The sequence below is a fragment of the Lissotriton helveticus genome, chromosome 5_1 (genome assembly GCF_964261635.1).
Source record: "Lissotriton helveticus chromosome 5_1, aLisHel1.1, whole genome shotgun sequence".
Taxonomy (NCBI): Eukaryota; Metazoa; Chordata; class Amphibia; order Caudata; family Salamandridae; genus Lissotriton; species Lissotriton helveticus.
In genome coordinates, this window is record NC_136065.1 from 1523225607 (window position 1) to 1523369785 (window position 144179).

Genomic DNA, 144179 nt, shown 5'->3' on the forward strand with positions numbered 1-144179 from the left:
CAGTGTAGTCAGCTCATTATCTCAGGATGTCAGACTGTGGATGATTATATGTGACCTCAGAATGGATGTGGGCCTTGAGGAGGCTACTGCGGTGCATATAACTGACAACTGTCAAGCACGTGGATATTTCCTTTTAGTGGTGCTTCACCTGCACTGCATTTCATCTGCAAAGAGCAGGCCAGGGCTGGTATTGTATTCAGGTCAGCATTTGTGCCTGTCTTTTTTCCTTCTTTTAACTGCTAAAAATATCATATTGAGATGAGCAACCATATTTTATGAGAAAAATGTACTTTCAGCACAGAGCCCTATGTTGCAGCGCTGCTTTTAAATGTAAAATGTGCTCAAACACATATTTGGTGGTAGGCTGAACTTACAAAGTTCATATTAGGTATTAGGCACCCCCAGGGTTCCCTCGTGGTGTCCCAGGTGTGGGGGGTCATGTAATTGTAAAGAGGGCCCTTATAAAATAGATTTTATATGGCCTGGGGATAGAGAAATTGTACATTTCACTTCCCCCCTTGTAGTAAAGTGCTTCCCAAAAATTGACTTTGGTGCTAGGAGCAATGTGGAATGAGGATCTACAATATTTGCATATATTTCGGAGGACCCCTAAAGTCTCCCCTAGGTGTCCCAGTGTTGAGAAGTCTTTTACATATAACCAGGTCCTTTATTAGAGATGTTTTATATTTCCTGGTGTTGGAGAAATTGCACATTTCATTTTACCCATTGTAGATCCCCAGCCACACAGTATTACATAGCTATCGTTTATTAATGAATAACTATTGCTAATGATTAACTAAAATATCATTCAAACACTTATGAGAATGGTATTGATAAATCCAACAATATGTTATTGCTGAATATATCCTAAAGTATATTTAAAACATTTCATAAGACTTTCTTGTCCGTAAGCCACAATTCAGCCTTCCTGTGGTCTCCCCTCATTGGTCAGAGTTAAGAGGATTAGCCAGGCTGCTTTGCTGAAGTGATACGTGGTCCATCCTGGGAGAGGCTATCTCTTGGAGAGAACTCTGCTACACAGGAATGCCAAAACAGGGGGGTGGAGCCTTAAACCATAGTGCTTCAAATGGGGACAGAATAGGCCGGGGATGGCAGGTCCATTTACCCACCAGCTCCCCTGACACAGCAGGCTTAAGGCAGGAATTTGCGGATAGTAGGACGAGTAGAGCTATGGAAATGAGCCATACTAGAGGTTTGGTTAACTAGTTCCTGCTCCTCTGCTGCAAGTTTAGCCAAACTGAATTTTGACAGTATCGTGCATTATGAGAGATTAATATGCAACACTTTGGAGGAAGTGGCCATACTCTGGAGTGTTGCCCTGCACCTCATTGGACAGGAGTGTTCTCCTACTTGACCCCAGACAATACTGAATAAATATGTGAAAATTGCAGAGTCTCTCAGATGTGCTGCTTGAAACTAAGAGAAGAAGGATTGCCAAGCTGGTAATATGTTTTGCTCCATCAGGCCCTGCATTCTATCTGACTGCGCCTGCTGCATTATCTGGAACTATAGATGTTTAGATATACCTTGCTTTAATAGGATTAAAGAGTAGACTCCCTGTAAGCTACAGGTCAATAAGCTCAACTGGATCATCACCACAAAGAATCTCCTGCCTGGAATGTGACCAGTGGATTTGCAAGGGTTTTGTTCAGGTGCATTGTGGGAATTGTGGTCCCAACCTTTCAAAGACCCTATTTGAGATTCCAGACCCCTGGATCGCGTTTTAGACACTTTGAACGCTCAAGAGGAAATTCAGGAAGAAGTTCCAAAAGTTTGGAGTAACTTTTAAAAAAGCTATATAAGGGGACTGACTCTACCGTGGAAGCCGAGCCAGAGATCTTCACCCGCGAGCTGGCCTGCCCTGCTCGTTCCTCCCGCTGAAAAGCTCCAGAGGTTTGACTTCCAGAGTTTGACTGAGAAGTCCCTGAAAAGCACGCTGGTGAACCCTCATCGAACCTGATTGGTGAAGAGCATTGAGGCATCACGACAGATGAAGCTCCAGAAAAGTTTCTAAGTCAGAAGGTAAAATCTCGATTGAGGCAGGGTCCATCGTGGTCAGCCTGAAACTTTGACTTGTCCCGGTCGAGCACAACCAGATGTCCCGATGAGGTGCTAAAGGATTCTAAGTGATATACAGTGCAAAATCTGTCAAAATTAGAATCTCCCGTTACGTACATAAGATTTTGTTTCATTTTGTTGTCATTTCAAAGATAAGAATATTTGCTATTTTTGTTAAATTTGTTGGATTTTAATTGTGTGTTGTGTCTTAATTATTCACTGAATTGGTGTTTCTGAATGATTTTCATACGTCTTTTAAGTTAAGCCTGAATGTTCGCAGCCAAGCTACCAAGTGTTGAGCCTTGTAATAATTTATTGAGACCAGTACTGAGCCCGAGACTATGTTAGTGGCCTTATTGCCAGTGGTAGACACACATGTAACACTATTAATAACTCTCTTTCCAACAGTGTTCTACTAAGCGCAACTTTACATATGCTTTAAATGCAAGGGGGTGGAGCTAGGAGCCGTTCCTTCTCACCTGCCCCCGGCTGTTACCACTAAATTGTTTTTTACGAGCTTGAAGTAGGCTGAAGGATGAGAAGACTCTAACAGCCTCACCTGACATGAGTTGCTGAGGCGCCTTTTAAGGACCTGTTTATGAGTGGTCTGTTATTTCTGATGGGCCCAGCAACAAGAGTAGGCAAGTCCATCAGAATTTTACGTTTTCTTGCAACGCCACAATTAAAGTGGTATTCCACCTGCTACAAGGAGACAAAGGGGCTTATTTACAAGCCCCAACCAGCACTGGCCTGTCTCTTTTTCTGGCGCTCCTTGGTTTTGCGTCATCTTCCATATTTACAATGTGATATTAAGCCACCTTGTAAATATGCCCATTTCCGTCGCACTCTGCTGCGGCAAAGGGAAGGGCAATTGGTGTTGCTGTGCGTGTTCTACCGCAACACCCAAGGCTTTTTGACTTTGCCCCAGATTTAAAAGGGTGGCCCAAAACACTTAGAAAAAGCATATTGTCATGAATTATTGTTTATGTGCAGGAGGGTGTAATTTCCTGCACATAAACATTTACCCCCACAGCACAGGCACCCTGCATTTTTAAACTGTCGGAGCGTGGTGATGCCAATTTTGCCATAACAGCATGATCCGGCATTTTCTTATAAATATCATCCACAGTCTGATTCAGGAAAAATTATCCCCTGATTACTCTCATTTAAAAATTTCCTGGGTTTTATGTTGGGGAGAGGGGTTTCGGGAACTTTAAGGTGCCGCTCTTAACCCCTTCGCTGCGGCGGCGCTAAGGGGGTGGGGGGGCCGCACGGCGCTCGCGTACTCGTGACGGAACCGCTCCGTCACGAGACGCGGTTGCGCTGTGCTTATGACGGAGCGGTTCCGTCACGGCCCCGCCCGCTCTTAAGAACGCTCAGCGCAGGCGCGGAACCGCTGCCGCGCAGGCGCTCCGAGTGGGCTGTGGCGGAACCGCTCCGTCATCAGCACAGCGCGGCCGTGTCTGATGACGGAGCGGTTCCCTCACCAGCAGGGGAGGGGTTAAAGAGGGCCTTAATATTGTAAACAGGAGGTCGAGATCTATGACGAACGCGAGGCTAGAGTGTATTCCTTTCTATATAAAATGTGATTATCAAGAGCGCAAAATAAAGTTCTCAGCTAAGCATGAGTTTGTTCGTTTGCAGCAGCCGGTGAAAATACCGGTATTCCCACAACTTCACCTGTCACATTTATACGTCTTTGTGATTTATTTATTGGTGTGAGCGTCTAGATGATCTAATTTTACAGAATAGAGTTTACCTTTACCTGCATGTCCCAGTTGTTTCTAATCTCTGCAATTTTAAGTTCATGTGGAGCTGATGACTGTCCATTTCCCAGTACGGAAGTAAAGATGGAGTCTGGATATTATCCAGCAACAATGAGAAAGCGCCATGAAGAGGCAGCCCAAATTTGCAGAAAGATTTACCACAAACGCATGGAAAGAAAGCAGCAATCGGCAGGGAAAAATATGCAGTCAGCTATAAAAAATTCACATTTAAGTTTTATCAAGCCCACATGAAAATAATAAACATTAAACTACGTTCACTATATATCATTCGATAAATCTTGTTTTCTGTTTTTCAGCTTACAATTTAAAAGCAGAAATATGCATATCAAATAAATGCATGAACAAAATATACTTTGATTTGTCTGAGATAACTCCATTGAACAAACGGCACGTAAATCAGACCTTGAAAACAGTTAATAACTGCGAGTTAATCATACTCATATTTTCCTGCATTTAAACTCAGATTATTTTTAAATGAACCTTCGCTGAGCTTTGTAAATGAAATTCCCTAGTTCACTTTAACTTTTTTTGGTGTGATTTCTAAGCGCTTATTACTAACATTTAAACACGGATTTGAGATAAATTAAGCCTGAATCTATACGTTCCATAGGTTCACTTCTAAATTGAGTTTCCATGACTTCGTATAACTTTAAAAGAGCTATTGCTTTGATTAAACACGCCTTTTGTATTTTAAATCTGAGTTTTAATACAGTTAAGGAAGAACAGAAATAGATTTGGATGACTTACCCATTTAGAATTTTTTTTATGGCAGAAGCATCATGTAGGGAACATGCTTTTCAGTTTTCGACTATTGTACTAATTTGTGCCATAATGACTTCTGTTGTTGCTGCTAGAATATTAATTAATGACGAGACAGGACATCCACATGTACAGTGAAAATATATACATTCTGCAGGGAAAACCGTGACGAGGTGTGATCCCTGCTGGAGAGCAGAAGGGAAGCTGACAATCTAGGCTTGGGCATGACATGGGAAGGTAGCTGGTCTTCAATGGCTCTTTTTCAAAGCTTAAATATGTCATTATTTTGTTGGCATAGTGCATCTTTTCACGTCGCATAGGGAGGTTCTATTATTAAAGACACACATTTAAACAACTGTTATTAAAACGAGATTGTACTAGTTAGAAGTTCAAGACAAAATATGACCATAATATGTACTGTTTGATTGAAAATTCAGCGCATCATTTTTTTTTTAGGGATAAAATGTGGCCATTGGAACCCTGTTTTTAGCTCTAGGCACAGCTTCGCGTGATTCGTTACAAATGTTTTAATCTCTCTGTGGTTAAACGTGACCTGTGCGAAAAATTGTATTTGTGTAATATACACTTAATGTGCACTATTGTCTCCTTGACACTCGTGTAATGTCCAGCACTCTGTTGCTTCACAGCTAGATTTGCGCTATATATATACCAATGTATACATGCACCTCAAGTTAAAAATGTATTCAGTGCCTTTGTTTTTACAGTTTATCTATAGTGAGGAGCCCCAATACATTTTCCTCCCAATTCCCAGGTTGCACCCTCGAAAAAGCTCCATTGGATGTTATGCTCTTGTAATAAGGTGGAGGGGAAATCCGTCATGTTTGTGGCTGATTAGCATGTCTGCCAATTACTAAATTAAACCCATACTCTTGAGTTTCACAGTATCAAGTTTGATGTGATTTTATTATAGAATACGTTTTACAAAAGGTAGGAAAAGTATATAAACTTACACATTTGTAGATGGTGGCCTAATGCTTCGTGTTGAATCACCCCCTTATGCATCAGGTAAGAAACACCTTAATCTTCCCCTTTCCCTAATCTTGAAAATGGTTATAATGCATAATTCTACTAGATAATCCTTTGTTAGGTATGCTTTATGAATGTGAACTGCACCAAATCTCATTCTGTGAATCAGGATGGGAATTTAAATTTAAAAAGTGCCTTTTTGCTTACCTAAACTAGACTCTGGTGGGCAAAAATCTTTAAAAATCAGGGCCTATTTGCCACTGTTTGCATGAATGCGTTCTACTGCACATAATTCCACTGTTATTGAACAATTTTGTGTTTTTTGCAGAACTCTGGAAGTTTTTTGCCTTTCTTCCATCAATGTAAACGAGCAAACCATAACGAATTGATGAACCAGTAGCAACATTTTATTTTATGTGCCAGGAACGAATTTTGATAGAAGCGAAATAAAACGGAAAAGCGTTTTGTCACATTATTTGGCCTCATTTTGCAAGATAAAAAAATGCCTAGTCTAGAGCTGAAGGTCTGCAAAATTCCCTAATCTGGCCGTGCACTTACCATAGAAATATTAGACCGCTGTATTATTGTAATCAGATTAAATATGTCACTCTTGGTCAATGTGCAATCATTCTTTACTTACCTGCTCTATCTGTGTGTGCATTCCTTCCAATTAAGCTTTAAAGTTCCCTAGAACTCTGCTTATATACAGATGTTTCATCAGTTTTATCATCCCCCCAGCTGCCCCCGGCCTCCCCAGGCACTATGTGACACTACAAACCCACTGGGAGGATTCACCTTCAGTCGGGACCTAGTTAGAGCTAATGCACCGGTTTCTAAAGCCATTACCTCTACGTCCCTCGTCCTCGACCCAGTCATCACTCATGAGGTATTCCACACGACAGGAAACAAAACAGGAAACGCTTTTAGACTCCACCCACCCTCCTGTCAGGTGCTATAACACACCCCACCACCAGAAGCAAATCCTGTTTTGTTTCCTGTCGGTTGGAATTCTGATGGGAGACGCTTGGGTGAGTGCTGGGCTCTTACCTGCTACGCCTGTCCTGTGGTTTCCTCCTTTGCTGGGCATTGGGGGTGCTCGTGGACCTCCGTGGGATGTGGAAACCGGGCTGCTGGGCTTCCTGTGCTTTCCTGGATTGCTGGGGACCTGGGTTGCGCGGCCTCTCGGGTCCTCGGGGATTTCTTCCTTTCGCTGATGCTGGCTGGTCGCTGGGTGCGTGGCTATGGCTTCTCGCATGCGGCGGTGGTCTTTTTCCCTGAGTCCGGTGTTCGGACCTTTCACCGGTTCGGATTTCCCTGTTTCAAGTGGGACTCCGGTTGTTTCTTCGGATCCTGGATGGGTGTGCCTGTGTGGCGCGCCGCGGCTCCTCGCGCTCCGGCCATTTCTTTGCCGGTGTTGTTTTTGCTGGGTGCGTTCACCCCCTGGGACGGGGGCCGTTTCTGCCTAGGAGCTCTTTCTGGACGGAGCTTGTTTTTGGATGTCCGTTCCTCGGCTGCGGGGGGGCTGGAGGCTCCGAGATGTGCGGAAGTCGGCTGGGAGGCCGGTTCTGGATTCTGTCCCTCATTGGCCTGTGCAAGCACCCGGGTAGGCTCCGGGATGCTTGTCTTCCGTCCTGATTGGTGGATGGTGGTGATGTCATCCAATCCTCTGATGTTTCATTCGTCGGCCGCTGCTCGGCCCCTCCTTCCTCCTCCTTCTTCCTCGTCTGTTCCTCTCTGTGGCTCAGCTGATGGGTGTGTGTTTGTTCGTATTTATTTGGCGGGCTTCTGCTGTTCTTCAATTCCTTCAGCTGCTTGTGACTCCGCTGGGTGTCTCACGTCTGCTCTGTCTGCTGGGTTGCTGTGGCCCGTGGATTACTGCTTTGCTATGGGGAAGCATCACGGGAAGAGAAAGCATGTCTCTCCTGTTCGATCTTCTTCCTCCTCTGATGATGATGGTGATTCTGCCCCTGCTGCTCGGAGTGGCAGTTTGGGTGACTCTAAGCATCTGAAGCGCCTTATTTTGGAGACGCTGTCTGACCTCAAGGCTTCCAGTAAGGGTTCTGGGGGTCGCTCTGAGGCTGCTGCTCCCCTGTATTCAGATATTTCGTCCTCTGCATCCTCAGATGAGTCCTCTTTCGGCGCAGCGGAGCTGCAGGGCAAGTACATTTCCAAGGACCTGTTGCCTGATCTCCTGTGTCATGTTAGGGAGAATATGGGTTTTCCAGAGGTCTCTGTGCCCAGCACCTCCCAAGACTCTGTTCTGCCGCAGTTTCGGAAGCCTGTGTCTTCTTCAATGCCCGTCCACCCCTTTGTCATGGATGTTCTCCTTAAGGAGTGGAAGGACCCAGACCATATTTCTCTGCCCAGGTTCATGTCGAAGCTTTATCCGTTGCAGGATTCGGAGGTTGCCCTGCCTGATTCGGTGCAGGCGGATTCTATTGTTGCTTCTCTGGTGGGTCGCCCTTCCATGGCTGATGATAATATCCTGAAAGATGGAGTGGATAAGAAGATTGACTCTGCTCTGAAGAAGTCCTATGCTGGCTCTCACCTGGCTCTTCGGTCGGGTGTGTATGGTGCATATGTTGCGCAGTCTTTGTTGGCTGACTTCAAGACTTTGTTTTCTACTATGCAGGAGGGGGGCACTTGTCCGGAGTTGCTGGAGTCTATGGAACGCCAGTCGGAGTTCCTTTCGGACATTGCCTTTGACTCGGTCAGGGCTTCTGCTCTGTCTTGTGGTTCCTCTGTGGCTGCCCGTCGGAACTTGCTGCTGCATGGTTGGAAGACGGATGCTGCGCAGCGTTCTATGGCTTTGAGGTTGCCGTTTTCTGGTACTCTTCTTTTTGGGGACGCCCTGGAGGACAAGCTCCATAAAGTCTTCAAGGAGAGGAAGCATTCGTTGTCCTTCCGTCCTGCCCCTTCTCATAAGGGGTCCTCCTTCTCGAATGCCCGGTCCTTTCGCCAGCCTTCCAGGTTTCAACAGTCTTCGTTTCAGGGCCAGCGTGGTGCTCGTAGGACCTTTCCTCGGCGATTCCAGAAGAAGCCCCAGCCGGGTGGTGGGTCTGGCGCTCCTCGTTCCTGACTACGCCGTTCCGGTGCCCGTTCTCGCTGCTGGTCAGCCCGCGGTTGGTGGGAGACTGCGGCTGTTCCTCCATGCTTGGCTGCTGACGACCTCCGACCAGTGGGTGCTGGATGTTCTTTCACGGGGTTACCGGATGGAGTTCCTGTCTCCTCCTCCTCCCTCGGGTGTGGTGGTGACTCCTTTGCCTTCAGACCCGTCTCGCCGTCTGGCGTTGCTGGAGGGTGTTCAGTTGCTGTTCGTCAAACGGGCGATTGTCCCGGTCCCCCCCCTGGAACGTGGGTTGGGGACTAAGCATGAGCGCTAAATCCGCTCCGATCGCGGATTTTGCGAATTTTCGGTAAATTCGCGATCCGCGAACTCTCGCGAATTTGCCAAAAATTCGCAATCCGCGAGCGGCGGATTCCGGGGGCAAAAGTTCAACCATTCCTGGTCTGTTGTAACTAATTTACGATGGCGCCGGCAAGCTGCCAGCGCCATCCTAAGATAGTTACTAAATTAGCTTCAACAGGAAGCTCTAATAGATAAGATAAAGCAGGTCATCGAGCGCCTGCTTTATTTAATCTATTAGAGCTTCCTGTTGAAGCTAATTTTGTAACTATTTTAGGATGGCGCTGGCAGCTTGCCGGCGCCAACGTAAATTAGTTACAACAGACCAGGAATGGAATAATACCGTTGTGGAGGCTGGGCAGGTGTGCCTTCTTCCCAAATATACCGTCGAAAATCAGCTGTGACGCTGGACAAAGGCCTTTGCATCTTTGACCTTCACGAGCGCAATCCCCGTGCTGTTATGTGACCAGGAGCTTCTGTCTCTACATCTGCTGCTCTGATCAGTCTCTGACCTTTTATACACACAAGAGCCATGTGCACTCGCTTGGAAGCGCCGTCCGTTTGGCCCCGCCCACACACTCGCGGTGTGCACCGTCTTCCCGCCATTTACCCACTATGATGGGCAGATCACTCAAGGGACCCCTGCGCCCTTCGGCGCGATTGCATAGTAACACACACCTGGTCGCTGTAGACAACTCTCTGGCACTTTAAGCAGCTGTAGTGTAGTAAAAGCACTATACATTTACCCAACGAGGTAGCACTTACTGATTATCCAGTAGAAAGTACTCCAGTTGAGTAGAGGTATGGCACAAAACGGTGGCTTCTTCTTGAATAAATATGAAGGGCAGGGTTCATTCTGGCACGATGGTCCTGGCACAAAAATTAAACCTCAACAGGAAGCACTTACAGATATCAATACAGCACGTGCCCTAGTTGAAGCTTACATTCAGTGACTCATTCATCAGCCCAAAAACAATCGTGAGCGTTGTAGAGGCTGGGCAGGTGTGCCTTCTTCCCAAATATACCGTCGAAAATCAGCTGTGACGCTGGACAAAGGCCTTTGCATCTTTGACCTTCACAAGCGCAATCCCCGTGCTGTTATGTGACCAGGAGCTTCTGTCTCTACATCTACTGCTCTGATCAGTCTCTGACCTTTTATACACACAAGAGGCATGTGCACTCGCATGGAAGCCCCGTCCGTTTGGCCCCGCCCACACACTCGAGGTGTGCACCGTCTTCCCGCCATTTACCCACTATGACAGGTCACTCAAGGGACCCCTGCGCCCTTCGGCGCGATTGCATAGTAACACACACCTGGTCGCTGTTGACAACTCTCTGGCACTTTAGGTAGCTGTAGTGTAGTAAAAGCACTATACATTTACCCAACGAGGTAGCACTTACTGATTATCCAGTAGAAAGTACTCCAGTTGAGTAGAGGTATGGCACAAAACGGTGGCGTCTTCTTGAATAAATACGAAGGGCAGGGTTCAATCTGGCACGATGGTCCTGGCATGGAAGCCCCGCCCCCAAATCCGCCGATCCGCTAAATCCGCGGATTTTGCGGATCCACGATCCGTGAATACGCAAATTCGTGAATCGTGGATCCGCAAAATCCGCCCATGCTTATTGGGGACTTATTCCATCGTGTTTGTGGTTCCGAAGATCACGGGGGGCTTCCGTGTTGTCATCAATCTTCGGGCCCTGAACTTTTTGTACGGAAGATCCCATTCAAGATGGAAACTTTGCAGAAGGTGATTCCCCTGATCCAGGAGGGGTGGGTGTTCACCTCGCTGGATCTCCAGGATGCCTACCTACATGTTCCGATGGCGTTGGTGGATCAGCAGTTCCTGCGCTTCTGCCTGCAGGGTCAACACTGGCAGTTCTGCGTCCTTCCCTTCGGTCTCCGGTCCGCCCCCAGGGTGTTCACCAAGGTGGCTGCTCCCTTGGTGGCTCATCTACATCTCCTGGGGGTGTCCGTGTTTCCGTACCTGGACGATTGGCTGCTGCAGGCTCCGTCTCCGGAGGTCATGTCTCGCCACCTTTCCTTGACCATGCGTACGCTCGGGGATCATAGCTTCCTGGTCAATCTGCCGAAAAGTCACCTGGACCCTGCTACTCGGAGGACCTTCATTGGGGCGGTGTTCGACTCTGTGTGGGGCAAGGTCTTTCTCCCGGAGTCCAGGATTCTGCGTCTTCAGTTGTTGCTGAGGAGGTTGCTTTCCCGGGATTCGGCTCCTCTCCTGCAGTGGCTGGTGGTTCAGGGCCACATGTCTGCCACTGTGTTCACGGTTCCCTGGGCCCGGGTTCATCTTCGGCCTCTGTTGCGGCATATTCAGAGGTGGGTGCCCTTTCCTGTCCAGGACTTCTCAATTCCTGTGCCTGTGTCTCCGGAGTTGGTGTCTGCTCTCCAGTGGTGGCTGGATTCTTCGAATCTGTCGAAGGGCATGTGGTTCCACCCTCCATCCCCCTTGGTGTTGACGACGGATGCCAGCGCTTCAGGTTGGGGTGCGACTCTGGGCCCTTGGGCGGTGCAGGCCCGTTGGCTTCCTTCGGAGTCCCGACGTTCTTCGAATTGGAGGGAGCTGTCTGCAGTGGAGAGGGCTCTCCGCCTTTTCAAGGATCGTCTTCTGGGGTGCAACGTGTTGGTGAGGTCGGACAACACTGTGACCGTGGCCTACATCAACCACCAGGGCAGTACCCGCTGCCTTTCCCTAAACTTGGTGGCATGTGCGATTGCGAGTTGGGCCGAGTGTCATCTGGTGGGCCTCTCTGCTCTGCACATTCGGGTGTGGACAACGTGGTTGCGGATTCCTTGAGTCGGAGGTTCCCGTCCTCCCTCTCCCTGTGCCTGGCCCCTCGGATTTTCCGCTTGCTCTGCCGGAGGTTCGGGACTCCGGTGCTGGACCTGTTTGCCTCCCGGACCGATGCCCTGCTTCCCCTGTTCTGCTCCAGGACTCCGGAGTCGGGGGCTTGGGGTGTGGATGCCTTGTCTGTCCTTTGGCCTCCTTGGTTCCTCTATGCCTTCCCCCCCTTTCCTCTGATCCCTGTTTTTTTGCTGAAGGTTCAGCGGGTGGGGGCTCAGGTGGTAGCTGTTCTCCCTTATTGGCCTCGCCGCTCCTGGTTTCCTCTGCTGCTGAGTCTGGCGGTGGCCCCTCCGTGGATCCTGCCGCGCTACCCGTCTCCTCTGAGTTCCCCGTCTTCCTCCCTGTTGGTTCCTCTCACCTTGGCGGTCTGGAGGTTGAACGGCTGTCTCTTGGAGTCCGGGGTTTGCCCGAACACCTCATCACTGTGATGCAGGCTTCTCGTAGGAAGTCCACTCTTTCCTCCTATTCCAAGCACTGGGTTTCCTTTTCTTCTTGGTGTGCTGCCCTGGGCCTGTCCCCTGCCTCCTGTGCTGTTTCTTCTATTCATTCTGCAGTTTTTTTTGGATGGCTTTCAGAAACACTATGCTTTGTCCACTTTGAAGGGTCAGTGGGCTGCTATTCGGGCCTTTCGTGATCCGACTTCTCTTCTTCCTTCGGACGGGTTGTTGGTTTCTCGTCTGTTTCGGAGTTTCTCTCTTTCTGCTCCTTCTGTCCGCTCTCCGGTTCCTCCTTGGGATCTCTCTTTGGTTCTGGGTGCCTTGCAGTCCCATCCTTTTGAGCCTTTGGATTCCGTGGAGTTGAAGTTCCTGTCTTTCAAAGTTGCCTTCTTGGTGGCTGTTACATCTGCTCGGAGGTTGGGTGAGCTTACAGCTTTGCGTTGTTCTCCCCCCTTTTTGAGGTTTCTGGACGACGCTGTGGTCCTCTCCTTGGACCCAGGTTTTATGCCTAAGATTCGTTCACGTTTCCATTCCTCCCAGGAGTTGGTTCTCCCTTCTCTCTGTCCTTCTCCTTCCTCTCCTTCTGATGTCTTACTCCATTCTTTGGATTTGAGGAGGGCGTTGTCTGTTTATGTTGATCGTTCTGCTGGGTTTCGGTCTTCTGACTCCCTCTTCGTGACCTTTGGTTTGGCTGGTAGGGGTAAGGCTGCCTCTCGTCTTACTTTGGGTCGCTGGATCAAGGCTGTGATCTTGTTGGCATACCAGGGCTCTGGTTTGCCTTGCCCGTCAGGGGTTCAGGCGAGATCTACCAGGGGTGTGTCTGCTTCCTGGGCTGCTTTCCATGGGGTTCCCCTTGAGGAGATCTGTAGGGCGGGTACCTGGGCGTCCGAGTCCACTTTTGTACGTCATTATCGCTTGAATTGTGCTCTGTCTGGCCGCCCTAATTTTGGTTCTGGTGTGTTGCAAGCTGTGGGGATCCCCCCGTCTGTTTGATTCTGTTTATTTCTGTTTGTTAATAAACTGTGTCTTGCTGCACTCCTTGGTGTCTGTTCTGTTTCTGTTGGTGGTGTGCCAAAGGCCTTTGTGGGGTTGCTTTGGTATGCCTCATGAGTGATGACTGGGTCGAGGACGAGGGACGTAGAGGTAATGCTATGATTACATAAGGTAATCCCCATTACTCTTAGTCCTACTCGTCCTCGACCCAGTCATACGCCCGCCCCGCCCTCCCTTTCCAGGCCTTTGGTGCTTGGTACATCAGGATTTGCTTCTGGTGGTGGGGTGTGTTATAGCACCTGACAGGAGGTTGGGTGGAGTCTAAAAGCGTTTCCTGTTTTGTTTCCTGTCGTGTGGAATACCTCATGAGTGATGACTGGGTCGAGGACGAGTAGGACTAAGAGTAATGGGGATTACCTTATGTAATCATAGCATTACACGGACTCCATTAGTTTTCCCTGGTCTACGTTTGCAAGGAAAAGGGATGCTATCATTAATAAAAAACAAGCATTTGCAATGCAATAGTTCTCGCTTTTAGGGCATTGTAAGTATTAAGCAATGCAACATGGCGATCACCCGCCTTTCTTTTATATTTATTTAATTTTGTAGCATTTATGGCACGCCGCGCTTTAACTTGACAATGACATGTTTAAAACTAACGTGTGGCGTGCTGCTAATTCGAAATAAGTACAGAAATAGAACAGAATGGTAGGCGGCCGTCATATTTAAAGCTATGCTCGACCTAAAAAGATTACCCTACTAGTGCTGCAAAAAAGATGCACTGTGCACAAGCAAAAAGCTACTGAAACTAAAATGAAATGTGCGATTTGGTAATAAAATAAATCCTATGCTAGATACAGGTTGGAGTGGATACATGCAGGGTATTGAGTCTGGGGTACACGCTGGTGGAAGGCGTCTATCCACTATTTTTACAGGGTGAACGCTGTCCACCCTGCCAAGAAGTTGGACCCACTAAATAATGTGCTGAACTTGTCCCGTTGTCCCGTTGTAATTTCCACACACCGGGACACTTTCAGGAGCGCTTGCACGTTGTCTGCTTGCCTTCTGCAACAAGCAACAACATACAGGCAGTGACGGGACCTTTCTTATTTTAGAATCCTGCTGGGTCCAAAGGCCACATTTGAGGGGTCATCAGGCCTCCTTTTTTTTCGAGTCTCCTGGCTAAGAACAGTCACAGGTGAGGGACCGTCATGCATTGTACCGCCAGCCTGACGAGGAGCAAAACCCAAATGATGAAGCTTGACACCTAGCTTGCTGGGTGTGTGAGGGTTTTAGTTCAGAAAGGGAGGATTCCCCTCCCTTTCTTCCATAGTTGGGGCCTTCACCCATTACTTGGTTCACCCCCCACTGTTCATTCACTCCTTGGGGAACAGCATATTCTTCGTTGTTTACACAGGACGCAAAGGTGCTCATCAGGCTGGACTACAGCCTTTTAACCTGTCCTGCTGCTCCTGCAAGCTGCCGGGTAGCCCCGTTGCCCCCCAGGCAATAAATCAGGGTGACCGGCGGGAAGCCTGCCCGCGAAAATTCAAGCTTGCGACCACCTATGGGCCGCTGCCCTAAACTGGTCCATACCGTCCCTCACCTGTCTCCGGGGCCCTGCGAGGGGGTGTGCAGCCCCCCTCGCAGGTCCAGGAGCCTCACACCTAGAAGCAAATGCAGCAGAGGGGAAACAAAGGTTAGCACTTCACACATACTTAAGAGAGGCAACTTTTCACTTTCTTCAGGCTCTGTGCTGGACATGCATGCACTGTAGGAATGTCAGATGTGTTGGTCTCTCCCAGTATTTACACTAAATGTAATTTATATAGTGCTTACTATCCCTGAGGAGGCGTTGAAATAATTTAAGTACACTATTTTTCTTGTATAGCACTACTCATCTTAAAGCAGAGTGTCAGAGCGCTTTACATCACGCCTACATATTAAAGTCGTGACTTGTGATGCCACTTCCTATGATGGCAATTCCTGTGAGGCCACATGTAATGTCATGCGCCATGATGTCATGTGCCGCGATGTCACTCGTTGTGATGCTGCACATCGTGATATCACTTGCATACTGCCTGACTCGGTTAGTCCCCCCACTTCTTTTTTAGGATTTGTGCACTGGATACATGCATGAATAGTACAGCGGTAGGGCATACAGAGTGTGAGGTAGAGAGGAGTTGGGGTGTTGTGCCTTTAGCTGATTGGCCGTCTTGCAGGAAATACATTTCCAGATAGAGAAAAGGAAGGTATGTGGCAGAAATACAGAGTAGAGGTCACCTGTTTTGGCTGGGAATGCTTTTAGTTTGTGCCAATAAGCTTGAGTTACATGTTTAATGTGACAGTCATGAATGTTAGCAAGGGGAGAGTGTTGATGCTCGTGCATGAGGCTATTAGGGCTTAATTGCTAGCTACCCTGAACTCCAGGATGCGTCTAGGCAATCATACTCACAACATGACTCGGGATCCATGGATGTCCACGGGCACGACCCCACCTTAAAAGCAGTAGTAATGAAGCAGCTGAACATGAGGACGGCCATGACGCTCGGGGAGAAAGCGAAGAGAGAGTTGGCTCAGGACAGAGCAATATTATTATTATTATTATTAAGGGAAATTTATAAAGCGCCTGGTTACGGATGGCGTGTCCCCGCGCTGTGGCGAGTGGGGTCAGCAGAGTCGTGCCGCAAGGTCAGCTCGGCTTACTGTGTGTAAAGGTGGGTTTTTAATTTCTTCCTGAAGCCGAGTTCAGATGGCTCCAGGCGAAGGTCCAGTGGCAAGGCATTCCAGCTTTTCGCGGCCAGGTATCTAAAAGACCTACCTCCCATGCGTGCCTTTTTTATCCTGGGGACCTTTAGTAGCCCTACACAGGAGGATCGCAGAGCACGGGCTGTCGCGTACCGGGTAAACAAACCCTGAAGGGGAGCTGGTGCCTTACCACCCAAGATGCGGTGGCATGTGCAAAGGGCCTTAAATTCGACCCTGCTCCTTACTGGGAGCCAGTGAAGGGCCTGAAGGGCTGCCTTGGATGCTGATCTCTTGGGGAATTTCAGAATCAGGCGAGCCGCTGCATTCTGCAGCACCTGGAGGCGGTTAATCACCTTACTGGTGGTTCCCAGATACAGCAGATTGCCATAATCCAGGCGCGATGTGACGAGGGCATGCACCAGCGTCCTGCGGGCTGACGTTGGGAGAAGATCTAATACCTTCCGCAGGCTTTTTAGGACGCTGAAGCAGACCCCCACCACACGGCATATCTGAGGTCCAAAGAACAGGTCAGCGTCAAGCCACACTCCCAGGTTCCTGGCTTCTTGACAAGGTATAGGGACCTCCCCTAGACATGATGGCCACCATGCCGATGACCAGACAGATGGGCTCCCCCCACCACGAGCACCTCAGTCTTGCTGCCATTTAGCTTAAGACAGTTGGTGGACATCCAGGTGGCCAGTTCCTGCATGCAGGCCCTGAATCTGTCCACCGCAAGACCGGGCGCGCGCGACAGGGAGATGACCAACTGCGTGTCATCGGCATAGGACACTATGTGCCGACCATGGCTTTCAGCGATGGGCGCCACCGGGGAGACATAGAGATTAAATAGGGTTGGGCTCAGGGACGAGCCCTGAGGCACGCCCTGGCCCAGGCCAATCTCCCTAGAATAACAGTCTCCCTGGCGAACCTGAAAGCCTCTCCCTGTCAGGAAGGACTGGATCCATTCAAGTGCAGCTCCTGATATCCCACCACCATTCAGACACTGTAGCAAGGTGTGTGAGCTACCGTGTCGAATGCTGCACTTAGGTCCAGTAGGATGAGAGCCATAGTCTGGCCCTCATCCACCCCCTGACATAAGGTCTACACTTTTGGATTATAGTGCACGCTAAAAAGCGGCATAAAGCTGTGCATTTGGTTTTTAGGGGCTATGTAGTCCCTCCTCACTTAAAGTTTTGTAACTAGTGGCAGTAGGGCATGCCTAATAGCCAATCTGCACGCAATCGCTCTAAAGGAATGACGAAAATGAAGGATCAAAAAAAGATGGTTTAAAAAGGTGTGCATTCCCTCATCTAATGAAATGTTTGTAACTACAGCCCTATCTAGGGTTTGCACCCACATGAAGATTCGATAAAAATAAAAAAGAGAATGAAGAACGCTTTGGGATCCATACAGTCGGAGACAAAATCGAAGTGCATCACAAGGGGGTTTAAATATTTTAAAATATATTATATGCACAGACGAGACTGCACGCATGGATAAACAACGAGCATGCAAGAGAAAGTGACATTTTTGACGGATTCACTCCATAAATTGTGTCACGCACTGAAGACATGCCTTCTGGGCAATATAGTTTTCTCGAGATTAAGATAGGAAGGAACAGGAAGTACTGGGTTCCGGGCCAATGGGGAGGAACAGTGTTGGGTTGTAGTGATTTAAAAGCACGGGTGGGAAGGGATTGTTTCTAACTGTTTGGAGCAATCATGACGAGGGAAGGAGACGGTTGTTAATGAGTAAAGCAGGTATGTGGAATGAAGGGAGGTCACGGTTTTCATTTAGAATGTTGGGTTCGTGGAAGGGGAATAGCATTTTGTGTGCTACACGTAACAATGGTAAAATGCGATTAACATAGTTTTGTACATGTTTAGAAACTTACGGATCCATTTAAATAGTGAACTTTTCGTGTGAAATAAAGGTTACGCTATGTGCATAGAAGGTTAAAGTAAGATTACTACCGAGGGGAGTGGGGAACATCGGTAGCACCTGAATCATTACTAGCAGGATTGGGAAGTCTTGCTAATACTCTGAGCATGGAGGAATGGCACGTGATGACTTAATCAACAGAGTGGGAGATTAAATGAGACCATGCACCTTGGGGCAATGTTTTGAATGCTTTGGAAATGACGAAGTGAATTAATTTTTGAAATGATGTTGCAGCATTGTGTATTTGGGATTAGAAGGGCTAATAATAATTTATTCATGTTGTGATTTATTTGTAGTGACCCCCGAAGAAGGGCACGAAGAGGCCCTGAAATGCATTGGGTTTTTTACATGAAAAATAAAACACTGCTTGTGATGGACTTTCTGCATTATGCGTATTCTTTCTAAGAGGCCTGGATGGGCACAGTTTGAATGCAAGAAATTTGAAAATTGGCACCACATCCCGATTGTTGATCTTTTGGATAAAATGGAGTGGAATAACATTTGAAAAACAAGAATCGAAAATATGGTGATAAGTTGGAAAATTATAAACTAAGGACAAAGACTTTTGGATTATAGTGCATGCTAAAAAGCGGCATTTGGTTTTTAGGGGCTATGTAGTCCCTCCTCACTTAAAATAAGGTCTCCACTGCCATCAGAAGCACTGATTCAGTCGAGTGGCGGGGACGGAAACCAAACTGGGTCTTGTGCAGGAGGGTAGCCCCTTCCATGAAATCCATCAGTTGTGTGTTTACCATTTTCTTCGTCACTTTAGCCAGGTAGGGTAAGAGGGAGATTGGCCAGAGGTTCTCCAATTTTTCAAAGCTGATGTTAGGCTTCTTTTGAAGAGGTAGCACCACCGCCTGTTTCCAATCTCTGGGCACAGTCTTGGTCCTGAAGGAAACGTCCAAAAGATGTCTGATGTACGGTTCCAGCACTGGCAAGCTGTCGGCTAGCCGTTTAGGCGTGGTGGGGTCCCGCGGGGAGCCTGACATAACAGACCTACAGATCTTCAAGAGAGTCTCCAGGGATGGGGTGACAAAGTTGGTCAAGATGTGTCTATCCCCCCACTCCCTCGGGGTTTCCACAAACTCCGACCCTGCGGTAGGATGGCTAGGGAAGGGCAAGTAAATTTTCGCTACTTTTTCGGCAAAGAAGTCCGCAATCCTGTTACAGGATTCCACTGAACAATCATCTGGGGCAGTGGAGGCCATCCCGCCCGAAAGAGTTTTATATAGCAAAAACAGTTCCTTCGTGGAATTCCCAGCTTCCATAATCCTAGTGGCATAGTGTGCTGCCATGGACTTCCTAATTAGCCCGTGATAGGTGCGCCTCTCAATTATATAAATCACCTTGGCATCCATGGCGAAAGCCCCTCGCCACTGCCTTTCAGCCCGCTTCAGTGTTGCTTTAGCGACTCGAAGCTCATCACTATACCATGGGGCTGTTTTTTGAGAGCGGCCACCCAATCCAACAAGGGAGAGTGGAGCCGTGCAGTCAAGTGCCTCGGTGATGCGTTTACAGAGGCTGGTATTAGCTGTATCTGCATCATCCCCCCCAGGGCTTCCCCCTCAAGTAAATGCTGCACTGAACTTAGACTGGGAGAAGGTGGCCCATCTCCGCCTAGGGTGGTGCAGTGGTGCTGGCTCCGGTAATCTAACCCCCGGGATGCGTATGGAAAAAGGTACCAGGTGGTGATCCGACATGGGAATGGGAATGGGAGTCAGGGCGTCTACTTCCCCCCAGGTGACGAATATGGGGTCTAGCAAGTGGCCCAGCTGGTGAGTGGGGCCACTTACTATCTGATTCAACTGAAATGCCCCCAACGCCTGGCGGAAGTCCATGGCTGCTTTGTCCGTGGGGTCATCCAGGTGCATGTTGAGGTCCCCCAGTACCAAGAACTTGTCCCTGCGCAGCGCAGCCTCAATAATGCCTTCTACCAGGCTCTCCCCAAACCTGGCCATGGGGCCCGGGGGTCTTTAGATCAAAACACCCTTTATCATGTAGCCGTCATTTACCTTAATGGTAAAGCTACCCGCCTCGCTGTCCAGGATGGGGGAGTAGTCTAAGTGGCACCGTAGGCGTTGCTTGGCTACAATAGCAATGCCCCCTCGTCTAACCAGGTCTCTGTGAGAAACACAAGATCCCACTGCTTCTCAGTGAGTAGATCGTAAAGATCCAGCTTGTGTTTCCGCAGGGAGCGTACATTTAGCCAGGTTGTGGTGCTTACAGCCCACATCCCTGTCCAAGTTGTAGGAAAAGTGGCAATACTCACAGCCCGTATTCTCCTCCACTCGCATACTGTGTAAACATGGGCTGGAGGTGGTACTGCGGAGAGCCATCAGCTCCCTTCTGCTCCACTGTAAGTGCCCCTCCCGTAGGGCATAAGGTCCGGCCCTGGCCCGTGTGCGATCGCGGACGGGCGCAGACAGGCTTGACTTAAGCGCGACTTCGGCACGCCTTCGTCGCGCCCGCTGCGCTCGTCTGCTGCGCTGACAGAAAGGCATCCGCTTTTTATGCCCCACAGCGTGAGTGCCTCAGGAGCACTAGACTGCTTACCGGCCCCCCCGCACACCGGAAGTGGCAGTCTCGACCTTCCTCGCCCTCCGCGCAACGGTGCTAGTCACCGCGTCGGACCGGGGTGGGAAGGAGGGAATAGAGATCAGCCCCCGGCGTCGGGTTCAGTCAGGTAAGCCAGCAAGTCTTAGCACAGTAAGGTAAAAGGGAAGCCTCAGTCGCTATCCCGTTGTAGCCCCTGTGCAGATAAGCAGTTACAGCAGCAGAGATTTAAGCAGCATAATAGATTTAAAAGGGAAGCCTCAGTCGCTATCCCGTAAAAGCCCCTGTGCAAATATGCAATTTCAGCAGCAAAATTAAAACACGTTTAAAAATGCACCAGCGCCGAGCACAGTGGCTGTAGACACTGCCACTGCCTACTCACCACAATATTCATGGTGGCAGTAGGAAGAGAGGCTCAATGTACGATCCACAAGCTTAAAAGATGTCCCAACTTGTCAGCGCCCCAATCAATGGTATGAATGCGCACCAGAAAAAGCAACTTGTCACTCTAAACTTAGAAGCACAATACCATGCAAGTCATGTGAATAACACATCTGGTCAGTGATCATCTTAGGTGGCAGGCCAGGGGGGCTTGGGGGAGTGGCCAATTGGAGCCCAACCGTAAAAGGGTTGGGCTCCTGCTCCCAGCCACCATTTGGGTTTGGTGACCTGGTGGCTGGGAGATTAGGTGTGTTTTTTCTTTTAGGGATTTAGGGTGATTCAGGGAGTGAATTCGTGCTTGTGGCGGTTGTGTTAGTGATGATGGCGCACAAGGATAACTGCTTTCTGGAAGCCCTCCGGCTGCTCTCGGAGGCAGGCCGGATGGACCTTGTGGTGGGGGAAGTGGGGGGCCCGTCGCGGCCTGCACGACAGGCCTCTGCAGGCGTGGCAGTGGCTGCTTGCCAGTCACCTAAGAAGCTCCGGACTTCTCCGGTGAGTGAGTGGGCCGCCAGAGAGGCAGGAAGGTGGCCCCTGTTGTGGTAGTGCGTGCGGGGCTTGAGGCAGCGTCTGGGGAGGCGGGTGGGTCCGGGCGCAGGGGCAGGAAGGCCGTGACTGTATCGGGCGGCATTGATGGGCACTTTGTAGAGCCTCCCCTGCCTTTGGCATGCAGGGGAGGCCTGCTTCAACACCCGCAGCGCAAGGTGTCGGAGGGAGCGCGAGCTAACAAGAGGCTCTTCCCCTCATTGTCATTTGCAGGCGGGGACGCTGACGGGGATAGGGGGGGCGGGGAAGCAGAGCAATGGGCCCGGGGGGCAGGCGCACTTCAGGAGTTTGCGAAGTGGCGGCAGGGGATGCCCCCCCCTTGCAGGCAGGCACACGCGTTAGTCTCGAGCCAGGCAGAGGGGGAGAAGGTTTAGGGGGCATGGTGAGGGCCTTTATACAGGAAGGCACGGGGGAAGTGGCTGGTATCACCCCCCCAGACGTGCAGGATTGCAGAAGCTTTATGGGGAGGACATTGGTAACTCCAAAGAGGGGGGGATATAGCCCCCTCCTTTTCTCCCCACAGGGTAACAGTAGAGGGGAGAGGATGTCGGTGGGGGGAGTTCTCTGGGGGAGGGGGAATGGGCACAGGTGGGAGGGTGGGAAGGTGCTTGGGCCGGTCTTGGGGCCCAGCATCGGGGATGGTGCAGGCCATGTTGGATTGGAGCGAGGATGAGGAGGTTGGGGACTCGTCGCAGGGGGGACGCGTGGGTGGTTCTGGGTTAGTGGGGAGGAGGCCATGGGGTGAGGGACCTGGGGTGCTACAGAAGAGTGGTGTCAGGGGCCCAGCACATCATTCCAAACTTTTTCTTTGCAGTTTGGAGGGCGTCACAGCGTGGCAGACTTGGTAGGGCGGGTGCGGCCCTTGTACGCCGAGGAGAAGGGAGCCCAGCATGGCGTAGCCTGTACCAGCAAGGGACCCCGTCGCCGCCGGCACATGAAGGTTCAGTGGCCCCAACATCTAGGGGAACATGATGGTCAACTTTAACGGTGGATGGAGAGTCATATGGAGGTCAACGCAGGGGAGAGCACCGGTGGGTACAGTTGGCTCCCCCGCCCACAGGTTACGCAGGGGCCATTAAGGCTGATTTGGGACAGTTGGGGCCCGGTTGTGGATGTAGCAGCAGGGGCACGTTATGAAGAAGAGTCTGTGGTGCTGGATTATGATGATGATACCCCGGAGGAGGGGGGGCTGAGGGAGGTGGGTGAGGGGGGCCCTCTCATGTTTCTCATAGTGTGTTGCAGGCCCTGGCAATAAGGAGGGCAGGGGCGGCTAGGTCTACGAGGGAACACGGCCCTGTGGTGCGGGCTCCTCGGCCAGCGGTGACTAAACAACGGGCCAAACCAAAAATGGTGTCTGTGGGGACGGGGTGTGAAGGGGATGGGGAGGTGTCTGAGGGGAGGCTACACAAGGGTACGTTTGTTAAAGACACAGGAGTGGGACCGGAGGATGGGGCAGCAGGTCAAGGCGCCAAGGTGGAGAGAGGCACAAACACAGAGGTAGCTGGGGGGGGGGCAAGGACCCATTACACAGCAAGGAGTTGAAGATAAAGAAGCTCCCATACATGGGGGTCACTAAACCATTGGGGGCACACTTAATGTTGGCCACCAAAGAACGTATATGGAAGGGGGAATATGTAGAGCTCTTGAAGCTCTTGCACAGGGAGGTAAGGACTAAGTAGGGTTCAAAGGAGGAGGAGTATGAGCTGGCAAAAAGGCTTAAGGTGCCGGTGACGATTGAGAACTGGACGTCGGCGTTTTTTAATATATGCCAGTGTGTACTGTGAGAAGTTTCCAGAGCGCTGCATAGAATTATTTAAATACATAGATGTCATAAGGAAGGTGCAGATCACAGGGGGCGGATACGCGTGGGTGCAGTATGATGGGAAATTCAGAGCGCAGATGGCGTGGGACGCGGAGGCTAAATGGGGAGAATTGGACATGGACTTGTGACAACATACTATGGGGTCAGCCATAGGCGGTAAGACTGTGTTCACGGTGAGCAGACTGCCGTTAGTGTATCGGCCCTTTCAGGGGAAGCCCACCCAGGGAGGGGTAGGAGGCACAGGGACATCACAAACAGGGACAGGAGCGTGCTGGGACTTTAACAAAGGCCTATGCACGAGTGAATACTGCAAGTGTCGACACGAGTGTTCGGAGTGTGGGAAGCGCCACCCCCTTGTTAAGTGTTGCAGAGTCAAGCCACAGGGGAATCAGCAGTGGCAGCCGGTGGGAGGCAGCACCCCTGGCTCGCTCAGCAGTTCCAGAGCAATAGGGGGGGCAAAGGGCCGCAAGGCGCTGGGCCCAAGTGCACCTATTCCAGTTAGGTTGGAGAAGCTGGTTGATGGGGTACAGGGACCAAGGGGGAGGGAAGGTTCTGATTGATGGGTTTCAGTGGGGATTCCATTTGGGGTATCGTGGTCCACGGCAGAGAAGGTGAGCTGAAAATTTGAAATCAGCGGCGGAATACAGGGTAGTGGTGCAGGAAAATGTGGACAAGGAAGTGAGAGAGGGGAGGTTGGCAGGCCCTTTTGAGGATTGGCCGATAGAAAACCTGATTATATCACCAATTGAGGTGGTACCCAAAAAGGAGGTGGGTCAATACCGGCTGATTCAGCATCTTTTATGGCTGGAGGGGTCATCGGTGAGTGACTTTATTGATGAGGAGGTGGCCTCAGTTTCTTATTCCTCAGTCGACGTGGCAATGTCACTAGTGGTGACCGTGGGCGAGACTGCAGAGATGGCAAAGTGTGATGTAAAGTCATCTTTCCGGCTGTTACCAGTGCACCTGGATGACTGGGATCTTCTAGGGATCCGGTTTGAGGGGATATGGTATGTGGACAAAGCACTGCCGATGGGTTGTTCCATGTCATGTGCTTTATTCGAATGCTTCAGCACCTTTCTGCGTGGTACTTCACACAATGCACGGGGCATACATTGGTGACGCATTACCTTGACGACTTCTTCTTTGTCGGTGCACTGGGCTCCATGGAGTGCCAGGCAGCCCTGGACACTTTTCACAAGCTCATGGGTGACATGGTAGTGCCGTTACCACCTGAGACGACAATGGGTCCGTGCATGGCCATATCTTTCTTGAGAATAGAGATTGACTCTGTGGCAATGCTGGCTCGCTTGCCGGACAAGAAAGTTAAGATGTTACAATTGCTGGAAGGGATGCTGTCAAAGCGGAAGGTGACTGTGAAGGACATAGAGGTGCTCCTGGGGCATCTCAACTTTGCATGCAGGGTGGTCAGAGCAGGGAGAACATTCTGCAGGCGGTTGGGGAGGGCGTTGGCAGGACAGCACTTACCGCACCATCATATTTGCCTGTCAGTGGGGGTCACGGAGGACTTGTGGATGTGGTCAGTTTTCCTGGAGTCTTTTAATGATGTGCCGTTGGCCAGGGAGGAGGACGTCCAGTGGGATGTGCAAATCTTTTCAGATGCGGCTGGCTGTGAAGGTTTTGGTATTTACTGGCAGGGCAGTTGGTGCGCTGAGCAGTGGCCACGAGTGTGGAAGGATGGTGGGAGGAGTATTGCTTTCCTGGAGCTTTTCCCGTTACTGGTGGCATTGTCCCTGTGGGGTGAGGAATTGGCACATAGGAAGGTCTTGTTTCGGGTGGACAACATGGCAGTGGTGGAGGCCATTAACAGACAGTCTGCAAGAGATGAACAAGTTCTAAAGTTGCTGCAGGATTTTGTGCTTGGCTGCTTGCGTCATGACATTGCTTTTAGGTTGTTGCATATACCAGGTGTGGACAATGACATAGCGGATACTTTGTCTCATTCACAGTGGGTGAGATTCCGTGGGCTGGCCAAGGAGGCGGACAGGCCACCGACCCCAATGCCAGCACATCTGTGGTATGTAGGCAACGTAGGGTGCTACAACTGGTGGTAGGCTCCCTCTCGGCATCAACATGGGTGGCGTACAAGCTGGCATGGAGGGATTTCCTGGCATCTGTGACACGTAAGCGAGCTGAGGTTTGGTGACGGTCAGAGGATGTAGTTCAGTTCATTTTAGTACTCATTGATAGGGGCTTGACAAAGGTTACCATTGTGGGAAAGTTGGCGGGTATCGCTTTCATGGGTTAGCTCCTATGGGGATACGCTCCATTGGCGGGCGAAGTGGGAAGGAGGATGTTGGAAGGGTGGGCTAGGGAGAGGGGGGAGAGAGTGCAGCGCGTACCCCCCTCATATGGCAGAAACTATCGCGGATCGTGGCGGGATTGCCGGAGGTATGCAGGGATGAATTTGAGTCCTGTTTATTTTACACACTCATGGTGTGGATGTTCTTGAGGGCATTTCGGGTGTCTGAGCTCTTGGGTACTAAGCAAAAGCGGGGGGTCAGCTGGGCAGATGTGGCCATAGGTGAGGAGGGGATACATATTTGGTTGGCTAGTTCGAAAACAGCCCAGAGAAGTTTAGGCAAAGGATTGCATTTGGAAGCGGAGGTGCCAGCCGCCACGTGTCCCTTGAGATGGGCTCTCCAGAGGTTGTCTATGCCATGGAGGCGCATAGCAGGGGTTGGTCACGGGGAGAGATCATGAAGTTGGGGCGCAGGGCGTCTGATTGCTAGCAATGCTCTATAAGCATGTTTCCAGAGTGCCGGAACCGTTGACTCGAGTAGCGAAGAATTTAGGGCATTTAGAATCACCTGCAGATGGGGAGTGTTTAGTTGTTTTATTATAGAGATTCTGAGAAGTCTTTGGGTGAACCAGATTTGATTTTTATCAAGGATGGTTTTCAGAGAGTCAAAGTTTAGTAGTGGCCAGGAGTCTAAGGGGTCTATTATTATGACGGGCGGACTTTGCCCGTCCGTCATCCCATCGTGAATCGGGACCGCCCGCCATAAGGGCGGGGGTCCCGGGGGTGCCATTAGGATGTGCCCGCCACAGTGGCGGGCACATCCTGTATTTTCAGCATTGTGGCGGGTGGTGCTCTCTGCACCGCCCGCCACAATGCTGAAAATGCACTTTCACATTGACATTTGCAAAGCGGCAGGCACCGCGCGGTGCCTGCCATTTTGCAAATGACAATGAAGGGGGGAACCACAGGTACCACCCATGTGCACCCCCCATCTGTACTTCACTCTGGGGGCCCGCACGGGGCCCCCAGAGTGAAGACCGCATACCGCAAGGCGACGGGGCGGAAAAGTGGCGGGTGGTGTTTCGCTCCACTGCGGTCCCCCCTGCCATCGTAATATGGCGGGGGGGAATTCAGGGAAGGCTGTCAGGCGGATTGGCCCCGCCAGGCTGGCGGTGGCTACCGCCAGCCTGGCGGGGGCAATCCGCCCGACATCCTAATGGACCCCAAAGTGTGGTGCAGGGGTGAAGGATTCCAGAAGTGGCTTGCACTGCTAATCCATCGTGTGGCCAGGCATTTTGGGGCAGAGTTGTGGACTGGAGCCGAGTAGGTCAGCAAGAGTCAGAATTTGTGATCTCCAAATTAATTTTTTCAATCTTTGATGTGAGGAATTGGGCGAGATCTTCACATTGACGTTCTTTTAGTGGCAGAGGATTGGCAGTTGTTTTGGAGCCGGACAGTTTTTTCACCAGACCAAAGAGTGTTTTTGAGCAGTTGGCTGCTTTGGAAATGGTGAAAACTGGCCTTCGTAGAGGTGCACAATTTATGGTAAATATTTCTAGCATTGGTGTAAATGGTTGTACATTCAGGCGCATAGTCTTTCCTCCATTTACGTTCTAACGCTTTGCATTTAGATTTTTCCTTTTTTAGGGAGTCGTTAAACCAGGGTGCAGGAGGTTGATGGTTATTTAGTTTTTTGTACGAGAGAGGAAGACAGGATTCTATTGCCTTTGAAAGCCAACGGTGAATGTTAGTGGCGGATGCATCAACTTGATGGTCAGTGGAGGGTGCATTTGATCATGGGATCATATTTAGAGCAGCTAGGTCGAGTTTTTTCCAATTTCTTTTCGGTGTCATCAAGGAAGGGAAGATGGGAGCCGAGGAAGAAGGAGGGGCAAAACTAAATTTGGAAAGAAAATGGTCGGACCAGCACAAAGGTACTGCAGGAGTGCATTTAATGTGGGAAAGACTCGAAAAAATCGGGTCCAACTTGTGTCCAGCTATAAGTGTTGGGCCGGAATTAAGTAAGTTGATGTTCAGTGAAGCTAAGTCGGCAATGAAGTTGCTACACTCCATTCAGGGAATGGGTAGGCAAGTGGTATTATATTAAAGTTGGGCAGGGTTGGGGGGTTGGACAGTGATAAATAGGCAGGGGAAGTTGTTTAACGGAAGGTTGGGATTTGTGAGATGATATCATTTTGCATTGATGTGTAATGTTGTACGGTTGTAATGTTGGAATTTATTGGGTGGGGATGGGCTCAAGAAGAAATTTAGGGGCGGGGTCGGGCCAGGGTATCAGGTATTTGGTTGTTTAGTGAGGCTTAGTTCTGTAAGGTGTTGTCAAGGCTGTTTTATGTGATGTGCACCTCTTTCAATAAAGCAGCCTTTTTCACACATCACTGGGTTTGTGGTCTACTTCCTCCCCCAACCCTCCCTCCCAAGGAGGGCTTGGGGGGAGTGGCCAACCGTTGGGAGGTCCCCCACTGGCAGTTTAGGAGGGGAGGGGGGGTTGCGGGGCACGGGTCGGACATTTTGCTGTTGGGCTTCGAAAAGGATAGCCCAAAAGTAGCCCAATTGGAGCCCAACTGTAAAAGGGTTGGACTCCTGCTCCCAGCCACCATTTTGGGTTTGGTGACCTGGTGGCTGGGAGCTTAGGTGTAGTGTGTTTTTCTTTTCCCGCTCTCCCTCCCTATAGATTTTATGTTATATTATTCAAATTTTTGTAGGTTTCATTCAGCTAGTTAGGAGATGATTCTGTGGATTTTATTAGGACAGGTGTGCAAGGTAATGGCTTTGTTATTGTCACTTGGAACAGATGCAGTGTGGGGATGTTTGAAATTTGACAGTTTTAATGAAGTTTGGTTTATTGTTGAAGTTGGATTATTGTCAGGGAATGGGTAGGCAAGTGGTGTTATATTAAAGATGGGCAGGTTTGGGTGGTTGGACAGTGATAAACAGGCAGGGTGAAGGTGTTTAACGGAAGGTTGGGGATTTGTGGGATGATATAATTTTGCATTGATGTGTAATGTTCTAAAGTTGTAATGTTGGAATGTATTGGGTGAGGGTGGGCTCAAGAAGGATTTTAGGGGCAGGGCGGGGCCAGGGTGTCAGGTATTTCAGTTGTTTAGTGAGGCTTAGTTTTGTAAGGCATTGCCAAGGTTGCATTATGTGATGTACACCTGTTTCAATAAAGCGGCCTTTTTCACACATCACTTAGGTTGTGGTTTGCTTCCTCTCCCACCCCTCCCTCCCAATCTATCTACTTCTGAGGCTAGGGGTTACATGCTACCTCTCAAACGCCTATTGTCCGACTTGTGTTTCAGAGTATGACTTGATCTAAGCATGCGCTATGCCACTGTGACGGTTGTTGTGTATTCCGGTTCCGTCGTCTTGAAAGTATTGTCACTGAAGGAAGTGATGCAACAAAGGAAAGAACAAACCTTCAGCGCACAGAAGACGCACGGCTGCCATTGTGTAATATTATTTGTGGCATGCCACGCTGAAGAAAAAGAAATAGAATGTTGCCTTGCATGGACAATGTATTTTGCAAGCTACGCACAACAAAATAAAAGACGCTTGGCCTCCATTGTTAAAGTTCAAGCGCGTATGCCGCTTGGTTAAAAAAAAAATAATGTTGCCTTTCATGTTGTAGAAAGAGAGTTATGCGAGCCATGCACACAACCCATGGCCACCACTGTTAATGATTATTCGCTCCTGCTGTGCTGCCAAAAAAAATAGACTTTTGCCTTGCACCGACTTTTATGGAGCAGGCACGGTAATGCAACAGAAACAAGACTGCTACTGCCATTGCTAACATTAAAGCGTGGTGTAAGGGAAGTGCAGTTGGAGAAGTGTGTAGCTGTTGTGGCTGTAACAACAGCACACCAAAAGTCAATAACAAAATAGTGCTAGCAAACTGTAAATAAAGCATACAGAGTAAGATTACATGTAATAGAGACAGCCCTTATGGAAGGGTACACCAGTAGAAAGGGAGGGACTAAGTAGGGACTATTGAACAAATTAATCAATGAAAGAAAATAATTTAATAAAGATAGTCAAAGGAGCCACTTAAAATATGGATGGAATATGGGCAGGTCTTAAAGCCAATATTCAGAATGCAACATATCACGAAGAGACAGTGCAATTGCTGCCTAGGGGAGACCTAAAAACAAAGCACAGCGCTAAAAAAAAGTGACAAACGTATCAGAAGACAAGTGCACAAAAGGTTAAAAAGAGTGAAAAATAGAAACAAAAGCACGGGCACACATGCTGAAAACTAGGGCAAAACGTGGTGTAAAACAAAGGCACAGATGATTAAAAAGAGTGACACATAGAGGTGAAACAAATGGCACACTCAAGGAAAGCAGAGCATAGAGTACAGAAAATAAGTAAAGAGACAAGAACAAAGTTCATGCAAGAGAGATATAGTGACAAGATAGCAAGTGGTAAAGCAAGAGATGAGAGAGTGAGAGAGTAGCAACACGGAAGCCTCGAAATAGTGGAGCCAGGAGGGAAAGGGCCTGGAGCAGTCAGAGGGCTGGTCAGAGGTAAGTCATTTTGGGATTGGGCTTACCACCTGCGTAAATAGCACATATTACAAGATTATGGGCAATAACATGCAGGTTTTGGTATTAATGCACCACAATCAGCATAGTAAGGTAAATACTGTACACTGATCCACTGTTCAATTTCAACAGGCTTGAGCAGTCAAAATTCAACAAAGGGTGAATGAGCTATTAAATACACTCAGTGATTACTGGCCATGTTAAATAACACCCAACTTGGAAATCTGACCAGCAAGATTTTGCACAAGGGTCAGAAAACACCAAAACACTATTAATCAGGGCCAGAGTGTAGCTAGACTAAGAGATTTTCGTGGTGGGGTAGTATAGACATTGCTGTGCATGAAGATGGTATTAGGGAAAACATGTCTGATGCATATTACTCCTACCAGCACCACAGCACTTCTCTACTACAGAATATTTGTACCTCAGTGCTATGTAGCCTGAATGCAGTTGTGGAGTTTACATCTCCAAGTTGTAGCTGAATGTGTAAAATGTCTGTGGGAGGAGGCAGAGATGCTTATTTTACATAATGAGGGTATTTCGGAGAATTTCTCTGACTCAGATTGCTTGTACCACTGTCACAGCACTCCACTATTACAAGCTTTCAGTGTTATGTAGCCTAATTGTAGTCATGCTGTTCACAAAACCAGGGTGTAGATGAAGACTAAAATCTCTGTGGCAGGCGGAAGAGATGTTCTGTGATCTGATGGGGGTGCTTGAGGAATTATTTCTTATACAGATGACTTCTGTCATCACCACAGCACTCCTCCATGGCAAGCTTCAATGTGTGATTCATGTGCACTTGTGTTATTTACAACATCAGAGTGCAGCTAAAAGATTAAAAGCTCTGTAGGTGGCAGGAACGAGTGTCTGAGGGCTTCTGGAAAGATCATTTGCATTGCCATCTTTTATATATGAACAGGAAATAAACCGAGGAAAACTCAGAACGATAATGGCAAATTTATCAATAATTTAATTCAGTTAATAATATAAGAATGTGTAATAAATCTGTATGTTTCCGCAGCGCTCATCCCATGAAGCAGAAGTGCAGATGAAGATACATTCTTTAATATGAAAACATTCTGGGACACAATTACCATAAAACCCCAAATTTGAAGCATAATCGATAGCAGTACTTTTCAAAAAAGAAACGTAAATTACACTGATTGCTTGTACTATAAATAGCCAGAAGCAATCTGTTCCCTCAGTGGATTAGAAAGGTTTTCTTCCTGGCGTGTTTTTCTGTTATCTCACGCATTGTAAAAGCTGATCACAATCATAGAGTAACATTAAGGGAGGGAGTGTTGCCGGGCAGTGATGCAAAGCGGGGTAGGGGCAGGGTGGGGGATAGTAAAGTCCAGATTATGGCCTTAGGGAGGTAAGTATACAAATAAATAAATAAAACGAATTTCGTTGTGCGCGCTGCATTACCAAATGCAATGCAGCACGTGCAATGAAATTTGTGACACTGTGAGCAGGTGAAGGGAACCCAGGTTAGCTAACTTCCACCCCAATGCCAACAGGAGCTCTGACCCGCGTCCCAGTTTAAGATTCGAAGTCCAGCTAAACAGCTGCAACCTTAGCTGCATACTCCATCCTAGGGCTCTAAGTGACACAGCAGGCTGGAGAATAAAGCCAGGGACTGAGGATTCCACTGTGGGCCACGTGAAGCTTTGACCCGGGACCTGGTCAGAGCTTCTTAACCCAGCCAAGCAGAGGAGCCCTTCCGTGGCCAGCAGGACTCCATTCCATGCACTTTGAGAAACGGATGCCTAGAGAACGGAGACCAGGGATGGAGGCTTCCATCTCCAGGCCATCCGCAGCTCGGACCTGGGCTCAGTCAGAGCTTCTAAACCTTGGCAAGCAGGAGAGCCTTTCCTAGGCCCGCGGACCACATCCTGAGCTCTAAGTGAATCGACAGCCCAGAGAATAGTGCCCATGAATGGAGGGTTTTAACGCCAGGGCAGCGGGATCTCTCACTGTGACAAGTGCTCAGTTCTTGGTCCTCTTAGACTCTCACAATGTACCACCTATCTCTGTAACATCATCTACTCTTTCAGTTCCCCAAATCACTTCGACAATGCCCATGTCTTCTCCTTTTCAACTTTTATGCCCCACTTCCAGGTATGCCTCTAGCTTCCTCATGATCACACATCACTGCATAGCATAATTTTCACGCATGGTGTATGCCTCTAAAAGTGGGTTGTACATTTCTCCTCTTTAAACCTCTCCATCCCCTACACCATCATTTCTCTCACAGACACCCTTTGATTCACCTCATCAAATAAAAACCTTTGAATTATTTTCAAATCATTTATGGAGATTGTATTCTTCTCTAAGACAAAGCCCCCACACTGGGTATATATGAGAGATCTGCTCACTCATACCATCCAATAAACAAATAAATTCATCAACAAATTAGTATTCAGTAACCTGGACTACTATAGTAACCCTTTGGCAAACCTTCTCAAATGTTCCCACTCAGCACTAGGCAATGCTCGACGTTTTGCTATCCAGGATGAACTTGGATACAGCCTTCAGGCTCAATGTTGAGGCCTGGTCATTATACAACCTACTAAGTCATTCATTTCAGTAACACTTCTGTTTAAAATGTCTGGCAATATCTCAGCAGCACCCAAGTTACAGGCTTGCTGCTATTTAAGCTTCTGCACTGGAGAACCCTACCACCTGACATCGGGGGTCACCTACTTTCTTCAAGAATTCATAATCACACTAAAAAGACATCAGCAACGTGAACGATAACTTTCCTTTTATTATTATTTTATACAGCAGTTCTGTAGATAGTAGGACAAAGGAAAATTGAGAAATCATTATTTTCTTCCTTTTGCAGAAATGCTTTGATGGGGATCTGGAGCATGACAAGGAACAGGAACATATCAAGACCCCCAAATACAGCTAGGCATGTGGAAACATGGGATAAATGATGTTCTTCCCATTGTGAATTCATGAAATAGCTGCTAATAACCTACGGTCTAAAAGACTTAACTTGAACATACAGCACTCTATCAGAAGAGATGTGTCAATAGAAATAGGCCGATCACTTAGCCCTCCTAGGTGAGGAACTCTTATATGATTAACTGATTTAATATTTTTCTCATTGGGCAGAGCTTAGTTAAGGATTATAAATTCTCCCTGTCTTTTTGCTTATTGCCCAAAAAGCAGCTGGCAGAATACTGAGGAGGGGGTGATTGTTGTATACTAAACCATGGAAACGGTAGTTAGGTAATAGCTTGTCATGTTAGCTATGTATTAGAAAATATGTAATAAACAAGGCCTGTATTCCTGAAGGTCTTGATTGTAGAGAAGTTTATTCTGCAGCAAAATCCTGTGACTGTCAAGGCCAGGCACAACAAAGCAACTGTCACAACAGAATTCCAAAAGCAACCAGCATGGAACACAACAGTAACAATGTGATACATAACTACCTATCTAATGCATAGTTAACATTCCAGACAAGGTATTCTCTAACCACCATTACCATACCTAAGTATAGAACACATCCCGCTTCTTTCCCAATGACACACAAGCAACAACCAATTACAAGACAAGCACAATACACTGACACCAAGCTCAAGAATACTGGTAACACCAGATGGAATGAGGGAAAAGTACACCACTAAAGAAACTCAATGACACACACACACGATTATGCTGAAACCCCACACTGGATTGTCCTGAAACATAGGAGATGTGCCAAAAAGCTAACTCAAATACACCCAAGATCTCCCATCCCCCTTGGCTGTCTACGAGATCTGACAACCCACCAATGAAAGATCCACAACCATGAGGTGAAGATATGGAATCATTAATAGCACCACCAACACGCATAACCTCACATCTCTCACCAACTTCCCTTCTATGAATTGCACTCCTACTTCAGCAACCAACCACTACATTCATCCTCCTTCTTGTTGGAATAGAACTTAAGCCATTCATCTGAAACAAACCCGCCCTTCTCAAATTCCACATTTGACCATTTCCAACTTCACCCAATTACTACCTAATTTTCCAACCTTTTATGACCTTATAAACTTTGATAAGCCATGGCCAACACCACCTGGCTTCAACTTTACCCAAGCTCCCATATTGATGGATCTCGTCACTAGAGTCCATGGTGCTTACTCATTTCCTACATGTGTAGCCAAATCACACATCCAAAAAGGGAACAATATTCCCACAATGTTTTTCCTCTCATCTTCTCAAAAGGTGACTGGCCTGTCTTGGGATTAATGGTAATGGGATGAGTGGACAAAATTTCTTTAATAGCATCCTGAAAAACCAAACTAGCCTTGCAAGCTAACTACAATGTTCCTCTCACCAATCTGTTGACCCTCTTATCAAGAGAGGTACACACGTTTGACATCAATACTATCCAAAAACTCCTTAATTTACAACAATGTTAATTGAGCCCTGTTGTCAGTTACCCGCACAGATGCTAAGGCTTCCCTCCTGTAAACTTAACCCAACATTGCTATGGTTTACCTGGTGGTAATATTCCTCATAAATACCACCTCCACCCACCTAGACTTGGCATCCACCTGGTCAGCCTCATCCATTTCCTGCTCAGGTAAATAGTTAAAGGGGCCAATAAAATCTAAACATACTTTCTTCGACTCAATATTGGTCTCACACACGCATTGCTCATCATTGGTGACTCCCAATCCTATTTTCAATTCTTTGTATCCCTACAAATTTCACACTCCTCCACACACTTTTTCATCTAACCATCTAAAGCTGGCCACCAAAACTTCCCTATTAATCTCTTCAGAACCAATGTCTGTCCCAAATTTCCTTCATGCGCCAGGTGGAACAACAAAGATCTTACTATAAAAAGCAGTATAAACGTTTTGCTTCTCATCACCATTTTTTCTCCTCACAAAGACAAATTATTAACTACTTTGGAAAATGATCTCACACTATCAGGCAGCAAACTCTCACAACTGTCCCCCCTTTTAATCAAAGTAACCACTGCATTCGGAGATTTTTCTTCATCCATCCCCAACATGCATCCATGTTTGAAAACAGCACCTTTTAAACCTTCCATGACATCCAACACACTGGCTATCACTTCCTCAGTCTCAAATTCATATCTGTCCATTGCCTGATCAGTCAACAGGAACAAACAGTCCACCAACTTATTTTTCCAGCCCCGAACATATTCTACAGTGCAATTGTACTCTAGAAACTTCACTGCCAAACTTTCCAAATGCCCAGAACGATTCTTTGGATTACAAGGCCCCAGAAACTTAAGCAATGGCTTGTGATCAGTCCTTAAAATCATCTTACTTCCCCAAACAAATGTATGAAAATAGTTTGTGGTCCAGGCTGCAGCTAATGCCTCCTGCTCAATGACAGAATAGTTTCGCCCCACTCCTGTCAACTCACGAGAAGCCAATGCTATAGTTTTATCTGAACCACCATGAACCTGAGACAATATACCTCCACCCCAAGAGTACTAGCATCTATAACCAGAATGGTTTTTAGACAATCCTTGAAATGGGACTAGAACTCCCACATTGGAAAGGTACAGCCAGATTCATCAAACAAAAAACCGCTCGCAAAAGGCCAGATTCTGAGAATCTGACCCTTTGCGAGCGGTATTTCTGCATTTGAGATGCATCATCCCAAATGCAAAAATCGCTACTTAAGAATTCGCTAAATTGCGATTCTTTGCATTTAAGGAATCTCAAATTGAAATTCCTTAAATGCAATGCATGAAAGTGTAAAAAAATAGCGAATTCGCTATTAGGGCACGCAAATTACCATGAAGTTCAACTTCATGGTAATTTGCAAAAACTTTGAAAAAGTTTCATGTTGCGCACACACATGCCCTAAGGGCATGTGTGTGCGCAACATATGTGCACACATCATTTCAGGGGTGCAACAGGGTGTCCTTTGGACACCCCTGCACCCTTGAAATCACAATCTCAATTTGGGAATCGCTAATAGCAAATTGAGATTGTCTTCCCATTGGAGAGATATTCCTTAATTGCGACTCGCAATTTGCGAGTCGCAATTAGGGAATTATTAGAAATCACTATTTTTTTGTGATTTCTTGATGCATAGCATTTTGCTATTCCTTAATAGCGATTCGGTATTTTTCTCTATTAAGGATCAGCAAAATGTGTTCTTGATGAATCTGGGGGATTGTCCTTAAACTTAAGGAAAGCCACCAGTTGAGCTTCACCCCAAATAAACTTGTTCTCTTTCCTAATCAACATTCTTAAGGCTTTGGATTTGACGGCAAAATCCTGTATGCATTTTGAATTATCTTTCGAAGGGGAAAACTGTCTGTGATAATTTTCCTGTTGAGACTGCATAAGTCAACACAGAATCTCAATGAGCCATCAGCCTTTTCGATATCACCACTAGAGAGATCCACTCCGCAGTTTCCACTGCTTCTATTATTTTGCCTTCAATCAATTGATTCAAAATAGCTTCCACTGCTTCTATTATATTGTTTTCAAGCAATTGATTCAAAGTAGCCCTGGCTTCTGTCTAGACCACCCTGGGAACCTTCCTCGCAACATCTTGGACTGGTACAGTACCTTCCCACACAAGAATTTTAGAATTTTATGCGAATATGTCTGTTGGACACACACAGTCTATTCTGAAAGACTGCCTGGTAATCCTTCAACACTGCATCTTCTTCTACTACTGTTAGACCTGGCATCCTTGGTGTGGTTTACCCCCTAATTTCTTGCCCTCAACCCTCCTGTTTGTGGGCTTCTTTTTTGCTGGTTTTTAGACTCTGCACACTTTACGACTGCTGATCAATGCTGGAGAGCGTGTGCTCTCTCCCTAAACGTGATATCATTGGCTTCTACCTATTTGTCATATTTAATTTACTTGCAAGTATCTACTAAAGTGGCACTACCTGTGCAGAGGTCCTGTACATTAAATGCAACTTGGGGGCCTACAACACAGAATGTGCCACCTGTTTAAGTAGCACTATTAAAATACTATAGGCCTGATTACGAGTTTCTCGCAATATCCTGACCCATGCCTAAACTCCTGTGGACTAAAAAACAACACAGGGACTTGACTCAAACTCAGTAAGGCTGAGTCCATATAACTAATGAACAAAACAATTGCCAGTACTGAGTTATACTCAAATAATGCTTGTCAGATAACCTTATGAACCAAACAATAAGGTCCACGTTTTTAAACCACCATCACTTGGTTTATTTCACAGATGAGAAAACTACTGGCAATTGTTTTGTTCATTAGTTAAACTCCTGTGTGGACTTGCCCCTTTTTGGCTAAAGTTCCCTAAACATTTGCCTTCCCCCTAGACCTTTTTTCTGATATGGTGTTGCCAACCTAGATGCTTTTGGCACTTTGTCACTGCTGATCAGTGTCAAAGTGCAAGTGCTCCCTTTGTAAAATGTACTGGTAATTGGTTGTCCATGATTGGTATATTTGCCTTACTAGTAAAGTCCTTAGTAAAGTGCACTATGTTTGCCAGGGCTGGTAATGCAAATGCTACTAGTGGGCCTTTTTTGCAATTTTCACCCCGAGTGGGCTGGGTATGCTCAGACGTGAGTCCCAGGCTCTCCACACCACTGGAGTCAAGCTATCCAGGCTGATGAAGGCTGATAGCCAGAAACCGGTCCTTGGATGCTTGATTCCGGTCTGGGAAAGACATGGCTTGGTAGTTCGAACTGGACTGTTCCCATGAGGCACAGGGTCAGAGCTGATTTGCATATAGCCAGTGTCTAACCCAGGGTGGTGTGGAGTGCAAAAAAACGATGGATTTAGGCCCAGATCCTGGTACTGGGGTGAATATATGACATTGTTCTACATTCTGTCCATCAACTGTGTTTTTTGCAATTTTCACCCCGAGTGGGCTGGGTATGCTTAGACGTGAGTCCCAGGCTCTCCACACCACTGGAGTCAAGCTATCCAGGCTGATGAAGGCTGATAGCCAGAAACCGGTCCTTGGATGCTTGATTCCGGTCTGGGAAAGACATGGCTTGGTAGTTCGGACTGGACTGTTCCCATGAGGCACAGGGTCAGAGCTGATTTGCATATAGCCAGTGTCTAACCCAGGGTGGTGTGGAGTGCAAAAAACCTATGGATTTAGGCCCAGATCCTTGTACTGGGGTGAATGTATGACATTGTTCTACATTCTGTCCATCAACTGTGTTTTTTGCAATTTTCACCCCGAGTGGGCTGGGTATGCTCAGACGTGAGTCCCAGGCTCTCCACACCACTGGAGTCCAGCTATCCAGGCTGATGAAGGCTGATAGCCAGAAACCGATCCTTGGATGCTTGATTCCGGTCTGGGAAAGACATGGCTTGGTAGTTCGGACTGGACTGTTCCCATGAGGCACAGGGTCAGGGCTGATTTGCATATAGCCAGTGTCTAACCCAGGGTGGTGTGGAGTGCAAAAAAACGATGGAATTAGGCCCAGATCCTTGTACTGGGGTGAATGTATGACATTGTTCTACATTCTGTCAATCAACTGTGTTTTTTGCAATTTTCACCCCGAGTGGGCTGGGTATGCTCAGACGTGAGTCCCAGGTTCTCCACACCACTGGAGTCAAGCTATCCAGGCTGATGAAGGCTGATAGCGAGAAACCGGTCCTTGATGCTTGATTCCGGTCTGGGAAAGACATGGCTTGGTAGTTCGGACTGGACTGTTCCCATGAGGCACAGGGTCAGAGCTGATTTGCATATAGCCAGTGTCTAACCCAGGGTGGTGTGGAGTGCAAAAAAACGATGGATTTAGGCCCTGATCCTTGTACTGGGGTGAATGTATGACATTGTTCTACATTCTGTCCATCTACTGTGTTTTTTGCAATTTTCACCCCGAGTGGGCTGGGTATGCTCAGACGTGAGTCCCAGGCTCTCCACACCACTGGAGTCAAGCTATCCAGGCTGATGAAGGCTGATAGCCAGAAACCGGTCCTTGGATGCTTGATTCTGGTCTGGGAAAAACATGGCTTGGTAGTTCGGACTGGACTGTTCCCATGAGGCACAGGGTCAGAGCTGATTTGCATATAGCCAGTGTCTAACCCAGGGTGGTGTGGAGTGCAAAAAAACGATGGATTTAAGCCCAGATCCTTGTACTGGGGTGAATGTATGCCATTGTTCTACATTCTGTCCATCAACTGTGTTTTTTGCAACTAGTGGGCCTGCAGCACTAATTGTGCCACCCATACAAGTAGCCCTAAAGAGAGAACTCAGGCCTGCCACTACAGTGCCTGCGTGCAGTTTGTTAAACTGCCTTGTTGTCCTGACAAGTGCACCCACTTGCTAGGTCTTACCCTTCCCTTTTTATGCACATCATCCACCGCTGTGGTAGGCCCAAGGTACCCTTCTGGGCAGGGTGCCGTGTAAGTGAAAGGTAGGACATGTACTAAGGGGTGTACCATGTCCTGACAGTGAAAAACTCCCGAATTTGTTTTTCACTCTTGCAAGGCAATCTGGCCCATAGGACAGAATGGAGAGGCTGGGGTCGGTGATCAGAGGGGATCACGTGGTTGGGGAACGTGGCGGTCGGGAGGAACGCCGTGCAGTAGGACAGTGAACCATGTGGACTTTGCAGATTCATGGAGTGATAAAGTAAGGCGAGGTGGCAGGAGAGATGCGTTTCCGTTCGGGACATCTCTGATTACAGTGGTCTCCCTTGCACTTTTTGTGTTGTCTACCATTTACTGTTGAGCCTTGGCACTTGTCGGATTCTAACAGGGACGTGACTCCGCCCCCCCCCCCAGGGAGGCCGGCTTGGGCAGCTGCTTTATGAGGATTGCAGTGAGGAAAAACTTGTATTCTTTTTGTTTGCGATTCCGTGGGCTTTTTTCCTGCACTCTCAGGGCTGAAATGACAGTCTCCTCACAACTCTGTGTTACTTTTACATATGGGCCTCAGTACCTGTTCGATTCCAGCAGGATGCGAGTCCGCCCCCCAAGTAAGCTGGGTCCGGGCAGCCACCTCTGTGAGGACCGCTCGAAAGTCAATAACAAGGATACAATGTATATATAGAGGGGCGGAGAGGAGGATTTGTGTATCCATTGTGTGTGATTTCCCTGGGGTGCGCAAATGGCGAGTAAAGGGTGTTGAAAAGAATGTTGAAAGGAGTTGGATGAGGGGGACTCCGGGAGTTTCTTTTCCCACAATAATACCATATGAGCATGTTTTAAAGTTTATTGCAATCCAGGAATGGATGGAGAAGGAGGAGGTCCTGTAGTGAGGGCTGAGCCTTGTTATTCACACTGTTAAGTTAGCATAGTCTTATTAGAAGTTTAAACGCCATTTTTCCTTTCTGCTTCTTTTGCACATGACACTGCATATAATTGTTGTTGTAAGTTAGGCTGCGTGAAATGCTACACATGAGACTGGCTTGTTTTCAGCATCCCTAGACTTACATCATTACTCTAGTTTGCACACTGAGTGCTAAAGCCTCCAAGGTTATCATAACAAGGTAGCTGTTGTCCGGGCTGATTGGCTCACATTCTAGTCATAACATATATGCAGCTGCAAGCCAACGTGATTCTGGCGCCTTTAATATCACACTGTAAGCATGATTTCAGACACTTTGAAGAAGCCTGTTTTTCGAGCGAGACATAAAGCTTTTGCAGATCCTGATGTGATTCACACCTGCTGATCTTGGAGGTATGGGTCCCCAACACAAGCCTAAGAGACCTTCTATATTTTATAAAACATAGGGGCATATTATCAAGGATCGGTGTTAAAATTATCGCCAATTTATCGGCAGGAAACTGCAGATAAAACAGCGATAATGGGCTTGATAATACGCCCTCGTTAATTCCCATAGAAGCCCATGTTGTGGTGTTAACATAGGCTTCTATGGGAATTAACAAGGACGTATTATCAAGCCCATTCACGCTGTTTTATTGGCAGTTTCCTGCCGATAAAACAGCGATTATTTTAACACCGGTCCTTGATAATATGCCCCATAGTTCCTAGTTAGAGAGGGTGATTCACTAGGCGCTATAGGACATATTTTCACCATCATTGTTATATGATTTCTCCCTTTGTGTTTTATGGAATTGTAACAATACTGATCATTAGTATTTCTAATCATATGCCTGCTTATGCCAAATGAAATTTCCTGCCATGCTTAAGATAATGTGGCATAACAAATTGCACGTGATTAGAGACCCTATGGAGGTTGATGGTTTATTAAAACAGATGGAAAACCCAAATAGGGATAGTTAATGTATATAGATGTATATAGGAAATCCACATTGTTGAATAGTAAGACACAATATACATAAGAAATACACAATGGTTATTAAATGTGTAGGAATGTATAGGGATATACAATGTAAAAGATTTTTATTTATATATTTTCCTAATAATTGGTAATGGATTTTCTCTCTATTTGCACGGCGTGACCTCGAAGGCCTTTTGCCTTAATAGATAGGCTGGGGGATTACCCAGGGGGGGGTTGTGCTGGGGCACGGGTGGTTGGGAGCATGTGGGAGAATAATAAAAAATATAGTCCTCGTTCTGCTATTTGATGGGTGGTCCCTATTAACTTATGCTGATTTGTGTATTAGTGTATGTATGCAAAGGTTTGGTCAATATAAGAGTGACTTAGAAGGTATTGGTAGAGGCCTAAGTGTAGATAAATGATGAAGAATTCAGTGCACTTTGTATCCTGGAATGTAAATTGTTTGAGGTCTGCAAAGAAGTTAGGTCGAGTAATGGAATTTGTGAAGAGATCTGAGGCGAACGATATACTATTACAAGAGACGCATTTAACAAAACATGTATGTGTGAACACCTTTAAAAAATGGTCTTGGGTGCAAGATAACGTCTGCTCGGATCAAAGTAGCAACACGAGGGAGGTGGCCATTCTTATAAGAAATAATGTTGGTATTATAGTAGAAAGTCAGCAGACAGATTCTTCTGGGAGGTGGGCCCTAGCTAAGATAAAAGTAAAAGAAACATCTGTAATTGGAGTTAGTTATTACGGGCCCAATGAAGATAACCCGGTTGCACTAATCAAATTGGAATCATGCTTCATGTCTTTTAACACCCCAGTGGTAATTGGAGGGGATTTCAATTTAGTGTTAAATAAAAGCTTGGACAGAACCTCCAAAGCTAAATATGTTACGCCACCAAAAACTATGGCAGTGCTTAAAAATATGATTAGAGAGTTAAACGTAATCGATATTTGGAGACATAAGATGGGGGATAAGAGAGATTCTACCTTTTTTAGCAAAAAGTATGGCCATCATTCCCAAATTGATTATTTTTTATTAAACTATGAGCTGGTATCCGGGGTTGAAACGATTAAGCATGTACCTGCTATATTTTTGGATCATTCGGCTGCCCTCTTATCACTAAAACCCCACAATAAGAGGGGTATAACCAGATGGACTCTGGATAGGACAATTCTGTTGGATGAGGGGGTAATTTACAAAATGAACGAAGAGGCAGTGATATTTTTTTAAGCTAACAGGGGCTAAGCTTTACCTCAAATTATTTGGGATTCCTTTAAGGACTTTTTGAGATCTATAGATATGGGTATTATGGCAGGTAAAAAAAGTAGTGCGAAGCACCAATAAGGAAGGCTTTGGGAAACAATTAAGAATAAAGAGCAGGAGGTACAAAAAGCTTCCCTTGAAAGCCCCTGTAATGTGGTGTCTCTTAGGAAACAACTAGAACTATTACAATCAGAGTATCAAGGAGCCCTGGATAAAATATGAATAGGTAAATGGAAGGTTAGTAACCTGTAGCATCTCAACTATGCGGAGAAAAGTGGTGCCCTGTTGGCATGGAAAGCAAAGACTGATCGAGTGTGTAATCAAATAAAATGCCTGAGAGATCATATGACAGGGAACATATTGGATACTAATGCCAAAATTGGGCTGAAGGTCTCTAGACACATGTGTAAATTGTTTAAGGAAGATACTTCCCCTGGGAGGGATGACATTGAAAGTTTCTTTAAGGAAATCAAGCTCCCAAAGTTGAATGAAGATCAGAAGGCAATATTATCAGTAGATATACCAGAAGAGGAGATCCGACAACAGTTCAGGAAAATGGCTAGAGGAAAAGCTACAGGGCTGGATGGCCTTCCAACCAAAATCTATCTTAACCTCTTAGATGAGGTGGTAGCAGAGCTCACAGAACTTTTTAATTTAATACTAAGAAAGGGGGAAGATCCTCCTGTAAGTTGGGCCGAGGCAACAGTAACATTGATACTGAAACCCAATAAGGATCCCCTAGCGGTTGACTATATATAGGGCATGTCTGTTAAACACGGACTATAAGGTGTTTGCGGGGATTTTTACTTTCCAGAATTGCAAAGATTATTAAGGGCATAATACACAAAGATCAGAAAGGCTTTATTCCTGGAAGGCAGCTTAACAAACTAACTTTTCAAATATTGGGAGTGATAGATTTGGTGGAAACCTATAATCTTCCTGTGATGCTGGTAGCAGTAGATGCTGCAAAGGCTTTTGACCAGGTTCACTGGCCATATCTGTGGGAAGCCTTAACCCCTTCGCAGCGGGGGTAATTCCCCCACTGTGCTGGGGGCAAGGGGGCGCACACAGCGCCACGGTGCTCGTGATGAGCTGAGCTTGTCACGCAGCACGGTGGCGCTGTGCTCATGACGAGCTAAGCTCGTCATGACCGCGCCTGTTTAATGGAACGCTCAGCTCAGCAGGGGAATTATCCCCGCGTTTGAGCGTTCCACGGCTCATGACGAGCTCAGCTCGTCATGAGCACCCGAGCGCCGTGGCTCATGACGAGCTGAGCTCGTCATGAGCACGGAAGGGGTTAAAGCTATTCGGATTTCCTCTCAATTTAATAAAGGCCGTCCAACTTCTGTATAAATCACCAAGAGCAAAGGTTTTGGTTAACAGGAAGTCAACCGATTGGATCAATATACTACGTGGAACTAGGCAAGGATGTTCCCTGTCTCGAGTTTTGTTTAATATGTATATTGAACAATTAGCGGCATGGATTAGACAAGACCCCGCTATCATTCCTTTCAGATATGGGAATCTGGAGATTAAGTTAGCGCTTTATGCAGACTATCTTTTACTCTATACCTTGAATCCGCAAGTGTCTATTCTGATATTAATGGCTAAAGCCAACACATTTGGAAGGGTTTCAGGATAGAGAGTAAATATTAATAAGACCGAAATTATGGAATGGAATCAACCAGTACAACAACTACAGGCAAAATCGAACATGCGCTTCCTTGGCGTTATAATTATGCAGAAACTGGCGGAAGTCACTAAGGTAAACTGGGAAATGATTAGGCAAGAAGTAGAGAAATTGCTGGTAAAATGGGCAAATCTCCCGTTAAACTTGTACGGTAAGGTAAATCTTATCAAAATGATTATTTTACCCAAAATAACGTTACTTTTGAATTCGATACCATTATTGTTTGATAGAACAAAAATTGCTAAACTCCAAGGAAGGATAGGAAGCTTCATTTGGGCTTCCAAGGGTTAACGCATATCTTGGAAGAGACTGTGGAGGAGATTGGAGAAGGGTGGGCTGGCATTAGCAGATTTGATGATGTATGGGTATGCTTTTCTTTTTAAGAATTGTAGGATCCTTTTAAATAGGGTTGACAGTTTTGCTATAGGCACCCTGTTTGGAGCCATGCTTGGAGAACTAAGGGAGGGCCAAGACCAATTTTTGTTTAAGTTCGGAGACCCGAAGTTCTTCAAAAAAGTAAGGTTGAAGATTTTACTGGATGTTTTGAAAGCATGGGTTCATGTTAGAAAAAAGTTAGGAATTCCATATTATTCATCCATGGCCCCGATTTGGGAGTCCCCAGGGACTCCGGAGTGTCTGAATGATTCACTTAGTCTTCCATTAAAGGCTTCAGGGATTTCTTGCTGGGGGGATTTGAAGATGAGAACCGAGCTAATTAGTTGGGAAACTCTGAATTTAATTGCAGGGGGCAATTTAACTAGGTTTAAATATTACCAGCTCTCTGCGTGGTGGGGGGATCAAAATTGGAGTGAAGAGGAAGATGATACTTGGTTAGATCAAGAGATTAAAACTGGTGTTATTAAGAAGGAGGTAGCTTTGTGGTACCAACTTTTGATCAATGCAGAAGATGATTTAGAAAGAGACATTCAAAGGCTCTGGGGGTAGGATATTTTGAATATTGATTTGAGGGAAGCGTCGTTGGCCTCCTTTGTATTGCTGAAAGTGTGAAACCTGCTTATTTAAAATGCAACCACCTCTTCACTGGTTCATAGGGTACATTGGTCCCCAGGCAAGACTGGAAAAATTTTTAGGGACACACTATGAATGCCCAAGATGCAAAGATCCCATAGCTAATAATATTCATATGTTTATTACATGCCCTGTAATTGAGAAGTTTTGGTTCGAGGTGTGCCAATTTTTAACTGAAGTTACAGGTATTATTGTGAAGGTCAGTCCCGCCCTGGTCTTTTGTGGAATTTGGCATGATAGCACTGCTAATATTAGTAGGTTAGACGCAAGATTTATTTTTTATGTCATTCTTTTAGGAAGAAGAGAGATTTGTAAATCATGGAAGGCGAATCTCCACTGCACTTACTGGAATGTAAAAAAAAGTGTTATATATATATATAAGTAATCAGGACCTATTGTGTGATTCTAGTAGTAAGGAGAAAGTATGGCTTAAGTTGGTGGACTGGATCTAAAAATCTGTGGTCCAATGATTAAGCCAATGTTGAGCTGTCGGTCCTGTGTTCCTTCCGTGCTATGGGCACTCCAGGGAAGGGTGGAATGGGAAACAGCTTTTCTCTCTTGATTGGAAAGACTCCAACCTGCCCTGGCTTACCAGGGAAAGGTATGAGTATAGCCAGCAAGTAAATTGCAAACTGAGGACTAAAAAAAAAAAAGAAAAAAGAATGGGGGAGGCTGTGTAACATGCTTCCAGCCTATCTTCCCATAGGCTTGAGATGGAGAGGTGAAGTTTAGTGTGGCTGAACTCACAATTTAATACACATCTTTTGTGAAGGTGGTTTTTGAATTGTGTGTTTAGAAACCATGCTTTTAGAAGGGGCTGTTTTCTTTGTTCTAACAATTGTGTGCGTCTCTGCCTGGTTGTGGATTGACTGTCTGGATTTGAATGTGATAGGATCTGGGAAATGTCTTGACCCAGGGGAGGAGGTGAGATAGCAACGGGCTGACATGCATCTGGAGTGTAGAAGGGAGGAGTAGAACTAGAGGTGAAGAGGCCTGGGCTGCTGCAATATAATATTGGCTCTATCTCCTGCTGAGTGATTGAGGATCCAGACCTCCACTATCAAAGAAAGAAAGGTGTCACTGGCAGGGAGAAACCCAGAACTGGTTTGGACAGGGGTCAGTGTCCCCCTGAACACAAAGACTCCAAAGACATTTAGGGGTATAACTATGAGCGCTGAAACCCCTGGACTTTGGACTGATCAAGACTGAAAAGGATTGAAATTATTTCACAGTCAAGAGGAACCTCTGCCAAAGGAAGAACAGCTGAGAGACTGAAAAGAAGGACTGACCATTGCTTTGTGTTCTGGGGCTGGCCTGCTGTATGCTGATTTAACTAGAGAGAGGCTAAGGGACTTTGCTGTGTGCTGTGTCCCCCTGCTTGAAAGGACTTTGCTGTGTGCTGTGTCCCAAAGTTATGTGTCTCCAAGGGCCTGAGGAGAGCTGGCTCCCTGTTGTGGAAACTTGGGAACATAAAAGTTTCCAAGTGTGTCTGATCGCTGCTGTGTGCGTGTACTTGTTGCAGCCTGAGACCTTCGTAAAAACTGCCCTGTGATCGTGTGCACCCGGAGTCCAAGTGAGTCTCAGTGACGCTGTGTTCGTGTGCTTCGTGCAAACTGAGACCTTCGTGAGGATTGCCTCGTGATTGTGTGTGCCCAGAGTCCAAGTGAGTCTCAGCGACGCTGTGTGCGTGTGCTTCATGCAGCCTGAGACCTTTGTGAGGATTGCCCTGTGATCGTGTGCACCCGGAGCTCAAGTGAGTCTCAGCGATGCAGTGTGCATGTGCCCTGTTGCAGCCTGAGAACTTCGTGAGAAATTGCCATGTGACTGTGTGTCCCGGATTAGTCTTGTTCTCTCCTTCGATCGACAGCGTGTCCAGAAGTGCTATGATCGTCATTGCTATTGGCCCAGACTTGGCATCCCCAAAGGAGTTGTTCAAATTCACCGCCGCCGGTCGGATAATGCCTTTGCCAAAGAGAGACCTCGAACCATCACCGTTGGGGGTCCGAGTTCCACTGCCCAAGATCAACGAAGTCGCATCTGAGGCCTAGGCTGCGAAGAGAAGAGAGGAGAGTGAGATTGTACCCCCACATAACGCTCAGCGAGCGTGCATCTGTCGCCGCCTGGGGCTGGGTGCGGGCTACGAGAGAAACACTCTCAGCCTTTCCCTTCTTTGCAGCGCGGGCCTCTGCTCAAGTCCGTATCGCTGCCCGTACTTGCTGTGGAGTGGCAGTACCGGGGCCGGAGTGTGGAGCTGAACTTTGTTTTCCATCATAACAGTGTTTGGGGCATTTTTTGGCAGTAGCGGACAGCGAGTCAGTAAGAGTGGCATAGAGACGGTCCAGAGCACCGCGATCGGTGTCGAATTGCATTATTTCTGCATTGTGAACTACCTGATTGTTGCATTACGAATTGCATTATTTTTGCATTACGACATGCCTGATTCTTGCATGTTGAATTACATTATTATTGCATTACGAACTGCCTGATTGTTGCATTACAAATTGCATTATTTTTGCATTACGATCTGCCTGATTGTTGCATAATGAATTGCCTTACTTTGGCATAATGAATTGCCTTACTTTGGCATTACGAACTGCCTGATTGTTGCATTCCGAACTACATTAGTTTTAAGTTACGACGTGCTTGATTCTTGCATTTCTAACTGCAGAGCATTGCATTAGGGCTGCATTGGATCATCGAGAATTGCTCATTAATACTGCAAGAACCTACAAGGGATTGCTGGCCTAATAACCGGCAAGGTGAAATATTACAAATACGCATATGTTGGATTTTTATTGTGTGGTCTCATCGTATATCTTTTTTTTTTTATAAACATATAATTGTTTTTTTATGAAATTCATGTGGAGTCCATTTGTGGTGGAATCACTGGGTTACTGAGAGCGTGGTTGCAAAGACTTTACACATTTGCCTTGGAGATAAGCCTGGCTGCTTGTGCCAAGCTACCAAGGGGGTGAGCAGGGGCTATCTGAGAAGGTGTCCTTCCTTTCCCTGACTTAGAAGCAAGGGTCCCTATTTGGACTAAGGTGCCTACCTCAGCCAACTAGAGACCCCTATTTCTAACAATATTCCACAAATTTGTTACTTCAGATGTGTGATGTAGACAGTGCAGGGCCGACATGTCTGTCTTTCACATGACAGATCACCTTCCAAGGCTTCCTCTATCTTGGCTGGTTATCCCTAGCTTTACCATTTTGAGAGAACAGGCAAGGCACATTTCCCAATTCTGTTATACCAATATGCCCAAACTCCTTATTTTTCCACTTTTACTTGCATCACTGCAGAGTTCAAGTAGTCTGAGCTTATTTGATATTACCACACCCAGAAAAGGCTGCTTGGCAGCGGTCTTGTGTTCAAGACACTCAAAATGTTCCATGGATTCTGCTCTGGAACAGAACTATGCTTAGGACCATGGAACATCAACATGTAGAGACTGAGTCAGCATACCATCCGAGTATCCATGAGTCAGAGTCCGACTAGCTATAGTGCCTCACTAGCCCTCCTAACCATGCCAGAGAAACTAGTGAATTGTTGCACCCCCAGAAAACAACACTCTTGATCCTCTCACGGATAGTGGTAAGAGGACATACACTTTCGCTCTCTCACTCATTCTTGTCCATAAAGAGATAGCCAGGGGACACGAAGGAAGTTTAGAATATTTATTCAAACTATTGTGCTCTAAAATGTAGTATACATGCCACAATTAGAAAACAAATGCATAATAAAAATACTGTTAGCATTGTTAATAATCAATTTACCATGAGAAGTGCTGTCATATTGTATGACAGAGTGACCTATCTCCCCTCCCCTCCCCTGCTCCTAAATTTAAATGATCATATAAAAGATCTCTGGGATTACCAGCAGATCCCATACCTTAGCATACACAAATGGACACTCTACATTTCAGCGGGTGCAGTGCTCTTGTCTCAAAATTCTCATTCCATGTGTCTGTTGGTGGCTTATGTTCTCATCCATACGATAGGACATGTGGGCACAGACACCACAGCTGCATTCTTGTGGTATGTCTAGGTGCTGGAACCTGGTCTGAAAGAATAACAAGGGACATTGTTGTTTGACGTTGTTGGTGGCGCTCAGACTAAATCCCAGGAAAAGTAAAGAGTGCAAAACATTTGCAGGTTACATGTGAAAGTAAAATGCAGCACAAAGGCAAGTTTGTTTATATAGTAATGTGAACAAAGGAAAATGAGGCCTACAATGTGCACAGATAGTCTAACATAGGGAAAACTACAATGGGCCATGCAGGAAACACATGACAAAAACACAGTAAAATCACCATATGAATATGAGTTCACTTCACAAACAAAGAAGATGTCTTAGCTCTAATTTCACCTTGTACTTTTGTCTCTCTCCCCTCATATGCTATCATAGTATGAGCATTAATTCTGAGCATATATACTGAGGCTGAATCATGATAATTTGGGACTTCTACAATCCCCGAAATAATTACAGGATTGGTCCATTGTTTTCAGAAGAAAGTAATGTAACATTATAGAAACAGTGAAGTAGTGCAACATTTGTAACAAGACCATAAAGAGATAGAAGAGTGATAGCAGACTTAAGGCTTATTTAGAGTTGGCAACTGGGATACTCTGTCAAAATGTGATGGACATCCTTTCCACCGCTTTGTAAGTGCCATATTCTATGATGCACTTGTAATAAGGCAGACTAGATACCCATCATGTTATGACAGGGAAACCCATCCAACAAACTCTAAATAAGACAATTAGGGTCTGATATATCAAGGTAAACTTGAACTTTTGAGTAAGTTGACTATATTTATGGTATTCACAAACTATATAGGCCTGATTCACAGAATAACAAGACAAAATCCTAAATTTACTTCCATTAACTCATTTTGGTATTCACAGAAGGCACTTACTCATTTTGGTATTCACAGAAGGCACTTACTCATTCATGAGTAAGTGCCTTCTGTGAATACCAAAATGAGTAAGTGCCCTTAGTCATTTTGGTATTCACAGAAAGGCACTTACTCATCAACGAGTAAGTGCATTCTGTGAATACCAAAATGAGTAAGTACCTTCTTTGAATTCCAAAACGAGTAAGTGCATTCTGTGAATACCAAAATGGTAGCAAGTGTAGGATGTTGTCTTAAGTTAGCTCTGTGAATCAGGCCCTATGAGTTTAATTTCATTAACAGAAAATTATTGACTGCCGAGACTCCGCACTTCTGGTGGAGACTCAGCACATAAAAAGATAAATATATTTTTATTTGCAGAGTTCTCTTCCCAAACTGTAGTGTCTTTGCAACGGTAACATTACTATTAGTAACATTAAAATCATAGTTTTTGAATTTAAAAAATAGACTAAAGTTTCACAATAGTGTAATGTTATCTGTGTGTATCTGGCCCTGAATTACAGATGGAGTGCCATTCATTTAGTTACTGGCTCAGTTAAATTAACTGTTTTCAGAAAACCTTGAAGAATACTCTCTGCAGAGCTCATAATGTGGCTTTTTAGACACCTCCTTTGGAAAAAATGTAATCACAGAGTGTTCAAATAAAAGACAATTGAAGCATAATATCACACAATGTGCATCTTTCTAAAACTTCCTATTGGTTAAGTTTGGTCTATATAAAGCATTATTCCATGACAGTGGAGCATTGTAACGTGGTAAACATAGAAAGGCATCTATAGGTACACAGTTCTTTTTGTCAGTAACATATGACATAAATGATTAAACATATGATTTAGTGTAAATAAAACACTTTAAGATAATTCCTTCATGGTATTGCTGTGTGCATTCAGGAGAAATTTTAGTGACTTTCTTATTTTCTTATTAAATACCATAACAATGATAGGGACGATAAGGGAGTAGCACATGTTCAAGTAGTAGCGAATGTTGGACACCAATGGGTGCACTTCGGTGGTCATGATGAGCTGATAAAACCAGATCAGGCAATCCATGCCGAACAATGTGTCATAAACAATCACTAAAGTGACCACTGTGTGGGAGGCTTGAGCTTCTGCATTCCTTTCTCTGTTCTGTTGAGAAGCTCGGATCGCAAGGACCTGTTTACTGTGTCTGTGCAACAACAACAAAATGAAGCTGCTGGCCATTGTCATAGTTATCACAAACAGTAAATCCCGTGTAAACATGCCAAAGCCCTGAATTGTGATCTGATTGGGATGGATTACAAGACAGTAGCCCAGATTGAAGGTAAACTTCAGAGTGGTGATGTTCTTGGCACCACGAGTGAACATGGGCAGGTTGGTGCTGTTGATCATATTCAAGACATAGATGGCCACCAGCAACAAGGTCATGTACTTCTTCATGAAGGACTTCATGTGGAGCCACCGCTCTGTGTTCTGTGCAATGGTGATGCACTGAAAGCAACTCAGGAGGCAGGTGAAGATAATAGCAACCCCCCGGGCTGTGCGAAAGATGAATACAAGGCTTTTACACATAACGTCTGTGAAGAACTCTCTCACACCAACTGCATATAAGCAATATGGGACTCCCTGTGTGAGGCAGACAAGCAGGTTGGCACCGGCCAAGTGAGACAGGATGACTTCTGCTTTCATTACCTTGTATTCTTTCCACACTATCCTTATAAGGGATCATAATTGTTACATTACCTGAGATTCCTAGAATGGTGGTAATGAGATAGAGAAGGTCCATGAACAACCCATATGATTCCATGTGTCTTGATAGATATTGAACCCAGGGTGGCAGAAGAACTGTTTTCCTGAGAGAAAAAGTCAAAATTATTGCAGCGAATATCGGGCACAAAAATATTAAACTTTCATATGGATACAGTTGTAAGTGAAATATGAAGAATAAATATAGTTAAATAACTAAGGTGCCCATTATCACATCACCCTACAGAGCCTATATTTTTAAAATGTGTTTGACCTATGAAAATATGTCGTCTGGTTGTGTACTAACCGTTACATTATTTCAATTCACCACCTTCCTCTTCCCAACATCACTATATCCCATTACAAGGCTTGAGACCTAAAATTACGATGGATGGTAATAAATAATTGTTAACTTTTCATTGAAGTTCAAAATCAAGTTAAGTAAAGAAATTCATTAGTGGATTCTCCTTTAGATTTAGATATTTCACCACAAAAGTAAACATTTTCTATTACCACCTTGAATTGATTAACAGTTGGATATACATAGAATATCCTTTAGGATATGGGGAAAATGTTTCCAGCTGGAGGAGAATCCACTGGTGAAATTCCTTCACTGCACTTTCCTCATGGTGGAGAAAATATCATCAACTCGTTTTTCACTGGAGTTAGCCCTTGTTCTTGAAATCAGAGTTTTTATTACTACCACCAACCTTTTAACTTGGCTCTGCACCCATTGATGCTTTATTTATCGCTTGATAACACAAACTAAAACACACATCCCCCATTTTCCCTTCTAGTTCATATGCTTATTTAGCAATCAAATGTATTTCATCTGCCAAACTATGGGCCTCCATTTGCCTGACAAACATCTCCTCCTCCAAATTTAGACATGGCCTATGGCCCAATGGATATCTTTTATTATTATCAGGATCTACTATGGATAACCTTTATTATTGTCAGGATCTACCATCACCGCAGTTGTTGTAAATGTTGTAAATGTTTATCCGATGCCTCCACCACAAATTGATGGCCAGTCATCAAACATTGACAAAGTTTTATGTTTTTCAAAAACAAACTCCAAAAGTAGGAGTTTGCTTTAGAAAAATTAAAACTAATGACCACCACACCATGGGAGCTTTTTTCACATGGTGTAAGGGTAACTTGTTTATTTTTACTGTCTCTCACTCCCCTCGACCGACAGAAAAAAAGCATCTCACAACCCATTCTAAATTGGGCCGATGGATAGATGTCTAACCTCAGACGGACCAAGCACTGTTGGGTGGTCACCAGGAGTATGCTGGCAAAAACCTGATAGAAAAATAAATATAGATATGGGCACATTCTCTAACTAGCTAAAATATACCAGAGGTCTCGTTTGCAAACATGTCACTCAATGGTTCACTGTGGTTTTCTACACAGAGATCATTATAATGAGCACTTAGGTTCTTTAGGTGCTGGGGTCACTGCTCCATGTATAAAACGATGAGCTGATGGTTTATATTTATCTTGTAGCCCTGATCAAGTCAGAGGTTTATGTAACTAATCAGTCATGGCCGGTATGACTCGCGGGTGGGGGGGCAGGGGCGGGGAGGGGATCGCACTGGGGTTGAGGTTTAATAAAAAAAAAGTTATGTTAACTTACCTTTGCCGTCCTGTCCCGCATCATCGGTCTGCTTCCTCCTCTAGACGCTACAACAGGACCTCCCTTCTCGCAGTCAATCACAACGCTGCAATGGCAGCGTTGTGACTGGCTGAGACACCAACCCCACAGGTATCGATGGAGTGGCCATTTTCTCGATGTAGGCTGCATGCAGCCTACATCGAGAAAATGCAGAGAGCATATGAATGGTTTGGTCGGCCCTGGGGCCATCTAAACAGTCAGCGCCCACAACAGTGGTCAAGCCACTCCTCCCCTGCCCTCCAGCAGGAACGGCCACCTACCCGCCCCCAACCAAACCCTCCCTTTTGTTTTATCGCAGTGCGAAAAGCAGAAACATAAAGTAGTATTTAAAATAAAATTTTATGTTTCTGCTTCTCGCACTGCGAGAAAGCAGTGGGGCGATGCTCCTCCATCCACATGGAGGAGCCGCCTCTGTACCTAATGAAGAAACACACCTCCAAACCCAGGACTTCAGAGTGACTCCAAGGGCTAGTTGACTGGCCTGCTGAACAGAAGCCTCGGGGCAGAACAGGCTTCCTTCAACCATTGAACAACGCACCTGGATGCTGTTATCTGTGAGTTCTGCCCTCCCCAGTGGTGCCAGTCTACTCCTGGAGCTTTTAAGGTAGGCCTGAAGGTGTTCTAACAAACCATCTGTGGATTCAGCAGAACCAACGCATCTCCTCCCAGGGCCTTTAGCATCTCCTGCAGACCGGCTCATCATCTCTGCTGCTCAACTCATTATCTTCTGAGTAAATGCATCGCCTTTAGTGTGCAGACATCCACGACGCAAGGACTTTGCATTGCCCGGCGCAGTCAATTGGAATGGATGGGATGCATCTTCACACAAGAGCCTTGCATTGCACTTTGCAGCTATCTGAAACTGCTGCTGTGCAATGCATCTCCCGCCCGGACCTCACATCATCTCTCCAGTGTGATGCATCCTGGATGGAGGACTTCGCATCCCTCCACAAACAGGATTAAGGTACTGTGTTCTGCAGGCCTAAGTGGGTCCCTGAAGCAGGTCCACACTGTGGTTGGCCTGAACTAGTGACTTGTTCCTGATCTGGCCCAACAAGATAATCACAATTGACGCTTTGAGCTTTTTGGATTTAGTTTCACTTAAATCTTTAAAATGGAATATCTGCAGCAGGACCGTCAGCTCCAGCCACAACTGTAAACTGTCAGTCATGTTAGTGCACGAATATTCAATTCAAAACAGGCAATATTACATGTGTAAGGTTCCAAAACTCCTCTTGTGGAGTCTCCATGAGAGGAAAAAGAAATGGAAGAAACATTACCCTAATTTATTACACCATGGGCCCAATTCACAAAGGTAAACTTAGACCTGAAGTCTACCTTTAAACCTGAAGTCTAGGTTTACCTTTGGGTCTAAATTTAGACATCATGTGTAAGTTTACCTTTGTGATTTGGACCCCATAGTTCTATTCTGAATTTGAAACCTCAAACCGAATGCCGGCAAATTAGAAAGACAGTGGTTTATGGAATACATCTCCAAATTACAAGGAAGCTCTTGTGATTTTTAAATTCAAGATTAATGAAGCTGTGCTCTCATGGCTCTCAAAACATCTTGATGTGGCTCCTAATTGTGCAAAATAACTTTTTCATATTATCTTAGATTTACTAGACTCCAAAGCATCAAAACACACATTCCTGCCTTTTTTACAGCTGTGCAATAGTATGGGTGAGGAAGTGGAGTATTGGTGTGGATGGTATCCTGCCTCAAGTACAGGGTCGGCTTTAACGATGGTGGCGCCCAGTTCGACAATCTTTGTTGACTCCCCCCCCACAACCTCCTTTTTCATAGATTCCCTGACTACCACCCTCCAATGGTGTTCCACATCTCCCCTTAGCCCTTCTCTCGCATTTATTTACTTTATAGCGCTAATCAGCCCAATGTAGAATGTCAGAGCGCTTTACATCACAAACACATTCTACAGAGACAATAGGTCAAACAAGTGTGTAACTCAATGTATAAGAAATGGTATTTAAGACAATGAGGGCTACGAGACATATGAATCGCATATCACCCATACTGGTAGGCTTTATGTCTTAAGACTTCTTGGTTTGGAGAAACAAAGGGGAGGGTTTACTATGTTTTCAGACAGCGCAGTCCTCAAGGTGCTGTGCTGTGTTGCATGAAAAGGAGAGCGCAAAACAGTACCAAATATTCTAAAATACGATGCTTTTGCTCTCTCCTCTAGTGCTGACTTACATAATGGTTGCCTTCCCCAATGCAAATACCAATTCACAATAGTGCAAAGGCCTGTCTATGTCATCAAGCATAGGTTTTATACTGGAAGCGTATTCTTCCAGTACTAATTCTATGCTTTGACAAAGTTTAACACTTTACCACTTTTCAAGTGTGCTGCACTGTACAGCACAAATACAAAGTTGGAAAGGTTTGGAGAAAGTAAATCTGTTCTCCAACCTCGGGGATGTGTAATTATTAATGAAAATCCCACTCTACTAAAGTTAGTAGATAGGGATTTGAATCCATTGGTGGGGGCATAGGAATGCTATGTACGTATCTTCCTAGACAGTCTAAGTTGTTATGTATCAATAATTATTTTTTTCCTTTCAAATCATTATCGAAATATATTGTCAAGCAGGCGAAAACTGTATTAAAAAAGGTCTATTTTATTAAAAATAGGAAAGATAACAACACATTCATGTAAAACCCCATGACATGCCTTCTTGACACAAAGGAGCATATAGTACTACTTATGTTACCTTGGCACTACTTTCCAACACAATTCAGGGTTTGCACTGGAAAGTAAACCCCATAACAACACGTTGCATTAGGTTTGCTTCACTTCTGTGATGAACACCAGGCACAAAGTGTTAGTAAATCTGCCCATTAAACTCGGGATTTGAAATGTAACACATTGATTGGGATGTCATACTAATAAAATGGAATTAGTACCTAAAGGAACCACTTTTACCAATGTTAGAATAGTGGACGATTGAGGAAGAAAGCAATAAGATTCTAAACCTATGCTGTGCAATATACATGCAGCGCTTTGGTGCCAGTCCATTGCTCAATGTGCTATAGTTGAAGTCATGCAACTTATGAACTCCAAATAACAAAACAATCTCTGTGACAAAAGCAGTACCCCTGCGATTGACCTACACAAATACAAATTTGTGGTTTGCAGCGGGAACGTTAACCCTATATGCTACTCTATCATGAGTCAATACTGTAACTATACAAATCATAGCTCTCTCCAATAGGTTTATTAGCAACCAGAGTTACCATAATATTAGTCCCTGGAAAATGGCAGGCACAAAAAGATCCCTGCAATCTGCTCTTAGTTTGCCTCAGCATGTCGAAGGGCAATTCTTCGACCTTGACACACAATGCAATGACACTGGTCGCACAGTCCTAAAAACTGCACTGGCCGTTTGAATGATAAAAGACAGCAATAAACAGGGTTCAGAGAGCCTCCCTGACCTCTTGGCCCAATTCCACTGTACCTGCTACACCAATGAAACTACACATCAGCATGCAATTTACTTATGTGCTAAAGCAGGATTGAACTGCAAAAAAGGAGTGTGGTGACTGGGTTGCCACATTTTCCTGGTTTTCTACTAATAAGGTGGGGAAAAAACAGCGTTAGGCAATTTTCCTACGATTGTGTTATAGGGACATCAACATACTGGTCTGCCAGGTGCTAATCCTAACTGAACCAGAGCTTCAAATATAGTAATTATTTGTACCATGACGACCCAATCTTACCATAATATACAAGAGTGAAACTCAGCTCTACCGTGCACTGCAATAATCAGGTCACTGATAGAAAAGGTTTTCTTTGCCTACCGGCCGGCTCCAGTTAACAGCTGTCCCATCCACAACAAATGCACTGTAGCTCACCATCCGTCATCTTCAATGACATAATCATGTAAACACAGTTGAAAGAGTGACAACAGTTATCTAAATGCAGGCTTTTCGGCAGTGCGATCTGTGCCAAGTTTGGAGCGCAAATGGCGCACCGGAGATTTGGCACCCGGTGCGGTGGCACGGGTCACACCACCCTAAAGCTGGCGCTGCTCAAGTACCATGGTCAATGTTCTTTTTCTGTCCAGTAAAGGTTTCAGTAATTTAAACCTGAGCTCAACCACTGATAGCTATTGACAGAGCAGATAGCCTAACTTAAAACAATGAATAAAGTGTGTAGAAGTACCAACCAGTTAAAAAGTCACAAACAAAACACAAAACACAATAAAATCACTACTTCACCCACCTACAGGATTCTCTGTTCCCCCTTTGAATTGTAGACTGGTGCCTCCTGCAGAATGAAAGATGAAATGGCTGCTTTTAGCAATTGCTCGGTCTTTCAGTAATACTCTGCCACCAGGGTCCCAGGGGAGAGTGGATTGAGTGCAATGGGGAGCACTGTCCCTGTTTGCACCACAGCACCCCCATTTAAAGGTGCACAATGGAGCAAAAAGGCACATTCTATCTGCCACATAATACGGATTCTGGTACGTCCATATATGCATTTGTAATCAACAAAACAAACAAATAGAAAACAGAACTGTCTATTTTATTGACATCTGACATGGACCAAGAGACCTCAATATTACCTATATTGAATAAAAAAAATAATTATGTCTTTTTTCTTGAAACACATATTTCTTTGAAATCTTCATAGAATGAAATGGCCTGGAACTTAAAATGGGGCCATTTCAGAGCTTTTGGCATATCCAGTCTGATGCTAAGTGTGACAGAAATACATGTAAATGAATAAGAACATAAAACCCAGAATGGAGATCTCAGTACAGCGCCTGTTTATGGATTGTGATAATTCAATACTCGAGTTGTCCAGAAGAAGCATGCAAACACCACAAATACTCACATAGCAAACATACCTATATATTACAAGTCAAGTCAATAGTTTATTGTATATGATTACTTAAAATCGTTACAATTTACAATTTAAAATATTTAGACATACATAATTGGTAAAAAAAATCTTCAACTAAATACCACTAGCAACGAACTAGGCGATTTTCAAAATCCGAAGAACATTAATAATGCGCCCAAGATGTTAACTAAGAATTTAGACAAGCTACGAAAGTTATATTATTCAGATTTTTCAGGGAACACAGGCAACTGAATTTGTCAAGAGAAGATGAATTAACTAGGCCCTGTTAAGATAAAATGTGCCTATAAAAAGATGCAGACCTTTACAAAAATTTAAACAAACATGCAACATTTTCTATTATTCAAGTTAACCCATGATTGGTTAGTCTTTTAGTCCGCTTGTTACATGGTCTTGTGAAGTGCTGCCATGCATGACCTAAACCCAAGCCGACCTTATTCATGCTTTTTTAGTATCCACTAAATCGGCTTGCCGCAAAAGTTTCCTTACTTCTGCCAAATATTTTACACCCTGGCAGGCCTAGATTATGGAGGACCATTCCAACCAACGTAACAAGGCTTGCCTGCAAGTGCGAATGTTCAATTCATCAAAAATGGGGTTTAAAAGCAGTCTCCTCAAATCCTTGACTGCAGGGCATGTGCATAGCAGGTGAGTTAGTGTTTCATTACGAAAAACACATAGACGACAGGGTGCTTGTTGGATGCTTTTCCAGGATGGCTGTAGGTCTTTTGAATCGTGCATGCCCAACCAGTAATCTATAAAGCTCTTTCTTAACTAAGCGCTGAAATGGGTTACTAAGTAAGCCTGAGGCTTTATTGATGTGTAAGAGTTAATCACAGTCCACCCATGCCGACGTTTGGTAATTGCTATTTTGTCTTCTAAGAAAGACTTCTTCTTTGCTACGTTATTAACCGACTTACCAAAATTTGCCTGGTCTCCTATGCTTTCCCATGTCATTTGTATGTCAACCTCTGCCAATGATTTTCTCAGATGGACTCCCCATGAATTTGGATTATCTTGCTCCATCTGGTTTTTAATTTCTTCCCAGCATAGACTATTCAATGACACTGGCTCGGATGAGCAGAACGCATGTCATGACTTCATGAGGCCGCTTATGCCCCAGAATTTCTGATTCTGAAGGCCGAATTCCAACCAAACCTGAGCTGGGGAGGCAGACTTTGGTAGGTTGAAAACTGCCTTGTAAACCTTCGTCTGGAGTTCTTTTAGCAGTTCAGCCTCTTTACTGCCCCAGGCGACAAGGGCATACGACAATGTGGGACGAATTGTGACGCCATCACTTTTAAAAGATGGATATGGTTCGGGCAGCCCAATTTTTTATACAGTTATCTATATGCGAAGATTACCGAATGCGTTTTTGCTTTTAAGTCCTCTTTGCATTCCTGATATGTTGGACCCCACCCCAGTTTTAAGCTGAGATATTTGTAAGACACTTGCTCTTCTACTATTGTCCCTTTTACAAACCATTTGAACTTGTTTTTTTAGGGTCCACTAGGCGTACAACCTTAGTTTTCTCTTTATTTAGTTCCAAATGTTCTTGGTTCAAGTAAGCTACTAAGTAATTGATCGCTCTTTGTAATCCAATAGGGCTTTGGCTCAGCACCACAATATCATCTGCATACTTTAGGAAGGGAATTGGCACTTTGGACAAGTTTGGTGGATGGCAATCGGCTGCGTGCATGTATTTAATGATGTCTGCCAGGAACAAGTTGAATAGGCTCGGGCCAGGACACAGCCTTGTTTTAGGCCTTGCTGCGTGTAAATACTGACGGTGGTACTACCTCCATCGCCCAATTTCACTCTTGCCTAGGTTTCACTGTGTAGGGCTATTATTGCGTCCAGTAATTTATTCGGTAGCCCCCAAGCTTTTAGTTTTTTCCAGAGACGATTTCTGTTTACTTTGTCGAATGTGACTTTCAAGTCGACGAAACATGAAAACAACCGAGTTTTCTTTTTTGCCACTTATTCAGTTAAAAGTACCAAAATTGCCAAGTTTGTTAAGGTGCCATCCCTGGTGTAAAACCAGTTTGAAATTTGGGGAGTATGTTAATTTCATCCATCCAATCTTGGAGATGAAGTAGTAGGCAGGGTCTGTATAGTTTAGCTTCTACATCGATCAACAATACCAATCTGTAGTTTTCAGGCATGTTATGATATCCCTGTTTAAATATTGGGGAATGATATTCCCTTTCCAAGATTTGGGGACATTGTTCTGTCTGTAAATCTGATTAAAAAGCGGCATGAGATAATCTGCCCAAAAATCCGGAGTATATTTAAAGAGTGCATTGGTAAGCCCATTTGGTCCTGCTGCACCCTCTGTTTTTAATCTTTTTTTTTTCCTATTAATTGTTGGTGTCGATCAGGTTCTTTGAAACGTCGCAGCTTGCCTCTTGTCCTAAATCTTTATATTCTGGCTGGAGCGGTCTGATGCTTTTTCTACATCAGGTCTTTGATGTTGGTATGATTCTGAGGCCGCTGTGGCCATGGCACGCTTTTCGTGCTTCGTACTGCTGTTTCTATTTTGTACGTGCTGTATCCAGATTTTTTCACCCATTCCTGCTTCTTCTTGCAGTTTTGAGCCCTTTGTCAGATTATTTATAATGCCCCAGAATTCCCTACTCTTTGGCAATTTACTTGCCCACAGTAGTTTTTTCCAGATTATTTCTTTATATGATGTTTTCGCTTTCCTCACCATCTTCTTGTATTTATTCCGTAATTCCTTTAGTTTATCCTTGTCTGTTTTCCTACCCATTTTTGCCGCCACGGCTTGGATTCACACATCTCTTGCAATCCTTCTCTTTTCATCCCGTAAAGAGAAGTTAAACCATGGCTCCTTTCTGGTGTCTATTTTTTTTGCTTCCGTTAATGGCTGGAAATTTTCAGATGAGAACAAGGCACAAATGTTCTCAACTTTTTGCTCGATTTTCTTCTGTCAGGGGCCCTATTTGACTCATACATTCTCTAAGTGTGTCCAGTATAGTTGTCACATCTAATCCTTGCTGCTTTAATTTCTGCAGGTTAAACTTTTCTGCATGTTGTACCAGCGTGTTTATTTTTTGGTCCTGAGAGAGGGAAATGTTGATGTTTGTAATGTGCGGGAAGTGATCGCTTTCTATGCGTGGACGAACTTGGAATGAGGCTTTTCTTGGGACAATATTACTGGTGGTAATAGTCTATTTTAGATTGACTTTTTTCTCTCAAGTGTGTTATGGCCGCTGGCATATCCCCTGCTGTGTTTCCATTCAGGATAGACAGACCATGGCTTTCTAAATCTCGCGTTATTATTTGGAATCCCCAGTTTTTTATTAGCTTACTATTAAAATCTCCTGAGATGATCAAAGGGCAGAGTTCATGTGATTTTTGCAGCGCATCGATCAAATTCATTAATATTGTACATTTTTCCTTCTGATTCTTTTTTGCCGGATGAACATAGATGTTGACTAGTATTAATTGCCAGTTTAATTTATTAGAATGAACCTTTCCGGTTACTTGCAACCAGTTTATCCCAGCATCTAGTTCTCTGTTTGCCAACCACGTTTTTGTGATATGTATGTTGATAAACCTCCTCTCGGGTGACCAAATATTGAGAATCTTTCTGCTGTTGTGTGATGTTCTATATAACCCGCTATTGATACTGGGTTCATGTTCCACCTTTCTTGGAGCAATATTAGGTCTTATTGTTAAAAAAGAAGACAGAGTTTCATGGTCATGACCCATGTTTTAAAGACATGAACATTTCATGAACCGATCTTGATCATATCCTGGCTCCCATCCCCAAGGACATGGTCATGCCTTGGGCCTTTCTATTAGAGCCTGCACATTAGCCTGAGCTAGCTGCCCCCGCATTTTGTCGTCCGAGATTATTCTTGACTGTTCGTTAGGTGCGCTTGTTACTTAGTGCCTTTGGCACCCAAGAACAATCCATGCTATCACTTGTTTGGTGTTCGAAGTTTGTTGGACTCGCTATTACCTTGACCTCGATTGAATTGGATGGCCTTGGTGGCGTGGTGGAACGGGCGCCAGGTAGACATGTTTTTTAATTTTTCCCAGATGAGTATTCTAATTTTTGATTTGTGTGATTTATTAAGAGGGGGTAAGGGTACCTTGGGAGGTTTATGGGGCCTCAGCGTAATTACCCAAATTTCAAATATTGATCTCATTGCATATCTCCTGTCCACCAGTTCCATTGAGGACCAGGTTGTCAATGACTCTTCAATGTCTGGGGTGTCTGTAGTATGATTACATTCTACGGCTAAAAGATCTTGCGAAGATATTCCCTTTAGTTCTGGAATTTCTTTGAACACCCTTAACAGGTTCCCTCTGTTTAATATGCCTTGCCTTCCTTTTGTGGAATATTCTGGCACAAATGTCAGTTTTGATGTGTTCTCCCTGGAGGTATTTTCTGGGCAAGTGGCGATTTCCAAAATTACATCTTTTTCTACTTGAACATTTCGGGAGTTTGAGGTTTCATTGTCGACATGGATTACTTGGTCCCTTTGTTCTTTGATGACCTTTTCCTGTTGTGTGGCCAGCTTGCTTGCTTCCTTTAAATCTTGCTCCGATTTTCTAAATTCTGTAAGTGTTTATGGCTACTTTTGGCTCAATTTGCTGATCAGAGAGGGGAAGCTACAAGTTCTACTTTTTCTGTTTATTGTGACTTTTATTGAATTCTGGATACTTTGTTCTTTGCTATTTGTTTTATCGTGCACCTTATTACATTGTGTTTTTTCCCTACTTCCCGGTTTAATTCGTTTTTGTCCCTCCTCTTTCCTGCTGGGTGTTTGTACCCCATTATCTGAATGTATGCCTCTGTTGTCCTTGAGTGTGATTCTTGCTTGGACCTGCAATGTTTTTTCTTCTCCTTCTTCCTTCTTAGTTATTGGATTTGTCTCTTTTCAAGTCTAGGGATTTGTGCAGGTTTTTTTGTCAACCGGTGGTTAGTTCTTATATGAAGAACCTGATTTGTCTTCTCTTGATTAATGGCAACGAGAGGGCTCAAGGCATTTTGCTTTGTATTAAATCCATTGAAGTCCGTTGTATGGTTTGATTGGTCTGTGACCGTTATTGAAGCATCCAATGTGACTTCTTCCAATGATTTATTTTCTTTCCTCTCTGTGGTTTGATTTGTGAAAATTGAGAAGATTTCTCTGAATCTACGGTCGGTTGATTGTTGTGTTTAGACCTACCATACCTGGCGCGTTTTCTTAGCCTTTTTGTAGTTTTCCGATGTTCGTGGTGTCAATGGTGCTCGGTGTAACTTCGATGTGATGGTCCCTTGCATCAGGGAGTTCCTCTGTTGCCACTTGTTCTGCTTCTCCCTTATCATTAATACATGTCCCTTTGATTGTATTTTTGTCTTTACATGGCTCCTTTTTCTCTGCGTCCTTTTGGGTTCCCCTCGTTTGTTTAGACTCAATTGTTGATTGAACTGCCCCTAAGATATCCATTACTATTTTGGGGAGGTTTACCAAATAATCAATTATTTTGCCACAGCCACAGCTGAGCTGCTGTTGAAGATTACTTGTTTGTGGCTCCAGGTTTCCCCAGCGAGTTAGAAGGGACGTAATTAGGTCCAGCTTGGTGTTTATGCCTGAAATGTGACTGGCAATTAAATTGGAAGGTCTATCTGGACTTCCATTTTGTCTGATTGCAAGTTCAAAACCCTAATTGCTTGTTCCAATGTGCTTAGCAGAGTTTTACTCCATGTGCAGTTTGAGAATCTTCAAGGGATTTTCCTGATGCCCCAGACCCATGATCAATCCTACTAACAGATAAAATTGTTATTGGAGATGACCGGTTCAATTGATTTATTTTCGTTGAAAAATGTCCTTCTTCCTGTGGGTTTGATGGGCCCGATGGGTCGGGCCCATCAAATCTGACCCTGATTCTGTAGGTCGGGTTTGATGGGGTAGATACCACCATTATTGACAATACCCACCGATGGGGGTGGGATACCCAGAGTATGGTCATCCTGATAAGGTACTACGAGTACGTATTGACACTGACTTTCCCTCCAACACACAAAGTGTTTACCTGATATTGTCTCGAGACTCTTGACACTTGTGCTGATATCTGCACTGTACTTACTGTGAATGTCTGTTTGGTCTTTGCATTTGAACGGTTGTGAAGCGCTCCGATACCTCCGGGTCTGGCTAGCGCTATATAAAACTTCATAATAAATAAAATAAATAAATTCCTGCTCCGCCCAGTGTTCTTCCCTTCCCATTAACTGGTGACAAAGTATTCCCTTGTATTGCTTCATTCATTGTTTCCTGTGTTTGTGTATTGGTTTCCAAATTGTGTAATAGGTTGGCGTCATTAGATAGAGAAAATTAACTTGACCAGGCATCATCCAGAAGAACATCCTGTCCAATGGATTTGTTTGTTTTTTCTTCCATGCGCTCCTTTTTATTGTCCTCATTTGCGCCTCGTCCAATTATTTTATTTGGATTTTTTGAGGGATTGATCTGGTGTTCCTGGGCTGTTACAGTTATTAAACTACTTTCTGAGTTTTCTATGATTGATTTCTGTAAAGCTCAATTTACTTTTTGCGCATTATTGATATTTGACTGTTGCTGTGTAGAAAGGAAGCTTGTCTTATTGGTAATAGATGTGCACTTTTCCTGTTGGTCAGTCGTTGCAGGATTAAAATGTCCCTTATTAACCCTTGTGTCTGGCACTATTGGGCTTGACAGCCGGACTGTCACTACTGTTGGTGCGTACATCGCGGCCATTGGGTCTTTTAAAAAGAAGAATTTCTGGATCCCAGTGTTATTACCTGGACTGAGAGATGTTGTTTCTGGCGTTGACACTGAGACTAGCCTCTCTCAATATATTACAAATGTGCATAAAGAAAATGAGAGAAATCAATCAAAAAAATTAAATACAAGGAGGGTGGAAGACAACAGTTGTGCAGCCCAAGCAGGATTCAACTACAGAGAGGCGAGTAAACAAAAAACATAGCAGGCGGGGTCAGGACCAATAGCTGGGGAGTGTAGTGTTGCACATGCATGAAATTTTGCTTGTGTCTTATATTTTCCCCTTTTGACTAGCAATGAGCTGGATTGGTTTCATGTGTATTGATTATGGTACCAAAAGCTTTTAGCCTGTGCCTACTGAGCACTTTTGAGGTACGATTATCAGTTACGTGTCTATTTATTGATGCTCTGCCTGAATTTCTTTACCCACATAGCCACCACATTGGTGAAGACTCTGTCTTGCTCCACATTGCACCAGTGAAGGAACATGCTTCCTCCATCTACCAAGGCTACTTGCATCCATCCCCTCCAAAGCTACTTGCCAAAAATGATTCAATGCATTGGGCAGAACATCACTTCTGCGGGCCAGCTCCCCATGGAAGCTTTCAGTTAACGTCACACTAGCAAGACTCCACCAGTTTCTATTTGACTCATATAACTCTCATAAATCCCGAGAGGACACCAAAGAAAAAATAGATTGGAAGTGAGAGTGCTTAGAGTCAAGGCTAGTTACATTGCACAGAGAGTAAAGACTGCAAGAGAGTTGTGGCCTCACTTGAGTATCTCCTTCTAACTTGCACCATCTTCACTCATACAGGACACTGTTTAACCCCTTCGATGCTGATGACGGAGCGGTTCCGTCATCAGCATCGGTTGGGCTGTGCTGATGACGGAACCACTCCGTCATCAGTACAGCCCTGGGGGGGAGCGCTGGCGCTCCCCCACTGGAGCATCGATCCTGGTCGTTTTAGCAGGGGTTGCAGCGGAAGACTTTCCGCTGCCACCCCCTGGGCCCCCTACGCTTCCTGGTGACGTCAGCGCGCATAGCGCGCGCCGATGTCATCAGGAAGCGCTGAACGCGCTGGAATCCATTTCATTCCAGCGCGTCCAGGAGACAGGTTGGTGTTTGCTGCTCCGGTGGGGTGGGGGGGCCGTTTTTCGGTGCCTTGAGGCATCAGGGGGGAGGAAACTGTGTTTCCTCTCCCCTGATGTCCCAATGCAGGGCATACCTGGTGCACGATCACGCACAGCGTCGCGATCGTGCACCAGGAATGCCCCACTAGACAGCAGGGATTCTGTTTGTGTTTGTTTATTTGTGCAGGAAGCGACCCCTTGGGCAAGGGTCGCTTCCTTTTGGGGCCATATTATTTTTCAGACTTTTCTGCCCCCCCTGGGTCAGATCAGCCGTTTTTTTGGCCGATCTGCATCCAGGGGGGGCAGAAAAGCCCACTAGTCACCAGGGATTTGTTTACAATTGTAAAGGAAGCGACCCCTTGGGGAAGGGTCGCTTCCTAGTGGCCCTTTTTTTTTTTAGTCTTTCCTGCAGATCGGCCGTTTTTTGGGTCGCATCTGGACCCTGGGGGGGGGGGCAGAAAAGCCCACTAGACGCCAGGGATTGAATTATATTTATAAAGGAAGCAACCCCTTGGGCAAGGGTCGCTTCCTTAGGGGGATAAATTATTTTTCAGACTTTTCTGGCAGATCGGCCGTTTTTTTGGCCAATCTGCACCCAGGGGGGGGCGGGGGGGGCATAAAAGGCCAATAGACACCAGGGATTTGTTTATAATTATAAAGGAAGCGACCCCTTGGGGAAGGGTCGATTCCTAGTGGCCCGTAATTTTTTTTAGACTTGTCTGCCCCCCCTGGGGGCAGATCAGCCATTTTTTGGGCCGCATCTGGACCCAGTGGGGGTAGAAAAGCCCACTAGACACCAGGGATTTTATTATATTTATAAAGGAAGCGACCCCTTGGGCAAGGGTCGCTTCCAGGGGGCATTATAAATATTGTAGACTGTTCTGCCCCCCCCTGTTTTTTGTTTACCGTTTCTGGACCCAGGGGGGGATAGAAAAGCCCACTAGACTCCAGGGTTTTTTTTTTTTTATAGGGAGCGACCCCTTGGCCAAGGGTTGCTTCCTTGGGCCCATTTGTTTTCAAAAGTATGTTCTGCCGCGTCTTTATTTGGCCTCTCTGCCCTCCGTAGGGTTGCTTCCAGGGGGGCCATGTTTATAATGATTTATAATATTCCCCCCTTGGGGACAGACACCCCATTTGTGACATACCCTGTGACATATCCTGTTGTAATGTGTGTTGTTTTTGTTTCTTCTAATGTGTATTGTTTTTTTTTCTCTTTAGATTGTTGCAGTGTGCGGTACCGTTACTGGTGGTTCTGTTGTTCTGCTGTTTCTGTAGTTGCATGTGTTTGGTAAGAGACCTCTTTTTTGTTTAATTGTAATGTAATTGTTTATTTTGCAAAGTGTGTAGTAATACGAGTGTTAGACCTGTCTGCCCTTTGGGTAGCCCCTCCTATTAATTATTTATTTTGTCCCCTTTTTGCCCCTCATAACCTTTCATTCTTTTTATGTCCACTAGATTTTTGAGGTGTTGGCCTAGGGGTTAGGTGTTCCTTGCCCTCATAGTCTTTTCTTGAGGCCTTGGCGCCTTCCTGTCTAGATTCACAACCCACAAAATGGTGGACAGCAACTGCCACAACTGCCACCTTAGGGACTGGACCCATAGGTTAGTATAGGAATGTTCCAGAACCCCCTGGACCCTTCTGGACCTTCTGGGGTCAGCCTATAAAAGGCGGAATGTTGGGCAGCCATTTTGAGATGCTGTTGGTGAGGAGTGACCAGAGAGCCAGGGAGAGCCTAGTGAGGAGTGAAGCGTTAGAGTGGGGAGGCAAGCGCACTGTTAGGAGAGAGTCTGACCTTTTGTTCAGCAGCCCTACCTTGTTGATGGAGCCCCCTGCCTACTGACTGAGCCCTGACAGCTCCACTTTACTTATAGACTTCTGAAGCCATCAATTCCTTTATGAGAACGTCGTAAATTGGCTAGGAAAGTCGGTTGGAACAAGTCCTGAATAACTAGGGGATTGTTCCGTCTTCACTCTCTCCTCCTCTGGAGTGTCCCCGCCTGAACTGTTGACTTAAAGGTCGTGGGGTTAAACCCTTCCTCTCCCCTTCCATGAGAGAAGTATTAGCTGAATAAAGCTAAAACCTACCCGGTAGTGTTTGGCGGGAGATCACGCCGTCATCGAACTACAGCCACTGATTCCCTGGGCCCCTGTGGTGAGAAGTTAGCTGGGCGGCTTATCTGGGGCCAGCGGGGCAGTGAGCGAGTGGCCAGCGTTAAGGAGAACAGCGGATGCAGGCGAGCGAGCACCCGGAAGACGGGTGACGAGAGCCGAAGGAGGCCGGCCTGCGCAGTTCCTCCCCCTCTGACGGACGAGAGGAGGGCGGGACTTGGAGCTAAGAGGAACGCCGGGGAAGTCGCGGCGGAGCTCCGACCCCGCAAGCTGCTTTGCATCGTGCAGCGCAGGGGTCAGAATTATACCAGAGCCGGGAACTCAGGGACATCGAGGCTCCAGCTGGAGCGAGTGGTAAACGGACGAGATCATCATCTACGCGGTAAGACCGTGAGGGGGGAAGCGGAGCCCCTGAACCTGAGAGGGCTTTGGTGTTGAACGGAGGGAGGGGAGAGCCACTGAACCCGTCTGCAGGGACTGCCGGGCAGGCTGTCAGTAGACAAGAAAAGGGCCAGACGGACAGCAGCCGGTTTGGGGCAACTCCTCTTCAGACTGTGTTGGCAAATAGACTACCCGGACGCCACGAGTGAGTGACACTTTGTGACACTTTGAATAACCTGTTGTTTCCTCTAGGGGAGTCTTCCTGGAGGAGAGCGTTACACTGTGGGAAGGGTAGATGGCAGTATAACGAAAACGGAGGGTTAATTGACGGAAATGATGCACTGTACATGAGAATTGAGGCCAAAGGGCTGTATGGAAATTAAGAGGGGAGCAGATGAGAAGGGCGACTCCTCTTAATCAAGGTTCTAGAGCCTGAAACTGATTCTGTGAGGGACAAACATCCCCTTGGGACTCGAGAACAACGAAATTGGGTATAAGATAAATGTAACTTTTACTGCTGTCTTTGTACCTGTCACACGGGGGAGTGAACCTATTCTGTGGATCCTAAATGAAGCTGTAGAATCTATATTCAATGCTCAAGTTGCAAGTACTATCCTAGTGTTACTGAATTGAAGAAGGGAGAAAAGATTTAATGCTGCTGTATGTAATTGTGCTTAGCCCCTACTTTGACAACAGAGATATGTACTGTATTAGAGGAAGACTGTGCTAGACGTAAAAAGAAACTACTAAAGATTATTTTATAAAGCAATCCGTATTTTCCTAAAAATTGGTGTGGTGTTGTTTTTGAGTGGATGGGACGTTGAGTTACTACAGGGTGTGACGTACACTTAACACATGTGCCTTTGAATAACGCCTTCCCATTTAGTGCCAAGCTACCCTATGTGACTTGGAGACCCCCAGGTCCAACAAAGAGTATGTTTGGTTTCTGTTTTTTGTGATTGTAAAACATGTTTTGCATTTGTTTTTGATGTGTCCTTCTGTAGATGTAAGTTTTATTCTTCTTCTTTCTAATGGGATATCATTGCCTATTTGCTGTGTCTCTGCAGAGTAGGTGCTGGTGAGTGTAGATGTGTCTTGTAAGTGAATTGTATATTTCTAAATATAGATTTTTGTGAAAAAGGCTTACATTTTTTATCTTACTTTGCACAGTGTTGGGGTTGTTGAGTTGTTTGAGCAGACTCCTTTATTTGTAAGGATAATGGCTAGCCGCCGGATTACTGCTCAGCAAGTTGTTGGATTTGCTTTTTGATTCTTCCTCTGACCATGGTCCAGAGACTGACTCTGATTCTGAGCCAGAGGTGGGAGGTGAAGATTCAGGTAGTGAGTTTTCTCTACACATGGCTTCATCTGATGATGAAGACACTCTGAGTGCTGATGAAGCTACTTTTGGTGTGGATTTTGTGCTTGTGGTTGCGGAGGACATTGCTGTGCCTGTGGTTGCGGAGGACATTGCTGTGCCAATAGTGCGGCAAGAGACATCTGGGCTGCAGCCTGGGGCTGCTAGACTTCCAGTTCATGTAGTGAGACAAGAGGCAGCTGGGCGGCAGCCTGCGGCTGCCAGACTTGACATTGAAAGTTCTGACCTCTGGGTTGCACCAGGCATGGTGCAGCCGGCATTGCCTGAATTTACTGGTGTTCCAGGGTGTAGGGTGAACACTGAAAACATTTTGCCTATTGATTTTTTCAATTTGTTTATGGATGATGTGTTTTTGGCAGAGATTGTAGAGCAGACTAATTTGTATGCTGAACATTTTTTGAGGGTGAACAGTGCCAGCCTCAAGCCCCACGCTATAGCTACCCGGTGGACTCCCACAAATTTGGAGGAGATGAAAAAGTTTTTGGGTTTAACTTTTTTGATGGGCTTGCTAGGGAAACCATCAATGGCTTCATATTGGTCTACTAGTCCCTTGATGGCACCAGCTATATTTCCAGCAGTCATGAGTCGTGATAGGTATTTGCTTCTGCTTCGGATGATCCATTTTATTGACAATAGTTCTGCTTTGCCACGAGATCACCCTGATTGTGACCGTCTTTTTAAGATTCGGCCTGTCATTGATCATTTTGTTGATCGATTTCCTGAGATCTTTTATCCTGGGAAAGAAATTGCAGTGGATGAGTCTTTGCTGTTGCTCAAGGGTCGCTTGGTTTTTCGGCAATACATTCCTAGTAAGAGGGCACGCTATGGAATTAAGCTTTTTATGCTGTGTGACAGTGAGACTGGATATGTCTCTAATTTCAGGGTGTACACTGGTAAGGAATCCAGGATTAACCCCCCTGGTTGTCTGCCGTCTTTTGGAGTGACTGAGAAAATTGTGTGGGAACTTGGTCGTGGATTTTTTAACAAAGGCCATCATTTGTATGTCGATAACTTCTACACTGGTGTGCGGTTGTTCAGGGAATTGGCCAAAGTGGACACTGTTGCTTGTGGCACAATCTGCTCAAACCGTAAAGGTTTCCCAAAAGAACTTGTTTGTCGAAAGCTTGCTCGGGGACAGTGCAGTGCATTGCGTTGTGAGGAGCTTCTAGCTGTGAAGTTTTCAGACAGGAGAGATGTCTACATGTTGACTACAATACATGATGAAAGCACTGAACCGGTGACTGTTTGGGGTCAGGTTGCAGAAGTGCGCAAGCCTGTGTGCATAATGCACTGCAATAAGTACATGGGTGGTGTTGACAGAGTAGATCAGAGGTTGGAACCGTATGCTGCTCTTCGTAAGGCTTACATTTGGTACAAGAAGTTGGCTATCCATCTTTCCACTTGGCAACCTTTAATGCTTTTGTTGTGTTCCAGAAATCTTGTCCCCAGTCAAAGATGGCTTTTGTAAAGTTTCAGGAGTCTGTAATAGGCAGCCTTGTTTTAGTGGAACAGGCAAGTGTTCCTAGAGTTGGAGTGGTGGAGGATGTTGCCAGATTGAAAGATCGCCACTTTCCTGATACAATTCCTCCTACAACCTCAAAAGACTTGCCCAGTCGGAGATGTAGAGTCTGTTGGCGAAGAGGTTTGCAGAAGGAGGTTCCTATGTACTGCCCCGACTGCCCTTCAAACACCGGGCTGTGTGTACCTGCTTGTTTAAGATTGTACCACACGCAAAAGAATTTTTGGGAGTATCAATTAGTGGTAAAGTGAACTGGTTGGTCTTATTGTTCAGTTTCAAAGCTTGCATTTGTGTAGTCTTTTTAGTTTTAGTTGTTGAGTTAGTAGATTTGTATCAATTTGCAATTTGTTTTTGTTTTTCTTTTATTTAAAAAAAACTAAAGTATGATGTTGGTTTGCGTGTAGTGTCCATTGTCTTACGGTGTGCATGGTTTGGCGCTTGGCTGCCGGTGTCTGTGGACTGGTGCTTGTCTGGCGATGTCTGTGGACTGGTGCTTGGCTGGCGGTGTGCGTGGTCTGGTGTTTGGTTGGCGGTGTGCGTGCTCTTGCGCTTGCCTGGTGTTGTGTTTGGATTTGTCCTTGGCTGGTGGTGTGCGTGGAGTGGCGCTTGGCTGGTGGTGTGTGTGGAGTGGCGCTTGGCTGGTGGTGTGCATGGAGTGATACTTGGCTGTCTGTGCACGGAGTGGTGCATGGCTGGCGGTGTGTGTGGAGTTGCGCTTGGCTGGTGGTGTGTGTTGAGTGGCGCTTGGCTGGTGGTGTGTGTGGAGTGGCGCTTGGCTGGTGGTGTGCGTGGAGTGGTACTTGGCTGTCTGTGCACGGAGTGGTGCTTGGCTGGCGGTGTGTGTGGAGTGGCGCTTGGCTTGCGGTGTGCGTGGAGTGGTGCTTGGCTGGTGGTGTGTGTGGAGTGGTACTTGGTTGTCGGTGTGCGCTGAGTGGTGTTTGCCTGGCGGTGTGCATGGTCTGGTGCTTGGATGGTGGTGAACGTGGAGTGGCGCTTGGCTGGCGGTTAGTGTGGAGTGGTGCTTGGCTTGCGGTGTGCGTGGAGTGGTGCTTGGCTGGTGGTGTGTGTGGAGTGGTACTTGGCTGTCGGTGTGCGCTGAGTGGTGTTTGGCTGGCAGTGTGCATGGTCTGGTGCTTGGATGGTGGTGTGTTTGGAGTGGCGCTTGGCTGGAGGTGTGCGTGGAGTGATACTTGGCTGTCTGTGCATGGAGTGGTGCTTGGCTGGCGGTGTGTGTGGAGTGGCGCTTTGCTGGATGGTGTGCGTGGAGTGGTACATGGCTGTCTGTGCACAGAGTGGTGCTTGGCTAGTGTTGTGTTTGTGGAGTGGCGCTTGGCTGGTGGTGTGTGTGGAGTGGCGCTTGGCTGGTGGTGTGCGTGGAGTGGTACTTGGCTGTCTGTGCACGGAGTGGTGTTTGGCTGGCGGTGTGTGTGGAGTGGCGCTTGGCTTGCGGTGTGCGTGGAGTGATGCTTGGCTGGTGGTGTGTGTGGAGTGGTACTTGGCTGTCGGTGTGCGCTGAGTGGTGTTTGGCTGGCGGTGTGCATGGTCTGGTGCTTGGATGGTGGTGTGGGTGGACTGGCGCTCGGCTGGCGGTGTGTGAGTAGTTACTTTCTGTTGGTCACTACATACACTGCTAGTTGAGTGACCCTCCATGCAGTCCATCATTTTGTGTAGTTGAAATGTCAGAAATGTGGGCGTGTGAAAGTGATGGGCCCTTGAATGGCGCAGTCTGCTGGTGTGAGTGTTGAAATGTGATGGGTCCGCGGCTGGCGGTGTGAATGTTTTGTATGTGTCACAAAAGGTGTACGAAAGGTGTATGAATGGCCTGTAAAGAGGTTGGTGCCTTGACATGGCTTTACAGCTCACAAGCTGTGAGTCAGTGGTTCAGTTTATCATACTTTCAATTATACGCAGTGTATTTCATTTTTGTGAAATTATTTGCGAATACAATTGTATGTACTGAATCATCACTCACCCTCGTGCCAAATCCAACCAGTATGTATGTGTGCTTGCGGATTAGATGGCTGTGCAGTAATATTTGTCTTTTATCTCTTTCAGAAGTAGGGTGTACCTTGTCCCTTATTGTGATTGTTGTAATGTGTTGCTTTTCCTTCCGGATGGTGTCAATGGTCTGGTTTGTATCAGGTATGAAAGGTGCGTGAATGGCCTGTAAAATGGTTGGTGCCTTGTCATGGCTTTACAGCTCACGAGTTGCGAGTCACTGGTTCGGTTTTTATGCATTTATTTATTGACCGAGCATTTCATTTTTTTGAAATATCTTTTTAATAACATTTTATGTACTGAACCAAAACTCGCCCTCGTGCCAAATCCAACCTGTATGTGTGTGTCTTTGAGGAATAGATAGCCGTGCTTGAAAGTTTGACTTTTGAGTAACTCTGTTAAGGTGTACATTATAGCTATAATTAACTTACTAAATTTAGATATTATTGTTAAACCATGGGAGTATATGGTCATGTCTTTCTGGTGAATTCTATTGTTGTTTTCTATCCACAATCTCCTGCAAACTTGAAATTGTCTGTCACAATTTCCATGCAATATTGTCCCAAGAGTCGCACGCTCTCAAATTGAAAACTTAATTTATTCACAACAATTTGGTTTTGCAAGGGGGTTCACATGAGTTTTTGGCCCGGGGCTTGGCGGGCATCTTTGGAAACTACCAAACTCAAACAGTTCTGAAGACTAGACACCCGGGGGAGTCCAGGGAGGTATGGCATGCATGGGTCCCCCAATGTTTTCCTACCCAGAAATCCCTGCAAACCTTAAATTTAGGTTAAAAAACCCACTTTTCCATACATTTTTGGGTGGGATCTCCCTGCCGGCACAAATGTCCTACCATCCAGCTTTCCCCTTGTTCTCCAGAGTAAAATGATACCTCACTTGTTTGGGTGGGCCAAAGGCCTGTGACTAAGGTGGGGTGCTTAATTTGTCAAACTTAAATACTACATTTTTTTTAAATTCATTTTTAGCCCGTTCTGCTTAGGGGCACCCACACAAGTGAGGTATCATTTTACTCGGGAGAACAAGGGGAACGCTAGGTGGTAGGACATTTTTGCCCGCACGGAGATCCCACGCAAAAAAGTTTGGAAAAGTGATATTTTTACCTAATTTTAAGGTTTGCAAGGAATTCTGGGTAGGAAAACATTGGGGGACCCACGCATGCCATACCTCCCTAGACTCCCCCGGGTGTCTAGTTTTCAGAACTGTTTGGGTTTGGTAGTTTCCAAAGATGGCCGCCGAGCCCTGGGCAAAAAACTCAGGTGCCCCCCCCAAAAATCAAGGTAGTTTTGCTATAGGGTATTTTAAATTCACCACCGTACGATTTGGACCTTTTCCTGTTGCAGCGACTATGCCTACCCACGCAAGTGAGGTACCATTTTTATCGGGAGACCTTGGGGAACGCTGGGTAGGAGGAAATTTGTGTGAGCCCAGTAATGCCACGCTTTCCCACACAAAAATGTGTGAAAAATCTGATTTTTTTTAGCTATAATCGAGATTTGCAAGGGATTCTGGGTAAAGGAACATTAGAGGATCCATGCAAGCCATACCTCCTTGGAAGCCCCCGGGTGTTTACTTTTCAGAAATGTGCGGGTTTGGTAGGTTTCCCTAGATGGCCGACTAGCATGGGGCCAAAAACCCAGGTAACCCCTCTTGCAAAAGCTGGTGGTTTTGACAATGGTGACAATGTCAAAACCACCAGCTTTTGCAAGAGGGGTTACCTGGGTTTTTGGCCCCGTGCTAGACGGCCATCTAGGGAAACCTACCAAACCCATACAATTATGAAAAGTAGACACCCGAGGGCTTCCAAGGAGGTGTGGCTTGCGTGGATCCTCCAACGTTCCTTTACCCAGAATCCCTTGCAAACCTCAATTTTAGCTGACAAAAATCAGTTTTTTCACACTTTTTTGTGTGGGAAAGCGTCGCATCACTGGGCTCACACAAATTACCTCCCACCCAGCGTTCCCCCAGGTCTCCCGATAAAAATGGTACCTCACTTGCGTGGGTAGGCATAGTGGCTGCAACAGGAAAATGTCAAAATCGTATGGTGGAGAATTTAAAATTACCTTTAGCAAAACTATCTTATTTTTTGAGGGGGTCACTGAGCTTTTGGCCCGGGGCTTGGAGGCATCTTTGGAAACTACCAAACCCAAACAGTTCTGAAAACTAGACACCACGGTGAGTCCAGGGAGGTATGGCATGCGTGGGTCCCCCAATGTTTTCCTACCCAGAAATCCCTGCAAACCTTAAATTTAGGTTAAAAAAACACTTTTCCATACATTTTTGGGTGGGATCTCCCTGCCGGCACAAATGTCCTACCACCCAGCGTTCCCCTTGATCTCCTGAGTAAAATGATACCTCACTTGTGTGGGTGGGCCAAAGGCCTGTGACTAAGGTGGGGTGCTTAATTTGTCAAACTTAAATACTACATTTTTAAAAAATTCATTTTTAGCCTGTTCTGCTTTGGGGCACCCACACAAGTGAGGTATCATTTTACTCGGGAGAACAAGGGGAACGCTGGGTGGTAGGACATTTTTTCCGGCACAGAGATCCCACGCAAAAAAGTTTGGAAAAGTGATTTTTTTACCTAATTTTAAGGTTTGCAAGGAATTCTGGGTAGGAAAACATTGGGGGACCCACGCATGCCATACCTCCCTGTACTCCCCCTGGTGTCTAGTTTTCAGAACTGTTTGGTTTTAATAGTTTCCAAAGATGGCCGCCGAGCACCGGGCCAAAAACTCAGGTCCCCCCCAAAAAATCAAGGTAGTTTTGCTATAGGTTATTTTAAATTCTCCAGCGTACAATTTGGACCTTTTCCTGTTGCAGCCACTATGCCTACCCACGCAAGTGAGGTACCATTTTTTTCGGGAGACCTGGGGGAACGCTGGGTGGGTGGAAATTTGTTGATCCACGCAGATTCCGGAACTTTCCACCACAGAAAGGTGAGGAAAATGCATTTTTTCACAATTTTTTTAGGGATTCTGGGTAACAGAACCTGGTGGTAGGCAGTCGAGTCACCCCATCCTGAATTCCCCTGGGTGTCTACTTTTCAAAAATGTATAGGTTTGCTAGGTTTCCCTAGGTGCCGGCAGAGCTAGGGTGCAAAAACTACAGCTAGGCACTTTGCCATAAACGGGTCAATTTGTAATTGCAAAATTGAGGTGTGACCACGTTGCATTTTGCGCCGTTTCCTGTCGCAGGCACAAGGCCGACCCACACAAGTGAGGTACCGTTTTTATCGGGAGACTTAGGGTAATTCAAATTTGTAAATGAACTGTTATTACCAATTGATTTTTCATGCATTTCTCCCTTCCCAATGAAAGACATTGTGTAAAAAAAAAATCTTTTTAAAAAATGACCAATAATTCTCATGCTAGTATGAGTATTCCCAATTTTGAAAATGTGCAATTATTTCTAAACTCTATATTTGTACCCAATTCAGAAACACATAGGTGTCTTTCATACAGATTTTTCCATGTATACATTTTCTAAGACAAAGTGCTCTATACCCAGTAAATAAAAAAATACCATTGCAAGTTGCTGCTCAGTTTTTGGATCTGGGTTCGTCGGGTTCTTGGTGAAACTACAAGTCCTATATATCCCCACAACCAAGAAGGTCTAACGGATGTAACGGTATATTGCTTTCCAAGAGCTATCAAAATTACAAAAAGTTATAGGTGAAAACGTTGAGACAAAAGGCTGTTTTTTTAAACAAATGTTCAATTATTCCAATATTTAACTGTTAGTTTCTATAAAGAAACCTTCATGGATTTAGACAAATGACCCCTTTCTCAATTCAGAATTTTGTCTACTTTTCGAAAATGTATAGCTTTCCAGGATCCATTATTGCTTTCAAACTCATTTCTACCATTAACTGGAAGGAGGTGGAAAGCTCTAAAAATAGCAAAAATAGGCTATGTCCCAGAAAAATGCCAAAACTGTGTGAAAAATGTTGTTTCTCTGACAAAACACTGTCATTCCCTAAAAGCTGAGAAAATGGAGATTTCATCCCCACAAACCCTTTTCTGATAACATTTTCAGGGAAAACCCCAGAGGCTTTCATTTGCAGCCTTTTTTTCCCATTTTTCTGAAAAAAACAAACATTTCACTATATTTTAGTTAATTTCTGGGTCCCCTCCAAGGGAATCCACAAACCCTGGGCACCTTTAGAATCCACATGATGTTGGAAGAAAAGGACGCAAATTTGGCGTGGATACCTTATGTGGTCAAAAAGTTACAGGGGCCTAAGCGCGCACTACCCCAAATCGCCAAAAAAAGGCTTAGCACAGGAGGGGAAAAGGCCTAGCAGCGAAGGGGTTAACAAGGTGAGGAGCCAACAGACGTCCTAGCTGTAGGGACTTGCCTTTACCTCGTTGAGGGGGGTAAACCCTACCCAAGCAGCAACCACAATATCTCTTAGGGTGAAACCCAAGCAAACCCTAAATTAGCCTATGCTTAACCATCTGGCAATGTGTAAAGTATTTATGCAGCACTTTAAACAGTAATAAAGGGAAAACAACATACAACACAAGAAAAAACTCACACCAACTTAGAAAAATAGAGTAAAATGCAAAAAATGTTTTGATGCCAAAACAACAACAAGGAAATTAGTAGACCCGGGATATGAATCAAGCATCACTTAAAGATCTAAGTAAAAACAGTGATTAGAGACACAAATAGCCAACTGTAGTTATCTGGTCGTGCTGCAATGGGACAAAGTCACAAGATCAGGCCCACCGCAATGGAATTCAGGCTGGGTACAAGGACCAAGTTAGGTGCACTGAAAATATTCTGGTTTGCGAAGTGTTGCGAGATCCTGCATTAAGGATGCCTCCCAGAGCGGAGGTTCTGAGCAAAGTTTCGATGCAATGATGCAGAGTTCTGCCTCATTGTCGAGGATTTCGTCGGTGAAGGACTTGAGATGCGAAAGTCTGTGGCTTGTAAGTGCTGCACAGCAGCGGTTCCGATGCAAATGTGAGCTGCGATGCAAGATCCTGCATTCAAGATGTTTCTTACCGTGTCAGTTCCAATGCCACTGTGAGATGTGTCTTGCTGCATCAGTTCTGCTCACAGGACCACAGCTTGACTGTAAGAGCACCTTCAGACCAACTTCTAAGGGTCCAGGACAGGGGTGGCACCACCTGGAGGGTAGGTCTCACATCAGGCAGAGTCTCGTTGCCGGGTTCAAGGTAATTGAAGCTTTTACTGTCCCTGAGGCTCTGACCAGGAGACCAGCCATCTAGCCCTTGGATACACACTGGTGGTCCCAGGTTTAACACCTCGGCTGCTAGGGAGATTTTCATGCTGTGCTGCATATCCCGGTTTTGCATTGTTCATGACAAGGTCAGCTCGTCATAAGCACACGATCAGTGTACTGCATGACGAGCTGAGCTCGTCATGAGCAGCGAAGGGGTTAAGATGCAGTTCCAGTCCTTTCTCTACGGCAGCAGGGGAGCAGGGCAACAGAGTATTAGTACTTCTTGCAGAATAGCACTGCAATCCATAGGTCCAGAGTTGTACTGAAGAGTTGGGTATGAGGGTCCAATACTCATACTAGATGCCCACTTTTAAATAGGAAAAGGTTCTGGAGGTTACCACCTCCAGAGGTGGCTGGAATTTCCTGCCTCCCTGCCATTGTCCCATTTTGTGTGGAGACACAAAAGACTAGTATCAAACCTTTTGTGAGTATGCTCAGGCTGAGCCTGTGTCATGGGTAAGTGTGGTAGGTGACCGCTCCTCCCCCTTATTAAGTCAAGGATGGCCCATCCTGTCACAACCTATTCCCCCTTTGTCTCACTGTTTAGGAGCAATACACACATACCAGCTGCCAGCTACACCTAGCCATGTAATCCAGGTTGCAGACCGCAGGCTGCAGACACCAAATGTTTAGGACAAGAAAATGGCAACTTTTTAAAAGTATGAATCACAAGGAGAGGGACTGGGGCTTGACAGGTCCAGCATATGTGCCCATATGTAGGAATGGCGAGAACAGGGATATGCAGTTCCTAGAGGAGACAAGGGATACGGAAGGGAGCAAGCAGGCAGGGGTAAGATGGGGTGATATATCAGGTGTCAGAAGGAGAAAGGATAGAGGGGGAATAGCTCCTTTTAGGAGCAAGATCCCTCACACACCCCAAGAGGTGTCATACTTCATCATCAGGCAGCTCCTACTTGGGCCGGTGCTGCAATGCCCAAAGGGCCACGTGAGGGGTCTCTTTGCGGGAGGTCTTTTCTTTTTGCCGATGTGTAGTCGGAGGGGTGGAGGGGCATATGTGTAGAGAGTAGTATGAGTAGAGGTGGGAGAGGGCAAGTGAAGGATAAAATTAGCTATAGGGATCCCACAGGCTTCCTTAATTTGCTGTGTTCCTATTTTATAGTAAAAACAAAGGACTAATATATCAAAATCCCACGCACACACAAAATATTAAACAAGTTAAACAAAGGCTGTTCAAAAACAAATTGTACAAAATTTTTCGGTGATGTCTTAGTTTCTTTATTCCGTTTGGACAAAGCAGCCAGCCAACACGTGTTTCGTCAGTGTAAAGTAGTCCCCCAACTCTTCAGGGCTGGGAATGCTACAAATTATAGTCTGTAAACAAGGCATGGAGTGACAGTAACTGGAGAGTACATGTACTCCACCAGGCTTATGTGTACGTCACCAAAACAACTGTGGAAAACAAAATACAGAACAAAACCCAAACAGTAGTGTATGGGGAGAACCCCGTGAGTATGACATGTCTATCATCAATATTATGCAATTACCTTTAAGTTGCCAATGGCTCAAGGAGAACAAAAGAAAACTGTTGTAGCTCATTGTAATGTGCAGCTGTTACAGAGAGATTAGGCTTGAGTCAGACCAGATGTTTAAAGCGGAAAAAAGGGGGTGTGGGAACTGGGATTCTGAAGGAAACATTAAGCGAAAAGAATATTTTCAAAACATGTATCTAAATGAATTTACCAGAACACTGTGAAGTCTGAAAAAGTAAAAGAGAGGGGAAAAATAGACTCGGTGTGAGAAATGTAATATACAACGGATGCAGGCATGGGGTCATAAACGGTGAAAGTATTAGGCTAGTGCAAGTTCTTACCCCTTGGCCGGTGATAATTCCAACCCGGTAGGGCACGAGTACAAGACCTATTCCGGTTCCTGGGATGATAGGAAGTCAACTGTCTGTTGGGGTGTGTAAAAAGAACCAGTGAGGGCATGAAAAATAACATGAAATGAAGTAGGTTGTCAGAACACCAAAGAAGAGGCACTACCTGTAAGGTGGATCAACAATGTGGGGTAATCTGTGGACCAATGAACAGGAATCAATATTAGGCTGAAGCTAAAGAAATTATTTGTCTGAGTATAAGCGGAAATTAGAAAGTGATATAAGGAAAAATATTAAAATTTCCTCACCGCAGTGCCGGTGATACTTCCAACCCGGCAAAGCTCAATCAGTGTCAATATGCATCGTAAGAGTCTTCAAACAATCTATAGGGAAATGAAAAAAAAAGCTGTGTAAAGCTCGTAATACTTTGAACCATACCTGGGTTAGAGCAAAAGGTCTAGTGACAAAGGATGGCTATGGGCAGGTACGACTCTCACCTAAATGAGTATGTAGAGCGGCCAGCAACTCAGTTTTGAATGCAGATAACCACCATCCCACACACCAAATTAATTCCTTTCCTTATGGAGAATTCACCAGGGCCAGAAGAAACTGAAGTGAAGAATCTGAGTTCAAAAGCTGCATCAAAAGACATGAAACTTCGATTTCAGAAAAGAGGTTACACCTCAAACAATTTGAAACTTGCTGTAAACAGAATCGCTTACCGTAAACGAGAGGACACTTTGCAAAAGAGGCAAAAGTCTCAGACAGGGGATCAAAGGGTTTGCATGATCACGAACTTCAATTATCTCAGCCATACCCTCAGAAAGAGTCTAACAAAACATTGGGGCATTCTACAAGCAGGCAGTACCTAAGCCAGTTTCATAACCAATCGCCCACCGAACACCTTCTGACGTGGCAGGACGCTACACACCAGATTGAGCCCTACAGTACCTAAATCACACAGGGCTCAGTCATGGTTCACCCCACACACAGTTGGTTTCCACAAATGTGGTTCCTGTGGAGTGTGTAAATGGACCAAACACAAGACCAAAATGTTCTACAGCTACAACAACAAACCCTATGACATACGATCCAACATCAACTGCACCACCAGATTTGTTGTTTACATAATTGAATGTACATGTGGTAGAAAATATGTGGGCAGCACAATAAGGCCACTGAAAGACCGAATTGGGGAACATGTGAGGGCCCTACATCAACAGGATGAGAGCTATCCTGTAGTGACACATGCAGCGTTATGTCCCACACAAGGTCTACATAAGGGATTCTCCTTTTTTGGAATTGAAACCATAGACCCCAGTCCACGTGGGGGCAATAGGGAATTACATCTTAGGCACACAGAAGCGACATTGATCATGCATTTGCATACTGTAGAACAGGGCATTAACTGTGATTCAGAAGTGCAATATTTCTAGGGGATTAACTCGTCTGTGCCACTCACATGACGTATTTGCAATCCAGTGTTAATATTAAACGTTCTATTGCTTGTATGGTCTCTTTGATTGTCTAGGATGTGCCCTGCAATTTTCTATTTTTCTCTCTGAAACACTGATTACTGTGAGAATTACACAACAAATAATGTGATTAGTAATTAGTGTATATACGGGCCCTACAGATGTACCATGGTCATAGATTCAGCCTGTTTGTACGACGCATACGTGTATACTCCTGAACAATTGACATAGAATGATATGCACATGACAGTGATTTGTTTTGAAATGTTACTAATGTACCAATGTTAATAGTGGAGAAGTTTCTTTGATGGGACCTCCTAGATGCATGTACATTATGAATGATTGACTTACAGTCTCGACCTTTTGTCTCTAAGTCGTGCATAGCATTTGAACCTCCGTAGGTTTTTCTGGGCAGTACACATTACGTGGATTGAGTCTTAATAGCTCTTAGAATCTGCTTACTCTCTCATCCCACTCATGTAATGTATCTCTCTTGCCTTCACTCTCCACATGACAATACCCTCTTTCTATACAGATTTTGCTATTGTTGTGACTCTACTTTCGAGCTGAATACTCTTCGTTCTTACTTTGGGCATACTAATACGCCATCTTAGAGTCCTGTACACCGTTCGGATTATCCTAAGAAATCTCTTGCAAGCGCAAATATGTTGATAAAACAGATCATCTAGCCTTGTAGATTCTCGGTGCCTTGCTTCCCTTTAACTTAATACAATGACGCCCTCTCTCACACTAATCCAAATTTGCCTATACTCTTCCAATAGTTTAAATACTCTGGAGTTAAAATTTAGCAGTTTAACCGTTTGTGTGTATTGCACTCGGTGTGAGCACGGTCGAATTTGTACTCAACATATCACAGAGCATTCTCCTTGCTTCCTTTTAATGTCACACGCATTGGTTTTAGTACTCTTCCGGGTAGTCATACATGAATGTACACCCACATTAGTATGGTCTTTCAATAACACGGTCTAGTCGTTCACAGCATACTGACTACTTATTCACTTCCGTGTGTTCCCGTCCTGACTCATACGAAAGAACCGGTGCCGCCAGGACGTACTATTCTCTCTCTTACGCAGTAAGTTCAGTTATGAAATTGAAACAGAGGGTACTCTACCCTTGAAATAATGATTTGTTGCATGATTAACCTACATGCCAGTTATAACTCTGGTTATTCTACTCTTAGGTTGGTTCTTTTATTGTTACTTTTCAGACAGATATGGTGAACCTATACTCGTGTTTGGCATGTATTTTTCCGAAGTTCATCTAATAGGGGAAACAATTGTGCACTTAGACTCTGTAAGTCACTTCTCATCTACTGTATCCTTTGGTAAGAACCACTTATACTTATTCACGGTATCTCTTTTTACTGACGCCTTTGATTATCTTTTAATCCCGGAAGTATTGTATACTGGTCTTCTTTTACTACTTACTGGAGTGCCTCGCTGCTCTACATACTTATATAGGTGAGAGTCGGAACTGCCCATAGCGATACTTTATCACTGGACCGTTTGCTCTAACCCGGGTATGGTTCTAAGTATTATGAGCTTTACACAGCTTTCCCTTAATTTCCCTATAGATTGTTTTAAGACTCTTACGATGCATATTGACCCTGATTGAGCTTTGCCGGGTTAGAAGTATCACTGGGGTGAGGATATTTTAATGGTTTTCCTTATATCACTTTCTAATTTCCGCTTATACTCAGACAAATAACTTCTTTAGCTCCATCCTAATATTGACTCCTGTTTATTGGTCCACAGATTACTCCACATTGTTGATCCACCTTACAGGTAGTGTCTCTTTTTTTTGGTGTTCTAATCACCTACTTCATTTCATGTTATTTTTCGTGCCCTCACTGGTTCTTTTTACACACCCCAACAGACAGTTGACTTCCTATCATCCTGGGAACTAAAATAGGTCTTGTACTTGTGCCCTGCCGGGTTGGAATTATCACCGGCCAAGGGGTAAGAACTTGCACTAGCCTAATACTTTCACCGTTTATGACCCCATGCCCAGCATCAGTCGTATATTAAATTTCTCACACCGAGTCAATTTTTCCCCTCTCTTTTACTTTTTCAGACTTCACAGTGTTCTGGTAAATCCATTCAGGTACATGTTTTGAGAAGATTTTTTTCGCTTAATGTATCCTCCAGAATCCCAGTTCCCACACCCCTTTTTTCCGCTTTAAACATCTGGTCTGACTCAAGCCTAATCTCTCTGGAACAGCTGCACATTACAATGAGCTACAACAGTTTTCTTTTGTTCTCCTTGAGCCATTGGCAACTTAGAGGTACTTGCCTAATATTGATGATAGACATGTCATACTCACTGGGTTCTACCCATACACTACTGTTTGGGTTTTGTTCTGCATCTTGGTTTCCACGCGTGTTTGGGTGATGTACAAATAAGCCTGGTGGAGTACATGTGCTCTCCAGTTACTGTCACTGCATGCCTTGTTGATAGGCTATTTGTTGAATCATTCCCAGCCCTGAAGAGTCGGGGGACTACTTTCCCTGACAAAACACTTGTCGGCTGGCTGCTTTGTCCAAACAGAATAAAGAAACTAAGACATCACCGAAGAATTTTGTACAATTTGTTTTTGAACAACACTTGTTTAATATTTTGTGTGTGTGCAGGATTTTGATATACTTGTGTGCTGTAGGGTTCCCCTACAGAGATTAAGGGATTACAAGGGTTTCCCCTTCCCAGTTAGCAACACACTTATTACTGTGAGCCATATACACTGATGTGAACCTGCTGAGTGCCATTACTTCCTAAACACTAGAACCCTGAACCTATAGTACTAAAAACAAAGGATTGTAGAGTCATGGCTAGGGACGGGGAATTTCCGCCTCTCAAGCTCAAATTAGTGTTATCAATCAATCAATCAATCATTGCATTTGTAAAGCGTGCTACATACCCGTGAGCGTCTCAAGGCGCAGGGGGAGGGGAATGCTGCTACTGCTCGAATAGCCAGGTCTTGAGAAGTCTTCTGAAGGTCAGCAGTTCTTGGGTCTGCCGTAGGTGGATGGGGAGGGTGTTCCAGGTCTTTGCGGCGAGGTGGGAGAACGACCTGCCACCGGAGGTTGCTCTTTGGATGCGGGGGGATTGTGGCGAGTGGAAGGTCAGTGGAGCGTAGCTGGCAGGTTGGGGTGTAGAAGCTGAGTCGTCCGTTGAGGTGCGCTGGTCTGGTGTTGTGGAGTGCCTTGTGTGCATGGGTGAGGAGCTTCTAGGTTATCCTCTTGCTAACGGGGAGCCAGTGCAGGTCTCTCAGGTGGGGTGTGATGTGGCTGAGGCGAGGGATGTCGAGGATCAGGCATGCAGAGGCATTCTGGATGCGTTGAAATCTTTTCAGGAGTTTTCCCGAGGCTCCTGCGTAGAGTGCATTTTCATAGTCCAACCTGCTGCTGACAAGGGCCTGGGTGACTGTTCTTCTTGTTTAGTTGGAGATGCACTTGTAGATTTTGTGAAGCATGCGGAGGGTGTTGAAGCAGGAGGAAGAGACGGTGTTGACCTGCTTAGTCATGGAGAGGGTGGAGTCGAGGATGATCCCTAGGTGCGTGCCTGGAAGGTGGGCGTTGGGGCTGTTCCCAGTGCGGTCGGCCACCAGGAATCGTCCCATGCCAAAGGGGTGGATCCGAGGATGAGGACCTCCGTCTTGTCCGAGTTTAGCTTCTGTCGGCTGTTCCTCATCCATTCGGCGACGGCCTTCATTCCTTCATGGAGGTTGGTTTTGTCGGTGTGGGGGTCCTTGGTGAGGGAGAGGAGCAGTTGGGTGTCATTGGCGTAGTAGATGATGTTGAGGTTGTGAAGTCGGGCGATGTGGGCGAGTGGTGCCATGTAGATGTTGAACAGCGTTGGGCTGAGCCCTGGGGGATGCCACAGATGATCTCGGTTGCTTCAGAGTAGAAAGGGGGAGGCGAATGCTCTGTGTTCTGCCAGAGAGGAAGGAGGTGGTCTAGTCCATGGCCTTCTCTTGGATCCCGGCGTCATGGAGGCGTGTTCGTAGTGTGCAGTGGTCGAAGGCGGCTGACAGGTCCAGGAGGATGTGGGCCGCGGTTCTGATGTCATCAGTGGCGGCGATGAGGGCAGTTTCGGTGCTGTAGTTGCTGCGGAACCTGGACTGGGTCAGGTCCAGGATGTTGTTCTCCTTGAGGTAGCTGATCAGTTGTTTGTTTACGGTCTTCTCGATGACATGGGCCAGAAGTTCTTGAGGTCCTTGGGGTCCGCCTTGGGTTTCTTGAGTAAGGCGTTGATCTTGGCGTGTTTCCAGCTCTCCGGGAAGGTCGCTGTCTCGAAGGAGATGTTGATGGCTTTCCGGATTTGGGGTGCGATGGCGGTGCTGGCTTTGTTGAAGATGTGGTGTGGGCAAGGGTCTGACAGGGATCCGGAGTGGATGGTGTTCATGATCTTGATGGTGTCGTCATCGTTGATGTTGGTCCAGGAGAGCAGGCGGTTGGTGCGGGTAGTGGTCATGGGGCGGGTATCTCTGTGGTGGTTGAGGGTGTTGTGGCATTGAAGCTGTCATGGATGTCTGCGATCTTGCGATGGAAGAAGGTGGCAAGTGAGTCGCACAGGTCTTGCGAGGGTGGGATGTCGATGTTGGAGCTGGGGTTGGAGAGTTCCTTCACAATGTTGAAGAGCTCTTTGCTGTTTTGTGCGCTGTTATCTAGGCGGTCTTTGAAGGAGGCCCTTTTGGCCGATCTGATGAGGTGCTGATGTCTGCGGGTGGCGTTTTTGTGGGCTTGCTGGCTGGCCGGTGTTTGTTCACGGAGCCAGTTGGGGGGTTTCTTGAGCGAGGCGAGGGTGTTGGTGCAGTCGTGGATCGGGTGGCCGTGTCGGTGGGGTTGGCTGGTGGGCTCTGGGCGAGGGTGGTGGTTAGCTGGTCTTTGTTGACTTTGCTCCAGCAGTGGTGGGGCATCTGTTGGGTGCGGTGGTGCGTGGTGGGTTTCCGGCAAGTGAAGTGGATGCAGCGATGGTCGGTCCAGTAGAGTTCAGTGGTGTGGCTGAAGGTGACATGGGGACTTGCGGAGAAGCTGGGGTCAAGCGTGCGGCCGGCGGAGTAGGTGGGTGTGGTGACGAGTTGTCTGAGTACGAGGTTGTCAAGGTTGTCAATCAGGGTGGTGGAGTCGGCGTTGTTGATGTTCTCAAGGTGGAAGTTCAGGTCCCCGAAGAGGATTTAGTCCGTGGAGGCGAGGGCGTTTGAGCTGACGCAGTCGGCGATGGAGTTGCTGAACTGTGGTCGGAGTCAGGGGGGTCTGTAGACAAGGGTTCCTCAGAGGGTGGTGTTGGGGTCGGTGTGGATCTGGAAGTGGAGGTGTTCGGCGGTGCTGAGGGTGTCGTCGGTGTTGGTCGAGACTCTGAGATTGTTCCTGTGGACGATGGCGATTCCTCCTCCTACTCCGTTGGTGCGGTCCCTGCGGGTGATTTTGTAGCCTTCCGGGATGGCTATGGCGATATTGGGTGCCGAGGAGGGTTACTTCAGGTCTCTGCAGGAAGGCGACATCTGGGGAGGTTGAGTCAAGCAGGTCCCAGAGTTCAACAGCATGTTTTCGAGCGGATCGGGTGTTGAGAAGAATGCATCTGAGGTAGTTGAGTTCTTTCCTGTTTGTTGGGTTGGCGGGTCGGATGCTGGTGAAGCTGCAGTTTCGGCAAGAGAAGGGCCCTTGGGTGCGCTTCGGGGCGGCCAGGTAGCAGGTTCGTGCTCGTCCTGCGATGAGTCCGTGGAGGGTGCTGGATTCGTAGCAGAGATGGGTGCTGTGGTGTTCGTGGGGGCCAGGGGTTCTGGTGCTGGGCACGGTCCAGGCACGGACGGGCGCAGACGCGCTTGCCTTAGGCGCGCCTTTGGCGCGTCTGCTGCGTGACCATGCAGCGGTCACCATTTGAAGGGGAGGGATGATCAGCTGTGAGGCGGGAGTAGGGCGGGAGGAGAGGGGTCAGGGATAGGGGTTCAGACGGCGGGAAGAAGGGGGAGAGGAGAATGTGAGCAAAGGAGACAAAACAGTGGCAGGAAAACGAGTAAACCAGAGATAAGAGTGGCAATCAGGAAAAGAAATTAAATGAAGTGAAAGCAGGAATTACCGTGGCAGTCAGGGGGGTGTGAGCTTGGAATGAAAGAGTGCAGAATTGGCGCCGAAGCAAAAGCGAGAGCAGAAGGGAGGCAGGCTCGAACCCTTCACAGGAGGGCTGCCCCGCTGAGCTGCTGGGGAGCTGGGGGGAAGAGTGAGATCCTTGGACCAAGGTCTGGGGACTCAAGCGCGCTCCCCGGCAGCGGTCGCCATTTGAAGGGAAGGGGGAAGGATGATCAGCTGTGAGGCAGGAGGGGGAGGGGTCAGGGATAGGGGTGCAGACAGCGGGAAGAAGGGGGAGAGCAGAATTTGAGCAAAAAGGAGAAAAAACAGTGGCAGTCAAAACGGGTAAACCAGAGATAAGAGTGGCAATCAGGAAAAGAAATAAAATGAAGTGAAAGCAGGAATTACCATGGCAGTCAGGGGGTATGAGCTTGGAATGAAAGAGAGCAGAATTGGCGCAGAAGAAAAAGCGAGAGCAGATGGCAGGCAGGCTCGAACCCTGCACCGGAGGGCTGGCTGGGCAGTGCCCCACTGAGCTGCTGGGGAGCTGGTGAGTAGAGTGAGATCCTTGGACCAAGTGTATGTGCAGTGAAGGGGGTCAACATGTTTCAAGCCTATTATAGTCCATGGGATCTTGGCATTTCATCAGGTCCAAGGAATCCTCGTCTAATCAAGTAGCGACGGTATAGGTGTGTACCTTACCCTATAATTTGGACTCGTGATGTAGTCTAACATTAACAGATATACAATATACCTTCTGGAATCACCTAAAACGGGGGGCCACTTGCCCCAGTAGTGACATCCGAGATGAGGCCGAACCTAGGAGAAACTTCTTGGTTTAGGCCTGACAAAAGCTTTATTTTTATACGATCAGAAAAGATGGAATGCACACCATTTTTTAAATTCTTTCTTAAACTTAACGTATGTCCACTTTTATCGATGTATGCGTGCAACAAGGTATGATGGCTTGCCCTAATGCCACCGAATTCAACAAGACTTGAGAAGGGGACATATATATGTACCTCCCTTGTGCACAGCTCAGTTAAGAAATTGTGTGAATAACTAAGGGGAATGATGGATTAACCGGTCAATTGAGTTTAATGAAAATGTTGTTTATTTAAATATGTTGTTTATTTAAATATGTGATTTATTTAAATACGGGTCATATTGCACATAAGGAATCTTGACGGAACGTTATAAAACATGTACGATGCCTGTTGCTTTTTTCATGAAATGTTTTTCTATGAAATGCTTTTCATAATAAATGTTGTCAGTTGAGACCACATAAGTAATTGGAAAATGTTTTATCATTTCTAGTGACCCTCGAAGAAGGGCTCTGAGTAGCCCGAAATGCATTGGGTTTTTAAATGAATAAATGCTGCCTGTGACGAGCCTTGCATCATTCGTATTTATTCAAGAGGTCCGGATGGACACAGTTTAAATATAAGAAATTTGAAAATAGGCGACAAATTCCACAAGTGGATGTTAATTACAGAAAAAGAAAAAGGAGAAAATGTTGAATTAAGTGGATTGAGTAAGAATGAAGAATTGGACCAAATCTAAATGCATAGGATGACGCTAAAAAGCTTTATTTTGTCAGGCCAAAACAGCAGTTTAAATTGCATACACAGGCTGCAATGGTACACCTGAGACATGTTAGATAGGCTACTTAAGTAGGTGGCACAATCAGTGCTACATACCCACAAATAGCAAAAGGAACAAATGATGGATGGATTGCTGAACAATGCAAGCATTTACCCCAGTCACAAAGATCTGGGTTTAATCCATCGTTGTTTTCCCTGGACCAGAAACAAGCATGCTGGGGCCGGTTTCAGGGCATCACCCCACATCAGCCATGCTAGCTTGAATTCATTGGCACAGTGAGCACGGGACCCACGTCTGGGCATACCCTTCGCACTTAGAATGACAAAAGTAAAAGGAACAAATGATGGACAGAATACTGAACAATGCAAACATTCACCCCCAGTCACAAAGATCTGGGTTTAATCCATCGTTGTTTTGCTCACCACGCTACCACAGTTTGGACCCAGCCATATGCAGATCAGTCTTGACCCTGTTCCTCAAGGGAACAGTCCAGCCCAAACTGCCAAGGCAGATACTCCCTGGACCGTAAGCATGCATCCTGGGGCCAGTTTCGGTGCATCACCCCTCATCAGCCAAGCTAGACTGAATCCAGTGGCGCAGTGAGCACGGGACCCACATCTGGGCATACCCTTCCCACTGAGGGCAACAAAAACCCAAAACTGGTCCTAGGATGCTTGTTTCCAGTATGGGGAGGACCTGGCCTTGCAGTTTGGGCTGGACTGTTCTCAGAGGGAGCCGGCTCAAGACTGATTTGCATATGGCTGGGAACAAACTGGAATGGCATTGGGACCAAAAATGTATGGATTTAGATCTGTTCTCGGATGAATGTATGACATTTTTCTGCATTCTGTCCATCAATTGTTCTTTTTGCCTACCCAGTTAAAAAAAAAGTTTATTAATGTAAATAAGATATAAACATACAAGATAAGGTAATATTAATGATAAGATAAACATACAGCAAAACAATTGAAATCAGCAAGGAAAAAATAAGTAAAAGGAAAACGAGATAATATGCATACATAACCGGCAAGTAATAAAAATGCATAACGATGAAATACATGAGTAACATTGGGGTAGAAGGAAAAGTGAATGATATTAAAAGTAAATACATCAATTAGAAGGAATTTATGGAGGTTTAGCAACTTCTTGTTGTGAAAGAGGTTGAGACAAACGCCTAGCACTCATGTCAAAGAATGATGTAATTGGAGTCCATAATTCTCTCTGTTTTGGACCCAAAGTTAGTGGGTAGACAAATGTTGTGTCCAATCTATGATTATAGCATACAGCATACCACCACGCCTGATAAGATATTTTGGTAAGGTTCTTCCAAAATTTAGTTATTTGCTGAAAGGCTACTGCTAATAGTAAGTCGAGTATTTTTATGGTATGAGTACAATGATTCCAGATAGGAGAGACACTTCCTAAGAAAACATGAGATACAGAGAAAGGGTAGTTAGAGGAAAAAATTATGTTGATTTGGGACCATACTTTATTCTAAAATGTGCGAACCGAGTTACAAGTGAAGAGCCGGTGAAGTAAATCTGCACGCGGTGTGGAGCAAGTCCAACACTTTTCAGAGGAGTCGGAGTGTCTTTTGCTAAGAATATGTGGTGTCAATAAAAGTCGGTTGTAAACAAAAAATAGTGTCTGAGTGGTGTTTGCGGCTCTAGAGGATTTACGTATTTTCAGCCATAATTGATCCCATAACTCAATAGGCCATGAAACATCCAATTCCTCTTTCCAAGCTATTTCCATCTTAGTTTTAGCACGTGGTGTTAAGGAAGCATGGAGAAGTGTATAAATCTTGGAGGATCTAGTGCCGTGAATTAGTAGGGGTCGTAGTTGAGATATGTTAGAGGATGTCTGACATGAAGGAGGAGGAGCGGTAAGGTAAGCAATATAGGCTAGATGAAGGGTATGTGATAGAATGTGGTATATAGTGTGAAAAGTAGGAGGGAAACGAAACGAGGTAGCAGCTAGTGAATAAGGGATGATATGACCCTGATCAAATAATTGGTGTACCCAAATAAGGCCTCGTTGTCTCCAAGATTTCAAAAAAATTGGTTTATAGTTTATCAAAATGGAGGTGTTATGCCAAATAGGTTGCTCGAGAAAAGAGTATATGAGGGGGGGGGGGGGGGGGGGGAATCTTAGAAGTATATTTAAGGATAGGAGTAGACAAGGCTTGTGGCTTGAGAGAAAATTAAAGATATTCTTTGAAAGAAAAGGGAGAGATATAAGATTGTTCCAAAGTAGACCAGAGAGGAGAGGGTGTGGAAGGATCAGAAATCCATCTTGATGCTTGATTTAATAAGAAAGATTTGTGATTGAGGGGAACATCTGGAAAATGCACACCTCCCTCTGTTTTAGGACGAATCAATCTAGATAAAGACATACGTGACTTTTTATGACTCCATAAGAAGTGAGATAAAATGGAATTGATTTTCTTGAAATGTTTTAAAGGGATAGAAAATGGAATACTAGAAATCGTGTACAGAACTATAGGGGAAAGCATAATTTTTATTGTATCTAATCTACCCCACCAGGATAAATATAGAGGGTGCCATTTTGAAGTTAGCGTAGTTAATTTTTGTATGCAATCATCCATGCAACGAGTAACTGTCCCTGAAAGGGAAGGAGTAAAATGAAGACCGAGGTATTTAATGGAGTTAGGATTCCATGTAAATCCTGAATCGATAAAATCATTTTTATAGGTAAATTTAGTAAGGGGTAAAATTTCGCATTTTTTCTTTATTAAATTTGTAACCAGAAACCTGCGCAAAAGCATTAACCTCATCTAAAAATGCAGGAAGGGAGGATTGGGGTTGAGATAAGAATAGTAAAACATCATCAGCATATGCCGCCATTTTTACTGTAGTCTGTTCAAAGTTGAAACCATGAATTTCCTAATTCTGGCAGATCGTCAATAAGAAAGGTTCTAGGGCAAGATTAAACAGGAAGGGAGAGAGCGGGCAACCCTGTCGTACCCCTCTTCCAAGAGAGAAATAGGAGGATATGCCACCATTTGCTGAAATCGCTGCTCGTGGGTGGGAATACAAAAGATAAATTAAAGTAGAAATTTTTGGACCAAAACGGAACCACTTCAAAGTATGAAAAAGATAGGGCCATTCCACTCGATCAAAAGCTTTCTCAGCGTCCAAACCTATGGCTGCGATAGGGTGAGAAGAGTGCGAAGTCCTAGATAGAATGTCAAAGAATAATCTAGTGTTATCCGCGAGTAATCTGACTTTAACAAAGCCAGATTGTTCTTTTCCTAAAAGATCAGGTAAATTGGATGCTAAACGTAGGGCTAAAGCTTTTGAGAAAATTTATAATCAATATTGACCAAGGAGATAGGGCGATAATTTTTGCAGTGTTGTGGATCTTTACCTGATTTGGGAAGAATACAAATAAAAGCATATGAAAAAGAGCCAGAAGAAGTACCAGAAATTAAGAAAGGTGGATAAAAGAATATGTAATTTGGGGATAAGAAGTTTTGAGAAGTGAATAAAAAATTCCACTGTAAAACCATCCGGGCCCGGGGCTTCAATGCAAGAAGGAGTTCTGTTTGTGTTAGATCCGTTTCCAATGAGGAAAGATCCGTAAGAGTATCGGAAGGAAGGTGAATTTTGGATAGAAATTGGGAGATGGATTGATCAGAAGAAGTTGATTCTGAGGAGTACACTGTTTTGTAGAATTGAAGAAATTTGTGTAAAATGTCATCATCTTTATATTTCAGATGGTGATCACGACCAAAAACAGAGTCTATGTTGACTTTGTTTTGCTTAACTCTTAAATAATTGGCTAATAATTTTCCAGCCTTATTATGGCCACCATAGAATTTGGCACTGGATCGTAATTAGGTATGGGCGCAATTTGCGAATTCGCGTTCCGCGAATTTGCGCGAAAACGAATTCGCAATCCGCAAAATCCGCAAATTCATGCGAATTTGCGGATTTTTGTTTTTTTGCGCGTTCGCTGGGTTTTTTGCGTGTTCGCGGGGTTTTTTGTGTGTTCGCGGGGCTTTTTGCGTGTTCGCGGGACGCTTGCATGGCGAAGTTACCCATGCAGTCGTGTATGGGCACAGCACCCTCTGGTTCACCACTGCCACCCTCTGGTTCACCACTGCCACCCTCTGGTTCACCCCTGCCACCCTCTGGTTCACCCCTGCCACCCTCTGGTTCACCCCTGCCACCCTCTGGTTCACCCCTGCCACCCTCTGGTTCAACCCTGCCACCCTCTGGTTCAACACTGCCACCCTCTGGTTCACCACTGCCACCCTCTGGTTCACGACTGCCACCCTCTGGTTCACGACTGCCACCCTCTGGTTCATCACTGCCACCCTCTGGTAAACCACTGTCACCCTAAGGTTCACCACTGCCACCCTCTGGTTCACCACTGCCACCCTCTGGTTCACCCCTGCCACCCTCTGGTTCACCACTGCCACCATCTGGTTCATCACAGCACCCTCTGGTTCAGCACTGTCACCCTCTGGTTCACCACTGCCACCCTCTGGTTCACCACTGCCACCGTCTGGTTCATCACGGCACCTCTGGTTCACCACTGCCACCCTCTGGTTAAACACTGTCGCCCTCTGGTTCAGCACTGCCACCCTCTGGTTTACCACTGCCATTCTCTGGTTCACCACTGCCACACTCTGGTTCACCCATGCCACCCTCTGGTTCCCCACTGCCACCCTCTGGTTCACCCCTGCCACCCTCTGGTTCACCCCTGCCACCCTCTGGTTCACCACTGCCACCCTCTGGTTCACCACTGCCACCCTCTGATTCTCCCCTGCCACCCTCTGGTTCAGCACTGTCACCCTCTGGTTCACCACTGCCACCCTCTGGTTCAGCACTGCCACTCTCTGGTTCACCCCTGCCACCCTCTGGTTCGGTATACAAAGGGGTTCACCCACTATAAGTCACTGGGACCTGGGTAGTTAACCCTCTGGTTCAGCACTGTCACCCTCTGGTTCACCACTGCCACCCTCTGGTTAACCACTGTCACCCTCTGGTTCAGCACTGCCACCCTCTGGTTCAGCACTGCCACCCTCTGGTTCAGCACTGCCACCCTCTGGTTCAGCACTGCCACCCTCTGGTTCAGCACTGCCACCCTCTGGTTCACCACAGCCACCCTCTGGTTCACCACAGCCACCCTCTGGTTCACCACAGCCACCCTCTGGTTCACCACAGCCACCCTCTGGTTCACCACAGCCACCCTCTGGTTCATCAAAGCACCCTCTGGTTCAGCACTGTCACCCTCTGGTTCACCACTGCCACCCTCTGGTTCACGACTGCCACCCTCTGGTTCATCACAGCACCTCTGGTTCACCACTGCCACCCTCTGGTTAACCACTGTCACCCTCTGGTTAACAACTGCCACCCTCTGGTTCACCACTGTCACCCTCTGGTTCAGAACTGCCACCCTCTGGTTCACCACTGCCACCCTCTGGTTCACCACTGCCACCCTCTGGTTCACCACTGCCACCCTCTGGTTCACCACTGCCACCCTCTGGTTCACCACTGCCATTCTCTGGTTCACCACTGCCACCCTCTAGTTCACCCATGCCACCCTCTGGTTCCCCACTGTCACCCTCTGGTTCACCCCTGCCACCCTCTGGTTCACCCCTGCCACCCTCTGGTTCACCCCTGCCACCCTCTGGTTCATCACAGCACCCTCTGGTTCACCCCTGTCACCCTCTGGTTCACCACTGCCACCCTCTGGTTCACCACTGCCACCCTCTGGTTCATCACAGCACCTCTGGTTCACCACTGCCACCTTCTGGTTCAGCACTGCCACCCTCTGGTTCACCCATGCCACCCTCTGGTTCCCCACTGCCACCCTCTGGTTTACCCCTGCCACCCTCTGGTTTACCCCTGCCACCATTTGGTTCATCACTGCCACCCTCTGGTTCACCCCTGCCACCCTCTGGTTCAGCACTGCCACCCTCTGGTTCAGCACTGCCACCCTCTGGTTCACCCCTGCCACCCTCTGGTTCATCACAGCACCCTCTGGTTCACCCCTGTCACCCTCTGGTTCACCACTGCCACCCTCTGGTTCACCACTGCCACCCTCTGGTTCATCACAGCACCTCTGGTTCACCACTGCCACCTTCTGGTTCAGCACTGTCACCTTCTGGTTCAGCACTGCCACCCTCTGGTTCACCCCTGCCATCCTCTGGTTCACCACAGCCACCCTCTGGTTCACCACAGCCACCCTCTGGTTCACCACAGCCACCCTCTGGTTCACCACAGCCACCCTCTGGTTCATCAAAGCACCCTCTGGTTCAGCACTGTCACCCTCTGGTTCACCACTGCCACTCTCTGGTTCACGACTGCCACCCTCTGGTTCATCACAGCACCTCTGGTTCACCACTGCCACCCTCTGGTTAACCACTGTCACCCTCTGGTTAACAACTGCCACCCTCTGGTTCACCACTGTCACCCTCTGGTTCACCACTGTCACCCTCTGGTTCAGAACTGCCACCCTCTGGTTCACCACTGCCACCCTCTGGTTCACCACTGCCACCCTCTGGTTCACCACTGCCACCCTCTGGTTCACCACTGCCATTCTCTGGTTCACCACTGCCACCCTCTAGTTCACCCATGCCACCCTCTGGTTCCCCACTGTCACCCTCTGGTTCACCCCTGCCACCCTCTGGTTCACCCCTGCCACCCTCTGGTTTATCACAGCACCCTCTGGTTCACCCCTGTCACCCTCTGGTTCACCACTGCCACCCTCTGGTTCACCACTGCCACCCTCTGGTTCATCACAGCACCTCTGGTTCACCACTGCCACCTTCTGGTTCAGCACTGTCACCTTCTGGTTCAGCACTGCCACCCTCTGGTTCACCACTGCCACTCTCTGGTTCACCCATGCCACCCTCTGGTTCCCCACTGCCACCCTCTGGTTTACCCCTGCCACCATTTGGTTCATCACTGCCACCCTCTGGTTCACCCCTGCCACCCTCTGGTTCAGCACCGCCACCCTCTGGTTCAGCGCTGTCACCCTCTGGTTCACCCCCGCCACCCTCTGGTTCACCCCTGCAACCCTCTGGTTCAGCACTGCCACCCTCTGGTTCATCACTGTCACCCTCTGGTTCATCACTGTCACCCTCTGGTTCATCACTGCCACCCTCTGGTTCATCACTGCCACCCTCTGGTTCATCACTGCCACCCTCTGGTTCACCACTGCCACCCTCTACCGAGACCTTTTGTGACGCAGCTGCAGCACAAAAGATGCGCCATGGTGCTGGTTATTAACAACGTGACGCATCTCTCTGTGAGATGCGTCACGTTGTAAAGCCCTGCGCCATCAGGAGGCGTTCCGACTCAGCCTCCTAAAAGTGGCTGAGTGAAATCTACAAGATTTCACTCAGTCACTTTTAGGCCAATGCTGCGTCAAAACCCTTCGCCTGCTTGAAGCAGGCGCAAGGCTTGATGCAGCATTGGGGAGATAGGGCACCCCCAGAGCATTGCTGGAGCTGCATCGCAAGCGCGACGCAGCTCCAGCAATGTGCTGCTTTTACGGCACAGATGCGTGATGCATCTGTGCCGTTTTTGCCACATGGTGCGCCGCATTGTAAATGCGGCGCACCATGGGTGGCGGAGCTGCGGCGCACAATAACTGGTGCATCCCTGGGGATGCGCCAGTTATTGTAAATCTGCCCCTATACATTTAGCCAACGAGGGAGCACTTACTGATTAGGCAGTAGAAAGTACTCCAGTTGAGTAGAGGTATTGCACAAAAAAGTGGCATCTTCGTGGACAAACATGCAGGGCGGGATTCATTCTGCACCCTGTTAGACTCGTTTTTTTCTGCTCTTCTGCCCTCTGTTAGACTCGTGTTTGTGCCTTTCTGCCCTCTGTTAGACTCGTTTTTCCCTTGTTTTTCTGCCCTTCTGCCCTTTGTTAGACTGCTTTTTGTGTCTTTCTGCCCTCTGGATCACCACATCATCACTCAGCGCTACCCCAGCATCACTCAGCACCACCACATTAACATTCAGCACCACCACAGCACCACTCAGCACCACCACAGCATCACTCAGCACCACCACATCATCACTCAGCACCACCACAGCATCACTCAGCACCACCACAGCATCACTCAGCACCGCCACAGCACCACTCAGCACCGCCACAGCATCACTCAGCACCACCACAGCATCACTCAGCGCCACCACAGGATCACTCAGCACCACCACAGCACCACTCAGCACCACCACAGCATCACTCAGCGCCACCACATTATCACTCAGCACCACCACAGCACCACTCAGCACCACCACAGCATCACTCAGCACCACCACAGCACCAATCAGCACCACCACAGCACCAATCAGCACCACCACAGCACCACTCAGAACCACCACAGCACCACTCAGTGCCACCACAGCATCACTCAGCGCTACCACAGCATCACTCAGCGCCACCACATTATCACTCAGCACCACCACAGCACCACTCAGCTCCACCACAGCATCACTCAGCACTACCACAGCATCACTCAGCACCACCACAGCACCAATCAGCACCACCACAGCACCACTCAGTGCCACCACAGCATCACTCAGCACCACCACAGCATCACTCAGCACCACCACATTATCACTCAGCACCACCACAGCACCGCTCAGCACCACTGCAGCATCACTCAGCACCACCACAGCATCACTCAACACCACCACAGCACCACTCAGCACCACCCCAGCATCACTCAGCACCATCCCAGTATCGCTCAGCACCACCACAGCACCACCCAGCATCACCACAGCACCATTCAGCACCACCACAGCACCACTCATCACCACCCCAGCATCAATCTGCGCAACCATTCAACAACAACTGGTTCAAATATGTTCTCTCAATGTTTCAAACTTTATTACAAATGTCACAAAAATATGTTAATATTTCACTTCTGTTCTTGGATTTTCGTCACAATAAAATACACTGAACATAATCTTCACAAAAGTTATTTGCAAACGTTTAAGCTATTGCCATTATAAATGAAAATCACTTTTATTTAAGTATTAATTATTTAAAAATTAAAACCCATTGTAATTTGTAATATCAATACAGCTAAGTCACTTAAATACAAAACATGTGAGACCTATTGCATTGCAAATGCTTGTTTGTACTTTGTCATCTACAAGATCTTTGCAATGTTTCAAAAAAGAGAAAGAGAGAGAGATAGAGAGAGAGGGAGCGAGAGAGAGAGTGAAAGAAAGAAAGAATGAATGAAAGAAAGAAAGAAAAAAGAAAGAAAAGAGAGAGAGACAGAAAGAAAGAGACAGACAGAGAAAAAGCAAGAAAGTGAAAGTGAAAGTGGGAAAGAGAGGGAGAGAAAGAGAGAGTAAGAGAGAGAGGGGAGAGAAAGAAAGAAAGAAAGATATAAAGAAAGAAAGAAACAGGGAGAGAGAGAAAGAAAGAGAGAGAGCGAAAGAGCAAGAAAGTGAAAGAGAGAGAGAGAGACATGGAACGAGAGAGAGAAAGAGAGAAAGACACACAGAGAGGGAGAGAGAGAGAGGATGAGAGAGAGACAAAGAAAGAGAGAGAGAAAGAGGGAGAGTGAGAGAGAAAGAAAGAGAGAGGAGAGAGCGAGAAAGAGGATGTGAGAGAGAGAAAGGGAGAGAAAGAGAGGGAGAGAGAAGAGGAGAGAGGGAGAGAGAAAGAGAGAACGAGAGAGAAAGAAAGAAAGACAGAGAAAGAGCACAAAAGTAAAAGAGAGCGAGAAAGAGAGAGAGAGACATGGAAAGAGAGAGAGAAAGAGAGAAAGACACTCAGAGAGGGAGAGAGAGAGAGGATGAGAGAGAGAAAGAGAAAGAGAGAGAGAAAGAGGGAGAGTGAGAGAGAAAGAAAGAGAGAGAAAGATAGAGCGAGAAAGAGAGGATGTGAGAGAGAGAAAGAAAGAGAGGGAGATAGAGAGAAAGAGAGAGAGAACAACGGAGAAAGAAAGAGATAAGCAGAGAAAGAACTTGAAAGAGAGAGAGAAAGAGATAAATAGAGCAAGAAAGGAGAGGAATAGAGAGGATAGATAGAGAGAAAGAGAGAGAAAGAGAGGGAGAGAGAGAACGAGAGAAAGAAAGAGAGGCCGGATGTCTGAAGGGCCAGATTCCTGAGTTACCCCTACAGAACATACAGCTTTTTATTTTAAGCAAAATGCATATGAAAATTGTGCTGTAAAGGTCTCTTTTAGTTTAACCCCTCCTGACAACTCAAAATGGGTGTATTTGCCATCCTCTCCCTTCTTCCTGTTTTTTTATATCTGTAAGTGCTTCCTGATGAGGTTTAATTCCTGGGACAGGTGCCTTGTTGCCTACTTGTAACTATTCTCTGACCCTGCTTAAAGGGTCAGAGCAGGGTCAGAGAATAGTTGCAAGTAGGCAACGAGGCGCCAGGAAGCACTTAGCAGCAGGTGCCCAAGTTGAAGTTAATTTCTTTGTAACCCTTTTGTAAAAGGTTACAAAGAAATTAGGTTCAACTTTTGCACCTGCTGCTGTAACCCTTGCTTGGCTGAAAATTCGTCCCCGCTGATTCGCGGATTTTACCGCGATTTCACGAGATTCGCGGAGCGCGAAATTGCGGAAAATCCGCAAATTCGCACGCAAAACGGATTTTACGCCCACCCTTAATAGACAGCCACGGTAAACCCAATATGACTCCATAAGATGGGGTTTTGATGATGTTAAACGTTAGGATTTCTTGATGTCCTTGTACAACCTTTACGATACAGGGTTCGGTGGCTTGGCAATTGGGTCCAGATTCAACTGTTTGCCATCAACTGCATACACCACTTCTGGGATGGGTTTGGTAACCAATTGCATTCCTAAAAGTTGAGCTTCAGTGAGGTCCATAAAACACCCGGTTGCCCCATAGTCCACCATTGCTTGTGTCAGGCACTGTTCCTGATTAACGTGCAATATCATAGATATAAAGAAATGTTCTTTCAGGACCCCATGTTCTTTTTTGAGTGAAGGGATACTCAATTCACTCGAGGACTCCCCTTCATCAATCCTCGAGCTCATTAGTTTTCCACCGATGACTTAGGAGTATTCACCATGGCAGCATTCAGACGTGTACGATTAAACTTGGGTTTAATTGGACACTCTCTCAGATAGTGGCCCTTCTTCCCACAGTATAAGCATAATCCATTTTTCCTCCTATGGTCTCTTTCATCCACAGTCAGTGACGCATGGATTGATCCGATCTCCATAGGTTCCTGGGAAAATGTACCAAGTTCCAAAGATCTTGTCCTATCGAAACGGACAAGATATTTTTTGGTCTTCTTACCGTTTCCTCTGCGTTCTCTTAAGCGATGATCCAATCTCATGGTTAATTCACTAAGTGCAGAACATGTCTGAGGCTGAGGCTCGACTTGTGCGATCACATCTTTTAATTCTTCTCTGAGGCCTTGATAGAAGATCGCAGATTGTTTACTTTCAGGCCATTGAGTTTCTTTTTTTTTTTTTTTTATATTTTTTATTCGCAACACAAAGGAGAAAGATACATATTAGTAAACAAAACCAAACAGACATGAGAGAGGAAAAAGCAAAATAGCAGAATGAAAATTAGAACAATTACATAGTCAGACAATTCAATAAACAATATTAACACAAATTAATATATATGGTGTTGCAGGAACATTCCCCAAAATAAACCGCAATTTAAAATTTAAAATAAATCTTCACATAATAATGTTTACATGATAAAGGAGCCCCAAATCTTATCACATTTCATTAAAGACCTAGTACCTCTAAGTTTAGCCAAAGCATGTTCCATAGAATAAATTTCATTAAGCAATGATCACCACTCCATAATATGTGGGGGATTAGGCGAAATCGAGGCAAGGGCAATTACTAATTTAGCACATGATAATACAATAGTAATTAAAGCTTGCTGCGGGATGGAACTAGTATGAATGTCAAGTAAAACTGAAGATGCGGTAAGAGGAGGGGAACAAACCAGTTTTTGTTTCATTATCTTATCTAAGGCTAACCAAAATTCAGATAACATGGGACACGAAAACAACATATGTTCCAAATCCGCCGCAAAAAGAGCACACTTGGGACATTTGGTTCGATCACTGAAATAGATGTTCGTGGACCACTTAGATATCCTTTCCGGAGTGTAATAAAGCATACAAGTGGTTTTAAACTGCTGGAGCCTTAAACTCGAAGATTGGACAGAGTTATTAATATTACAAAGAGATAAAGTAATCATAGTAGGAGTTATGTTGCACCCCAACTTTGTGCTCCATTTTTTAGCTAATTTGGTACAATCATTAATTTTGTAAGTATTAAGACATTTATAGCCAATACTGATTAAGGATTTATCCTTATGTGAATAAAAGCAATCCCAAATATCAGAATCCGGTATCTCACAAAGTTTCATGTTACGAATAAGAAAATTATATATTTGCATATGCCTGAATCTCATTGATTCTGTAACTTTATATAACATTTTAAGTGTCTCAAAACTCAGAAAACCTTGTGTACCATATAAATCCCCAAGTGTCTTAATGCCATGTGCAAGCCATATATTTGCCACGCCATCACTAAAAATACCTGGAAGTCCAGGATTACCCCATAACAAAAGTTTAGGATGAAAAAAAGAAGTCTGGCAAAAAGCCAAAATATTAAGCCATATCTTAACCATATCCCTGGCGGTCTTAAATTTGACCCTTTTAAAATAATTGGGATCATTATCTCTTAACAAAAACATGTTTGAATCCAAATTTAACATAAAGATATGGAAGTAAAGTTGGTTATCTGTATTAAGTAGACACCGTAAACTTCCTAGGAAGGTTGCCCAAAAATATAACTTGAAATCAGGAAAATTAAGCCCCCGCTATCCAATGCGCATTTGAGCCACACCATGGACCGACGAGCTTTGCGATATCCCCAAATAAAACTACAAAATATTCTGTCCAATTTAAAAAAAAAAGTTACTAAGTAAAAGAGGAATAGATCGGAATAAGTAAAGGAATTTACGAAGTATTTTCATTTTAATCAGGTTAATCCTACCAATGATGTTTAAAGGGAGTTTATGCCATTTCTTTTAAAGTATAACAGTAGATTTAACTAAAGCGTCATAATTAATTATAACTTTCATTAATTTTTGCAGAAATTTTAACCCCCAAATAAGTAGCAGTCTGACATAATCCTGATATTGCAGCTGATGGTTTATGGTTAGCAATTATTTGAGTTTTGTTTAAATTTAATTTATATCCGGAGACATCTCCGAATCTGCTAGCCTCAGTAGTTATTCCATGTACAGCCTTGTTATGTTATGTTATGTTATGCTGTTTTGTAACGCGCTCAATTACTGCCGGAGTATCCTGGCGCGAAGAGGAATAAACAGATTAACAGCCAACACTACACAGAAAAAGAGAGCTAGAAGGCCAGCCGAAACAGATGGGTTTTCAACGCTTTTTTAAAAGAACCAAAATTCAAGGTAGCGCGCAGGGTTTAAGGAAGCTCATTCCAGGCCGAAGCGGCCTTCACCGCCACTGATTGCCCTCCCAGCCGGACACGCCGGAAGCGAGGAACCTGCAGCAGATGTTGAGCGGCAGAGTGTAGGGATCGATTGGGAGAGTAACGACTAAATCGTTTCATCAAGTAGGCGGGTCCTTGCCCATTAATAACTTTATGAGCCAGTGTAAAAATTTTACAAATAATCCTTTGAGGAACTGGCAACCAGTGCAGACTTTGCAGGTGATTCCTTACGCTTACCCGGCTGGAAATATTACCTAGCAGTCTGGCGGTCGCATTTTGAATCACCTGGAGACGCCTCACCATGTAAGCCGGGGAGCCACTCAGCAGGGCGTTGGCATAGTAGAGACGCGAGCGAATTAGAGCTCTCGCTACTGACTCTCTTGCTGAGGCAGGAAGATAAGGGAAAAACTTCCGAAGCGCCTTAATGGTCCCGAAGCAGCCTCCAGTCAGCTTCTTGATATGCCCCTCGAACCGGAGGTCTTCACCAAACCAGACCCCCAAGTTCTTAGCGAGGACATTAACTGAGTAGGGCATCGGGAAACCAACCGGCCAAAGTGATTCTCTGAAGTTAGGCGGGAATTGACCGTCGAGTAAAATTTCCGTCTTATCCTCATTACACTTCAGTTGTGAGGAAGCTACCCAATTGAAAACTGAGGACAGACATGTCTGAATCCGCTCTGTGTCTAAGACAGCACTGGGCCAGGTAAACAACAGCTGCGTATCATCAGCATAGGCAATAATTTTTACAACATCAGTAGAATAAATGGCAATATCATCGGCATATGCCGTTATCTTTAATGAATTAGGACCCTAACTAAAAGGAATAATACATGATTGTAATTGTAGAGCTTGTAGGAATGGTTCCATCGAGAGGGCAAACAAAAGAGGCGACAAGGGACACCCCTGACGGGTGCTCCTGGATATAGAAAAAGGGGCCGATGTCAAGCCCACGTAACTAACTTTCGCAGTAGGGTTATCGTATAAAGACCGGGTCCAACTCATAAATTTACCATTCAGGCCGAAAGTAGTCATTACCGACCAGAGATAGTCCCACCCCACTCGGTCAAAAGCCTTCTCCGCATCAAGTAAAATCATACCGAGTGGGGTGGAATCCGTCTCTGCTATGTCAAAGGCAGTTATAGCCATATTGATATGAGCTGTGTTATACCTGCCTATTACGAACCCATGCTGCTGCGAATTAACTATTTTGGGTATAAATGGATCCAAACGAGTAGCCAACACTTTTGCAAATACCTTAGCATCTGGATTAATAAGCGAAATGGGTCGGTATGACCCACATTCATCAGCCGGCTTGCCCTTTTTCAGAAAGAAGACCAGTTTAACAGTGTTCCAGGAGTTCGAAGCTTTCCCATTGTCACCAATAAAATTAATGACCTGTTGGAAAAGAGGTAATAACTCATCACTGCAGATTTTATAAACCTCTACAGGTATCGTATCTTCCCCTGTCGCTTTTCCCGATGGTAGGGAGAAAATCGTTTGTCTGATCTCAAGCTGGCTGATACAATCCGACAGCTGATCAAGCCCGGGGCAATCCCGTTTTTCTAAGATGTTATGATACAGATAATGAACACTAACCAATGTAGGGTAGCTTTCTAGTGTGTATAATTTCTCATAAAACATTGCAAACTGTTCTAATATCTGTAATGGTTGATCATATATGATATTATTAGGGCCACTCAATTTTTTAATCAGAGTGTTAGCTCCCTCATCCGCTACTTTATAGGCTAAGAGTTTCCCGATTTTATCTCCACTCTCATATTGGGAAATATGAAATTTATCTAGTTTTATACTACTTTTCTCCCAAAGTTTTTTTTTATAGTAGCTTTTAATCGTCCTAGCTGTAATCCTAATTCCACCACATTAGCGGACCGTGAGCGGAGAGCGTCTGCCAGTAAAAGTTCAACTGAAAGAATATTATTAGTCAGTGTTTTATCTGTTTTACGAGGCTCGGAGATCTGTTGAAAAAGAAATTGCTGAGTGAGCCCCCGGATACTAGCCTTACAGGCATCCCAAACAATAATACATGAAGTAGAATTAAGATTAAGTTTAATAAAATCTATAATGTGTAATTTAAGGCGGGAAATAAACAAAGTAATAGTGAATAGATGCCTAGGAAAGGAAAACATCCAGGGGGCTGTATGAGTTTGTGCAGTGTTAAACAAAAGAAGAATAGGATTGTGGTCTGAGGTGACTTTGTGGGCATAGCTCTATAGAGCTAGTATTTAGAATGTTGTCCGATGCCCAGACCATGTCAATACGGGAACAGAGTTTATGAGGGGCAGAATAATATTTATAGCCGGGGACATTAGGGTGGATGCTACGCCAAACATCTTTAATATTATGGATGCGTCCTATTTCTAAGATAGCAGCACTCGTTCGAAATCAGAGACAGTCCCAGTTGCAGCCCAAGACCAAACTAGCTGAGCGTCGATCCGCCAACCAGCCGCGAGATAACACACCGGGCGGTCAACAGGAAAGTCCGAGGCAACCTCTGCATCTGTTGCCAAAAAACCCACGAAAACATCCAAGCGGTATCACCCTCACAGGTAAGTCTGTTTCTTGAATCGGGCCAATTCAGTTCCGACCCTCGGAAAAACAATCGAGTTGATCGGGATCGTTCCTCATTCACCGTTCACTTGTACACCATTTCCCCATGGCCTTCACTCAGCAGCAAAAAATCTCTTTAGTCGTAGCTCGCACTTCGTTAGGTGGATAGGGTAGGTAGGGAGCCTCCAGCTAACTGCTGCTGCTCCGCGGCATCCTCAGTCCGCCATCTTAGCCATTGAGTTTCAGCAACCAATCTTTCGGAAGGTATTCAAATAACAGAGAAGGTCCTTGCTCCCTTGTTTAAGTTCCAATAATTCTTTATCTGCAGAAAAAGTGTCCGCTCTATAATCAAAGGTTTTTTCGAACTCATCTCTAAAAGAGTCCCAATCATGCGACATGGGATCATTTCTTCACACCAGAGGGACTGCCCATCGAGCTGCATCACCCCCTAAGTAAGAGATTAGAAAGGAAACCCTGGCCTGATTGGAGGAAAAAACTTTGAGCTTACAATTAAAGTGTAATAAAATGTAAGACAGAAACACCTGAACCTTGTGGATGTCTCCCATAAATTTCTCTGTTGGGGCTACAGGTATAGGAGTCGGAATCTCCACTACCATTGAGCTAGGTGTTGGCTGTGTAGGATTGCCAAAGTCAAACAGATTACATTGCATTCGGTCTACTCTGGCTTGAAGGGCAGCGGTTTCGTTACATGATGCTGTGAGTTCTACCTGAACAAAGGCAAGAGCCACCATTACATCATCTAACGTGGCCACCATAGAATAAGCTCGACCGGGGGATAAATCTATTTGTGGGCCAATTATTCTGTCCCAGGCCGGAACGTATCCTCAGGATCGAATTGATGCTCTAGTGGGTCCACCTCTCCACCTCCCCAAGTCTGGATTAAAACCAAACACAGACTAAAGGGTTGTAAAGCGGGGGAAGGGAAGGATGGGGACAGCAGGGAGGGAGACCTGTAGTAAGACACAAAGAAGACAAGTATTATAATCTCTTCTGCTTACTCTACCTTGATTCTACTGTCCCTTAGATCCCATACTATAACTAACCTGTAAAAGAAAATAACGAGGTCCTGCTGACAGGGGTGTTGAGCGTTAGTTCTCTATATACTTTCACAATGCTGAAATCACATAATGATACAATTCGTACAATCCTGTCCTAATGCTGTAATCACAATACAATACCTCTTTCTATCTGTGTATACCTGTGAAAAGAAAGGAATTCACCAATGCCCAATAAGATAAGAATCTTGTGTCACCCCTGTTGAGGATAAGAAAACAGCAATCCAAAATTAAGTAGAGCCGAATTAATCATAACAGTTTGTAAGTCATCCAATTATAATTCCAATATACACTTGTAGAGTTACGTCACTCATACCATAAGAAACACCACATCAGTGTTTGAAAAGTACGTTAGGTTACAATCATAGCCTAGCATGACCTTAACCACCTCTCCCTCGCATGAACTCTTGCAGGAAAATCAGGGGAACGTAGGGTAAGGAGAGATATGCCTACGAAACAGCTTTCATGAAGAAGCCGAAGAAATCAATGAGTCAACAAGGCGTCCAGAGTGGTAAAGTATGTCAGAAGTAACCATAAGATCTCCCAACACTATAACTGTCAGGTAGATACCACGGCATCCATAATAAATCAAAATGCTGGAAACGGAAACAGAAGTTCCTCAAGGAAGAAATCAAGGAATAGTGGTGCACACGGCACCCTTACCACACCACCCACGTTCTCAGAAACGACCACCGGAGGGTAAATCATGGAGCATAATTGGCAGCGTTCTCTGCACAGTATCGCCATTTCAAGACTTCCGCATCACGTGATGGTGGAGTCCTGCGCGGCATCCTGCGAGCTGAGCGTGCCGGAGCTCTTGGGAAGTGTAGTTCTTCCCCGTCCTCAGCGTCTGCCTGGGCAAACCGTGCTGCTGTGTCCCTTAATAGGATGTTTTATCTGCCACTGGTAAACGAAGAAAGGAATTCCTGGACCTTCGCCCTTCTATATGATCTCTTGGTGCTCGATATTGCTTATTCCACCCTTGCTTGTTTAAGGTCACCTTCTTGAACAATACTTCTTTATTTGAGGACCCTGCAGATCGCAGGAAATTCCCTCATTTCCATTCTACTTCCTCGATGGAGAATGCTGGTCCTTCATCTGGCGCTTGACTTTAAATAGTTCTTCTGTTATGCTTGATCTCTTTTGCTTATATTGAAGCATGCTTCCTTGACTAATCACTTTTTTCACTCCTTATTGTTGTTGTTATAGGTTTCATGGATCTCAATGTGTACCTACCTCATGTTCCTGCTCCTGTGTATGTTAAATACGGCGTCATGGTGTATTGCGTTGCCCCCATGTTGCATGTGCTGTCTTCATTTGTCCATTGCCACTCCTCACTTTACCTTCTGTTCCCCTGTGAAGGTACGTATTACAGTCGTCAGGTTTCTGACATTTCAGTCCGTCATTCCTTTCTAATGACACCATTACAATATAGATTTTTTTCTCTTCCTCCTTTCCCATTTACTCTTTTCATTACTTCATTGTTGAATGTGTTGTTTCTTTATATACACTTGTTATTCTACATTCAGAGTTGTTTCTTGGAATGTGACAGGTTTTATTAACCCAATCACAAGACAGAGAGTTTTATCTCATCCTGCTTCTTATAACCCAGATTTGGTTTTATTACAAGAAAGTCACCTCAATGAAACAGAGGCATTAAAATTGAAAAAGGGTTGGGTTGATGCTGTTTTAGTCTCCCCCTCTCCCACCAAAAGAAACAGAGTAATTATTTTATTTCATATAAATTTGAAAATTAAAGTTTTATCCCAAGAAACTGACAGGGAAGGGAGATGGTTGTTAGCTAAATTGCTTATTAATAATGTTTCTTTGACAGTAATTAATGTTTACGGTCCAACCCAACCAGACTATACATTTTGGCCTCCTGTTATACAAAAATGTATTCAATTTAGAGATGATTTTTAATATTATGAGGTCGTTGTAATCATATTGCTGATCCCTTCATTGACTGCCAATCCCAAGTATGCTTCATTCCTCACAAATCCCATAAGCAATTTCTCAATTCTATCTCTCAATCTCACCTCGTTGACACATGGAGGTTCTCTCACCCAGATGCTATTGATTTCTCTTTTTTCTCCCCACCTCACAATTCTTTTTCTTGAATATACTATATCTTTCTATCCCAAACATTACCTCAAAATCTTATCTCTGCCTCTATCAAACATATTGTCATTTCCGATCATGCTCTGATTGTTGCAGACTTTGACTTTCTCCCTCTGTATCCCAGATCTTCCCGATAGCATTTTAATAATTCTCTTTTATTGTACCCATCTTCATTTTCATCTTTTGTTGAAGAATTTTTTGCATTAAATAATGATCCCAATCTTTCTCCTCATTTATTATGGGACCCTTTTAAATCCACGGCTCATGGTTTTATCATAGATTTTGTCTAAAAAAAAAAGTAATGACTTCTTCAACAACATAAATCGAAATTGGCAAATAATAAAGCTCTGGAACACATATTTTACACATCACAGTCGGATTCTATTATACAAGAGCTTGCTCATGCAAAGCGTCATTTTAATAAAATATCTACTGACAACGCATCATCTATACTATTCCGTAGTAGTGCTCGCTACTATGGTGGTCGTAATAGGGTTGGTATGCTTCTTGCTAATTACCTCAAATTGCGGAAGGATTGAACCTTAATTGACTCCATATACTCTTCAGAGGGGAAGCTTATTCATGAAGATCAAAATATCCTGGAGTAATTCCAGATTTTCTATAAACAGTTATATACCCCAGAAGCCCCTTCCACTATTGCCCATATTCAATCTTATCGCAACATTATTTCGGCCCCTTTTGATGACCATCTCAACTTCTCAGACCTTGAAGTTGACCTTTCACTTGAAGAAATTTCCAACACCTTAAAAGTTCTTAAAAAAGGTAAAACTCCTGGCCCAGATGGTTTTACAGTTGAATTCTATTTTCACTTTTCTAATATATTACTTCCTAAACTTCATCATCTCTTTCAATCTTTTCTACTTTGGGGCAAAACGGATGCTACTTTTCAAGAAGCCATGATCTGTTTGATTCAACCCTATGTTTTGTAAAAATGATCACCCTATGTCCCTGGTTAAAGTGAATTATAAAGTATTAGCTAAACTGCTTGCTTTAAGGTTGGAACCTCTCTTGCCCCACTTGATTGGTAAAGAACAATGTGGCTTTGTTAAGGGTACATTAACTTCGGATAACTCTCGACTATTCCTTATTGTTCTAAATAAGATACCTTTTCTTTCTTTCTCCCTAACTGCAATCTCCATTGATGCAGAAAAAGCATTTGATAGGGTTGACTGGTCCTTTTTACTTAATTCCCTTAATTGGCATGGCTTTGGTCTGGAGTATTGTTGTTGTTGGGTTTAACACTATTAGTCTTTTTTGTTGTAGTTTGGGTGTGCCCATATTTTATTTAAGACATTTTAGGATTAATGCTATGAGAGCCAGAAATCTGAGGGTGAAAAAGGCTTTGGACATCACCTCTAGATATTTCATCCATTTTCTGGGCTTCTGTCAATCATTGAGACACGATGCTGAAGAGCTTGAGGGGCTGCCCATAGAGATTGCTGCAAATGTTTGGCATTTCGCTGGCTGCCGCATGAGATAGCAGCCAGAGAAAAGGATATTACATGCATCGATAATCTATTGCCTGTGGTGTGCCTGACTGACAATTGGTCTAGCTTCACGTTCTTTGTTTGGGCTGGGTCAGATAATTCGTTTTCTACTTTGCTTTTTTGTGTAAACTCTGTTTTGTATTGATTTCTGCTACCAAGCTTTTCAATATGGGTGTGCTGCATTTAGAAGGCATTTTGTCATCATGAGTCTCTGAGATTGTGGGAGGTGGAAGGGTGCCTCATATTTTCCTTCAATGTTGGGTATTTTATGTTGTGGGTCTTATGATTCTGTGGGGCTTGAGGGGTTTCCACACTGCATTTCAAATGTTTCATATTAGTCTGGAAATCTGCAGAAGCCTTGTAGTTGGAGATTCTCCATACATGTTTTTGTAGCATTTTGTACATTATCTGCAGTATGTAGTAGTCATCTATGCGTGTTGTGAGTATGGATGGTGTTTCAGGCCTTTCCTCAGTTTTGATATGTGAGAATTTCTGTTTTGGTTGCTATTTATCTGGGTTTATATAAAGCGTAGGGAGTGTCCCAAGAATGGCCCTCAGGTTGTGGGAATCATTTTATAAGTGCATTTGTTAAGCTCTGGATTTTTTTCTGTAATAGTTCTGAAGGGCAGTAGAACACTTTTTTAAACTTAATGAAATGTATAAAATTGTTTGATTCAGGACTTCTTCACACCAATGTGTTGCTCCTATAAAACGATGATTCTTTAAGAAGGGTGACCCTACTCAGAAGAATGGAGAAAACCCAGCTTGGGAGCTAGCGGAGATCGGGGATGTGGAGATATTCTTTAGCTACTTCTTGAGAGCATGTTGTGGGCTTAGAAAAAGACGAATTTGAACAGAAGTGACCAAGGGAGTTGCCATTTTGTTATTCTATGGTGAAAATGACTGTCATTTCTTTTTGCCAGAAGGAATGTCTTAGTATCAGGAGCTGAGTCATTTTTCTGAAAGCTTTCAGTGGAGACTGGGTTGAGGGTGGTTTATTCCAATGTACCCTGGTTCTTGAGAGAGAGGCAACTGTGGCTGGCTAAAGGACACCAGTGAGACTGTTAAAAATGGATGTTTCTATAGTTCTTGAGACAGTTCTTCGCTGCGTTTCTCCTCTTAGTAAAAGAACACCACGGTGCTGAAGAGACATCCTGGAACCAGTAGTAACTGGGCTTGAGCTGTTCAAGGGATGCTTCTTGTTTGACGATTTTGTAGATTTGTATATATTATATAGTGCAGGTTTTCACTTGTGAGGATTTCCAGGTGCTGTCCATGGGCACAGGGAGATTAAGTGACTTGCCCAAAATCACAGGATGTTGGGCAAAAACAGAGAATCAAACTTGGATCCCAAGCTCCCGAGTTTGTAGGTCTGGTGGTGACGGCTGCTTTCTTGGATTCTTTGATGTGCTGGTTATAGTTGCTGAGGGCTGTTTTGTGAGCTGCTCTGTTGGCAGAGTTCTTGGTGGCAAGCCATAATTTCTCCAGTTGGTGGCAATTGTGCTTGGTGGTCCTGAGTTCTTCAGTGTACCAGCTAGCATGCTTGGAGGTCTTATTGGATTTTCTAGGTTTCAGAGGAGCAATTCTGTTGTTGCTGTTGGTAATCCAGGGGGTGAAGTTCTGGACGGCTTGGTTAAGGTCTGTTGAAAAATAAAAACTAATATTCCCCAATAAACCTCATGGATTAAGAAAAGTACATGAAACCCCAATAAAAAAATTATGAGAAATGTCCCAGTGAAAAGGAATGGAAGTACTTTTACCGACCCTAATGAAAAATATAACCAATATGAATGAATAGTAAAAGTAGAATATTAGTAGAAAAAAATAAAATAGTAAAAAAACAAAATAGGCCTAAAGATATTTAGCAACGTTACCTGAACATAGAAACATAGCATGAGATATCAAGTGTCAGTTTTTCAAAGATAAGGATTTGATCTTCACCCTTTTTGAGCTCAAAAACCTGATTCTATCCGGAGCATTTTGTGATTTTAGTGACTGGAGGCCAGGCCATTTAGGAGTGAGAACTCAATTAAACCAACTGCCTTGGCAAAAAGGTTCTGATGCTGACAAACCTTGAGACTTCATTCACACCTGGGCTCCTGAAGGCTGAAAATAATGTGTGGGGGTTCTCAGTCATTAGTAGATATCTTGTACTAGGAGCCCCATGAGGTCAAAATTTCAGTGGCTGTGTTTCAAATCAGGATCAGGTTGTCAATTCATGTGCTGGGTCAAAGCATTGTTCTGTAGCTCAAATTTTGAAGTTCTGATAAGCAGTTTCCCATTTCCCGATTTTCCCTGTAGGTAACGTTTGCAGGAGTATTCTAACACAGCTACCCAGTCTACACAGGAGCAGGTAATGTCACATAATTGATTTCTATGTACTCATGAGTCCAGTATTTTACTAGACCAGAAAACCTCCATTCAGCTCATTAGCTTCCTCTAAAATTACAACCCTTTTTCAATACCACTGTGTAATAAAGAAGTTGAAAATCCAAGATAATTCCAAGTAAAATCCAAGGTTTATTGAACTGCAGCACAGTACATCCACTCTCCAAGTTACCAGTCCTTTTTCTCCACCCCAATCCATTTCAGACCATAACAATTCTAAATGGAATCCATAACACAATGTGCATGAGCAGCTATGAAGAGACATTCTATTTAAAAGGGAAATATGTACAACATTGGAACTTGTATTAAAAGGGAAATATCTGCAAACAAGAATACTACACATTTTCCCCCTAAAGAAAATTAAGTGACTACGTAAACATAAAAAAAACAAATCCTTACACATAAAAGAAACTACTGGTTATAATAGAAAATTTAAGACACACATTTGGATACTCTTCTAACATTCCATCTTTTGCCATCTTGTGTGACAACGCTATTGTGATAAACTTTCACAACCTTCATAGGTTTGCCAAACTTTGTCTCACCTTTGGTAATATAACCTGGTTTACGAATCCTAACCACATCACCTACCATAAAAGCAGGTTGTTTGACTTTCATCCTAGTATCATAATCACTTTTGTATTTGCACTGTTTGAGTTCCACTTTCTCAGCTACATCCTTGACATTCACATCAACCATGCGATAACCAGCACTTTTCTTAAACCACCAAGGACATAGGTTAGATACAGGATCTCTACCCTTTAGTAGGCGGAAAGGAGAAACTTCTGTAGTGGCATGAGGCGTTATACGGTACAGCCATAACTTTTCTCTCAATTTCTCCTTCCACATTCCCCCAAACTTCCGAGCCCATAGGATATCTTGTTTGAGAACCCTGTTATATCTCTCCACTAGCCCATTTCCTTGTGGTTCATACAGAGCAGTGGTGCAATGCTTTATACCATAATTACTCAAAAACTCCAACATCTCTGAAGATTTGAACTGTACCCCATTATCTGATACAATGCTTTCTGGGAATCCTTCTCTTGAAAATATCTCTCTCAAAAATAAAATAACACTTTCAGTGTTAGGATGAGGTACCAGTTTGACCTCAGGCCATTTGGAGTGATAATCCACAGCAACTATAGCGAATCTACACTCCTGTGGTAAAAAATTGAATGGACCAGCAATATCGATCCCTAATTTCTGCCATGGATGATCTGGCCACTTCACAGGAGTCAAAGGTGCCGGATCACATTTGCACGTCTTATCACTTTCAATGCACTCAGGACACTCTCTAACAAATTTATCTACAAACCTATCCACTCCTGGCCACCAGAAATTTGACCTAATTAATCTTTTCAAGGACGACATGCCCATGTGACATTCATGACTCATTTGCAAAATAACATCTCTTACCGCAAAAGGTGGAATACATTTTCCAGCTCTGAATAGTAGATTTCCCTCTATGGCCAACTCATCAGCAACATTGTAAAATGGTATAACTTCAGCTGGAATTAATTCCTTAGAAGGCCAACCCACACTCACATAATCTCTCACTTTGCGCAAGACATCATCCTCACTCATGCTTTTCATCCATAAATCTTCTGAAATGATACTGAATTTCTCAGACAATAATTCTGAAATGCTAGTTACGACTTCAGTATCTTCATCATCTCTGACACTGGGATATGGTAATCTTGACAAACAATCTGCAGTCACATTGAGTTTCCCAGGCACATATTCTATGTCAAAACTATATTCTTGTAATCGTGACATCAATCTAGCAATACGAGCAGTCGCACTTAAACCTCCACCGGGTGAAAGAATACCCACCAAAGGCTTAAGACATCTTTAGAATAGTGAACGACCTCTGTAACGATGAGCGTACGTCACTACCTATTGCACAATCTCAAGCTTTATGTAATGATTTGAATCACTATTTTATTAATAAAATCATTACAATTAAACAAAGTATACCACCACACCCTGTTAGCAACTCCACTGAGGATACATACATGAATCCAGAGATCTTACACCACATCCCTCCGATTGACTCCAAACAACTGTCGGAACTTCTGCAAAGGATTAAATCAGGGTCACCTAATGATATTTGTCCCCCTTCTATTTTTAAAGAAGTAGGCCTATCCCTTCCACATGCACTCCTGCCTATTCTTAATGAATCCCTTAGACAAGGCAGAGTTCCCATAGATTTTAAAAAAGCGCTCCTTATACCTTTGGTAAAAAAACAAGGGAAGGATCCTTTGGCTCTTACAAACTATAGACCTATCTCCCTGCTGCCCTACCTCTCTAAGGTGCTGGAGGCTCATGTTTCTAAGAGCGTCTCTAACTTCATCGAGACCACCAACTACTTAGAGCCTAATCAAGCGGGGTTCCGCCCGGGTCACTCAACAGAGGCGGTGATCATGGCGGTTCTGGACAACCTTAGAGCCAATGCGGATGCCGATTCTCACCAAGCCTTGGTGCTGCTTGACCTCTCCGCCGCGTTCGACACGGTTGACTATGACATCTTGCTCAACCGTGTCGAACAGGCCGGCCTGAGAGGACCAGCGCTGAGCTGGATTACATCCTTTATTGAGGGCCGGACTCAGGCAGTTCAACTGGGTAATTTTATAGGTACTATGCATACGTCCACCTGTGGAGTTCCGCAGGGGTCGTCATTATCCCCCTTATTATTCAATCTTTACCTTCGCCCTCTTCTTTACTCCCTTAAGAAGTTTAAAGTCACGGTGTTTAACTACGCGGACGACTTACAGCTAATATTTCATCTGAACATCTCTGATGCTGTGTCCGAATTCCAGAACACCATGAAACACATCCAATGCTGGATGAACGAAAACCATCTAAAACTCAACCCGGGCAAAACAGAACTACTCTTGCCCGGGAATAGTTTATCCAGCTGGAGTGTTAACTTCTGGCCAGCAGACCTGGGCATTCCCCCTGTAAGGTCCACGGCCGTAAAGAGCTTAGGTATCACACTCCACTCGGACCTATCTTTAAAAACCCAGGTGGGCGCCGTGGTCTCAGCTAGCTTTTTCCAATTGAGGAAAATAAAAAAAATTGCTCACCTTCTTACCCAGTCTGCCTTAATCCAGGTTACTATTGCTTTGGTCATGTCCCGCCTGGACTACTCCAACAGCGTTTATTTGGGACTTCCAGTGGGCCTGTTGAAGAGACTTCAACTCGTCCAGAATCAGGCGGCGAGACTCATTCTACAACAGCCAAAGTGGTCTTCTATTAAACCAGGACTCGAAAAGCTACACTGGCTTCCGGTTCCCCAGCGCATAGCTTTTAAAGCAGGTTGTATCACCTTCAAGGCCACACAAGATAAAGGCCCTGCCTTTATCCGTTGCCTGATCTCTAAATACATACCCACCAGAAGCCTGCGCAAAAATCTCTACTGGAGGTGTCCCGCTTTAAAAGGAAGCGACAGGGAGGCTGCTGTTTTCGCCATCTAGCAGCCTCATTGTGGAACTCCATCCCCTTACCGATTAGGCAGAGTAAGGACTTACTCACCTTTCGTAAGGGATTAAAAACTTGGTTGTTCTCTCAAGCCTATCATTAGCCATTGTCAGCTCTGTGTTATGTTGGACGGATTCTTCACTTTTCCTATAGCGCCATGAAGCCTACGGGCGTACGAGCGCTCTATAAATTGATTTTAACATAACATAACATACGTATCAATAATCTTGCACCCCAAATATAATTCCGGAAATGTTCAACAGCCCAGACACATCCTAATAATTCCTTTTCGATTACAGCATATCGTTTTTCAGTGTTATTTAGAGATCTAGACGCGAATGCAACATTCCAGTCCTCCTTACCCGAACGTTGCGAAAGCACGCAACCCAGGCCATAAAGGCTAGCATCCACTGTCAAAACACAAAGTTTGTTCAAACAAAACAGTCTAAGTGTAGGAGCTGACACCATGTCAAGTTTAATACTGTCAAAAGCGTTTTGTTGTTTAGTTCCCCACAAAAATTCAACATCTTTCCTGGTTAGTTCTCTTAACGGCTCCACTTTAGTTGCGAAACCAACTATAAACTTACTGTAATATTCACAGAGTCCTAAAAATTATAAAAATGTATCTTTGCAATCGGGTGCAGGAGCTTTCAGGATTGCATCAACTAACGATTTCTTAGGAGCAACACCATTCCCAGAAATAGTATGCCCTAAATATTCTATCTTCTTTTGAAATAACTTGCACTTTTTACTCCTAATGGTAAGACCAAACTTACTTAACATTTTACACACATTACTCAGGTGTTCCATATGTACTTCATCACTCTTAGAAAATACTAAAATGTCATCCTGAAAACACTTCACATAGTCACTCATGTCTTTAAAAATATGATACATCGATCTCTGAAAAACTGAGGCTGCCGATGCCAAACCAAATGGCATCCGTTTGAATTGATATAATCCCTGAGGTGTAATAAATGCTTTGAGATGACGTGATTCCTCTGCTAACACTACCTGATCATACGCAGATCTCAAATCTAAGGTAGAAAAAACTACAGCCTCACCAATCATGCTCACTACTTCATTGATATTCGGCAGAGGATGACAATCTACCACTATATTAGCATTAAGTGCTCTCAAATCTATGCAAAGTCTCAGAGATTTGTCAGGTTTGCGTGCCAAAACTACTGGCGAAACCCATTCTGACGATTCTATCTCCTCTATGACATCATTTTTTAACATATCTTTTAGAGTATCACTTAACTCTTCTCTAACATTGAGTGGTACAGGTCTAAGCTTTTGCACAACTGGTTCAGCTCGTTGTTTGAGCTTGATGACATGAGTGAACCCGCTTAGTTTACCTAACTTGTCTGAAAAAACTCCAGGAAACTCACATGAAAGTAACTTCCAAGCATTACTCTCTTCTACAAACATAACTCTTTTATTTAACTCATCTCTATCCTTTAACACCATGACTGGATCTTTGCTGCGTGGATTCAACGTAATGTTAAGTTTGAATTGATCGCGCCAACCCAGAACATTCACACCCTTTACTACAACATATAATTTGATGTACGCAGATTGATCCTTAAAATATATGGTGAAGCAATATAACCAATGAAATCAATGTTTGAACCATTGAAACCTTTTGCCATTACATCAGGAGGGCACAAATCACTCTTAGCAATCTTAGATTCATACATTTCATGAAAGTATTCTTCCGTTATGATGGTCCAAGGAGACCCAGAATCAGCCAATAGCTCTAGTTCAACACCCATAAATTTAACCATACACTTAGGAGAGTCCAACACATCCTCTTCAAGCAACCCTAAACTCACTAATGATACAATCATTCCTCTTTCTTTAAGGGATTCATCAGACACGGCATGCTCACATCTTGACAAATTTGATCCCAAATCAGTGTCATCTCTCACACAAGAGACTTCCCTTTTTTAAAATAATTACTTTTGTCCCCAATTTTCTTTTTGTCTTCCCTACAGGACTTGGAAAAATGACCAACTCTACCACATTTGTTGCACTCTTTTCCCAAGGCAGGACAAAACTTGAAGGAAGCTACATGATTGTAACTCCCACATCTAAAACATACAATGCGGTTACGTGATATATTCCTATAGTTTTGAAAACCTTTTGTAACATTGTTCATAGCACATACTTCTTCACTTAGTTTATCATTCTTGCTACCCCTAGTGCTCGTTTCTTCAATAGTTTTCATCCATTTGTTAGATTGTTCAAAAGCCTTGGCAGTGGAAATGCTTTCTAATAAAGTGGGATTACCTAATATCCACAATTGTTCCTGTGTTTTCTTACATTTAACATTGACAATTATCTGATCTCTGATCATTTCGTCTGTCATTGCACCAAAATTACATGAAACCACCAAAGCTGTCAAACCCGTTAAAAAATCATCAAAAGATTCATTTTCTTTCTGTGCCCTCGTATAAAACTTGTAACGATTCAGAGCAATAGTGGTTGTGGGTTTGAAACGTGTTTCTACACAAAGCATTGCTTCATCAAATACACCAGAGTCACCAGGAACAGGTGGTAAATTTCTAAAAATAGCTTGCCCTTCGGATCCTAAACAATGAAGAAAAATATTCTTTTTTCTTTCATTTCCCATCCTTTCCCCATCAATAGCCTTTAAATAAGTTAAAAACTCCTCCTTCCATCTGTTCCAGGGGATGGGAGGATCACCCTTACATTGTAAAAATTTCGAAGGAGGGTCAAACTGCATGGTGAAAATGATAATAGTACAAATTAAATAGTGAACAAAATGAAGCAATATGATATTATTACCATTGAAAGAAAATAAAATGCAAAGTAAATAAACACAAATTCAATCCTTGAGTACACCAGCTGTGTACATCAGCGCTGTTATGTCCTACACAGCAGTTGTAGATTATAGTGCAAAAGTCTAGCACTAGCTCGAAATTTCCAGCAATAATGCACGCGATGTGAAATGTTGTCAAACAGATAGTTGTGAAGTTCGTCTTGCGGCGTGGCTTATTTGATCAATATATTGCAAAATGTGAAACAGTACCTTTATTTCACGAGCACACCCGAGTCACCGAGGCGCATTAGTTGTTGAAACTCGGTGCCGATGTAAACAAATATGGCCGCCTTCACGTTACGCGACGTGACGCTCCATGCGTGTAGCATCATCAGCCTCGTACTTGGAAACCATGGTAACTGCACGCTCCAACACGGCGCATGGAGATTTGTTGCACGGGAAGACTCAGTCCTTCGCGCGTTGCCCGTTGAAACCACATTCAAAGGTAAAAATTTGCTTATTTCGTTTAAAATTGTGAAACTTTCGCGCAAACACCCATAAATTTCGTAGTTTTCGGTAAACACAGCGTCCTCAACCGTGCAGTCTCCAAGATGAAAAGCGTTACCAATAGAATATTGTACACCAGTGAGAGCAGGTGTAAATAGTATTCCAAGTAAAATAAAGTTTTAAATCCTTCAGTCCTTAAGTAGGATAGTCGATAGCAACGTCTTCTATGTAGGAATGAACCAAGCTCCAATCTTCAAAAGTTTATAAAATCCAAAATAGGTTAAGATCAGGTAAAAATCCAAAATCCTTTCAAAATCAGGTGTACCACACCTGTGCTGCTGTAGTAGTAGGTACTAGACACCCTCATCGCCGATTTTGTAATAAAGAAGTTGAAAATCCAAGTAAAATCCAAGGTTTATTGAACTGCAGCATAGTACATCCACTCTCCAAGTTACCAGTCCTTTTTCTCCACCCCAATCCATTTCAGACCATAACAATTCTAAATGGAATCCATAACCCAATGTGCATGAGCAGCTATGAAGAGACATTCTATTTAAAAGGGAAATATGTACAACATTGGAACTTGTATTAAAAGGGAAATATCTGCAAACAAGAATACTACACACTGCTTCTAAGATCTCTTCATTCCATTAGACGATCGGAATGTGTAAATCAGACACAAGCTTTATTGCATGCATGTGTAGTCCATTAAGCTGACTGTCACAGTCATGGAGCAAGTTCTTGCCAACCAGGTGGGCGTTTTTAGCAGCTCCGTAGATATTTCCCCCATGATGAAAATGTATTTTCTTTCTGGAAATCATATTCAGCCATATACATCTTGTGAGATTTACTTTTGGGGTGGGAACAATTCCACAAAGGACTCATAGAAGAAATGAAAATTCTAGTTTTCCTTCATGGAAAAAGCTGTTTAACAATCAAAGAAACACCCCGCTGCCCAACAGGGTCCTTCTAAAATGAGAAAAGAATTCACAAGTATGCTTGTTGAAGAAACTGTCAGTGCTTTCTAATAATAAAAGGGTTGATTGGGTTGATCGGGACCATAACAGTCCCAAGGAACGAGGGCCCTAGGCAAATAAAGGAAAAACTACACTGAAAAGCCATCACAGGACTGGATTCAAACTACAAATCACAAAGGTTTATTTAAATATTAAAAAATCATTACAGAAAGCAAAATGATTAGCTAGTCAGTCAATTCAGATCAACACAAGGATAACACAAGGTTAACCTCAAAAACATGTATAGTCAAAGAGTAGACTGTCATAGGGACTACTCAGTTTAAAAGATAAAGAAAGTCTGTAAAATATCTAAGTATATATGCTCCAAGAGGCCTAATATTAAAGTCTTTCTCTGATGAGATCAAGGAAATGTTCTGATATACATCCTAAAAACAACACATTTTATACTTTTACTAGAATTGAGAATCATGCACTTAGCATTGTGTGAAGTGGCATCATGGATTGAACAAATAAAGATGCATTGATAGAAACCAATCATCATTTAGAAGTTACATTATATAAAACAAAAAACAATAATTATCTATGACCACTTTTCGGCTACATTCAAGTGGAAATTACATTGTACTACTAAACAATAGCTATTTGAAAAAATGAATGAAGTACAGTTTAACTGTCAGCTGCGTGGTAACCCTGACCATGGAAAAATATGAGTATCTCATTCATCGGGCAAACTTTCATTAAGGTATAAGCATTATTACAGCAAACATAAATAGTTCCATGCAAAGAGCATAGATTTGTCTATTTTAGATAGATAAGAAAAACAAAAATGAACGAAAACATGCACAAAATGAGAACATTAAACACTGCAAGTTAATGCATAATCTACAGTTATCTAATGAGAAGGGAAGCTAGGAATATATGATTCCCTCTGTTAAAGAAGTTGGCATGTACGTTCAAAAATAACAGTCACTAACTTCTCTGCAACCTGTAATGAAACTACCAAAAGTGTTACCAGAACTATTTTTAACAGAAACATTTTCATTATCTAGCCTATTAATTTTTTATATAGAGATAAAGTACATTATACATTATAAGGATATTGAAAGTTGGTGAGGAGTTCCCTTTCTGTATAGGAGAAAGAGACTGAAGCTCAAGTTCCCTCTGAGGGGACTTGCAATATCCTTATCATGTGTGCCAAGAGGTACTTCATCCAACATAATACATGGTCACACCATCACCTTTCCCACAAATGACTTAAAACCTTGGTGTGCAGTTCTTTCATGTGAAAGAGCAAGCATGTTTGCAAGCATGCAGAATGAAAACAAAACCTCTAATGCAAAATTTTTAAAAACCTGTTAGATATATGTAGCAAACAGATATAAGAAACAGTTCAATATAAATAAGCCAGTTTAAAAAAAAAAAAAATCGGCAGTATCTCAGAACATGTAGAAACATGCAACAGCGGCCCGTGCAGGTAAGAGCGGTACTACAGTGGGGCCAGGTTGAGGGGGGATTGGATCGACGACCCTGAGGGAAAATTAAATAATTTCCCCTCGTTATCGTCTGTTGAAGTCTCCCCCCTCATCCGGCCCAAACACACTTACCTGCATGGGCCACGGCTGGAAACATGCAGCATGATTCTAGCCTTTTGCTATCATGGGATTTAAAAAATAAACAGATTCTCTCTGCTTGTTCTTGTAAACTATTAAAATAAAGCAGAAGAAAGAAAAGCAATGCTCTGTTTGTTGCTTTATACAGCTGTATTAATTATGCTCCATGACCTGGCCCTCCTTTCACCTCAGTTGTTGGTTCTAGCAGCAGGCATTGTGATGTCAGAACTCAACTGTGATAACCTTATAATAGATGAGTTCTGGCAACTTTTCTTTATAATCGGTGACTTGATTCATCACAAGTTGCCAATAATAAAGAAATAAGAGATGGCCATTCATACAGGGATTACAGACTCCTAATGTGATATAACATTATTATGCAATAAACTACTTTTCATCAGAAGCATACCCAAAAGTAGAGAATAAACTTACTAAAACTCTAATCAAAACAAACAAGATGAGAACTATAAAAACTTCCTTTAATATTAAACAGATGTTATTATAGATTGCCGTCTCACTTCTACAGAAAACTATTTTAAAAAAATCTAACTCTAACGGTGCAAAGATACAAAAAGAATATAATAATGTATACCTCAGCAGTTCTGTTCATAAAGTTCATTTCAGACAAAAGCTATCATCAGCAGGATACCTAAGGACAAAAATCTAATTTCTTCAAGAGGACATGAACTGTCAAACAATATATATTTCAATTTATTTTTTAAAAGAACTTACAGCACACTATACAAAATTAAAAAGCAAAAATCTAAAGTATTATTTTCTGGTTCAAAAATTCAGTTTATTTGCTCCATCAGAAAATTATTGAACATAGATCATCACCATTTTCAGTTCCAAACTATTAATGGAGGTTATTCCAGCAGAAATCGATAGTCTCTCAGATCAATGTCTCTGTCATCTAGTTCACTCTTTGTCAGATATGCCCATTACGGAACATTGTACTACTTATCTGGCACTCTTACTCTTGTTATTCTTCTAATGTCTGACTTTCCAGAATCATCATCATTTAGATCAGTTGCTGTTTGTAATGCTTTTCTTACCTCTGACACACCTTCGGACCAATCAGCTAGATTCAAGCTTTCATCTTCAGATAGATTTGTCTGATTTTGATCTTTGCGTGTCTCATGATTTGCACCACTTGCAACTCGAACACCTTGAACTGCTCTTGATGTTTTCAGAGATCAGGTTTTTGTAATTTGATTTTCTAGTTGTTTTTTTCTTGACCTTGATTTTGAATCCTTTGTACTCCCAGTTTTCTCCCCTCTGGATCCATGTAGTGAACTGTAGCTTGACGCTGTGAATTTAACACCAACATAAAATTGGTTCTTCAGTATAGAGCAGAAACGTGGAGGACAACAATGACAACCACCGACAAAGTCCAGACCTTCCTCAACACTTGCCTGACGAAAATCCTCCAAATCTGCTGGTCAAACACCATCTGCAACAACGACCTATGGCAGCAGACTTCACAACTCCCTGATCATGAAGAAATCAGGAAAAGACGCTGGGGCTGGAAAGGTCGCACACTCCACAAGCCTGCATCAAACACCACCAGGCAAGCCCTTACCTGGAACTCTCCAGGGAATAGGAAACGAGAAAGGCCAAGAAACACCTGGCGTCAAGGCCTCAAAGATGACTGCAAGGATATGGGTACACTTGGAGTCAGATGTATGGAAAATCCCAGGACAGAGTTGACTGGAGAGTCCTGGTTGATGATCTATACCCTAGGAGGGGTAGTAGGCATAAGTAAGTATCACCACCTTTTAATCTGCAGACTTCACTCTCTCTGTGTGAGCAGAGTGGATCTACTATGACAAATCACCCCACTTAACATCAGTATTCAACATCCGTTTTACCTGGTAGGGGCCTCTCCTTCTTCTAGGCTCCAGTCTGGATTTCCTCATATGCTTCTTTACCACAACCCAGTCTCCAGGTTCCGGGTCATGCTAGGTTCTTCACTTGCTGAAGGTGTAGCTAAATTCACCTGATGAGAGATAGAGCATACCAGATCAACCAAACCTCTTCAGTAATCCAGAACTAGATCAACTGCAATATTTAGAAGTGCAACTGAAAGAATCCCTAGAATTCTCATAGCTCGGCCCATGAGCACTTCATGTGGAGACAATCCCGTAGTCTAATTGGGTGTATTCCTCATGTTTAACAACACCAATGGAAGAGCATCAGGACATTTCAGTGATGTAGGCACACACACCTTTGTTAGATTTCCTTTTAGAGTACCATTTGTCCCCTCCACAAATCCTGATGCTTCTGGGTGATATCCACATTAAATTGTTGCTGAATTTATAGTGTAATGCAAATAATCCTTAAAAACTCAATTTTAATATGGGTACCATTACCTGACTTCACAGAGAATGGCAAACCAAATCGTGGGATGAGTTTCCTCAAAAACAGTATGGCTACAGTGATGGAATTACACCACCTGGCTGAGTAGGCTTCTATCAACCTGCTAAACAAGCAGACAATTACAAAAATATACTTCAAAATGTTACAGGGGCATTTCCACCAAATCTATCTGTCATCTTGTAAAGATCCCTCTGACTTGCCTATGCGACTCATAGTCACTTGTTTCTTTGCAGGTTGATAACTGTTGGCAAATTATACATTTTTAACACAACTTCTCTCCAAAGGTTCAAAAATAAGGATTGGCCAATACTTCTTAAATGTTGCAACTGTTGCATCCCATCCAACTTGTAGGTCCATAAATATATCGTGACATACTCAGCAATATTGAGTTAGGTACAAATACTCCTGTCTGTAAGCAACCATCCCTCATTTGGATCTTTTGGACCCGTCTGCAGTCCCTTAATTATTCGAGAGACTGAATCAATATAGACAAGAGATTATTAACATTGCCTAATACACATTCTGAATTTTCATTGATTCCTAATGTACCAGACGCAGGAGCACAGTACTTTGACACTTGAGGTGCATAATTAATTCCTACTGAAATCATATTCTCCCCACTCTTAGGGGCCCATTAGCATGTAGGACGGATCGCCACCGCCCGCATGGAGGTGGCGATCCGCCCTACATCCTAGCCCGCCCGCCACCCATTTCCCCTCACCATATTAGTATGGCGGGGGGACCGTGGCGGACGGGACGACCGTCTGCCGCTTTTCCGCCTGGTCAACCAGGCGGAAAAGGGTTTAATATGGTGGCGGTGTCTGTTAGACACCGCCATACATATTATGATGGGTGCGGAAAGATGCCTTTCCATGGCGGCATTGCCGCCACGAAAGCATGCGGGAATGGACTGCGGGGGCCCCGTTGCTGGCCCCCAGGTACTCTGAGGGGTGGGGGATGCTGAGTGCACCGCCCGCCACAATGACAGGGATGCAGGATGCGCCCACCACTGTGGTGGGCGCATCCTAATTGCCCCCACGGGACCCTCAACCTTATGGTGGATGGTCCAGTTTCCCGATAGGATGGTGGGCGGACAAAGTCCCCCCGTCATCCTAATGACCCCCTTAGTGTATGGCACATTTAACTGCAACTTCCTTTGGGAACTGTAGGGTTTACATCAAATTCAGAATGTTTAGGCCAATTCTTATGGGGTTGCACAGAATGTCAAGAAACCCCTTTGTAATCAGAACTGATCCAAGTTATGGACCACGCCTAACACTCAATCCATTTTCTATGTGTCGCAAATGGAGGATACACCGGACAGGTGTATAAACAGGATATCTTTACTGTAGCTTAGTTCCAGGATAGATGAGTAGAAGGATATAAGAAGATGAAGCGTAGCCCCACCAGGAGCAGCCTCCCTGCTGCTCAGCCTGCATTCACCAACTGACGCTCCACACACACATAGGCATCCAAACATTCTATGAGGTCATCTCACATTCCAGCTGAGCAGTAGGGAAGAGACAAGAACTAGTCTATGACACATCCTCTTTCCTTAGGGAACTAAGAGCAGAAATGTGCAGAAATGTAGTACCAGAGTAGAAACTTCATTACATAACATTAGTAGAGAAAAGATGGAAGAAACATTCTATAATATACATGTATGAATGTACATATATCAATAGGTAAAATATATCAAGAAAAGAGGAAGGATCTTTTGCCCCAAAACCACCATGCAGGCCCCATCCCCCTCCTTTGGGGAATAACAACATTGCGAGAGCATGGCTTAGGGACACTTACTGCTCCTACAACCTTCCCAAATATGGGTACACAGTAGACTTGAAAATAAGGCTGGGGCTCTAACCGCCCCACAATCTAAAGAAAAGGACCATTAACCTTCAATGAAAGGATACACCGTAGAGTATGTGTCACTCTAGAAAACTAAATTGGAGCATTAACTGGCTCCACAACCTCCCCAATGAAGGGTACACCATAGGGTAAAACATCACCCAAGAAAACAGAATTGGGCATTGACTGGACCCACAACCTCCCCAATGAAGGGTACACCGTAGGGTATACATCACCCTAAAAACTCAATTGGAGCATTTGACTGGCCCTACAACCTCCCCAAAATATATACATTCTACACTAAAAAAAAACTTGACTTGAGCACTAACTGCTCGCACAACCTCCCCAAATATGGGTACACTCAAAGCTCTAAAAAAACCTGAAAACTGAAATTTGGGCACTGACCTCCCACTCAACCTACCCATGACAGGGTTCACTGCAGGGTATAACATCACCCTGGAAAAAAAAAACTGAAGTCACTGACTGCCCTCACAACCTCACCATGACAAGGTACGCCACATCCATAACACGCCACATCCATAACCGGTGTAAAAATTGGTACAAAGGGCACCATAAACTTAATAGGAGGTAGCGACCACCCATTAAACCTCCTCAGGACAGGGTTCACCACCCCATGACCTTCCCAAAGATGGGCACACAATGCAGTATAAACTGGAAGGAGGGCTGTCCTACAACTGATATGTACCCTATGCTGAAATTACGACCTTAAGTGCACACACACTAAACGAGACGTGTATTATAATTGCCAGCAATCAAATGAAAAGAAAGTCTCGAGCTCCAGTGAGAGGTCACTCACCTGAGGTCTTCAGCCCGATGGTCAATTTCATCTGTTTCATCATTTACAACTTCTCTTAATAATGGCATTCACGTTGCAGGATTGAAAGTATTGCAATGTTTGATTGAAATATTTTCAGCTGGAAGTATAATTTGCTCAAATATAAGATGCTGAGTTTGTATATAAGTCAGCAATATCTCAACTGAATGAGGAACTAGCATAATATGTGTGTGTCCCGTCACAATTGTCTCAGTCTGGAAAATTGCAAGAGAAACAGCAGGAATGCTTTTCATGCATCCTAAAAGCTTAGGGCCTGATTACGAAGTCGGACGGACTTCTGTCGGTCCGTCATCATACCGGGGACGCGGACCGCCCGCTTATAAAGCGGTGGTCCCATATATGCTATTACGATGCAACCACCACCACGCTAGTTGCACCTGCCATATTTAACATGCGGTGGGCGCTGCCTCACCTGCTTCAATGCTAAAAATTTACTTTTAACATTTCCCTGCACTACGTGGCAGGTACCATGCGGTGCCTGCCACATGGTGCAAGAAATGTAGGGGAGCACCATAAGTGTCCCCCAGTGCTTTTGCCCCAGGCCCAGGGATGAAGGGCGGCCCGCTATTGGCCCCCAAATCCGTTTCCGCCTGCCGTTTCGTTGCGGGTTGGCCGCCTGCTGTTTCGTGGCAGGCTGAGTTACGCAAAACGACCAGCGAAAAGGGATATCATAATTCCGATGGCGGTGCTGACAGGCACCGCTGCAATGCTGTGCTGCTGCAACAGGAGGTCAGAAAATGACAGCCTATCGGAACAGTGGCGGTCGGTCTGTCCGACTGCGACGTTTCCGCCCGCCATTGTAATCTGGCAGGTGGAAACCTGCAGTACGATCGTAGAGGGCCCGCACCTGACAGGCTGTCGGTGACGGGCCCTCCGTCATCATAATGGATAATGAACAAATATGTTACTCACTTCGGCTGAAGTGAGTGAAACCAGTTAAACCTTGTGGGCTACTATTGTTCTAATTTTTTGAATATTGAATGAAACTACATTTTGTTATCCTATACTTATCTCTTCATTATAAGATTCAATCCTTGCGAGAACATACACTTGCTCAGGTTTAATTTTCTTAAGAATGAGTGCCTTGTGAACAATCGTTGAAAGCTATGTGGTTATTAATGTACAGCACTAATACTGAGTCACGGGGTAAATTTAGACTTTCCAGATACTTCTTGGGGGTTTGGAAGATGACTGAAGGACTTTGTGTATAGCATGTGGGATCGTACACCACACCAGGATAGCAAAATCTGATTGCAAAGAGACACTAACAATACTCATGAGGAGGAATCGAGAAAAATTATTTGATTAAAACAATGACTGTTAACGACTAGGCATCTGCAGGAATTTGGATGAATGTTACTGCAGGAGTTGGTACCACTGAACAACAAGAAACCACTATGCTATTACATTTGCATAGGTCTAAGATGTCTATCCTGGTAATCTACAAATCTGGAGTCCTCCTCACTGGATAGACAATAGTTATCTCCGACATGCACTGGCAATGTAGAATCCATGTTGAACTTGGAGGCCATCCAAGATTGTCCCATATTGTTTAGTGGTTTATTCTTTGGGCTTTTGTTGGGGGATGTGAAGTTATTGGTTTTACTATGCGTTTACTTTCTTTAGCAGAACTATATGAGCAGTGCATATATTATTGTAGACTTTTCAAATTAAAGCTACCACACAGGCTCCCAGGATCCCACCAACCAACTGTCCAAATGCAAGGGTAACCCAGGCACCTACGTGACCTCCCCTTTAAACTCCCTGAGTGACTTCCTGTTCATGTCGTGGAACAGTAACGGTTTGAATGACCACATTAAGATAGAAGAGGTCCTCTGTTATGTTACACTACTAGTAACAGCCATTCTCATGTTGCTGGAGACACATCTTATAGGGACAAAATGTTCCTTTTTCAGATATTCCGGTTATGACAGGGTGTTTCATGTGTGGTTCATCAAAATCTCTTGGGGGTAACAATATGTCTCCAAAGGAGCTTCCCTCTAGTGGTTTTGAAATCTAATTTGGACTCTCAAAGGAGATGTGTGGGAGGGGAAGGGACATAAATCAGGGCTCGATGCCTTCAATGAGTACCCTGTGGGCAGCTCAAACGGCTTCCATCATGGGGTGGCGATTGCCTTTCTTAGACATAAGGAGCAAGACAAGCAATGTCATGGTTGAATTGGAGATCAAGAATCTGGAACTCGAACATCGATGCGTTGGAGGAAACTCGACTACAATTTACAGTCAATTAGAGTTAGACAGGGTTTACCTGCGGCAGACCTGCCTTGAGGAGACCCGACAGTGCTGGGTGGGCTCCACCAGAAGGTTTTACGAGTATCGGTGAAAACAATTAAAAGCTGCTTTACTGGTTGGCAACCAGGGAAATGGCTTCCAGAGTGATTCCGGAGAATCTAGATCAGAACGGCTGCTAGTTGTATGAAGTACTGGAAATTGAAGTCACATTTGCGTACTATTTTCAGGCCCTCTATGTTTGATAGAAGCAGTCCTCAGATAACTCACAATACCCCTCCTTGCAGATCTACAATTACCATCACAGCCCACCCCTACTAAAGCAGAGTTGGATCATCCCCTTATGTTGGAAGTGACTGAAGAAGCCCTCCAAGATTAACTCTGCTAAGACTCCAGGACCTGATGGCTTTCCTCTTGAATATTAGTCTAAATGTGGTCACATTCTCTCTGCACTACTTACAAAACATGTATACTTATGTAATTGAAATCAAGGACCCCTGGACTCTCTTACTTATAGATTTTGAGAAGGTGTGTGACTCCCTTGACTGGTCTTTCTTGGAAATTGTCCTTGTTCACATGGCTTTTGTCCCCTGCTTGATGAAGTATGTCAATTTATTGTAATCAATCCACTTTGTGCAGGCACGAGTAAAGAGAGTTGGTTTACACCCGAGGGCGCTAGGTGGCGCACTTGCAAATGTCTGCATGTGAGTGAGGCTCCGGCCGCCCGGCGACAATAATCCTACAAATATCCTTTTATTGGCATCCCAGGTGACATACGCGACACCCGATCGAAAGAGCTGTCTCTCCTGAACCTACATGGCGAATATCTGGACTAATGACCGCCTCCTGCCTTCGTGAGACGCTGATGAAGTTGGCCCCGGTAACCCAGCGTACTGTTGGAGACTGAGCGCCGGCCCCTGTAACTACTCCAACCCGAGGCTGCAAGCGAGACTTCTGGGCCGTGCAGGCCGAACTCCACAGAAGCAGCAACGGAGGTGCTCGGACTCCCGCCGGTGACGTCATCGCCGATAGCGGAGTTCCCGGGCAGGACCCGGGACGTAGGGAAGAGAACCTGCAGTACGGCGGTGAGTTCCCGGGCCGGATATGACTGCCGTAATTTATAGGCCCTGATTTTAGCAAGTGTAAAGGCCCTTGAAATACTGCGTCGCCGCTCAGGAGATTGCAGGACACCTAAGACCCCCACTGCATAATATACCCCACTGGTTAGCAGACTCCAGGCTATACCGGGAGCTGAGACCACACTGCCCGGGGCCTCGCTGATTAAATGCGGAGGCTGTGATTTGGGCCTGAGGTACTCCGTGTCGGCGCAGGGGTGGACCTTAGGCCAGCGCGCTAACAGCTCCTCTCTGACGGTGTTCGTGGTGGCGAGAACCGCGATGAATTTAGCAGAGGTGGCCTCACACGGCTGGTGACACTGGGACGCAAGCTGACGGCGACACTGTGCAATTGGGTGCAGGGAAGGCCCGGGACACTGGCGTCTGCCTAAGAAGGCATACATTATGTGCGTGTAGGCGTAGGATGGCCGGGACCCTATCATTGTTTCTGAGTGACCCTGCGCTGCTGAGGGGTCTACGCCAAGCTGCCAGAACTGAGGAGATATAAACCAGAAGAGGAGAGCCTAATTGAAACACCACCAGGGAAGATACTTGCATATCGCTGCTTTTAAACCACGTGCCATTTGGCAGCCCCATTGGCCCAACTGGCGTGGCGATTAACCTGCAGAACATAGCAAGGGCCACACTTGGGAGCGCAGCGGCGCAATGGGTAAACCTGACACGAGGCAGCCGAAACTCAACTTTGACACCGTCAAAAATGCAATCCGAACTGGGCAGGATGATCATGAGCAGGCTGGGAACAGTGGAGCTCATGATGCCGCAACAGCCCAGACCACTGATGTGCAGGACATCCTCCGAGAAGTGCGGGAGGGATTCGCCACCATAGTGGATATGGTAGACAGGATGTCATCGCGCATGGAAGCCATTGCTCACAAGCTAGATGGGCATGACGAGAGTATCAAGGAAACTGAACGGCGCATTTCAGATCCGGAAGATACAACCGCTCGCCACATGTCGCAGCTTGCTCGCATGGATAACATGTTGAGGGTTATCGCAGCGAAGAACGAAGATTTAGAAGCGCTTAGTCGACGCAACAACGTTTGCATTTTAGGTATACCAGAAACAACCAAAACTGGGCGAATGGAAGATTATGTGGAGAAAATGCTTTTGACTGCGATAGGCTCGGAAGCCTTTTCCACTCAATTTATTGTCGAGCGCGCACACAGATCGCTGGGCCCTAGGCCTAAACCTGGAGATACCCCGAGACCCATAGTAGCGAGACTCTTAAATTATAGAGACCGGGATGTGGCACTAAGAGCAGCGCGAAGTAAACAAACCTTGTCTTATGAAGGTAATTCCTTTCTCCATTTATTCTGACTTCACGCCCATGGTCCAAGAGGAGCGGCGGAAATTTATAGACGTCAAGAGCACGTTACGCAAAGCCCAGATTGACTATGCACTCTTGTACCCGGCACGGCTGCGGGTTACACATCAAGGAATGCAAAGATTCTTCACGAAGCCGCAACAGGTGGAGGAATTCCTTAAACAGCTGAAAAAAGGGAGAAGAGGCGGTGCGGCTGCTGAAGAACCCCGGCGGTCCCCGTTGGAAGAAATGGACGATGACCCGCAGTAGGGGACCCTTCTGCGTGTCGTGGACTTTGGTAACAAAATGTGTTGGTTAGTATGTAGGGGGTTTATGTGTCTGGCTAAGAAGGGGGTTTATGTGTCTGGCTAAGTAGGGGGTTTATGTGTCTGGCTAAGACAGTCACTGGATTATTATATCACAGAGGGGCCCACCACAATTCTTGATATCCTTGTGATCAAGCTTTCAAGACCTGGCTCCCAGGCGATACTTATTATAAATGTTTATGTACGGGGAATTCCGGGTGGACGTAGTCCAACTGGTATGTTTAATGACTTAGAGCTTATCCTTAACCAAGTTGGAAGGGAATCCTTTATTATTCTGGCAGGTGACTTAAATTGCACCTTTGAGCCATACTTTTGGCAGTGAGATGGACTTCCTGGTAGAAGAGGACAAACTCTGGAAGATTCCATCCCTAGAACTCGTATCTATTAAGAAAGGGACAGAAGCAGCTTTCCACTGGATGGGGTTCTGCCTAGAATGGGGACGGAGAGCCGTGAACGGACGTACCCCTTCAGACAAACATGGGAAGCATACATTTGATAATAGCCATAGGACGAGTAGGATTGATTACATCCTTATTAGGGCTGAGTGCTGGTCCTCTCTGGTTGATATGATAGTGGTGGATCGCCCTGAGAGTGATCATAATCCACTGGCACTCAGCCTAGCTCTTGAAATTAACCATCGGAAGGGAGCCTCACATAATTGTGCCACGGCAGATGTGTTCTTGATGAGAATGATAGAAGAAGGGTACAGTGGTGTAGGGTTGTGGAGGAGCCCGCCATCCTAAAAATAATTTCAGGGAAAGTCGTGGAGGTAACACTCGCTATGGAGAATACGACTGACCCTGTTGATATTTGTGGGTTACATGATAATCTTTTTAAAATCCCTCTTTTTTAATTCTAAAAAAACAGAAAAAAAAACAAACATCACTGGGTAGGGGTAAGTGGTATAATCGATTGTGTCGCTAAGCCCATATTGACTTACTAGTAGCACTCAAGTCACGTGATAGTGTAGCAATACGGAAGGGTAGGCAGGAATATAAAAAGTGCCAGAAGGAGGCTAAATCAGCTTGGGATGACAAACACTGGCAGGATCTTTATGAGGCCAGTTTATCCTCCAACCAAACGAGGTTCTGGCATGTTCTTAAGTGGGGGAATTCCTACGAGTCTCAACTCCCCTCCAATTATGTAGCGGAAGAAGGATGGGTTGCACACTTTGGGGCACAGTTTAGCAACTTTGGTCCCTTAGTAGCCCCTGTAGCAAGTGTGCGTGTGGCCCCGCTAAGAACTCCGGGCTTAGTCCCCCTCTTTGATCCTATAGATGTAGAGCTGACCTTAAGCCTGACCAAAGGGGTGAAAGCTCCCGGCATAGATTGTATTCCCCCAGATCTTTTCAAATTTGATCAAGCAGCTTGGGTCCCCTATATATTGAAAGTTGCTAATGCTGTGGCAGATGGAGCCCCGATACCCGACTCATGGAAGGGGGCGGAAATCCTTCCAATCTTTAAAAAGGGGGATCGCTCCCTGCCAGCAAACTATCGTCCGATTAGCCTTATTGAGGCCATCCAAAAGATCATCTCTCGGATGGTGCTGTTTAAGATCTCAGCATGGATGGACGAAATGTCAATACTGTCACCCATGCAGGCTGGCTTCAGGCCCTGCGTAAGCACAATAGTTCAGATTCTAAGATTTATTCTCATATATTGGAAGGTGGTGGTCTTAAGTGGAGGTGTGATCTATGCGGCCTTCGTGGACCTAAAGTCCGCTTTCGATTTGGTTCCAAGAGTCAAATTGTGGGAAGCTCTGATACAAATGGGACTGCCGAAGGACCTGCTGGACATAATTATAAGACTTCATGAGAAGAATTATGCCCAGGTTCGACGGGGTATGCAGGGCCAAGTCACCAAAAAGTTTCCAGTGACTCGAGGAGTCCGTCAAGGATGTGTCCTTGCTCCAACCCTTTTTCTTTTATTCATTAATAGAGTTGTTGCATATTTTTCGGATACTCCCACTGATGCACCTAGTTTGGGTGGTATGAAGTTTTCCCTTCTCATCTTTGTGGATGACACGCTCATACTTTCAAAAACACCAAAGGGGCTACAACTGGCACTCAGGGGACCTAAGTCCGCTTTCGATTTGGTTCCAAGAGTCAAATTGTGGGAAGCTCTGATACAAATGGGACTGCCGAAGGACCTGCTGGACATAATTATAAGACTTCATGAGAAGAATTATGCCCAGGTTCGATGGGGTATGCAGGGCCAAGTCACCAAAAAGTTTCCGGTGACTCGAGGAGTCCATCAAGGATGTGTCCTTGCTCCAACCCTTTTTCTTTTATTCATTAATAGAGTTGTTGCAAATTTTTCGGATGCTCCCACTGATGCACCTAGTTTGGGTGGTATGAAGTTTCCCCTTCTCATCTTTGCGGACGACACAGTCATACTTTCAAAAACACCAAAGGGGCTACAACGGGCACTCAGCAAATTTGTAGAATTCTGTGATGCCAATGACCTGCAGGTCAACACAAGTAAAACCAAGTTTATGGTTTTTACTAAAAATAGACCAAGATTAGGCCAAGTAAGTCTTAATGGCATAAATTTGGAACAGGTAAATGAGATGACTTACCTGGGGGTGGTACAAGATTATAGATTAAGATGGACTGCCCAGATGGATGTATTGTCATTAAAATTCTCTCACTTGAGTGGGACACTGGTTAAGGAGCAGAGATCCTCCCTAACCAAGAGAATAAGCCCAGCACTCAAAATATATAACATCAAGATTAGATCGGCCATTGTATATGGAGCAGATCTCTGGGGCTATGTTGATTTGTCCCAACTTGAGAAAATCTAAAATAAGTTTTTATGAAACTTGGTGGGTCTTCCACAATCGACCCCTATGCTTCCTTTATTGTTGGACCTGGGCTGTAATCCAATAGAGGAATTGGCAAAACTGAGAATCATTTTACTTTGGAGGAGAATCTGAGTAACCCCTGAATTGGCTACATTTGCTGCGGGAATAGAAGATCTTAGACGTATAGTGGGTTGTGGCAATCTCCCTTTGTTCAAAGCTGTAAAATTTATCTTGTTAGATATGGGCCTTATTCAGCTATGGTCCGACCCCAGGACCAGTGTGTTCCCATCAAAAAAGGATCTTAAGGATCAGTTTTGAGCTGTATATAGAAATAAGTTGATTATGGAACATAGCTCGCTAACCCTTTCTGGTAGGTTTTTGAGTCACAAGGTGGACCCAGTTCTGGAAAGTTACTGGGACGCCATAACAATGAGTATTGATAGAAAACTTTTTCACCAATTTAGAATAGGAACGCTACCTTTGAGATCGTTCACACATAAATGGAAGGGTGGGTCTGGGAATTCGTGTCCATGGTGTAAAGAACAGGAGGAAACTGTGGGTCACTTCTTTTTTGTTTGTCCTGCATATGTCGCCCCACGGAGAAAATGGCTGAAACCAATCTGTCGAAACCTTAACACTAGAAGGGGCAATGAGGCCTTAAGTTTGCTAGGGACGGTAACATCACTCCCAGTGGCCATATCAGTAGCTAAATTTTTAGGCTGGTCTTGGATCATTAGAGTTAGATATCCACAGTGATAGTTTATTCTTGAATAACCTATGAGTGAGGTCATATGTACGTCTTTTTGACAAAATTTAATTAGAATTTTTAAGATGTGACTTTGTATTATGCAAATTATGTATTATGTTTTTTTTTAATGTTTTAATTGTATTTTTTGTGGTGTCTTTTATGGTTAATTTTACTGAAATAAAGATGTATGAAACTGATGAACTGGTTGGAATGTTTGCTCTGTCTGTTGAGAGGTAGCTCTAATGGGAGGAATATGTTTTCATAGACAACTGTGCCATGATGTGCCATATAGCTACTCACTGGGCACCCCCTGGCTGCTGGAGCTGCGGCTTCGGCTGCTGGGCTCTGCGGGCGCGGGGTCGCTGTGTCGCCGCCTAGAATGGGCCCTGAAGGGAAATACCCCAATTTGGTCCGCTACAAATGGCTAGTGGGGATTTTGATGTTGTTTTTCTTGTGGGGGGAGAAAGGGAGGGGATGGGTTGATGTATGATGCTGGCATGTTGGGGTTGCTCCAGTGGGAGGGAAGGGTGGGAGAGGGATTTGAACAGGAAGGGGGTAGTATGGGAGGGCTTGATGTCCTACACTTTGAGCCTACAGGATACACAGTTACTATGCAGGTAATGGTTGCAGCTGACAGCACTGCACTCAGCATGATTTACACATGTTCTAAACAACACAGCACTACACGGATATGTATTGTCCATTTTATAAAATGTGCATATGACGACTTCTGAGAAGACACCACTAAACATTGTCAGATGGAACGTCAGGTGGCTGGGAGACCCACGGAAGAAGAGGCAAATTCTAGCTTACTTAGATTAACACCAGACACATATAGCGATGCTGCAAGAAACCCATCTTACGCCCCTGAGAACCTCTATGTTTGCATCTCGATGGGCGACGCACAGTGTTTTTTCCTGATATTCTACTTATGCTAGAGGGACTGCCATACTAATTAAGAAAAATGTACACTTTCACGTTGCAGGAACCTCCAGCGATGACCAAGGGAGGTATTGCCTTGCTTGGGGGCGGCTGGGGTCGGACTCAGTGACCTTGGTGTGTTGTTATGGACCCAATGTAGATGCCCCAGATTTTTTTACTTCTTTATGGGAGACGAGAAGAGGGATAGGCTCAAATCACATCATATGGGGTGGAGACTTAACTGTTACCTATGCTCCTGGCACGGATAGGTGTAACCCTGCACTGCATCATCGCACTAGAGCAAGCACGGCGCTGCAGGACATTATCTCTAACATCTATAAGGCTTCCTCCTTTACCATGTTCACTATCCCCTCGGTCGATGTCCTATTATTAAAACTTGATCTTAATAGGTCTCCTCTAACCTTTGCGCTACTTTATAGACCTCCTGCCCTTACACCGAATTTTCTTCAACTTTTTTGGCAGTATGGCTGCCAAGCAGGCGATAAATCACGCTAACATCTTAATTATAGGGGACTTTAACTAGTGGCCCCTTGACCTGTGCGAAAGTTCCTGTTCAAAGGATTTCACTAACTTGTTAAAAGGCCTCAATTTCTCGCAGCACATTTATGCAGCCACCCACATCAAGGGCCATATCTTGGACCAAGTCTGGTCCTCCAATCTAGACATCTCTAACCTCCAGATTTCCCCCTGTCCCTGGTCGGATCATTTTTTCATTTCCTTTGTTCTTCACATAACCGCCTTTCCCAAAACCCTTTCCCCCGACCCCCTCACAATCAGAAACTGGAGACAGGTGGATCTTCCCTCTCTCTGTCTCTCTCTTGCCTCTTCTACACCTAGCCCCCCCAGCCATTTGGACCACCTCTCTTAGTCCATACCCAGGCTGACGAAATTAATACCTGGCTGGCCAAGGCAAGGGATACTTTTGCTCCTCTCAAAACACTTAAAGCAAAACGGCCACATGATGCACAGCTCTGGTTCACCAAAGATCTGAAAGAGCTGAAACTCGCCCTCTGTCAGACCGAGCGCAAGTGGAGATCAGACTATTGCCCTCGCAAGAAAATGATCTTTCTGACTACCCTTAACATCTATAAGTCTGCTATTTTAGCAGCCCAAACTGAATACTTTTCTGCAAAAATACTCAATTCCTCTTACAAGGCCAAAGAGATTTTTTCCATCGTCGATGAATTAGCCAAACCGGATCATCAAACCATTATCATCACAGTCTCTCTGCCATTCCCTTAATAGGTATTTTATTGAGAAGATCATTAAGATCAAAGCCAGTATTCCCACAACTGGCCTACTCTCCAATTTGGGCTCCTGTCCTGGTAATCCCTCCCTCTTCCTAGATTTCCCTTTAATGACCAAGGAAGTCTTCTTCTCTCTCCTCTGCAAAGTCCGCTCTGGTTCTCCACGAGACATCTGCCCCTCCCATATTGCTCATAAGATCTTCCTCAATCTCCCTGATCCTGCTATTTCTCTCATGAATAACTCTCTTACTTCTGGGGAGGTTCCCCTTTCTTTTAAAATCGGCTGTAGTCTCTCCCATTCTTAAAAAAACGGGAGCTGACCCTGAGGTGTTGAGCAATTTCCGCCCCATCTTGCTGCTTCCCTTTTTGGGTAAAGTTCTGGAGGTCTTTGTAACAAACTGTCTCAGCTCCTTTGTGGAATCTTCCCATTTTCTAGACCCCCATCAAGCGGGGGTTAGGCCTCAACACTCGACTGAGTCTATTGCCCTGGTAGTTCATGATGTTCTCAGAAAGGGGGCCGATCAGAACATCTCACAGGCACTGGTGCTCCTTGATTTGTCGGCGGCATTCGATACCGTCGACCACACCATCCTTCTCGATCGGATCGAGAACGCCGGCATCTGGGGCACCCCACTCCTGTGGCTGACATCCTATCTCCAGGACCGCAATCAAGCAGTCCGTCTTTCTGCTTCACCTCAGAAAAGAAAAGCCTTGCCTGTGGAGTCCCTCAGGGCTCCTCTCTCTCCCCTTTATTATTTAATTTGTATATCTTCCCTTTAATCTTCGAGCTTCAGAAGAGATCAGTAGTCGTCTTCAATTATACGGATGACTTACAGCTCATCTTTAACATTGACTCTTCCCCTTCCTCTATTGCTAATGTCCAAACTACGATGACCTTCATCAGTAGCTGGATGAACTTGAATCAGCTCAAGCTCAATCCCGACAAGACCGAGCTGGTCTTGACAGGGCCCCCAGGGAATCCCTGGAATACAAACTTCTGCCCTTGTTCATTGGGCTGCCCTCCCTCTCCTGTTAACTCCGTAAAAAGTCTTTGAGTCACTATTAGTTGTGACCTTTCTATGAGGGCCCAAATTAAATCAGTGGTCTCAGTTTGCATCTTCCACTTATGTCGCATTAGGAAAATCAGCAGATTTCTTTCCCGAGACGCCCTTGTTCAAGTAATTCTGGGCTTAGTCATATCCCGGATTGACTATGCTAATGCACTTTATGTTGGAATCCCTGCCTATCAACTGCATCAACTCCAACTTATCCAGAACCAGGCCGCCAGACTCATTTTTGGCCAGCCCAGGTCCAGTCACACTTCACCCTTACTTAAGGGCCTCCACTGACTTCCTGTGGCCCAGCGCAGCATCTTCAAAGTTGGTTGCCAGATCCACAAGGCCCTCTCCCTGCAAGGTCCCGCATTTATTGCCTCCCTGATCCATTGTTATGTTCCCTCTCATGCTCTTCGATCTTCGGGCACTAACCTACTGTCCACATGTGCCTTCAGCCGCAGGAAACACGATGGCTTGCGCTTTTCCTCACAAGCTCCACTCTTTTGGAATTCTCTTCCTCTCACTCTCCGTTTAACCCCCTCCTACTCCCAATTCAGGAAGGCTTTGAAGACTTTGCTCTTCTCTCAAGCCTACAGTTAACTGGTCATACCTCTTGCATGCTCCCAGTCTGTCCTTAAAGCGCCAAGAAACCGCTGGTGTACGCGCGCTATATAAATTCCTGTTATCATATCATTATTGTAGAAAATTGTTTGCTAGATGCGTGGAGACATGTCCACCCTCAACAGCGCGAAGGCACACACTTCACTGCACACGCCGCTTCTTGGGCGCGATTAGATTATTGGCTCATATCCCGAGGGTTGGGGCCAGCGATTGGTACAGTGCCACATCTAGCTAGGACGTATTCCGACCACGCACCTGTCAAACTCACGCTCTCTTCCATAGACTTTGGACCCCCGTGAAGAGCGTGGTGGCTTAACACACGTATGCTTCTAGATGAGCTGTTCCGAGAAGAACTGGGTGATGAGATTCAAGAATTCTTTTAAAGAAATAGGGGATCGGTGCAAAGTGTTGAGACCATATGGGAGGCATTCAAAGTCACAATTAGGGGGGTTTGCATATTTAAAGGAGCGGGGGTATTGAAGAGTATTACTAAATCACTTTGTAAACTTGAAAAGGAACTCCGTGCGCTGGAGGCAACATTGTCACTTAACCCAGACGGGGACACACGGCGCAAGTTCAGGGCGACACTGACTGTGTACATGGAAGAGGCACACAGAGAAACACGCTTTAGGGGAAAACACTGGATAGCACGTAGGTATGGAGAGGGAGAACGTCCGGGCAAAGCACTAGCGGACACGATCAAGCGGCCACGACACTTCAACTATGTAATAGAATTGGGGAGGCCAGACGGAGCGCGATGCTGGGACACTGCTAGCATACTAGAGGAATTCACCTGTCACTATGCCACTCTATATACCAGTACTGGGGGACGAGACTTAGATCTAGACACCTACCTTGGAGATGTCACTTTGGGCTGGCTAAGCGATGTACACCGGGAATTCCTATTCGCTCCATTTGAGCTAGACGAGGTCCGAGATGCCATCATGGGCATGCAATCTGGGAAAGCCACTGGTTTAGATGGTATCCTGATAGAATTCTACAAAACGAACATAGACCTGATGGCCCCAATCCTACGTGAAGTGTACGAGGAGTCTTTGGAGGTTGGCATCCTCCCTCCGTCCATGAGGGAAGTTCTCATTGTTTCACTTTTGAAGCCTGATAAGCCGCCTCACCTGTGCGGGTCTTACTGACCACTTTTCCTTCTCAACTGCGATGCCAAAATTCTGGCAAAGCTCATTGCTAATCGAGTGAGTTTGCTACTGGAACACTTAATTCTACCGGATCAGTCCAGTTTTGTCCCAAGGAGGGCCACCTCCCACAACCTGCGGACCCTTTTTACTATATTGAATAACGTCTCCCCAGAATTGCCCTTGGCAGCAATTTTTCTTGATGCCTCTAAGGCCTTCGATTCTATCGAGTCGAACTATATCTTTGGGATTATGCTTTGGATGGGCTTTTCACAACTTTTTCTATCTTGGATACGGCTGTTGTACCACCAACCAGGGGCCAAGGTGCTCATTAATGGGCATATGTCCCAAAAATTCTTGATCACTCGGGGTACCCTTCAGGGTTGCCCCCTGTCTCCTTTACTTTTTGCCTTGGCAACCGAACCACTGGCAGCATGGATGAGACATGGCGTTACGATGCAATATGCAACAAATACTGATTTCCATGTATGCGGATGACATTACTTTGTACATGAGAGACCCTCAAAATAACTTAAATACGCTCATTCGGGAGTTCATTGTCTTTGGAGGCCTTTCGGGAGTCCAGATCAATTGGGGGAAATCATGCCTATTTCCATTGGCGGACTCAGTAGAGCGCTTTCCCCTAGACTATCCGTTAGAATGGTGCGAAGACGAGCTGCGTTACTTGGGGATTGGCATTACCAGCAATAAGGAGGAACTCATGAGACTCAACTATGGGGTGGCACTATCCCGCATTACTGATAACGTGACTCGTTGGATAAAGCTCCCACTGTCCCTGGCAGGGCGAGCGTCATTGATTAAAATGGTGATACTCCCTCAGTTGCTCTATCTGTTTTTAAACATCCCGTATTATTCGGGGCGGCATTTTTTCAAGTCACTCAAAACCGAGTTGATCAGACTGGTATGGGGGGGAAAGCAGGCTAGACTACAGTGGACTGTCTTGACAAGGCCGTACGCCTGAGGTGGATTTGGGATTCCTGATTTTGAACTATATTATATAAGCGCTCAAGCACACTATTTATATTTCTGGATACGATAGCCCAAATATATTCCGCAGCTAGCAGCTGAACACTGGCTTGTACACCCGATCCCGATAGAGGGAGTACTATATACTACTCTGAAGGCCCGTGAACGCGCACAGAATACTGTACATGCCACAATCACTGCGTGGAGGCGCATTGAACATCTCCTGGCGACCACCACGCTCTACTCCCCGCTCTTACCACTGGTGTACCACCCAAACATGTCACTGTTGCAGGAAACGCTTTTTCATAAATGTAGGGAGCGAACATCCCTTGAAACCTGGGGTGACCTATATGACAATGGACAATTCCGAACCTCGGAGAACATATTCCGAGACAGAGAACACACTCCACTAGATACTTTCTTGTACATACGACTTAAGCAGGGAGTCCGGGCTCTGAACTCGACCTTCCCAGAGGAACTACAAACATTTGGACCGTTACATATGCTCCTACAGCAGGAAACACCGAAGAGGCTGGTGTCCTTGCTGTACCGTACAATCCACACACATCGGAAGGTGGAAGCTCCGCGGTCCCGGACACGGAGGGGGGAAGAGTTAGGATTTTCACTTACAGACGACCAGTGGGAGTATTGTTGCTTGCAAACTGAGCGGATATCAGCCAGCAGCAGGTTCGAGTAATACATTATAAATACTTTAATAGATTGTATTTTACACTGGTTAAAATGCATCGACACCAGCTGCGGGACTCAGACAGATGTGATAGATGTCACACGCCACAGGCGGATATGCTACACCTGGCCTGGAGTTGCCTGGCAGAGAGTACATATTGGGAGCATGTTTTTGACGCCCTACATCAGATGACTGAAGTTCAATTAGAGGCCACGCTACTTGTGGCCCTATTGAGTTATGTTAAAAATGTGCCACCAGCATATCGTCGGTACATAGCCCTGGCACTACTGATGGCGATAAGACGGGTAGCCTGCAGGTGGGGCAGGGGGAGAGCGCCCAAGTTTAAGTAATGGCTTGATGACATGATCTATTGCCAAGAACAGCTTACCATTTATGCCGAACTGCTGCCCAGCGCATCTAGACCTAGAGACATCTGGTCGCCACTGACATCTTACCTATTGACGAGACCACGTGGGACTGTGGAGAGCGCACCGGCAAATCAGGCCTCACAGTGCCCTCAGGAGGGAAGACATAATGAGGAAAGGAATGGTCCTCTCTAACCCATATGTGCGATACTCAGAGGTCATTGCGCTCCCAATTGTACACACGAGCTTGGGGTTTCACTAGGAATGATTGGCCAATATAAGTCCCAATGTCATGGTGAAGTATGACTTGATGGGTGATGATGATGATGTTCTTGTTGTATTACTTTTTGAAATGTCATATATAACGTATTACAATGCAACAAATGATGACGTATGCGGATCAATGGACAAGCCGAGCGCATAATGTGATTAATACTGTGACCTCTGTAGTTGTTCTTATTTATGATCTTGATTTGCCTTAGCATAACTGTTTAAAGCTTAACATTTCATTTAACGCGGCCGGCCCGATGTGGTTGTAGGCGGCTTGCTGTGTGTATATATACGGCTCAGGATGAGCTTTGATTGATTATTTAAGGGGCAGCCGGCCAGGATATGGTTGTAGGCTACAAGCCATGTGTATTGTTGTTTGAATGCAATAAAGTCCTTTAAAACTTTAAAAAAAAGAAAAAAAAAAGAGTTGGTGTACACCCATTCCCGATCGAGAGCAGAAACAGGAAGGTTTGTGTGCTGGATCTGTTGTGATGCACAAGTATGAGGCTTGCAATGGGAGGAT

At 45.1% G+C, this 144179-nt stretch overlaps 1 long non-coding RNA gene across 1 annotated transcript; it reads left to right on the top strand.

The window, feature by feature from the left end:
- The first annotated feature begins 17774 nt into the window (after positions 1–17774).
- Positions 17775–89951, top strand: LOC144753683 (uncharacterized). The gene is made up of 3 exons (XR_013594479.1): positions 17775–17820; positions 67725–67794; positions 89880–89951. It is a non-coding gene; the product is annotated as an uncharacterized LOC144753683 (long non-coding RNA).
- Positions 89952–144179: the final 54228 nt, after the last annotated feature.